This window comes from Mus caroli, unplaced genomic scaffold, assembly GCF_978045245.1.
Source record: "Mus caroli unplaced genomic scaffold, Mus_caroli_1 scaffold_1, whole genome shotgun sequence".
Taxonomy (NCBI): Eukaryota; Metazoa; Chordata; class Mammalia; order Rodentia; family Muridae; genus Mus; species Mus caroli.
In genome coordinates, this window is record NW_028227256.1 from 129,411,460 (window position 1) to 129,533,188 (window position 121,729).

The 121,729-nt window shown below is 49.6% G+C and overlaps 1 protein-coding gene, 1 long non-coding RNA gene and 1 pseudogene across 3 annotated transcripts; 1 reads left to right on the top strand and 2 right to left on the bottom strand.

Annotated features, from left to right (window-relative positions):
* Window positions 1-20,700: 20,700 nt before the first annotated feature.
* LOC147006120 (uncharacterized) lies at window positions 20,701-37,699 on the bottom strand. Of its 2 annotated transcripts, XR_015047769.1 has the most exons (4): window positions 37,221-37,699; window positions 27,605-27,902; window positions 23,701-23,850; window positions 20,701-22,622 (listed from the first exon to the last, which is right to left on the bottom strand). It is a non-coding gene; the product is annotated as an uncharacterized LOC147006120 (long non-coding RNA). The 2 variants fall into 2 exon arrangements; XR_015047772.1 differs by lacking the exon at window positions 27,605-27,902 and having other exon boundaries at window positions 23,701-23,933.
* Window positions 31,635-33,628, bottom strand: LOC147006121 (uncharacterized; annotated as a pseudogene).
* Window positions 31,650-92,780, top strand: Lrrn2 (leucine rich repeat neuronal 2). The gene is made up of 2 exons (XM_021173781.2): window positions 31,650-31,957; window positions 89,781-92,780. Exon 2 carries the CDS (start codon window positions 89,993-89,995, stop codon window positions 92,183-92,185), a length of 2,193 nt encoding a protein of 730 aa, XP_021029440.1. The 5' UTR covers window positions 31,650-31,957; window positions 89,781-89,992; the 3' UTR covers window positions 92,186-92,780.
* Window positions 92,781-121,729: the final 28,949 nt, after the last annotated feature.

The following is a 121,729-nucleotide window of genomic DNA, read 5'->3' on the forward strand; positions in this document are numbered from 1 at the left end:
CCTTGGCTTAGTAACCCACCGAGTCTCTCCTGCCTTTCATGAGATCAGGGTGTCCCTCTGGCCTGCAATGGGGCCCATTTTTCATGTAGATACAGCAACCATTCTCAGAACCAACCCCCTCCGGCCCTCACCGCTCTCCCCAGAGCTTAACTGGAACCTTCTAACAGCACCCCCAAAGACATAAAATAAATTCTCACTCCAGATGTTTATTTTTCCTTCTGTTCCCCCAAGACAGGCCCTCCATGGCTCCTGGGATCCATGGTGGGTAATCAAGGTGATTTCCTGGTTGGAGGGGCAGGGGGAGGGGGGGAGAGGGGGCATCTCGGGAACCTTCTTCAGGAAAAGCCAGAGTTGCAACTCTAGCTTGAAAGGAGGTGGGGGTGCAGAGGAGGAAACCAAACAATCACAGCCACATTTGCATAACAGAAGCCGAGCCCGCTGCTTAGAAGGAGTGGTAATTAGATTCTCAGGTGAACAGGGACGCTTTCCAAGTGTGCGCAGAGGAGATGAAAACCCAACCTTGAAGTGGAAGAAGGATACAGAGTGCAGAATCCTCAAAGCATTTTGAGTTGAGCAGGCAGGTGACATTGGGAGGTCAGCCACCTGTGGCTGGAGTGTGTGATGAAGACGTAGCATTAGTGACATGGTTTTAGATCAATTTCCTTTCTCTCTGAGCCCCAGGCCTCAACTTCTCCCCTTAAAAAAGACAGAATCCCAGGGTGACTGTGAGTGAACTGTGACCTCAGCAGATAATTTGTGCTGTACCCTCCGTTGCTTGTGCTGAGTGACTCTGCATGATGGGGAGGCAGACTGTTCATTTGCGTGTGTCAATCCGGACACTAGGTGCTTGTTTCTTGGATGCTGTGGCCCTGGCCAATGACAAAGCAAACATCTTTACCTCTGCCTGTGGCCATCATGACTCAGCAAAGCCTTAGGGACTTTGAAGATGCAACACTCCCTACAGACTTCCAGGTGATGGCCGGGTGTTGGATTCAGTCCCTGGATTTCCAGGATGAGTGGACAGCAAGGGCTTTAAAGTGGAGTAGATTCAGTTCAGCCTCCCCTTGAACCTGGATCTACCATTAGACCTAATTGATGTGACAAGAGAAAAACGAGCCAGCATTTGTTCTTAAAGGTGTGTGTGTGTGTGTGTGTGTGTGTGTGTGTACGCGCGCGCGCGTGTGTGCGTGCATGCGTGTGTGTATGTGTGCGTGTGTGCGTGCGCGTGTGTGTGTGCATGTGTGTGTGTGTGTGTGTGTGTATTTTCACTTAAGTTGTGGTTATGAATGTATTACTGCAAGTCAAGGATTAGCTAAAGCTGAGTTTGTGTTCCAGTGGTTTCCATAGTAACCAAAAGCTCCTCTGCTTTCCTCTTTCTCTCCCTCCTCTGTGAGGGGAGACACTCCTCTCAACTGGAGGGCCAAGGTTGGTAAGAAAGAATGGAAATCATGCAGACCAGCCTCAGCTGCTCTACACACTGGCTAAGAGGCAGCTGTAAACCCAGTGAGTCTGCGCTTCTGTGATGGGCACAGAGCCAGAGAACCACTGGCTCCCTGCTCCAAGGTCACCACCTTCTCAGAATCCACCCTGCCCTGACAGCCCTCTGATGTGGGCTTGGCTCTCTGTCCCCAGAGACACAGCTACTCACTTTGGGTTTCATGTTCTCTGAGACCTGAGTTTGTCTTTAAACAGCATGGAGTTAAACAGGAGAAGGGCTGGAAGAAGAAGCTATAGGGAAGAACAGAAACAGGACGAGAAAGAGGGACAACTATTTCTGACCCCTCCCTAGCTTAAAATATATATTTTAATTTTTACTTATATGTCTGCCTGTGAGTATGCACATGTGTGCACAGGTGCCAGAAGAGAGCCTCGGATGTCCCAAGCCCGGAGCTACAGACGGTTTGACATGGCTGCTGGGCTGTCAATGCCAGTCCTGTGGAAGAGCAGCAAGTGTTGTGCCATCTCTCCAGACCCCTTGGTAGTTCTCTGTGGTTTATTTTGAGGCAGAGTCGTACTAGGTAACCCTGGCTGACCTGGTACTAACTATGTAGCCCAGGCTAGCCTGAAACTCCTAACGGTGCTCTTGCCTTCACCTGCCAAGTGGGAATCCTAAGTGTGTGTTAGTTCTGCAGCAGCCCCAGAGGGATTGCAGGCGAAGGCTTTAGAGGCCGGGACTTGGGTTCCAAACAAGGGTAGGTTAATCCCCGTATCTTTCACCATTTACAGATTACCTACCTGAAGGTACATAAATGTGTAAAAAACAAACAAACAAACAAACAAACAAAAATCCTTTCTCCTGCAATGTATATTAAAGGTTCCCCCACCTTCTATAGTATTTTCTGATTCACTTACCTTCTTGGTAAAAAAAAAAAAAAAGCATAGACTCAAGTTTCTGTTTAACCTAGACAACTGTGTGTGTCAAACATGGCCCCCGTCCCCTCATGTGTACCCATTAATCCATTCATGCCCACAAAGACCCTAGAGGTCTTTAATCACCCAAATGGTGTAATTAAGAACCACTATTTTATAGAAATGCAATCAGCACAGAGAAGTTACATATGTTGTCCAAGGTCACTCAGCAAGCAAGTGGGAAAGTTTGTGCTTGAGACCTCTCCACTAACAGAGGCAGAGGAGAATGTAGAGAACTGTCATCCCCGCATCTAGCTATACTGAGATTCACGGTCGATGACCTTTGCAAGGTCACACAGCCTGAGCAGGTGCCATGTGCAAGCATCTAGACAAGCCTTGGCGTTCCCACCCTGCCTCAAAAACAAGCTCCTTATTGCAACCGCAGCTGCCTCCTGCATCTGGGGTTCAAGTCCTTGTCCCCTTTCCTTGGAGGGCTCCTAACCAGATGCCCTGTCAGACTGTCAGGCTCACCTTTCTAGTGAAAGGAGGAGAAGCTGTGCCCAGTAGTCCCTGCGAAGAATGACAGCACCACCCACCACCCTGTCATCTCTGCCTAGCTCTGTCCCTGTCAGCCGCCTCCCAGCTCACAGCTGTCTGTCAGCAGCTGCTCCGGGATATAAATAACCAGCAGTTGGCAGAGGCGCCCTGGGCTGGGTGGGAGGGGGCAGAGTTGGGAGGCGACAGGCAGTGAGGAAGCAGGGTCCTCCAGCGAGCTCAGATACCACAACCTGTTCCTCTGAGGAGTTAGCTAAGGCTTGGAAGAGGAAAAGGAATTTGGGCTCCGAAAGAGGGAGCCAGCTCTGTCACCTTGTCCTCAGGCTTTCTAGTAGCTGCAAAGTCTGGTGCTGACTGCACCCATCTAACCCTTCAGTCTACACTCTTGCTCTTCGGAAAGCATTTGGGAAACTCTTCTCCCCTCCAGACTGTGGTTGTAAGGATGCCCGCTCACTCTACAGAGAGCATCAGGCCGGGGGGGGGGGGGGGGTTTCCAGAGCCAGAGACAAGCACAGAGTTGGGACAGGAAGGAAAAGTAAAGAAAAGTTTGAACAGCAACATAAGGACAATTTTAAAGTCAACAAGCATTCATCAAGCCTCTACCAGATGTTGGGTACAGCCACACACACATCGTCTTACTTCCTCAGATTAGCTCTTTACTACTAAGGACAAGGACACGAGAGTAGTGAAGAAAATCAAGAAAAAGAGAAGCTAGAAGAAACCTGAGAGGTTACTAGTTCAGTCTTCATCTTCATCTTCTGCTGGGGAAACAGAGAAGTCCGGTGACATGTCTCCAGACACAGCCAGGCAGTGCCCGGGCAAGCAGCAAGGGCAGGAGAGCAGCTGGTAGCCACTGCATAACCTCTGGAGCCGCCTGGCTGCGATCAATACGGTACCCTTAGAAAAGCCATGTGGCTGGGCGGTGGTGGCGCACGCCTTTAATCCCAGCACTTGGGAGGCAGAGGCAGGCGGATTTCTGAGTTCGAGGCCAGCCTGGTCTACAAAAGTGAGTTCCAGGACAGCCAGGGCTATACAGAGAAACCCTGTCTCAAAAAAAACCAAAAAAAAAAAAAAAAAAAAAAAAAAAAAAAAAAAAGAAAAGCCATGTGAGTGTCCCTTTTCCTTAGGTAAAGTTAGGGAGGTGCCCTCTGCACAAGCATTGGACAGGACCCTTTTGTAGGTGGCCTACTGCCCTTCTAGAGGCTCTTGGCATAGCGATGGGCCTTGCACCTCCACGTGCCTTGGGCTGGCCTAGAGGGCTATTAAAACAGCTGATCCCTACCCACTCCAGGCCTTCTGGGTCATCAGAAATATTGTTTATATTGTCAATTTTAGCATATCAGTATGCTTTGCTGTTCAAAAACCTATCTGGAGGGAGGAGTCTTCCAGGACAGTCAGATTCTTAGAGAAAGCATTCTGATAAGCACACTAGACCATCCAGAGTGAGCACCGCTCTACAGGAATTCAGGCCCAGGATGCAGGTCGGTAGGTACCTGCCAGGTCAGAGCTGGCAGTCCAAAAGCATTCCTTCACCCCAGCCTGCCTCCCTTTCCCCTTGAAGCCCCATGAAGGCATTTCCTGGGTTCTCCCTTCAACCCTTCCTCTCTTACCTCCTGCCTACACTGATGCTTACCCAGAAGGCCTTGTAAGGAAAATTATGCCTAAACCCTCAGACCTATGGTAACCCTGTTTCCCTGAGCCTCCTCTGTGACCACCCCAAACTAAGAGTCATATCAAAGAATACAGATATCTGTGTCAGAGCTGGGAATGCCTTTCTGCCATGCTCCCATAAGCTGCTGATGTTGCTACTGCCTCCTGGGACCTCCCTCATTTGTGAACTTTGAGAGACAGCTGGGTAAGACAGGATATGAACTTACCTAGGACCAAGGAGTAAAGGGACAAGTCTAAAGACAGTTATTCTCATTTACTCTGCTTCAGTGGCCTGGAAGCTGAGACTAGAAACTCAAGTCTCAACTGCTTAGCTAGAGTGTAAGTCACCTGCATAACGTCCAGATCCGAAGTGGGTGTCCTGGGGGATAGGGGCGGGTCTGTGCTGTCCTTTGGTCAGCAAAGTTATCTGTGGCAAATGCCTGTGCAGAAACCATTGCTGGTGATTGGGAGGGAGGCACCGACTAAGCAGGCACCCCCAGGATCTGCTCATCTGCTCCTTCAGTCACACACACACACACACACACACACACACACACACATACACACACATTTTTTCCTTACCAACATGAGGAGAGAAGGAGAAGGCACCAAGCTGTAGAAGCACAACTTCCTTTTCAGGTGGCTCCCTAGAGGATTCATTTACATATTAACTGATTTGTCTGGGCTGGGGAAGAGGTTCAGCAGTTAGGAGCCCAGGCTTCACTTCCCAAGGACCTGAGTTCCCAGCACTCACATGATGGCTCACAACTGTCTGTAACTCCAGTTCCAGGGCATCTGATGCCCTCTGCCTGTCTCTGTGGGCGCTGGATTCAACAGTGCACAACAATCCACCCAAGCAAACACTCATACCCATAAAGTAAAAATAAAGGAAAGCAATTAAAAACAGAAGATCTGTGAAGACTGTGCCCTAAGCTGGTGAAGTATGCTGCACTAGCTGTCTTTCACTGTTTTCTATATCTCATCTATGCCTCTGACAGAAAGAACTGGCTATTGGCATAACTGTCCCTCCATATTCTTAAGTTCATCCAAGAATTCAGCCAAAGGAAACCTATGTATGTATGTGTACACAGTAACAAAGAATTGCAATCAACTTAGTTGTCCATCAACAGATGAATGGCTAATGAAAATCATATGTGTGTGTGTGCGTGCACATGTGCGTGTGCGTGTGCGTGTGTGTGTGTGTGTGTGTGTGTGTGTGTGTAATGGAATACTACTTAGCTCTAAAAGTTAATATTTTTGCAGGAAAACTGTTGGACTTGGAATGTGTCATAGGGAACACAGAAGCCCTGAGTTGGTAAAGTCCTGGGTGATTGTGTATGATTGAATGGCTGTACCTATGCTAAGGACCCCAGAGCCTCAGACTCATGGATGAATCTTTCCCACCAGTATGAGGCTCAGAGGGAAAGAGCTAAGCCCTCCTCAGGGATGGAGTGTGAGTGTTGACAGTCTGTGCAGAAAATGGCCACCATTCTGCCTTGTTACTGCCTGAAGACTGCTCTCCTGCTGAGGCTATTCCTACAGATAGCTAAACCTGTCTTCTGGATCCAGCTGTATGCCGTAACCCCCACCTCCTTGTTTATGTGTAGGGAATAACCCTGCCTCCTTGTTCAGCCATGTGCCATGACCCTGCCTCTCTGTCCAACTCTATATAATAACTACTGTGAGCCTCCAGGGCACGGCAGTTTTTCCAGCAGAATCCAGGCCGACCACATTCTGTATATGTCTGTTTGTCTTTCCTTCATTCCCTTGCTGTCCCAGCCAGGTCTGAGCCCTGGGAGTTGTGCAAGGATGCTGCGATGTATATAGTATTAAGTGAGGTCACATGGTGTCAGGAAGAAACAAACCACGTATTCCTTACCATATGTGGCATCTAGCTGGTAATACATATGCAGGCAGATGTGTGTGTGGTTAAGTGTGCCAGGGAGACGATAGAACAAGAAAGGCTAAGACCGAACGCAGGTAATGGCACGAGAAATGAAAGAGGAGAGAAATCTAATTGTTTTTCTAGTTCTGATTCTGTCAGGAATTCTTGGGTTTGGTGGTGGATAAGTACACAAAATATATTCAATTCGGAAAGTGTAAAGTTTAATGCCAAGCTCCACAGCTTCCATTCCAAATGCCTATTCTAAATGCATACAAGTTCCCTGAGTTGTATAAACTTGGAGTCTAGTTAATTTGAGTGTGTGATGCTTTCATTTGTTTGCAAGTGTTTTTTTAATAATAAAGATTATAAAAAATTAGGTGAGAAAATGCACCTGTACGACACATGTAGACTGTCTTATTGTTATTCCCTAAACAATACAACATAACAACTATTTGCATAGCATTTACATCACTCTAGATATTCTAGCCATTCAGGGATGATTTAAAGTGTTCCAGGGAATGTGTGGTTATATGCAAATTACTATTTTCTATAAGAATCTCCAACATCTTCCAATTATCATATCTTCTGGGGCCCCTGAACTCATTCCCTGTACACATGGAAGGACCACTGGGCTTACGGTGCAGAATTCAGACCCCTGTGCACATAGAGGGACCACTGGGCTTACAGTGCAGAATTCAGACCCCTGTGCACATAGAGGGACCACTGGGCTTACAGTGAAGAATTCAGACCCTTGTGCACATAGAGGGACCACAGGGCTTACAGTGAAGAATTCAGACCCTTGTGCACATAGAGGGACCACAGGGCTTACAGTGAAGAATTCAGACCCCTGTGCACATAGAGGGACCACGGGGCTTACAGTGAAGAATTCAGACCCTTGTGCACATAGAGGGACCACAGGGCTTACAGTGAAGAATTCAGACCCTTGTGCACATAGAGGGACCACAGGGCTTACAGTGAAGAATTCAGACCCCTGTGCACATAGAGGGACCACGGGGCTTACAGTGAAGAATTCAGACCCTTGTGCACATAGAGGGACCACAGGGCTTACAGTGAAGAATTCAGATCCCTGTGCACATAGAGGGACCACAGGGCTTACAGTGAAGAATTCAGACCCCTGTGCACATAGAGGGACCACAGGGCTTACAGTGAAGAATTCAGATCCCTGTGCACATGGAGGGACACTGTTCCTACCATGCAGAATTCAGACAAATGGCGAGTAGAGGGTAGAGCTAAGGAAATGAGCACTGCCAGCCCAGAGCACAGCCCAGCATCCATCTTGCCCTGGAGGAAGGCAGCTGAGGCTAGCTCTATTGAAGGCTGCTGCCAAGGAGAGGCCAGGAGAGAAGTGAGAGGACTGAGGTGCCTGAGCACAGCAGGGCACCTGCCTCCCTCCCTCCTACCTAGCACCCACCCTTGTTTCTAGAACTCCGTGAGCTTCTTCCTTAACATGGAATGCTAGTCTGTCCTGTCTGGGAGATGGGCCTTTTGCCTCTTTCTGGATTCTTGTCTGGAGAGTCTCCAGACCTGTCCTTAGACAGCGTTGCCCTTTCTCCTGTGCCTCCCTGTATATTCTTCCCTCCCTCATAGTACAGAGATGTTTCTCTTGCCCAAGTTTTCTAAGAGGAAAGGTTGCCTTGGCTGTCCTTCCAGACTCCCACCCCCACCCCACCCCACCTGTCATACACACTGGACAGATACTGCTTAGTGACACTTCAAATCAGGTGACATTGTTATAATGGAATCCAAATCAGGACTGCCTCCAGTGGGAAGCTATAAATGCCTCATACTTTACACCTCATACAGACACCACTGAGACCTACACTTATGACAGCCTTTGAGGTGGAAGGTTTTTTTTTGTTCTGGTAGGGGCGACATGTCTCTTGCTCCAAGAGAGTTCCTAGAACTCTGTGGACTTATGTCTCTTCACAGCAATGAAACCCAAACTAAAACACCAGCCATTTTTCGAACTCTCTTCTTGTAATGATAAATGTGGCCCCAGGAAACCCACAGGCCAAATCACCCTACACTGAAGGAAAGCCCTGTACCTCTGCTCAGAGGCAGCAGGGTTGTCAATGTCTGGTTAGGATGCCCATCCCCGCAGACAGATAGATCTTGTCTGGGAGTGACAGGATCAGCCATGGGACCAAGTCTGAAATAAGGAGATGGCAAGCTGAGCTGGACAGACAAAGCCACTGCTCCAGGCTGCTGAGGAGTTAGGCACAGAAGCCCAGCTGGGCATGTAGACTCCAGGCAGGTACACAGAGGCAAGGGCAGATCAGAACTCCAGACTACACATAAATGCTGAGGGGGACCTTGGTGTCTGAGGTCAGATGGAGCCAAATAGGGAAAGCTTATAGGAGATAAATCTTGACCAGGAATGGGAAGAAAGCAAGCAAGAGTCTTTGGAAAGGAGGAGCCTGAGCAGGTCCTTGATGCTGGCTGTGCAGGAGGGAATGAGTGAGGAGATGGACTGAGAAGGGAGACAGAAATCCCCAGAGGCTGGAGGCCTAGGGTCCTCCTGTCCCAACAAGTCTATTCAAGGGCCTCTGGAGGGCCATGAGACACTCCCCAGCCCTGGTGTGGGAAGCACTTGGGAACCAACAGTCTTGGAGCAGAAACATGCAGAAAGAGAGAAATGGCGGGGAGGGGGTCGGTCAAATTCCATGGTAATTAGAAATAATGATGGTGGGGTGGGAGAGGGATGAGAGAGAGAGAGAGAGAGAGAGAGAGAGAGAGAGAGAGAGAGAGAGAGAGAGAGAGCTCTGTAGCCTGTGAAAGGAGCAGAGGCTGAGAGAACAGGAGCAGCTCTCACTATTGTCATGGCAACACAGACAAATCCAACTCGGCTGCAAACACCGCTCTGTGTGAGTCCTTTTCTGAGACAGAACCCAAGAAAGGCAGAAATAGGGGCATGGAGCCCAGGGCGTGGGGATCACGTCAAGTAGCCTGCATCTATCCTCCCCTGTGCAGCACTAGGGCCAGGGTGGAAAGCAAGGGCTCCTTTCAGAGGCCACCTCTCCCTTGGTGCTGACCAAGGAGGTCCCATATACCCAGTGCCACCCTCTGCAGAAAGGGATGTGAAGTGTGCCCATGGTTTGTACATTCAGGTTGGGTGGGTCACAGGGAGCAGAGAGGTTCAAACAGTGGACACAAAAGGTGTCTCTGCCCTGCTCAACACATATTGCATGGGGCCCAGAGGTCTACTTTCAAATGGTAGGGCATATCTGGTATGCTCTTCTGGGCTAGACAGATCCCAAGGGCAAATCCTTCCACAGTTCCTGAGTACAAGAAAGCCAAGTGCTACTTCATCCCACTCATCTCCCCCCTCCTGCTGTGTCCCCACCACCATCCTCTTCTGCTCTCTTAGCTTTTCTTCTTTAGTGCCCCCCTTCCCCCGTGACCTGCCTTCTCTCAATTGAAATCAATACAAAATCCAAAAAAGTAGGTGGGGAAACTGTCTTGGTGACACCGTGGAGGAATACTTGACATCACTCCCTTTTCTCCTCTCCTTCCACCAGAGGTCCCAAGGGGAATTCCTATCATTGAGCCCCACAGGGACCCTGGCTACTCTGACATTCAGAGTTTAGCCAAATTCCAAATGAGCCACCCTCCAACTCTCAAGATGGAGAGTGAGAAGGCAGGCTCTGTCTGAGCGTCGGTCGCCTCATAGGGACCCATGCTGGGGCTGCAAAGGAGGACTTGGGTCAGCCTGAAAACGTCACTGCACAGGCAGCCAGAAAGGCGATTTTTAGATCAAAGTTTGATTCTGAAGAAGGGCTTCTGAATTCCATTTTTCTAAAATAGGAATCAATGAAGCCACTCAATGGTGCAGAGCTGCTCCCAGTGGCCTGGAAGCCTCTTTCCTCAAGTGATGGGGTCTTATGTCCAAGCTACAGAACCCTGGGGAACCTCTGTACTAGGACAGCTATATTTCCCTCAGGCTGGGCAAAGATGTCCTGAGATGTCACCCTAGTATCCCTTGGAGTACCTGTGTATGTGTAGTAAGATAAGTGAGTCAGACTGTGAGAGGCAGCAGCCCAGCAGGAACTATGTGACTCTGAGGAGCATGCCTGGGGTTTGACCTCTGTCCTGCCTTCTCTGCACTCTATCCCTGGTCACCCCACAGCTGCCTGTGGTCGTCATACAGAGTCCATCCTCATCTCTGACCTCATTGGATCCTCATAATCAGTTCTTAGCCACCTCGCTCACTTCCTGAACCCAGAGATGCTGTGCGGCCTGTCTATAAAAATCATACTGCTCATTAGACTTAACAAAATGCTTGATTACAAGACGAAATGATAGGATAGGTCAATTCCTGCAAACCCCCTTTCCATTGGATCCCACATCAGTGGACCCAACTACTCAGAGATGAAAAAGGAAAAAAAAATATTCAGGCAGCTGGAGAGATGGCTATAGGGTCCGATTCCCAGCCCCCACAAGGTGGCTTACAATCGTCTGTCATTCCAGTTCCAAGGGAGCTGATTGCCCTTTTCTGGCTTCTGTGGGCACTCGGCCCACAAATGTTGCACAGACACATAGAGGGACAAAAAAATGCACATAAAATAAATACATAATCAATTTTTAAAACTCAAGAGTCTGCACTGAACTTATATAGACTTCTCCTTTGTCATTATTTTCTTGATTATTCCCAACAACCCATTTCTATAGCATCCATTACATCAGATATTGTAATCTAGGGATGATCTAAAGCATTCAGGGGACTATATAGGTTCTATGCAACGCAAATAGTATGATATTTTATATAAGGGACTTAAGCACCCATGGATTGGTAGCTTAGAATCAATCCCACCAGGGATAAACAGAGACAGCTAAACTTCCTGGGTTCTTCCAGTGATTAGAAATGTCAAATTTGCCACACACACACACATACATACACACACAAGTTGGCACACTGCTTTGCAACTTGCAAGGGACCTGACACTTGTCTAATGTAGCCTGGGTTGTGCCCCTCTGAGGTCTTCTGAATGTGATATGTGGGCAGCTGGCATGCAGGAGGAAAAAGAAAATGAGTAAAAAGCTAAACAGCCTTAAGCAACATGGCTCCTGCCAGACTCTCATGCCCTGCAGCTCAGTTAGTGTCCCTATTTGCATGCATGCATGTCCTGAGAGTCCTTCCCAAATTCTTAGATTCAGGACGGCAGGCAGATCTAGTTGCCAGAGCAGCCCCTGCCCCTGTTCTCTGGGCTCTCCCTGTGTGGGAAGGCTATGCACACACAATGACTTAACACAGTCAAAGAAAACATATAAACAAGTGTGGAGTAACAACTCAGCTGTGAGAGTCCTGCACAGCAAGCCAGGGGGCGGATGCAATGAGCGGGGGAAGCAGAAGAGGGGGGTGCTGATTCAAAGAAGCCGGGTTCTATGCCCAGATGAACTCTAATGGTCGGCTCTAGCGGGTACCTGTGCCCTCCACATTCAGTCTGGCAATGGTGTGACTGAGTAGATGCCTTGCACCAAAGGACTGAGGCTACTGAAGGGTCTAAAGCAGGCAGGCATGAAAGGGACAGGAGACAAGAGTGTCCCTGTTGAGGGCTGGGTCAGGTGCTTCCATATAGACCTCGAGCCAGCTACCCATCATGGTCAAAGATGTAGCTGATATCTGCAAGAAGGCTAGGCCTGCTCTGGCAGTGCCTCAGAGCTCTGCCAGGACTATGCCCTTCATCCTGTAGAGCTAGGTCTCTTTTAGGTTAATGGGTTTCCAAATAAGCTGGGGTAGTAAAGGCTACAGTATGTCTGGGAACTGAGCCCAGTACATAAGAAGGGAGCTATGCATAGAGTCCTTGGGCTCCTGAGATTTGAGTCTGTCTGGTTTCTTCCAGGGATTCCTCCCAACTGGCCTAATTTGAGGTCTTCTGCAAGTTGATTTAAATTAAGTTTTAAAAAAACCAGTCCCTACCTTGTATCCGGGCTTTATTTCCCCTAGGTGCCAGTTCCTTGCTTGTATCTGAGCTACCCTGAAAAGACATAAACATGTCTATGTTTGAAGAGTCTCCGAGGAGACGCCTTAGCTCTGGCTTGTGGTTGATGTGGGTAGTTGCCATGCAGGGATGCGAGACACCAGCCCTCCCTCCCGCTGTCCTGCCTTGTGGGCCTAGATCGGAGTGAGCCTCTGCACTAGGGTCTGAGCTACTGGAGAGGGGGAAAAACAACCTGCCTTGGCGGCCCCTTCTCCCAGCATTGATGATGCTTCTGCTGCTTACAGCAGACACCTACTTTATAAGCTGTTTTTACGGCTGCAGCCAGACAGCTACAAACCAAGGATGTAAAGTAGGCAGAGGAGCAATGTCTTGTCTACCTTGGCCCCACCCAGCCTGTCTGCTGCATCAGGACAACTATCTGTGGGGCTGGAGAATGAAGGTCCCCAGAGAGGACTGTACAAAGTGACTCCCATAGAGCTAGGTCTCTATTAGGTTAGTGGGCTTCTAACAGTGGGGAACAAGAGCTGCTCCTGCGAGAGAGATACCAGGCCTCCTCCAGAAAAAATACATATCCAGCCCTCATTGCCCCTGGCCAAGATAGCCAATCCCTTCAGTGGCTCCCTCACCAGTTTCTCTCAGCTGTCAAGAATGGAGCCGGGAGCATGGTCCCCTGAAGGAAGACAGTGATAATGCTGATGTCCCAGGGCTTCATCTTGCCCAGGGGACAGTGCAAGCCATAGCTCTGCCCACCCCACCCCCCGACCCTTATGGTCCATAGTGTGTTATCAGCACCACTAAGCCAGATCAGCACCTCACTAGTGCTGTTGGCTGCTGGGTGACAGGTGGGGTGACACCTGTCCTCCCCAGCAAGATGCACCTCACATCACTTCTATGTCCTCTTGTCACTTGAGTCTAGGCTCACAGTATACAGGTGACCAAAAATTACAGGAGAGATTGAACTGAGTGATTCTGGGAGGGACACAGAGCTAGGTCCCATGGAGTAAGTGACAAGCATGCGGTGAAGAGTGTCAAACCAACCAGAAGGAGCTGGGACCATCCCATACTGCCTCTCTGCCAGCAGGCCACAGCCATGTCTGATAGCTACTCTGTACTCCCCACCCGTGGAATGTGACAAGGTGAAATGTTTGAACCCCTCCCCCAAGGGTTCTCTCCAGTGTCCTCTTATTCTTCCTGCTGAGGGAACACAGAGAAGAGTGATGGCCTCCCCAGGGACTCAGAGTCTTGTAACAGAAGAGTCACCTTTCAGGGCTGAGTATTAAAGACTGGGTTTCCTGCCTGGAGAGAAGACAGCTGTTTCATTCTATGAAAAGAGGGAACGTAGTGATTACTGTTGCTGGATCTTGTCTGCTGGGGCTCAGCACAGATAACCAGCTGCAGCCACTGCGCCGGGGCAAGTCCACCCTCTCTCCACAGCCTCCCAAACCACAGGTTCTTCAGGATCTGCTCATAGGTCTCTTGGTTTGGGGACAGCCATGCTGAGCAGTGCCCCCACCTGCATGCTCCAACCTAGATGCAGAGGGCCACACCCCCATTCCACTTCACCCACTGCCACCATCTCCCTTCAATCTTGGCCAGGACCACACTCTCCCTGATGATCCGCCCTACAAACCTCAGTCAGTCTCACACCACTCAGCAGCCACATAGGGCCATTCTCGGTCAGGAAAGTGATGGGAACAGGGCAGTCACCTTCTTGATGTTTAGTCAATGCCCTTGAGGAGATGGAAGATGAGTGGATGATCACAGCCTGTGGTCAGGAGTGACTGCCTATCCAGATGGCCTCATTGTAAAGAAATCGGAAAGATTAAATGAGCTGCCATGTCATAGAGCAATACGGCAAAGCAAAGGCTCAACCTGAAACATGTAGCATTTCATGTGGCTCTGGTGACAGTCTGGGCTTGCCTCCTGGTCCTGCCATCTTCTAGCTGTGGTCCTTGGGCATACCACCAACATGCCTGAGTCTTGTTTTCTTTGTGCACATATCAAGGGGTGATGCTTGTGGGGTCATTGTGAGGATCAAGCTAACATGGCTGACAGGTCAGCATGGTAGAACCAATTCAGTGATGGTGTTTTACAGGAGTGGAGGCAGGGGAAGAAGGGAAAACCATAGGAGCAGACACTGCTGCCTGTCAGTTACTCTGCATGCCATTCCTCATACCCAGCCTCTGAGGTAAGCTCCTTAGGCAGCAAGAGAAAGCAAGAAACTTGCCCCAGCGCCCTGTTCAAGAGGGGTGGAGACATAGCATGCACTGTCCCCTGGCTCCTGTCCATGCCTGTCCTGGCCCAGTTGCCTCCTGAGTAATCTTCTGACCCTTAGCCCATGAACATCTATCTATTGAAGGTTACCAAGTACTCTAGAAACAGAGACCAGAGGAAGAGAATGTCCTTGTCTTCTATGAACCTGTAGCTGGGGAGAAAGGACACAAGCTAGCACTCCAGGCCCATGCCAAATAAGTTCAGACAAGTGGGACCCAAGAAGAGATGCATCAATCAGAGACAAAGGTTCACAGAGGATGCGGAGACTGGAGAGGAAGCGCTATAGACAATGATATAGATAAACACACCTGAACCCCAGCACTGGGGAGGCAGAAAATAAAGAGTACAAAGTTAGCCTCAGCTACATATAGAGTTAAAGGCCAGCCTGAGCTACTAGTGATCCTGTTTCCAAAATAGATATGTACATAGCTATAGCCATGGCTAAGATAGGTAGGTAGATAGATAGATAGATAGATAGATAGATAGATAGATAGATAGAGAGATAGAGAGATAGAGAGATAGAGAGATAGACAGAGATATATAGATAGATAGATGATATATATAGATTTATGAATGATAGAGATATGAAGAAAAAGTAAAGCAAACCCCAGGGACAGGATTGGCGTCACGATGGAAAGTGGCAGTTGAGTCCCTCAGATGTCATCTTTTTAGTCATGAATTTTCCCTTCTTTAAGCTTCATTAGTACTGGGTCTGTATAAAGTAAACATGGTCACATGGATGTCATGGCATGCGTGTGGACCTCAGGGGACACTTTGTAGAGTTCATTCTCTTCCTCTGCCTTCCCATGATTTCTAGGGATTGAACACATGGCCTCAAGCTTTCGCAGCAAGGGCTTTTACCCACTGAGTAGTCACCTCACCGGCCCTCGCCCATTCATCTTTTTACTCAGTCACTCACCCAATAAATGTTTCTGGACCAGCGACTGCTTGTCAGTCATTGTGCTGAGCCCTGTGATGAGTGACGGGGATGAACCAGGTCACAGAGCTCAGTTCAGGCGGCCAGCCAGATCATAGGATAAAGCGAGACTTGGAAGCAGACAAGGACCATTGGTGCAAAATATTTTTAAAAAGACTGTATCTGTGTTAAGTAAGAACACATCCTCCCTTGTCATCATTTCTAAACAATACCAAAAATGGATATTTCCATAACATTTATATTGTTTAAGGAATTGAATGTTGGAGAGACGATTCCAAGTCTCAACAAGGAGGAGGAGGAGGAGGAGGAGGAGGAGGAGGAGGAGGAGGAATGGGAGCAGGAAGGGAAAGAAGGGAAGGAGGAAGGGGAGGAGGAGGGGGGGCGAGGAAGGGGAGGAGGAGGAAAGGGAGCAGGAAGGGAAAGAAGGGAAGGAGGAAGGGGACGAGGAAGGGGAGGAGGAGGAGGAAAGGGAACAGGAAGGGAAAGAAGGGAAGGAGGAAGGGGATGAGGAAGGGGAGGAGGAAGGGAAGGAAAGGGAAGAGGAAGGGGACAAGGAAGGGGAGGAGGAAGAGGAAGACTTGTATAACTTCTAGGCAGAGACTCTGCCATTTTGTATAGGGGCTTAAATACGTGTGGAAGCAATTGTGAGGAGACCTGGCACCAATCTCCCTCAGACACTGAAGAAAAAAATTCTGCAGGTTCCGAAGGGACAAAGGAAGAGCCACTTTCTGTCCTTGTGGCAGCAGACAAGGTTCCCTGAGGAAGTGGTGTCTGAAGCACAGCCACAGAATGACTCAGAGACACTCATAGTTACTATCACCACCATCAGCGCTTTCAAAATAACCTGGGTTTGTTGAGGCCTTGGTAAATGCCAGGGACTGGATTAGGTGCTTTACACACGTTCTCTTCTAGCACACACGACAACTGCATGCAACAGATGCTCTCCATTACCCTGTTTAGAGACAAAGAAATGGAAGCTGAGCTTACAAGGCTTGTCCTAAGCCATGCAGCTAGGAGGTGGCATGGCTTTAACCCTGTGGCCTTGGTGAGTCACCATCTTACTATGCTCCATGGCTGTAGGAGCATATTAGGAAGTATCCAAAAAAAATTAGGAGGGGGAGGGGGAGGGAGAGAGGGAGGGGGAGGAGGAGGGGGGAGGAGGAGGGAGAGGGGGAGGAGGAGGAGGAGAAGAAGGAGAAGGAGAAGGAGAAGGAGAAGGAGAAGAAAGAAGAAGAAGAAGAAGAAGAAGAAGAAGAAGAAGAAGAAGAAGAAGAAGAAGAAGAAGAAGAAGAAGAAAGAGAAAGAAAAGAAGAGAAAAGAAGAAAAGGGACCCAATTCTGTCCCGTGCTCCAGAAAGCCTGCAAGTCCTTGCTGTCACTATGAAAGAAGACAGGAGGGAGGGAATGTGAGTATGTGTTTGTGTGTCTGTCTGTCTGTCTGTCTACCTGCCTGCGAGCCTGTGCTGGGTACGGGGTGGGGTTAACACATTGGGAAGTTTTAGGCTCCTCACAGTCCTTTCTAGGTCACACTAACTACCCATACCTTCAGGAGCTTGGCCACCCTACACGGGGACAAGGATGACACTTCAGAGTTCCAAAATACCAGAGCATATAAAGACAGAGTCTAAGACGTTTCCTTTTTTCTACCTGGCTCCTCCAGTTCCAGAAGAATCGGCCCCAAAGGGAGCAGCAGGGAGACAGGGGCCCTTTAGCCTTCCCCACGTGTCTCAGATGACGGATGTCCCATGACCTGCTGCTGCTTTGCCAGACTCCCCCAAAGAACAAACCAGAAATGTGGACCACAAGCAAGTGTTCAGGAGTCAGCAGACCTGCACCACCTTTATCCACTGAAGAGACTCTGGGCCCCACCCACAACATGTGGGCTGGGTCCAAATGAGTCTTGTCTGCTTGTAAGAAGCCAGGAAGAAGGGGAGGACACCAGTGGTTGATCGCCTACCTTCCTGGGAGCTGCAAGGTCAAGCTGCAAAAGACCTGTTCAATGGTGGCAAGGGCAGGGGGTTGGGGGAGCCCTTTCCCTTCCAGAGATCTGTGCAGGCAGAGTGAGCTAGATTTCTGAAGGGGAAAGGAGGGCCTGTTAAACTAATCAAGACTTAGAATAGCTCATTCAGGCTCCCAGGTGGCGAGAAGCACCACGTATTCCATGCCCAGGACAAGGTGGAGGCTGGGATCATCAGAAGGGATGCAGGCTCAGAGAGCAAGGCGTGCAGACTTGGTTCTAAAATAAGGCAGCTGGGTACATGCTGTTCTACGATAATTGAATTCCAGGGTCTTTCTCCAACTTGAAGGTGAAGCTGATTAGGCTTAAGATAAACAAAAACAAATCTAGTTTATCATCGCAGTTCGCCCGGAAGGTAATCCACTTAGAATGCAATGTCCCACGAGCAGGCACAGACTTGAGAATCTGGAGCTTCCAAACTCGGTTATGAGAAGTCGAGAAAACGGACTCACTGGAGGTAAAAAGAGAAATCAAGTGTGTAACTCGGTTCCCAATACCTGAAGCTGACAGGAGACGCTGCCTTTCCCAAATCAACACCATGAAAAGATCAGGGCAGGTCTGGGTTTGAGGGAAAATGGAAAGAAGGCCCATTAAAAAGAAAGGCATGTTTTATTTTGAGGTGTTTATATATTCACAGGTATTTGCAGAATAGTAGAGAAAGAGCCCTAGCCTCTTCTTTCCCATGGCAAACCATATTGAGTGACCATATACATCAAACATCAGACAGGAGATGGATGTTGGACAATCCACAGACCTGTTCAGCTCTCACTGGCTTTATGTGCTCGCGTGTGTGTGTGTGTGCATATGTGCTTGTGTGTTTGGTGTGTGTGCATGTGCATGTATGTGGTATGTGAGCATGTGTGCTCATGCATGTGGTATGTGAGAGTATGTGCATGTGCATGAGCCAGTGTGAGTGTGTATGTGTATGTATGTGTGAGCATGTATGTATGAGATTATGGGCATGAGCATGTTTGTGATATATGTGAGTGTGTGCATGAGCATTGCTTGTGTGTGAGTGTATGTATCAGAATTGTTCCATTGACAAAAATCCCTCACGCTGTCCCTTTGGGGGTCATAACATGGCATGCTGTCTATCCCAAGTCTTGGTAAGCACTCACCTGTTTTCCATTTGTATAATTCTGCCATTTTGAGGATGTCCTGGGAACAGAATCATGCAGTATGTGACCTTTGAAATCCATTGTTTTTTTTCTGCTCAGCACTGTGCCACTGACACCCAAGCTGCCACATGCGTCAGGTAATTTTTTTTTGGAGGGGGGGCTGTTGGGCAGTACTTTGTGACACTGTGGCATCACAGTTGATCCAATCATTCACCCACTAAATGCCATTTACAAATAAAGCTGCTATGACTTGTACAGGTTTTTGAATGGCCCATATCCTACCACACTCTTAGGAAGGCGAGGGTAGTAGATGCTTTTCTCTTTCCTTCAACAGAACACCTGAGAGAAGCAACGTAAAGAAGGACAGGTTTGTTTGCCCTAGGATTCAAGGGGATCAGGCCATCATGACAGGGACAGCACAGGAGCAGGAGTAGGACACACCCACAGTCAGGAACCAGAGAATGACAAATGCAGTGCTTAGAGACTGCTTCCCACGATGACTCTAAAGCCCACCAAGTTGGCGACCAAGATTACCCATCATAGCAAGTATGTTTGCTTTGAAAGAAGTTCCAGTTAGGGGTGAGTGAGCAGGAGCACAGCTGGGGACCAGAAAGCTAGCTACTATACATTCAGAGTTGTCCACTGGGCCTGAGATGGGGCTCCACAGGGAAAGAAACAGGTACTTACTGCCCTTGAGAGGCTAGGAGCGCTGCTCTCTCACGGCAGGAGAAGCTACCCACACTCCAGAGCTATTCAGAACAACCTGGGGAGAAGTCAGGAATACATTTTAGGCATCGGAGTGATGTTGGCCTCCAGTAAATGCCTAACCACGCTAGAAAGACAGGGTGCTCAGGATGATATCCACACCATAATCATGTGCTGGTAAATCAGACCCTGGTACACGCAGTGCACAGTCAAAGAGGCTGAATTGTTCACTAGGAAGTCTCATTGTCCAGCTTCTCTGAGGCTCACCTACCTGGAGGGCTGCTAAATAGAAAGCGCCAAACCACTTCTCCTCCTTGATGGACATCCGAGGAAGGCCTACTATAGGCTAAGCTTCTGGCCAGCACCAAAGAAGGAGGAGGTACGTGAGCAGGTAAAGCAAGATGGAGGTCTGAGGTCTTGCCAAGGCTTAGGACACCTTAAGAAAATTAGCATCCTTCCAGCTAATGGGAGGCAGACAGGAGAGCATGTGGACGAAGCAGGGTATCAAGAGCCTTAGCAACAAAGGCTAGTATTGCACAGCTTGTCAGGTGACCAGTGCAGTGTCAAACGCTTTGTGATAACTTAAAGATTCTGTTATGGGTATGTATATATGAGTGTATGTAGATGTGTATGTGTGAGTGAATGACATATATGTAGGGTACCCATGGAGGTCAGAAGGAGGCACTAGATTCCTTGGAGCTGGGGTTACATATACAGTTGTGAGTCACCTAACATGGGTACCAGAAGCTGACGAGCAGGAAGCACTCTTTTTGTTTGTTTGTTTGTTTGGTTGGTTGGTTTTTTCAAGACAGAGTTTCTCTGTATAGCCCTGGCTGTCCTGGAACTCACTCTGTAGACCAGACTGGCCTCGAACTCAGAAATCTGCCTGCCTCTGCCTCCCAAGTGCTGGGATTAAAGGCGTGCGCCACCACTGCCCAGCTCAGGAAGCACTCTTAACCACTGAGCCATCTCTCCAGCCCCATGTTTTCACGGTTTAATACCTTAAGATTGGAGAAACATGTATGTATTCTATTTCCTACTAGATGCCAGAAGGATCAAAGTTTTCACAGAATGAGCAAGAGACTTGGACAAGGGATAAAAAGACTGTTGATCAGTCCCCAGCAGGCATGGCCAGGCCTCCTCTGATGTCCTGTTCTCCCGTTCTCCAGTGGGGAATGGAGAAAGCTTATCCCCCAAAGGGGGACTCAACTGCAGCTGGAAAAAACATACTCAAAAGTCTACACGTGGAAAATAAAAATTATTTTATTTTTATTAATTGGCCTAGCAAAAGCTGGAGTGAGTCAGGGTCAGCATTATGGCCTTAGCTAGTCGGGACACTTGAAAAGCCAGGAACTCGTGACTGAGAACAAAACTCTGGAGCAAGGTGGAGCAGAATCCCCACTTGTAGGAGTGTAGGTGTTTTTATGTTTATATCAGAAAGAATGTGAATGAAAAGGAAAACTATTTAAAACACCGCCACTCTCGAGACTCTTGCCGCCTCTTCTCTCTCTCTCTGAGGTTAACCCTGTTCCTTAAGGCCTTTGGGGATGCCAAGCTGCTCCTTTCTTCGAAAGGCTGAGAGAAGGAAGACCTGTCATTTTGGAAACAGAAGTGGCCCTAGCTGCAGGTCTCCTCAATTGGGACATGCCTGGCATCCACCCGGTGGTACCGCCTAGAGCAGGAAGCCTTCTGCTGGGCAGGAATGGCATGAGGAGGGCAGGTAGCAAGAGACAGGCCCCTCACGGCCATCTGGCAGCCCCTAACGTCTTCTGAGCTTCCATCAGTGGGAGAGGAGCCGGATCAGCATTTTTCTCTTTGTCCCTAAGAAAGAAGCATTCCAGATAATTTCACCAGGACGGAGGAGAAGGAAGCGCGCTGAAGTGGCAAAGGAAATACATTCACGCCATCTCAGCTAAAATCACACACAATTAAAACCTGGATCTCAATGTGCCTTCTCATTCAGAGAACAGCCTGGAAGTGACAAACACTAGTCACTCATTCACACTACCCGACATTGTGTAAGAATGCCAGGGAAGGAGATGTGCTAGTTTCTGACTCTGGTCCTTGGCTTTCTAGTTTCCCACCAGGTGTCTGAAATCCCACTATTCTGTGGCTGGGATGTCCAGGTGAGTCCCATAGGGGGGAAAAAGAACAAAAAAACCCACCTTCCCTTTGGAGTGGGACCTCCCTGAGAAAAGCAGGAACCCGGGATCTCTGAAGTCTCTGGACTTTAAAGAGATGCAGAACCGAGTCACAGGGGCCCAGGGCTCTGGACTCTGCTCACTATTTCAGGGGTGACCTTATGCCTCTGCCTTCAGACTCCTTACCCAGGGAAGTAAGATTTCCTTCTCTTCTTCCTCCTACTATTCTTCTTCTAAGTTTTTTTTTTCTAGGTGAGACAGAGATAGAGGCAGAGACAGACAGAGAGAGAGAAATCTCCAGTGAGAAAACAGGTTACTTGATACACCGTAGGCATAAATTTTTGCAACCTACTTTTAGTAAGGTTCAACCTCTCCTCTAGCCCAGCGCCCAGCAGAGGGAGTGGAGGAGAAAAGTTATTAGGATATGGGGGAAGAGGACCTGTTCAGCAATCGTTCTTTGTGGGTGAGCTTGATCTTCTTTGACAGCAAGCAGTTCAGTCCTGTAGCAAACACCAAATATGACTTAGCAGCTGCAGACCGGTCCCCTAGGCAGGCAGAGACAGGCCCAAACCGGCAGCTACAGTCCAGTGCTTTCAATGAGCAGACACCAGGCAGCTGTAGTTCAATCCTGAAGAAACCACCAGGCTCGCCAACCAGCCTAGGCGAGGCCTCGGAGGCAGCAAGCTGCTGCAGGAACCTCGCTCCTCTGGAACGAGCAGTTTTTGGGTGAGTTTCTCTCAATGGCAGCGTTACTGCAGGTTGAGGTCAACAACACTATGTAGGGCAAACCAATACATGTGTGTCCTTAGTGAAGAACAGCGAGGCAGAGCAAACCAAAGCTCAGTGCCTGTCTCCCACTGTCTGTGGGGTCCTATTTATACTCCTTCATCAAGTATCCTTACCTGTGTCTGCTTCGGGCAAACAGTCTTTCATGTGTCTGCTTTAGAAAGACATCCTTTCACCTGTGTGCCCCAGCAAAACATTTAACGTAACTAGCTTTCCAGAGAACTAGAAGTTTCCATTTCAATGTACCTGAAGAAAAGAAGCAGAAGCCACTTTAGGAAAGGTCCCACGGTGCCCACCAGCAGCAGCTGTGACAGTGGCTGGCTGATGCACATTTCCCCTGCCCATCCCCAGCAAGGGGGCAGGGGGATGAACTTTGAAGGGAGGAGGAGCAATACAGATCTGATAGAAGGATGCGCTTCTGACTCTTTACCACGTTAATTCCTTTGAGGCAGCTCTGGGAATTGTGGGATCTCTGTCACGAGAGACAGGAGTACTTTCAAGGGAAAAGAAGAAAAAGCATAACAAGCCCAAAGACAGTGGTCTTAGGGTGAGGATGTAGGACCCAGCTACACGCCTCAGGCTACCCTGAGGTGTCTCAGACTGAGGTGAGGCAAGGCAGGCATGGGGCCAGCTCAGCAGGCACTCCTTCTGGGATCTTGCCTGTGTAGGATGGCTCCTCAAGGCACCCCTTCCCTGTGCACTTAGCTACCTTGATAACTTGAGGAAACTCCGTATCACTCGCTCAACCCTTGTCTGGACTGTTGGATGGGTTACTAAAACAGGAAGGCTGGAGGCTGGAGAGATGACTCAGTGGTTAAGAGCACTGCTCTTCCCCAGGTCTTGAGTTCAAATACCAGCAACCACGTGATGGCTCAGAACCATCCATTACGAGATCTGACACCCTCTTTTGTATCATATCTGAAGACAGCTATAGTGTACTTATATATAATAAATAAATAAATCCTAAAAAAATAAATTAAAAAAATAAAAGAACAAAACCAGGAAGACTGTAATATGGCAGTCCCAGGGGTCATACGGACACAGTGGCTTGTACCCATTCAGTCTCCCCTAATTCTCTAAGGATGAGACTTCAGACAGAGCCAATTCAGCCATCAGCAGCACGGTTTGCTCTAAGGACACTTAGTCCCTTAGACCCTGACCTGCACACTCCTGGCATATGTAAATTTATAACACTGAGATAAATATGAATAAAGACTTAGAGTAGATCCAGTGGCTGAAGGGACAGACTATACATGTGATCTTTGGAGATCCCTAAGACAGATGATGGAATTCATTAAAATATTAGAGGCAAGACCATACTAACCTTTTATTTGGGTTTTGTTTTCATTTTGTTTTGTTTTTGAGATAATAAGAAGTAAAATAGGAAGGAATATATAATGGTCAGAGATAGTGGAAAGTTGTTTTTGTTTTTAAAGAACAGGATCAGGAGACTTGGAGTCCCAGGGTCTTTGACCTGTAAGCAATTTCAGAAATGACGTGTTCAGAACAACATCCGACTGGAAAAGAAGACAGTTGTCTCAGTGAGGGTTTCCATTGCTGTAAAGAGACACCATTTAATTGGGGCTGGCTTACAGTTTCAGAGATTTAATCCATTATCATCATGGTGGGAAGCATGGCAGCATCCAGGCAGACATGGTGCTGGAGAAGGAGCTGAGAGCTCTATATATCTTGTTCCGAAGGCCAACTGGAGAAAACTGGCCAAGTCCACCCCCACAGTGGGCACACTTCCTCCAACAAGGACACACCTATTCCAACAAGGACATACCTCCTAATAGTGCCACTCCCTGTGGGCCAAGCATTCAAACACATGAGTCTATGCGGGGAGGGGGGCAAACCTATTCAAACCACTACAACAGTGTTCAAAGTAATAATGCCCATCATGGAGGCACATGCAAAACACCTGACTTGTAACTTTTTTGCAGGCTTTGGGATTAAATAGTCAAAGTTCAACAGTGACTCCTAGGAAGAATCCACGGGACTCTCTAACTCAGTATCCACAAAATGTTTATGTGAACCTGGAACAGAGGCATCGCTGAAATATGTCCCTCCTCTTTTTCATCTGCTTTTAAAGTGCTTACTGGAACCCACTCATGGGTCTCCCCCTGCAGCTTCAACACCACCAAGTAGAGGAGAGGTGGGTGACAAGCCCATGGGGGTGGTCTCTGGATGCCTGTAGACTATGGTGATGTGGTCAGAACTTAAGTCTACGGGACCTTGAGCTCTCTGTAAGCCTCACCATTCCTGCTGCCTGGAGCAGATACCAAGTTCATGCCTCCAGAAAACACAGAACTAGAGGTGAACTCCAAGAGCAGAACTCCAAGGTCAGGGTCACTCTGGCTCTGGCATTCCGGGTTCCCCTACTGATCCCTCAGGTCCTGGTTTATGCATCGGTGGAATGGGTCAGCACCACCATCTCTGGGCTGCCTGGCCAGTCTGTTTCCAGATGTGCTGTGTGGCACAGAGCCCTACATTCATTCAGCTTCAGACTCCTGAGAGAGCGACCCTCTTGTCTACGGAGGCCTCTGTGGAGAAAGAGTAGTCTCTCATTTGCTCCATGTTCCTTCTCCCCAAAATAGCATTCCCCTCTACCAGCAATTTCTTTCTTCTTTCTTTCTTTCTTTCTTTCTTTCTTTCTTTCTTTCTTTCTTTCTTTCTTTCTTTCTCTCTCTCTCTCTCTCTCTCTCTCTCTCTCTCTCTCTCCCTCCCTCCCTCCCTCCCTCCCTCCCTCCCTCCCTCTCTCTCTCTCTCTCTCTCTCTCTTTCTTTCTTTCTTTCTTTCTTTTCTTTTCTAAAAATAAGATCTCACCATGTACCTTGGAACTTACTGTGTAAATCAGACTGGCCTCAAACTCACAGAGTTCTGCCTGCCTCTGCCTCTGCCTCTGCCTCTGCCTCTGCCTCTGCCTCTGCCTCTGCCTCTGCCTCTGCCTCTGCCTCTGCCTCTGCCTCTGCCTCTGCCTCTGCCTCTGCCTCTGCCTCTGCCTCTGCCTCTGCCTCTGCCTCTGCCTCTGCCTCTGCCTCTGCCTCTGCCTCTGCCTCTGCCTCTGCCTCTGCCTCTGCCTCTGCCTCTGCCTCTGCCTCTGCCTCTGCCAAATGCTACAGTCAAAGATGTATGCCACCACAGCCGACTCTTTGATTTTTTTTTTGAATACATTAAATTAAACAGAATGAGATTTGGTTACCATATTGCCCAGTCTAACTGTTTTAGAAACTTGGGTTCCATTTCAGAAACACAAAGTACAGGTGTATCACTTACAGGTGACAAAATATGGTGTTTATGTTCACGCCTACAAACAACTGGGTACTGGGATCTCAGTGAGGAATGTAATTTTTGTTATCACATTGTGTATGAGTAAAAACAAATTCATCTTCTACCATTTTTACCAGCAGTGCCATTTCCAGGAACATAACCCAGGCTAAACTCAAGGGCTGCCTTCAGTTCCGCCAGCTTCGCTATCTGCGGTACATGGTTGGCTGCCTTTCTGGTTCACTGAGTTCCCAGGGCATCTGTGGGTCCTGGCAGCTTCCTGAGGACAGGTGACCAGAGAAGATCTTGGCTTCATGGTGCCCTCTTAAGAAACAGAGGACAGAATTACAGTTGCTTCTGAGGCTGGGGACATGATTTAGTTAATATTGTGCTCACACAGCATGCATGAAGCCAGGGTTAGGTCCCCAGTGCCATAGAAAACGAACACATAAACAACTGTAATTCCCAAAGAAACAAAACACCCACAAAATCAGCTCCAGTGGTAATTTTAAAGAATGCATTCGTTATTTTTATGTGTATGGGTATTTTGCCTGCTTGTATACCTATGCACCACTTGCAAGTCTAGTGCCTGAGAAGGACGGAAGGCACATCAGATCCCCTGGAACGGGAGTTTCAGCTGGTTGTGAGCTGCCATGTGGGTGCTGGGAGTCAAACTTGGGTCCTCTGGAAAAGCAGCCAGCGCTCTTAATTGCTGAGCCATCTCTCCAGTACCCATCCTCCCTGACTCCCAGTGGTGATTTTTAATTAGGACTAGACAGAAGGCCATAGCAAAAGGCATGAGCCTTAGAAATGCAGGTCTTTTTCTTTTGATAACCCTTCATTCAGTTTATCAGAAATGCCTACATAAAAATATTTCCTGTTTCTAAGTTGGCTTTCTCTCCCCACCAAGACCACTCTACAACTCCCATCCCACAAGCTGATGCTCCTGGCTCTCCACAGGTGAGAAACCCCAGGCTTCACTATGCATTTGCCTAGGACTGAGTCGCTCCTCAGCCTGACTCTTGTTAGTCTCCAATAGCCCAGAGGACAAGATTCTGCACTGCTGTGGTGGTTTGAATAAGAATGTTCCCCCTAGTCTCAAATATTTGAATGCTTAATCAGCAGGGAACTCTTCTAAAGGATTGGAAGGATTTGGAGGTATAGCCTTTTTGGAGGAAGAATGTCACTGGGGGTAGGCTTTGAGCTTCTAAAGCCCATGCCAGTGCCCTCCTCCCCGCCTCTCTGCTGGCAGATAAGGATGTAGTAGCTTTCCAGCATCACACTTGCCTGGACCATGCTCTCTGCCGGGATAATAATGGACTAAGCCTCTGAAACTGTAGGCAAGCTCATAATTAAATGCTTTCTTTTACTGGAGTTACCTAGGTTGGTGTCTCTTCACAGCAATAGAACAGTGACTAAGACACTGGGGAGCCTGGGTAAGGGAACACTCCAGCCAGCACATTTGAAAGCAAGGTCCGTCCAATCGTTCTGCATGACCTCCACATGAAGCCAACGGCTCTATGGTCACGCTCCCCATAGTTGAGTCACTGGAGGGACAAAAATCCTCACTGACCCTTTAGGCTCCATCCTACACCTCCTGGGATGGGAGCTGAGCGAAGGAGAGGGGCCTTGAAAGGGAGGAATATGCTACCACATCCGAGCATCTCTCCTCTGTCCCGCCCCATCTGCCAGGCAACATCCTTGCATGTTGGATGTTCGGGCTTATACACAGCCAGCACATGCACCAGTTCAGGAGCCTGATTCTTTCACTAAGTAGCAGAGTGAAGCTGAACCAAGGATTTTTTTCCCTAGTGGTACGCAATCCTAACATCCCTCTCTTGAGTCATTCTGATGTTCTAGAGTCTGAGGCTTCCTGGCAGGACATCGTACTTACTAAGCACGAGATTAAATTGGAGGGCAAAAGGTCAATAACAGAACCATTAAATGCTCTGAGTAATTACCTCCATACTTCCAAAGGACTGTACGCCGCGTCCCCGTCTCTTCCCAGGGCATCTGCCTGAGAATGGCAACACCAGCAGCGGTAGGGAGACTTCTGTAAGTTCAAGGCAAGCCTGGTCTACTCGGTGTGTTCCAGACCACCCCTGTCTGTCAGCAGTCTGCATACATTGGTGGTTGTGATCCACTGACACCACAGTGTCCCATAAGATCAGACTCAAAAGTTTGGGGCCAAATCTGAACCCTCTACTCACTTAGGTTCTGCCAGGCCAGGTGTCCCTTAAAAGACTTTTGAACAAGACCCTGTCTCAAAAAAAAAAAAAAAGTTTATTTAGGGCTGGAGAGATAGCTCAGAGGTTCAGAGCACATAGGCTGCTCTCCCAGAGGACATCCTACATTCAATTTCAGGCATCCATATTCACAACCATCTATAGCTCTAGTTCCAGGGGATCCAATGTCCTTTTGTCATCTCTATGGGCACTGCATAAATGTGGTACACCACTATACATATAGGCATACACATGAAATAAAAATGAAGTTGGAAAGATGCTAGCGTGGAGGTGTCCAAACACCATGCTCACTCCAGATGTGCGGAGTCCCTATTCCATCGCAGATCAGTTTTGAATGCTTGTGACTGGATTGCTACCTTCCTTCTAAAAGAAGTGCAACAGGCACTTCTCCATGCTCGAACTCTGTATGCAATGACCTTGAGTTCTGATCTCAGCTCTACTATGTTCTAATTATAAGGATGCTGTTCTATTTCCAGAGTCCTGGGCTTTGGTGGGAATTTTTCTTCTTTTGTATTGCATTTGAAGAAGTATTAAAAAAGTATAGCAAAGTAAAAACAAAATTCGAGGCTTTTGGGCCCAGGCTTGGGAGTGTAGCCTTTGTGGCTTAGTGCTCCAGGTACTGGTCATAAAACAGATAGCGACATTCCTCCACCTACCCGCTTCCTGGGTTCAATTCAAAGAATGGCACCCTGACCATTACTGGAACCTGCAATGCAAATGTGCTATCTTTAGGGGCTCTTAGATTGTTAGGGGCTCTTAGAAACTGTCTTGAGAGATAACCTGACACTTGTGACTTTATACTTCCTTGTGACTCTTAACTGGTATTTTTGGTATTTTCCAACAACGCCCTCCCCACCTCCATGAATTGTGGTTTCTTCCTTTAAATACCCCCTTACTCAGCTACTCAGCGCGCCATGGTCCTCCACCCCTGCGTGGTGTATGACCATGGGCCCGAGAACGCTCTCGAATAAAAATCCTCTTGCAGTTGCAGCAAGACCGTTTCTTGTGGGTGATTTTGGGGTGTCGCCTCTCCTGAGTCAGAACGTGAGGGAGTCCTCACGTTGTGGGTCTTTCACATTGAGGATTGAACCTGAGGCCTTATGCACACCAGGCCAGAGCTGGTCCTCTGAGCCACACGCACCCCTTTTTTACTTTTGGTTTGAAGCAAGGTCTTGATAAGTTACCCACGTGTATAGTCTTTCTTCCTCTAAAACAGCTGGGGTTGCGGCATCTCTATGCCTGTTGGGACTTTTCAGTTAGATGATACATAAGTGAGATCACTACTCTTGCCTACAGGACACAGTCAGCAAATGCCCATTGCTACTCTTGACTAAGAGATCTCTATGAATTAACTTAAACATTAATATTTTTACACCAGGAAGAGACACTCAATAACCTTCCCAAAGCTACACAGTGTGTGGTCCAGCAAGGTTCAGACCCAGATCTCCCTGAGTCTAAATTCTTTCCCACTTCGTTATAAGAAATTTTGTCCTAATAGCTCATGTGGTTTTCCCATACATCAGGGTCTGCCACTCCGGGATCAGCCATTAGCTAGTATTACTTGTTCACTAATTAGTTATTACCAGATGTGGTGGCATATGCTCATGATGCCAGCACTGAGAAGGCTGAAGCAGGAGGATCACACAGATAGCCTGGGCTACAGAGATCCTGTCTCAAAAACTGCAACAGTGACAGAAGCAACCAGTTGTTGGGTATCCACGGTAACATCTTGGTTTCATCTCAGTGCTGCCTGGGTCAGGCACAGCCTTCCAGAGTTTGTGCTCCAGTCTGGCTAAGACACACTTGGTGGTGTGGGTAATAAGAGGCAGAGGGTTGTGAGTGCCAGCTCAGACCTGGAGCTGGGGAAGGAGTTGGCAAAAATCTCCTCTTATTTGGACATCCATCCGCATATGTTGATGGCCTTGAGGCTGGAAACGTCATTCCACTGATTTGACAAGTATCAAGATCAGACTCAAAAGCTTGGTGCCCCCATGCAGAATCCTTCTACTCCCTTGGGCCCAGCCCAGTCTCCCTTACAAAGGCTCTTCTTTCTCAGTGCTCCTTCACTTCCTGTCTTTACGGCAGCCACCCTCCCAGCCTCTGGCCTTTCTTCATCCTAAATCACTCTGTACAGGGCCACAGATGAGTTTCTAGATCTTGGTCTCAGGCTCTCCCACTCTGCATAACTGAGGTCATACCACCCGTGCAAGAGTGCTGCCAGGATGAGGACCCGAACTCCACCCGCTCCCAGCCTCCGTTTGCTGGGCTGTTAAATGGGGACATATGTCAGCCTGATACAGAGCTGTGTGAAAAGGCTTGGTGTCTCTTAGTTCATCTCTAGCTCTCCTCCACTGCCTGGTCCCCAACCCCCAGCTCCCACCTTCCAGACAACCTATTCTATTTTGCTTGCCTCAACTTTCCTGCCTTGCTAGTCCCCATTTTCTCTGCCAGTTTAAATCCTATCCGTCCAGCTGGGCTCAGCTGGAAGCTCAGCTCCTCTATAAAACCTCCCATGAATAACCAGAGCCCAGAACGCCGCTTTCATTCTGTGTTTCTATGGCACCTTCCATTGCCTTGAAATGCTAAAATTTGTTTCAAGTATTTCCACCCCGTCCCTCTCAGCTCCCGAGGGCCATTATATCCCACAGCAGGGTGGCGGGTGGAGGCCGGCGAGTAGTTCTGCTGGTATTTAGTATATGCTTACTGGAAGGATTAAGGGGCCAACTCTGTCTATACCGAACACAGAACTTCCAAGTCTACTCAACAAGGCTGTAGGCATGGCTGTCACTGCTGGTTGTATTCTCCGAATAGACAGAACCCAGAAGCCCTGTGTCTGGCCAGGGACACTAAGCTAAAGCCAGTCATGAAGAACAGCCCCCTAAAGACGCCCCGACTTGCAGAAGTCCCTACACCTTGAGCCCCATCTTCTCTCATCTTGACTTTCCAGGCTCTGACTGGGTGTGGCGGTGCTATGAAGCTTAGCTCTGGTACCTATTCTTAGTGGGCCACACTGAAGGCCTCTCAAAGACTTGGGCCTGAAGCCTTCACTGCAGCAGGAGACCTACTCTTCTAAGCCCCAATGTGTGCTGGTGACCCCAGTTTTCTGAGCCACCAAGCAGTAGCCCAACACCCATTTTCTGGGTCCTGCTTTACCTCCTAGTTACATGGCTTCACGATGACCAGCCTGCAGGTGTAGAACCCTGCGGCCAAGTCCCTGTGTGGACCTGTCAGTGCCTCCCTTAATCTCTCTGAGACTAATCATGTGCCAGGAGACTGGAAGCAGTACTGGAAAGGCTACAGAAGAGCCGCCAGTGCCCATGGACAAACTCGCCCGCGGCTTAACTTGGGGAGGGTAGTACCGTGCAAAAATGTGGTCACAGCCTTAAGCGGTGCCTATGAGCCACACCTGTCCTACAAGCTGAATTTCCCATCTGTTCTCTTGGCTTTTGCAAGAGGGTGGGAGGGAGCATCAGCAATGCCACTTATTTCTCCCCTGACCCCCCAAGCGCTGTGCCCTTCTCCCTCTCTTCCGTAAGCCTTGGGTCTTGATGCAGAAGGACCGCTCAAACTACAGCATCGGGCCCCACCCAACTCCTTCCTCTGGGATGTGTGCAAGTGAGGCAGAAGGGGCTTCTGGCCACTCAGGAGTTAAAATGGCAGCGGGACTGGAGGGGGTTGGCGTGGCAAGCAGACAGGGAGGAGGCGACCAGAGTGGGCTAGAGAGGTTGGGAGCGCGGCGGAGCAGCTAGTGAGGAGGACGAGCGCGAGCAGCCAGGAGGGAGGAGGCGCGGCGGGGGCGCCGGGCGCCGCGGGCCTGCTCCGTGCTCCGCAGACGCGCGGCGCTCCGGGAGCGCCGGCCCTGGCCGCCAACCTCCGGCCGCGGCGCGCAGGATTGGGGACACTGTCATTCTGCTGACGCCCTCGCAGGCTCAGCGTTGAGACCACTCCCAGGACAAGTGTAGGTTGGGGAAGGCGCCCCGCGAGCCTCCCGGGCCTGGGTAGCAGCGCGCCGTGGAGCAGCGATCCCAGCCGGGAGGCGAGTGAGAGACATAGGACAGCGCCCGCGCGGTGAGTGTGCGGCTCCCTGGCGGCCGGGGCTGTGGACTCCGAGGACGCTGGCTTGGCCTTGAGGGTCGCCGAGATCCTGTCCCCGCGGCCCGGGCTTTGATGACCCGGTGGGGGAGGGGAGCGCGGCCGCGACCGCGGCGGTCGCCGAGATGCCTGCAGGAGAGCTGGTGATTTGGGGAGAAGGCCGGGAGGGGCGAAGGAAGGAGAGCTGGAGAATGCAAAGGAGGTGGCCGCTGCGCTGGCTGGACCCGAGCTGCGGGGGAGAGGGTCGGGGCCTGAACCAACTGGGAGAGGCCCCAACCCCTCAAACTGTTGCTGGGTAGCGGGGAGCCCTGGAGATGCAGAGGAGCCAAAGAGGTGGCCCCGGGGTTAGAGAGGGCGTGACAGAGGAGAACTCGCAGGATGGAAGCGCACTAGAGCCTAGGGGACTTTCCCTTCCTGGGAGCTCGGGTGGTGGCCGTGCAGAAAAGACAGGGTGGCCTTGGTTGGGTCTGTACAAAGTATCTGGCACCGAGAGCCAGGCTCCTCCCGGGCGGGAGACTAGGGTCTAACTGCAGTCTAAGATGGGACTTTTGGGTGGGGGAGGGGGTCGGCCGGGCTAAGCCTGGGCGCTGTGCGGTTTAAAGCAGCTCTGAGGCCACCGCATCATGCAAGGGACAGGCTGGGCTGGCCAGCCACAGGTGGGCCGTCTGTCCTGCTGGCATGACAGGGTTGTGCGGGCGCAGACTGCCCAGCCAGCCAAGATCCTCCAGCGGCGGGGTGAGGCAGCTGAACTGAGCCGCTGAAGGAGAGAACTGGACCCCGGGGGTGGGCCCTAGCAGGGTGTTGCAATGCTCCCGGCTGCCCCTGCCCTTCCTCCCCCACCAAATGAACAGGAAGGAAAATGTCAGCTGGGCTTTGTGCTCTGTTCCTCAGGCTGCCGCAGCTCCCATCTGTTGAAGCCAACGCAGCTTCTAATTGGGCGACTGGCAGGGCTTGGAGGAGGGTGGGCTGGGCACAGCGCTGGTTGCCGCTGGTTGCCAGAGATGGACTGGCTGCCGTCTGCTTGAAGACCCCAGGAGGCAGGAGGCCACTGGAGAGAGCAGCCAGGTCAGGACAACAGGAGTGGCTTTTTGCCAGCGTCTTCACCATTATCGAGGGGGCCCAGGAGCAAATATCTACGCGTCCTTACTTATCCAGAATGATTGACAGGCTTCATGAGCCTCGCCATCACTCTGGACAGTATTCTCTTTCTGAGGGAGAAGCGAGCAACCTCCTGTCAGTGGCCGCTGGGCTCCTTGAACAGTCCTCCAAAGAGCAGGGAGGACCAGGGCTGTGTGCACAATGCGAAGGCTCCCTGGCCAATGGGTCTTCTACCTACCTTGTGGTGGCTTGACCCACTTTCCTGGCCAGGAGTCGTTGTGAAGAAGCGGAAGGGAGAAGCACAGCTCGGGGTCTGTGCCTCTCTGGCCTTCTTCCATCCCTGAACTGCCTCAGATAGTGCCTGCTGCCTGTTTAGGGGGCCTAAGGCCTAGGGCAGAATGTTATTTGGAAAGGGTCGAGTTGAAAAACTCTCTGGCACCTCAGGGATTTTAACCATTCCCAGAGTCTGGCACCTAGAAGCACCCCCCAAACCAGATCTCCTGCCAGAGCCTACCCTGCGGGAGACATGGAATGGCAATAAGAACTCAGAGGTTGGGGGCCTCATTGAGCCAAGCTAGGCCAGCAGAATACTTCCTAACTGCCCACATCTGCCCCGTTTCTCCTTTCCTTTTCCCTCCTCCTGAAGCACCTCTCCCTCTCCCTTTGCTCTCACACTATACTGCTCACCCTCTCCCGACCATCCTCCAAGTTTACCTTCCTTCCTCTCCTCCAGGTTTTCTACCTCCACCTTTGCCTTTCTGTAAAATGCAGCTTAAACCACAAGCCAGGCACACAATGGCTTCTTCGCCTCTTGACAGTGGGTGCACAGGTACCAGTGTCCCTGGCACATCCCCTTTGCAGAGAGGACCAGGCTGACAGGTCTGGCACCTGAATTTCCTTGTTTCCCTTTGCCCTACCATTCACTCACTTGCCCCTCCTCCTCCTCCTCTCTACCCCCTTGTTTCTTTTATTTGAAGGGAAGGAGGAAACTCCTTGCTTTTGTAAAACTTATTTGTCCAACAACTACTTACTAAACACCTACTATGTGACTGTTTTAAATGTGAAGGTTACAAGTAATAGACAAACCTCGCAGGCAGAGCTGAACTTGTATTTGAACTTGATAGTTATTTAGTGCCATGCCCACCAGTTTCTTTCAAAGGTGTGGTGGAGGGAAATGAGGAGTATTAATAACCCCAGCAAATTAGCATCATAATCACAGAATGGCCCTTAGCATTCCATCTCTATCGCTTCCCAGATACAATGTATCTCCATCGCTTCCTATATATGATGTATCTATCATTAAGTCGTTTCTAACCTGAAAGGATGAAGTGGTTTGTATATCATCATCTATCATGGAGGCCAGGACTATGCAGAAGTCAGTGGTTTGCACAAGAAAGGAATTAAAGACAGTTTAAGGAGCAGCTGCTCTGCAACTAGGCTATGTGAAGAGCTTTCCAGAAATCATCATATTCAGTCCTCCTAAAGGGCTGCATCCTAGTCTCTGCTTTCTAGCTGGGGAGTCTGGGCCGTAGAGAAAATGGACCACTTGGTGCTCCATGGTCTCTGAAACCACTGCTGCAGTCCAATAGCCTCTTATGATACTTACGACATCTGCTAAATTCTACAGTAGCAACGGAGCCCACATTCGCCCTAGCTTTTCAGGGGTGTGTCTTGTCTCTCCACTTAGAATACAGACTATATTTGCTGAATGGTTTCATGAATAAACCTTCTCGTGTGATCCAGGAAGGCTTCCTATAGGAGTGAGGGCATTGCAGAGGACACAGGGAGGGCAGAGAATCCTTCTGACCTACAGAAGTAGGTAGCAGGCACTCGCCCTCCGTCTCCACCTTTACTGGGGTGAAGATTGAGGAGGTCATTGCTGTGTTTATCTGAGGCCAGTGTTGGAGCATCATCAGTGGTCATCAGTGGTCATTGGTGGTCTGCCTCCTGAGTCTGTGTCGCTCCTGTTATTGGCCTCCTCAGCTAAACCTTCACTGCCACAAAAGCCCAGAGATAGAGACTGGGAGTGGGTAGCTTGGGTGCCTGCAAGGACTGCAGGCCGGGACAAGGTCAGTGGTCGAAGGTGGAAGGGGGACAGGCTATGGGGACACAAATAGGAAGAAGACAGTGATAGAGGGTGACTTGGAAACAAACACAGGGGCTCAGGAAGAAAAAACAGCCACAGCAAGACAGGTTCTGCTGCAGAAGTGTGTGAGAGGCCAGACCAGAAAGGAAACTGTCTTAGATTTCCTAAATAGTGTAGCTGTCTCTAGGCTAATGGAAGGCATGGAATGTCTCTCATTTGGGCTTGTTCAGTCAACTCATCTTCCCTAAAGCACCTACTCTGTGCAGAAACAGAGATGAATCAGCCATTGTCTCTGCCCTCAGGGAGCTCACAGTAAGCGTAAAAAAAGATTCTGGAGCCATCCACCCCAGTTCTACCTAGGCTGCCCCACTTGTTGCTGGGAGATGCTGGGAAACTCATCAACCCTCTCTGAGCCTCAGTTTCTCTATCTATATATAACTGGTATGATAATAGCACCTACTTCATAAGAGGAGGGAACACAGGCCAAAGAGCCCAGAGGAGTGTCTGGAATATAGTAAGTTCTATATAAGTTGTTATTATTAGCAAGGAGTCGGTGCTATATAGTCTAGGGCTGAATAGAAGAAGGTTCTCGTGTCTTTAGACTAGAAAAAACTTGCTGAAGCAGTTGATATTTAGGGCAAGGCCAGAAAGGGGGCCAGGTGGCAGAAGTGGAGAGCCTCGGGACAGTGGTGCTGAAGGTATCTGGGGCACAGGAGTTGTATATGAAAAGGCACCGAGGAGTGTATGTGTTGTCCTTTATGGACATCACTAACACCACTTAGTGGCCCTCTTCAGGCTTTTTGTTCCTGATGCTAGCTTCTAGTGGGGCTGGCTAGCTGCCCAGAACAGCCCCACACCCCTTGGTCTAAAAGAGTGAGCTTCTGAGTCTGCTCCTGGTGCAGCCCTCCCTGCTGGGCGTGGTTGTGTGGCCTTGACTCCCCACCTGCGTCTAAGCCATCAGTGTCCGGATTCTGCTGTACCCAAGGCCGTGTACTCTGGCTTCTGGTACTTTCTGGGGACCTGGGAGATGCTTTGGCCTTAGAGAGCTGCCTTGTAGGAGGTGAGTTTAACCAGGTCTGCTTTAGAATTCAGTTTGTCTCCGCGTGTTTCTTCCACCCACATCTTCCCTGCTGTTCAGCGTTTGATGGACTTGAATCAAGTTCAGACATGAAGAGCATGCAGAGAGTTCCTGGGGGCAAAATGGCTTCTCAGCTTCCACCTCTCAACTTGTCATGACACACAGTACAGCACCTCGCATCTACTGAGCACTGTGTGCCGGGCACTGTGTAAAGTGCTTGCCCAACTAGACCCCAAATACTCCTATTAGCTGGGCGGCTCTCCTGTCCCTGATTGAAACACAGAATAATTGAGGCTTGGACTTGCTGAAGTAGACGTGAAAAGAGGGAGGGATTGAACCCTTCACCACCCCCCAGGACTTAGCTGTTATTGGCCTAGAGGTACCCTGAGTCATATAGCCTGCTCCCTTTGCTAACTTCTTCCTACAGGAACAAATTCCCCATGCCTGTTCTGCCCAAGCCAGTGGTCACCTTTCCCTCTAAAGAGAACTTCAAAATCTCCTCGACCCCTTCTTCTATCTCCCATAGGTTGTGATATTCAATACCATTAACCTGTTTTTGTTGTTTGTTTCTTGGTGGTGCTAGGGATTCAAACCTGGGATCTTTCCTATGCTAAGTAAGCACTCTGACAATGAGCCACAGATACAACCCCCAGGATCCGATAATTCAGGCTGTGGTGGTGCACATCTTTCATTGACAGAACTCAGGAGGCAGAGGGACACAGCTCTCTGAGTTTGAGGCCAACATGGTCTACAGAGAGGTCTCTGGTCTAGGACAGCCAGAGCTACGCAGTGAGACCCTGTCTCAAAACACAACACAACACAACACAAAACACAACACAAGATCTAACACTGCTTCTTTCTGTCTTGGTCAGAGCCTCCAGGGCCTCCAAGAAGCTGACCCTGGCTCAGTGCCCATGGACACAGGAGAGGGCTCAACCAAAGCATGGCTCTCTGGAGGAGGGGAGAACAGAACATACCAGTCGAAGGTGGAAGGAGACAGGCAGGCCATGTAGGGGCCTTCAGTGGGCTGCTGCTAACGCAGCAGGCTTAGTGTGCTGGGAAGAGCCAGTGCAGCCGGTCCTGTTTACAAGCATCTCTTGAGGCAGCTCCTTCAGAGAAAACATGAGGTAGGAGGGGGCGATGGTTGTGAAGCAGCCAGCTTGGGTCCCCCAGGAGAAGTGGGGCTGTCTTATCTGATCCTTCCCGGAAGCAGCGAGAATAACAGCAAGGAAGGTTTATGTCTGCAAAGCACTGCACTTGAGCATGCAGGGTAGGGGCAAAAAGGTCAAGCTGGGGAAAGACAAAAGTTGCGATGTCCTGAAGGCAGAGCAGATGTAAAAGCTGTGCCACAGGAAGGGGAGAGGAGAGAGGCCGCCATTCAACATCGATCTGATGTTCAGGATGGCCCAGGCAAGGAGGGGCATGGGCTCCCACACCCCAGAGGATCTGTGGAATGGCTCCACCCACAGCCCATCTCTGCACTGCCATGCCTCTGCCTTCATAAACAGGGTGGGTGGTGTGCCTCTTCATTAGCCAGTGTTTATCAAGCCTCAGTGTCTGCCCCAGGAGTACCAGGCAGCAGGGAGTAATCGAGAGCTGTGCCCTTAAGGAGCTTTTACTTTGCCATCTGGGGATACAGCAAAGTAAACTTAGAAAGCAACTGGCATGTTAGAGAGTGTAAAGTGTTCCAGAGAAAGATATAGCCAGAAAAGAAATAGACAGATGATGAGAGGCCTGGGGGGTTGAAAGGGGGGAGGGGGTTATGGGGGAGGGTCGTTCAGGGTGGACACAGGTGGCGACAACATGAAATGAGTGTTGGGCAGAAGGAATAGAATAGTTGGTGTGACGGCTGGGAGACAGGATGGGGCCTGGCATGCTGGAGAGGGGCAAAGGAGAGGCCAATGAGAGTGTGGTGCTGAGAAAGGAAGAAGCTGAGGCTGGGGAATACCCAAAAAGCCAGACTGGCGCTAGGGTTCTGGTTGAGGGGCTTTGGCTTCTCTGGGTGAGATAGAAGACCTCTCAGGATTTGGATTTTTGAAACCCCGAGGTTGGGCCATCCGTCCTGGCTTTCTCCTGCCATCAAGACTATTTTGGTCAATCAGTATGTGCCCACCGGTTTGTGGCACTTGGTCTGCGGGGCTGGGGTATGGGTGTGAAAACGTGTAAGCCCTAGTCGCTGCTGGTAGGGAGATGCTCAGATGAGTTGGGGAGGCAGAACTCATACTCTGAAATAACGAGGGAATAATATCAGACAGTATTTAAAACCAAGTGCTAAACTGTGTGATTTAGACTATAAATGTTATCAGAACTGTGCGCTTTGTGTGGGAGTACACAGGGAACGCTTCCTCGGGAGGTGCGGCAGATCGTGGCCTGGAGAACAAAGTGGGATTCCACTCTGCAAGGGGATGGATCTATACCTGGAGGGGTGAGAGGGTGGTTAAGCAGGAGGGGAGGACCAGGGGTCCCATTAGGGGTGGGAGCAAGTCAGCAAGCTCTGTGCTAGGGCAGGGAAGTAGGGGACCAGTTGGGGGTGTCCCTTCCCTGTAGCCTCTGTTTCTCATGGTGTCCTCCAGGGGTTTTTCCTCTTTCCCAGGTCTAGGTAACTTTCTGTTCTGTTCTCGGAATCCCTCTGAGCAATCCACAAATGTCCTTAGTCCATTTGGTATCTGTGGCCCATTGCTCTGAAGTGCCCCCGGGCTCCATTTTCCTATCTAGCCAGCAGCTAGCCTCTCCTAGTGCATCTTAGTGGCTCTGAGCTCCAGTCTGGCAGGTTACTCCACGACAGTCCTGTTAGTGAAGTGGCTGCTCCTTTCCCCAAGTAGAGAGTTCTCCACTGGAGCAGAGGGTGACTCACCTCTGCAGCAGAGGGTAAGAGAATCCACTGGGGTACCCTCACCTACTCAAAGTATAAGCAAAAAAAAAAAAAAAAAAAAATGCACCTCTGCTTGGACCTCAGCCAACAAGTAAAAGCCAGGAGTCACACTGATAAAATGGCCACTATTCAGTAACAGCCTCTTCTCCTGTTCTGGCCCTCAAGAGCTAAGAAGAAGGGTTAAAACTATACCTCAGGTCCTGTTCCTTGAAGCTGTGGGGCTGAGTCTAAGGCTGCAGCTGTCAAGGACATTGTGGCTCACAGTCTCCAGCAAGTGGAGTCAGCCAGAGCTGGGTGAGAGCCCCATTTTCTCAGCTACTTGTCCTTGGGCGTTTTAGCTTAACCTCTCCGAGCCTCACCCTGGGCTTGTGTTAAGTCTGGGTTAATAACAGCTACTTCCCAGGGTTGTTAGTAATAATAGCTAACACTTGTGCGTGCTTCTGCGGCGCCCAAGGCTTTCCTGCATTTATCTCATTTAATCCACAGAACGCGGGGAAGCAGACATTATTTTCCCCCATTTTGCAGCTGAGGAAAACTAAAGCCGGGAAGCTTTAAGTCACTTGCCGGAGGCCACACACAGTCGGCAAGTGACAGAGTCAGAATGCAACCCTACATGTGTGACTCCAGAGCTCTGGTTCTCAGCCGCATTAAATGATCTAATCTGTGTAAAGTGCCTACTACAAAGTAGAAGCTCAATAAATGTTAGTTCCTCTCCCTCCTTTTCCCCAGGGCTGCTCCTCCAGAGAACAGCTTTCCCCTTCTGCATTCCCTTTCCAGAGTCCCCTGGTAGAAACGAGAGAGGTAGAAACGAGAATGAGGAAGAAACAGGGCTGAGAAGAGAGTGAGCCATTTGAATAAAATCTGCAGACACCAGCCCACAGTTACGTCCCACCTTTCGGTGTAGTATGATGGAGCCTGACTGTATCTGCCAAGGCAAGGACAAAGGTCAGGTGGGAAGAGAGAGGAGGCTCCCATCTCTCCCCAGAGCAAAGAGGAAGCTGTTTCACCTGCCAGTGCTGGAAATGGCCCCTAGGATTGGCAAGATGCTCACAGGAAGGTTCCAAGACTGAGCTTTCCGATCTTGGGTATGGTTTTTGAAGGGTGTGGATGAGAGGCTGGTATCCCAGCTTCATGATGGCTGAATCAGTGTGCCTCCTGCGCCTGACTTACACACACAGCTGAGCTTATCTGGAAAGAAAACCAAGACCAGACACTGCAGGATAATCTGAATGTCAAGGTGAACGTGGGGTGGAGTTAAGGGGTTCTTTAGAATGGGTCTCATTCATTCCTCCCTAGGTCCCCTTTTCTGATGACCCTAGAGTCATCTCTGTGCACCCTGCAACTTCCTGTCATCATTGCCACTGGACATGCAGGTTCCAGAGTTCCTGTTGTTTCCTCAAAAGGAAATCCCAAGAGATGAGAGGAGGAACCCAGGTCTCAGTTACTTTATAACTGAAAGTCATCTGGCCTTGTGCTTTCCAGTGCTTTTAGAATTGGATGTTTTGCTTTGTTTCGAAACAAAACTGCAGTGTCTGGCAGGCAGAGTAAGAGGCCTTTTGTATGACGCTCATCCCCAGAGCCCGTGACTATGTTGTTACATAGGAAAGAGATGGTAGGTTTGCGAATAGAATGAAAGGTGCCGATTGACCTTCAAATCAAGAGAGGTCCTGAACTATTCTGGTGAGTACAGTGTAACCACAGGGTCCTGTGAAGAGGGGACAGAAGTCAGAGCTGGAGAGGTACGATTCAGAAAGTCTTGACCAGTCATTGTTAGCCTTAGGCCAGGGAATAAAGACAGCTTCTGGAAGCAGGGAAAAGCATCAAGTGTTGTCCCCTGGGGCCTCCAGAAAGGAATGAACCTTTAGATGCCTTGACTTTAACTCAGAGAGACCCATTCCAGTCTGACTTCTCTGCCTATAATAAATAAATAAACTCAAGTAAGGCACAGAATTCATGTTAATTTGTTATAGTAGTGAGTGTAAGGCCAAAACTGTAGTGAGGTAGACCAGAACTCCACTCAAGATCCTGCTGACCAGTGACCCTGGGGGAATCGCTTTATATCCTGAGGCCTGAAAGTTAGTTTGAAACACTAGATTTAAAGTACCTCCTCTATGTCCTCCAGACGATGAAGCCACGGCACAGAGAGAAGGGACGTTGTTGGAGGTCAACACTGAGTTGTTGAAGAAGTTGGGCTTCCAACCTAGGGCTTACTTTTATCTTGTCAAATCCTGCCTGCTTCAGTGAAGTCTTTCTTCCACTCACCAATGTGTGTGTGTGTGTGTGTGTGTGTTTACTTACCTACAAAGGGTGCTGTGCTAAGTACCTGGCCCAAGTAAAGACCCAGAACAGTATTGCTTGGGTTCTGCCCTGCCTTTTGACCCTCATTGGGCCCTTAGTTTTTCCAAAACATCTGTAACCAAGCCCAGGCTGCTTAGGACTGCAGTACTCCTTGCCCTGGGGCTGGCTGCCAGCTGGGCACTATCACAGCCTGTACCTTCCCCCACCCACCGCAGCCTGTGCAGGACTCATCGTCCTAGCAAGCTGCAGGTGAACAGCACACAGGCCCTGGGAATGGGAAGTTAAGAAAGGAGGCAGAGCCAGCAGCACCTCAGTGTACACCTTATCGGCCTCTGTCAGGCAGGTCAGCCTTCCTGCCTCTCCCCCTAATACACCTGAGCCGTTGGCCAGCCCCCAGGGCTGCCAGTTCCTGGTGTTGGTCTCCATGGCAACGCCACATTTGCCGTTCTGGTTTCTAATGACTTATTGGCATGTGTGGTAATTTGCAGAGCTTGGCAGGCCGAAGCTTTGGAAGCCGGGAGGAGGAGCTGGAGGCAGTGAGAGGCTTGGCCATGGGGAGGGGTTCAGGGTGTCCAATGGAAACCAAGGCACAAGTTTTCCTTCCTCACTCACCCCTTTTAGTCCCTTTGGAGTAGTAGACCAAGTGAGAGTGTTGCCTCAGACCCCCTAGGACTTCCCTTCTCAAGAGCATCGGCTGTCCCCACAGCCCTGGAAAGGAGACAGATGGACAGGCAGATGTGGAACACAGCTGCTCACCTGTCAGGCAGGCTTGAACAGGTGTGGGGGAGCTGACAGCTGTGTTCAGTTGTAGCAGATCAGACCACACATGTCTTCTGGGACTCTCCTGCCTGCTCCCCTGGGCTCTGGAACAAGGGGTCCCTTTTGGGGCGAGGAGTCATAGACCTCAGGGGACACAGGGACAGGGTCCACAGGCCCTAGGGCTTGGCTTGTTTCTAGGTCTCTGGAGCATTCAGAGAACTAAGAAGTGTAGTTCAGAATGAAATGTGAGAGGGTAGTGGGAAGGGAGAGCCAGCCCAGCCATCAGAGAGGGAGAGGAGTGCAGGAGCCAGACCCTTTTCTACTCTGCTTGGGCAAAGGTCCCCAAGCTTGAAGCTTCCCCAGCATAAGGCCATGGGGAGCAGTGGGGAACCTCCACTGCCTTCTTCCTTCACACAATTTCTCAGTCTTCCCCTCCACTCCTGTCACTCCTGATGCCACCGTGTTGTGACTTTGTGGGAGGCAGCTAGTGTTCTGAACACAGCTTCACCTTTAAAATTAGCTCCTAATCTAGGTTAGGCGCCAGGGGCCACTGCTTAACTTACTCCATGGCCTCAAGACAGGCCCTTAACTTTTCTTTAAGCCTCAGTTCACTTATTCCTAAAGTGGCATTGACATTCCTAGCTCACCGGGTCGTAAAATGAAATCAGCTCACATTTGTAAAATTCGTGATGCGTAGTTGTTCCTGATAAATATTAGAGAATGTTTTTTAGCATACTTTTAATTATCTACCCAAATAAACAGGAGTAAATCAGTCGATAATGTTGAATTCTGGTGGACTTGGTGAGGTTTTCCTCTTTAAATATTTGAAATACCTTCATTTATTCAGCAAATGTTTATTGAACATTTACTACTGAGTACAAGCACCCAGCCAGATGCAGGGTTTTTTTTTTTTTCCTGGTGTGTTGGTGTTGGACTAGTTTATTTGTGCATCCTTCAAGCATAAAACACCTCTCAGAATTCTGGCACCCTGGAAGTGGTCCTGATGTGGCTTCCTGGAAGTGGCTGACTCCTAGATGAAGACCTGCCTTCGGAAGGCTCTAAGCAATGCAGGGAGAGAATGCTGCCCAATTTGGAGAAAGGGTGAGCATTTTCAGGGCTGACTTGAGGAGAAGGGCTTAGGGTTAAGGAGCTGAGCGGTGATCATTCCGCTATCTTGAAGAACTTCTGAAGCAGCAAAGGGCCACCAAGGACCACCCCAGCCACCAGCTAAAAGAGGAGCAGGGAGTACCTGCTCTCTCCTCATCAGATGAGTATGTCACAGCTCCTTTGACTGTGGCAAGAACAGAATATAGGAGAACAGGGGGAGCTAGGACACGGCTTCCTCTGTGCCAGCAGATGGGCTTCTGCCTGTAACAAGTGTCTGTTCTTTCATGAGCCCGCCTACAGCCACCTCTGAGAAGGCACCATGGAGATGCTGGTGTAATGGCAGGGATGCTGGGCCCCAGGGACTGGTTCACCAGCTGGGTTCACACTGTAGCTCATATCCAGGTGACAATGTTTAGGGATTCCTGCTGACCCAGGAACTATGGGATTGCTATCCGAACACACCATACTGTCACTTCTAACCTGGGCTGGAAGCCAGACCTCAGCCACTTCCTGAGACCTACTTTTATTTATGAGAAAGTTCGGCTGCACGGAAGGGAAATGACTTGCCTGAGGTCACACCATGTGTTTAGCGCTGCGGGAACTAAACATAAAGCTTCTAACTCGGGCCTTGTGCTGCATCTGTTGCCTGCCCTTCCTGATTTTTCTCCATTTTCCTGAGCAAGTTCCCAGGGAACGTCAGATGTAAGGGGAGGCCATTGCGCTAAGCCTCGTAGTCACATTGACTCTCCCTGCCTGTTTGCTAACCACTCTCCTTATTAAGTAAGTAAGGCCTTTGGTGCCTGCCCATAGTTCCCCTTTCCCCTCCCCCATACCTACCCTCTCTCCCATCCCCACAGTGACCCTCACCTTTGTACCCTCCTCTTTCAAAGCCTGTCAGTCACCTGATAAGATCAATGACTCTGAACAGTACATCCTACCTGAGGCCCAGCAGCCCTTCAGTGGCTCTTTCCCATCAGGACCATCACCTGCAATCACCTAGAGGAACATCCATCTCTCGGATGACCACCTACTGCTCTCCCAGCCTGCTTGGCCAAGGACCCTCATATCACTGTTCCTGAACATTGGGACCGTGGGTCCACCGAACCCTTTTCATTCACTCCTCTGATTCCATACAGTTTCCAAGGTCTATGTTAAGGATCCTCCTGTCAATATCCAAGCTATCTTGACCCTCTCTCTCTTTATCGCCACCCCCCCCAAAGTCCCAGTTCTGGATCAATTGCTCTTTCTGCTGCCTTTACCTGAGATCAAAACTCCTGAAGACACACATGCACACGTGACCACACACGCATTCACAGACGCACAGACACAGAGGCAGATGGGGACATCTACGAGCTCACCATCACCAACGCAACTTGTTCTTCAAAAGTGCCTGGTATTCCTCTCACATTCCCTGGTCCTCCCTGCTGAGTCTCCGATGACTGTTTCACACCCTCCTCCCCAAACCTCCGCCTCCATTGGTGATCTCAGCTCAGGACCTCACCTCCCACTTCGCAGAGAAATAGCTGTCTTCAGGCAGAACTTCCCAGCCTGTCCCTCCCAAGCCCTCAGGCACACGGCCTCTCACCATCCTCCTCGACTTCCTCTTGTTTCAGCCAAGGTCACAGGTGCCACCTCAGCACGGATGGGTTCTAGAACCTTCCTTCAGCCCCCCAGTAGTTTCTCATGGCTTCAGGGAAAACAAAACAACATCACAGTCCTCCCTCAGGCCCAGTTGCTGCCCCGCCCCCATCTTCATCCTCTCCAGCCAAGTGTCTTGAGAGACTTGGCACCACCAGTGTGCTCTACTTCACACCGCCCACACCTTCCTCAGCCCCACTCGGGTATGGCTTCCTCCCCCAGCCCTGGGAAGCAGCTCTCCATTCTGCTCAAGCTGGGGGAGGGGGTAACAGGCCCCCTTTTGTGGACACACTTCCCCCTCACTCCTGGCACTCCCCTCTCTGTAGACTCCTCTGACCCCACATCTCTGGCTTTTCTGGTTACTCCCAGGTCGTCTTTGCTGACTCATGTGTCTCCTCTCCATCTTTAAATGTTAGCATTCCCTGTCTGCCCCTCTGTTGTTTCCAGACGGAGGATCGTGTCTCCAGGTCATGACTTCACAGGAAGAGCTCCCCTTATCATCCACATGCAGATGACACCCAAATCTCTAGTCTGTCTGTCTTTCCATCTTAGCTCTATAGCCTCATAGCCACATGCTGAAGTGAATAAGGATGCCAGAAAACTCGACATTGGCATATCTCAGCCAGAGTCCTGCTTTTCCTATCTCTCCAGGCCTTTTCCACCCCTGCCTGCTGTGACTTGATTTTGTGAACAGTACCACCTCATTGCTTGTTCTGCAAGCCATGGGCTAGGACGTGCTGAGCATTCTTCCTTTCCTACCTAGGTCCAGTATGTGGCCAGGTCCCAGTTCCCCTTGTGTAGCCACTTAACTGCCCATCCTCCCAGCAGCACATCAGTCCAGGCTGCCTCTCTGACTCCAGCCACAGGGATCACCTTCTCCCTGACTGTGACCACCTTGTATCTCCAGGCTTGCCTATCAGTCACTGCTCTAGTGGTGTTTTGAATACAGAGCTAATGTGGGCACATTCTGTCATAGCCTCAGCACTCTCTGAGCATCCCAGTGCTCTTTGGAATGGCCAGGAAATAGCGTCATGTGGGACCTGCCCCAGGCCTGCCCCAAAGCACACTCTTAAGCTCTGAGCTCTTGGTATATGCTTCTTTGTGTGTGTACAAGCATGTGTGTGCATGCATGTGTGTGTGTGCATGCACACCTGTGCATGCATGTGAGAGAGAGAGAGTGCAGGGTCAGGTGTGTACAGTTGTGCAGGGGCACATGTGGAGGCCAGAGGACAACCTCAGATGTCTTTATGTTCCTCAAGAACTGCCTTATTTTAGAGAAAGGATCTCTCACAGGCCTAGAACTCCTGAAGTAGGTTAGGCTGGCTGGCGAGGAACCCCAGGGTTCTCTGCCTCCCCAACCTCAGAACTATATGTACACATCGCCATGCCAGGATTTGTTTTGTTAAAACCCAGGTGCTGGGAACCAAACTCAAGTCCTGATTCTGGTGAGGCAGGCTCTTTACTGACAGCCACAGCCCCAGTCCTAAGCCTGCATGTCTTTTATGTCCTCATGGCCTCCATGTCTTCTGTCCCCTGTCCCTTTGCTACTCTGATCCTATACTTGTTTGAAATTCAGGTAGAAGCTCCAATCGCCTTTCTTTAGAAAACCGACCCTCTGCCTCCTCAAATCCCTGGTGAACACTTACAATATCCCATGTGATCCCTTTGCAGTATGCATTCTTCTTACAATGTTTGTTGTTTGTTTGTCTTGAAACAGAGTCCCCTGTGGATCTTAGCTGACCTGGGATGCACAGAAATCCACCTGCCTCTGCCTTCTGAGTCCTGGGCTCAAAAGTGTGCACCACCACACCTTGCACATCCTTTTAACAAAAGGCTTCTTCTTCTTTTTACGTGTGTGTCTGTATGTGTGTGTCCCACATGTGTGCAGGTGCCAGCAGAGGCCAGAGAGGGGTGGGTCCCTTAGAGTTACAGGATGCTGTGTGCTATTTGACAGGAGTTCTGGGAACCAAACTTGGATCCTCTGGAAGAGCAGCAAGCACCCTTAACCTCTGAGCCATCATCTCTAGGGTCCCACAACATGCATCTCAATATCCAATCACATCAATGAATACTTTGCAAATAAATGCTTTTCTCCTTCACTAGGCTGTGTCCCCGTGAGGGTAGAGACACTTCAGTTTAGTCACTTTGTATCACTGGTACCTGGCATGGATTAGGTATTCACGACTATTCAGATCAAGTATGGTGGCTCATACCTGTAACCCCAACACAGGGAGCTATCAGCAGAATGTCAAATCCAAGGCCAATCTGGGTCATACAGGGAGCTCTCTCAAAATCTCAAGTGAGGACTAGGTGTGGTAATTGCATACTTGTAACACTAGTACTCTGAGGGTAGAAACGGGAGGATCACGAGTTTTGGTCCAGCCTGAGCTACATAGTAAGATTCTGCTTTAAACAAAGCAAAAGGACAGAGAGAACAAAAAAATGAATAAAAAATATTAAGGAATGAATTCATTAAGAAAATAACTTTAGAGCTGGGCGTGGTGGCGCACGCCTTTAATCCCAGCACTCGGGAGGCAGAGGCAGGCGGATTTCTGAGTTCGAGGCCAGCCTGGTCTACAAAGTGAGTTCCAGGACAGCCAGGACTATACAGAGAAACCCTGTCTCGAAAAAAACAAAAAAAAAAAAAAAAAAACAAAAAAAAAGAAAATAACTTTAAACTCTAAAAGAATCTCATAGCAAAAATCAGGCAGGGCTGGAGAGTTGGCTCAGCAGTTAAGAGCACTGGCTGCTATTGCAGAGGACTGAGGTCCAATTCCTCACACCCACATGGCAACGCATAACTGTCTGTAACTCTAGTCCAAGAAACCCAATTCCCTTTTCTGACCTCACAGGCACCAGGCTCGCATGTAGTATGCATACATAAATGCAAGCCAACCACGCATACACATACAAAATAATAAAAGAAATAAATATTTTTTTAAAATTCCTAAGCTAGAGGAAAGTCTGACTCTTGAGTGTGGCATTGGTAGACCCAATGGCTGGATCTTGTCAGTGGCCTCTGAATGTTCCCAGCACCTCTCTTCCCTCCCTTCCACCAGCTGCAGACCCAGCCTAGGTTTAAGGAGAGCCAGGGTCTCTAGCAAAGGCACCTCCCCAGCTCAAGAACCCTTTCACATCTGACATTTGAGGTTCTCTTTGCAACCTACAGGACCTTTGCAAGCATTCTGATGCTCAATTACATCGTCTTTGTGCTACTGTAAGGAAGCTGGAGCCTGTGTAATGTTTGCCCACTGCACTGTGGAAAAAGCTGCAGAGCAGGGTTGGGTGGCTCACATGCAGTCCCATGGCTGATCAAGCAGAGTTGAATCTGGGCCTGGTGTTTGGGGTCCAACGCCAATGCTATCTCTGCTGCTACATGGCTTTGCTTCTGAGACAAGGCTGTTGTATGCTCAAGATGTCCCATAGCAAAAGATAGAGGAGTCCCACCAAACCCAAACCCCCGTGGGGTGGAAGACAGGACCTGGGGTACAACTTGCAGTTGAGGGCAGCCAGGCTTGCACTTTTCTCAGAGATCCTCAGAACCTTCACCTCAGGCTGGGGACAGTGTCCCATCCAGAAGCAGAAGTTCCCAGAGAGCCCATAGTGAAGAACAAAGACATGGACGTTAACAGAGGACAGTGACTCCTCACATCATCTCCTGGAGACCATGCTACCAGCCTCTCCTCAGCCTTCACCACCTTGAGCCTGCCGCCCTGCTTCCCCAGCCACCCCTTGCTGCTCCACACCTCTGACCCTGAGGACCTTCCCAGGGTTCCCTCCTGGCTGGCTCTTCCCCACATCTCAGCATGCATGTCTACTGACACACCTTCCAGGAAATCCCTCCCACATTCGGAGCACACTCTGCAGAGTCGACTTGCTGGTCTCTTGCTTCTGTTGGGTCGGAAGTTCCTCAACAACAGAGCCTGGGTTTTATTCACAGGGGCACTCCCGTGCTGGCGTTCCACAGTAGCAATAAAATAACACTATCGAACACTTGCTGTGGACTAGACGCACTGAATTTTAAAGCAGCTTTTTATTTTAAACCAAGTATAGATCCACTGGAGTTACAAAGAAATGTACAGGGAAGTCCTAAGGACCCTGCATCCTGGCTTCCCTACATTTAAAATCCTGCTTAACTACACTGCCGTATTAAAACCAGGAAACTAAGCCGGGCATGGTGGCGCACACCTTTGATGGTAGAGGCGGTCAGATCTCTGAGTTTGAGGCCAGCCTGGTCTATAGAGCAAGTTCTAGAACAGCCAGAACTTAATTAAGAAACCCTGTCATGGGAGGTGGGGGAGGGAGGGAGGGAGGGAGGGAGGGAGGGAGGGAGGGAGGGAGGGAGGGAGGGAGGGAGGAAGGAAACCAGGAAACTGACTTGGTGTGACCCATAGCCCTTATCCATATTTCATGGTTGTGTGTGTGTGTGTGTGTGTGTGTGTAGCGCTTTGTGTAACTACAACCAAAATCAAGATACTGAACAGAAGCTAGGCACGGAGAACATGTCTGTAATCCCAGCACTCACAGCTAGCCTATATGTTACATAGAGTTCCAGGCTAGCCTGAGCTACACAATGAGACTATCTCATGTTACTAAATAATGTAACTAGTTAACTAGAAGCTCAGGACTCTGCTCTGCTCTCCCTTTATAACAGTGTACCCCCACCAATCTGTTGCCACTAGTTATATGATGTCCAGATGTTCTGTTCTGTCACTGCAGTTTATAGGATGTCCTGATGATCCATAAGATGAATCGTACAGGCTGTAATCTTTTACTGTTAGTTATTTCCCCCCTGCACTTAGCATACTCTCCTTCAGGTCCATCAAGTCTTCGCCAACATCAATCATCTGTCTGTCTTTGTTGCTGAGTAGTATTGCAAGAGAGGATTGGATGTGCTACCGTTTGTTGAACCCTTCAGCCAGCAGGAGATAAGCGTCCCACTCGGTTTTACAAGTGAGGAGACTAACGTGCCCGGGGTCCCATGAGAGGCAAATGGCACTTAGCAAATATTACCTGAGAGAAAACAAACTGAGCTCTGCTGCACGAGGACATTGTATGCTCTAGCACATGGAAAGTTGTTCTACACACAGTAGGTCCTCAGTAAATGCTTGCCCATGAGATGTGCCTGTGTTTACAGGAGTGCAAGTCACATACAGCGTGCCCTGAGTGTGCCACCATGTGCAGGACGAGACTGGATCTTCCCAGTATTGTGCCAGACATCCACACTTCCCATTTTACTTGGAATGAAAGTAAGATTGGGACTCTCAATATTGATCACAGACAGGTCTGCCATTTTATTGCCTAAAATGCCCAAAACTATTGGTTGTCTTGTAATTTCCATATTTGCATGGTAGTTTGTATCTAATTTGCAGGTAGCTCCGTTAATCAAAACGCCGAGCAAACTTTGCAGCCCCTGCTCCTTGTCACCGTTGCCTTCCCAGGAAGTGCTGGGTCAAGATGTCAGATCCTGGGTCAGGTTGAGTGGTCCTGAGTCTGAGTGTGCAGGTTCTGCCTATAAAAAACAGTCTGTTGGGTCCTGAGCTTGCCCACCGTAAAGCTGCAAAATCTGCCTGGGTGTTTTTGCTCATGGAAGGGGTGGCAAGTCATTACCACTCAGCAGGGGCCCCAGGAGGTTTAATTAGGGAGGATTTGTGAAGCTCTTAGTCCTCAACCTGAGGTGTGCAGCGCCAGAAGGCATTAAGTGACTGGAAAGGAACCATGAGGTGGACCAGCCCTGCCGTGGGTACAACACCCAGGAGACATCTTGTTGAGCTCCTCCTGCCTCGCTCTCTTTGGTAGGGTGATGAGAACCATTCACTGCCTGTAGGCACACTAAGGATACATCGGGGCTCCATGGTAGGACTGATACAAGGAGCGTGTGGAAATGGGTACATGGCCTTGAAGAAAACCTATGGTTTGGCCCAACCAAGGCTTTACCAAGGGCCACAGGTATAACCAGGCTCAAGGAAGAACCAATGGCTTAGACTTCCCCTAGAAGTGGTTCTGAGTAATTGGACCTGCCTCGTCGCAAAGGCTCCAGTGCCTATAGTTGTATATGGAAAAGAGTCTGTTTTGAGCAGAATTCTGGAGGCGTCTCCTGTCTGCTGAGCTCATGCTGGGCACTGGAGAACAGTTCTCATCACTTCCTCTTCAGCAGTGGTGCCCCAGGGACACACAAACTCAGGGGGAAAACATTGGAGGAGAGCAAGCACCGTCTGCTGAGATGTTTATTTTACAAACAGTTTAAAATGAGACTAGATGGTAATTGTGGCCTCCTGGTGTCCATTTGGAACTGTGTCCTCAGGCCCTAGAACATTACGAGCACTCTGCCATCGGGCCTCTAAAGAGATGATGCTCGGAGTAGGGGCTCCCAAAGGGCAGAATATTCCCCGGAGTGGTGCTGATGGGAGGTTTAGGCCACTGGGGTGTGTCCTCAAAAGGGAAGGATTGTAGGAACCACAGTCTCTTCCTCTTTTCCTATCCCTGCCGTGAGGTGAACAGTTTGTTTCACCACATGCTCCCTGCCATGATATACTTCCTTACCAGTGACCCAAACCAACAGGAGCAATCAGTCACGACTGAATCCTCCCAAACTGTGGGTTCAATGAACCTTTCCTCTTTGTAACTTAAGGTACCACATGTATTTTGTTACAGTAGCAGAAAGCTGACCAAAGCAGATAGAATTGTAATTAGAGACATAGAATGAACTCTTAGGAAGTGGGGCCACCACAAGAGCAGAGGGGTAACATATCTGATTTAGGATACATAAGTAGAATATCTAAAAACACAAGTAGAATTTGGTGCTTGAGGGAACAGAACTGGAAGGAAAAAAAAAATCTGTGTGAAAGATGGCCTCTGGGCCAACTCTGGCAGTAAGAGATTACAAGTGGTTGTAAGGAGAGCCTGTGAAAGAGGAGAATGGGCCTGTGGGTGGACAGAGGTTGAGCCCAGAAAGAACAGAGTTCAAGGGAGGCATGGAGCTAGGAGTCAGGAATCAGGGTTCTTAGCCTGCTAACTGATGCCTGGAGCATCCAGAGGTTGGAGGCTGGGGAGATGAGGATAAACAAAGAAGAACCCAGAGCTCCAAAAGCAAACCACGGGGGATTAAGCAGGAGGGATCTGTGGATAGGAGTGATGACCAAGGGGACACTTTGTTCCTCTTAAAGGCAGAGGAAGGAGAGTAAGCAATTGAGTTTCCTGGGGTGGGAAGGGATGAGGATGGATAGTTTAAGAGCTCTTTCCCTGTACGCCTTAGGGAAGGTAGGTGGAAGGGGCAGGCTGGCAGAGAGGGCATAAAGGACAGCAGAGACCACACCTGCCCGCATCTACAGTGCAGATGGTGCACAGCAGAATGTGTTCCATCAGGCTGCGCAGCGGGCTAGGGCAGCAGCCAGAGGAAGAAGGGTGAGCTGGAACCATACATCTCCATAAGGCCAATCTACCACCTTCCACAGTTTCTTCTGCAATGCTTTGGGAGGGGATGCTTTCTAATGTTCTAATTGATATGGACCAGCAGTGACCTCACCCTCCTGCAGAGTCTGGCCATTCCATTCCCCCTGGCCTTGCTGGTTGGGAGAGCCCTTAGAAGCTCACCTTGTTTCTCCTTGGCCTGACTTATGGATGGCACAGACTCTGAGTCCCTCTGCCCTCCGCTGCTCCCCTGAGCACTGTTTCATTTTTTTCCCCTCTCTCCGCCTATATCTGGCAACAGCAGTTTAATAGCCTTCCCAAGGGTCAGGCTGGGAAGATGAATGCTAGCCTGTGGGGGCTGTGTCCTGCCTTTCCATTAGGAAGGTGATAGAAGACAGGGTGCAAAGAATGGAGAACAGGAATAGACATTGCAAACAGCTTGTTGGATAAAGCAGAATGTCCACCTATGCGGAAGCGTGCTGTGTTGACAGGAGAGCCCCCAGTCACTGGTCTAATTAGCGCTGAGGCGGAGAAGGCAGGGTGCGTTTCCCAGTGTAAAGTGGGCAGCCGGGAAAAACCACATTTGGCTCAAAATGTTTGCTGCGAAGGAACAAGTGAACAATAACCACATGCATGCCCAAGCTGCCCTTGTTTGAAGACTTTGAACATTGAATAAGCACAGTTACCGCAGGAGACCCCAGAACCGGCAGCTTCTCGTGTGCCTCCCTGCAAGCCAGGTTAACTAGTGAGAATTATCATGCAGATGACATCTTCTGCCCCTCCCTGTGCTGACAAGCCCCATGGCCATGAATCAAGCCCTGTGCACTGCTATCCTGTCTTCTACCCCCAGCGCTGGTTGGTGGCCTCACTGCACCTTTGGCATCTAAGGTTCAAAAGAAAGATGTGGGAGGGCACCTGGGGCTGTGGAAGTAAAGGCAGAAGGAAACGTGGATCTGGGCTTCACTTCCGGCGTGGGGTTCTGTGTAATACTATGTAACCTTAACCCTACCAAAGCTCCTTTGGGCCTCTGTTTCCCCATGGAGGTCATTTACTCAGCCCGGTCCCCTGAGTCATTTTGAGAAAAGAAAGGACCCAGAAAAGTCAGTTTCTAAAACTTGAGAAGACCCATCCCCAGTGATGAACGACCGCAGCCAACTTAGGAGTATCCACCTTCTGTTTCAGGCCAGGTCCCAGTTACCGACAGCCTGGGTTTGTCACCCTTTGACTGCAGATTGATCTTTGCGTAGAGCTCAGCACCCACTTCATGTAACACACTAGTAAACTACAGTAAGGTGCGAACAGTTGGGAAATCCTAACTATCCTCTCACAGACTGAGGAAAATGGCAAGGCTAGATGACAGATTCCAGTCCTGAGCCAAATGGACGTGAGTCCAGTTCCCACTGTGTATGTCTGTGGCTTTGAACAGGTTGGTGATCTGTCTTGATGCCATCATCTGTGAAGCAACAGAGGGAGCAGTGCTCAGTGCATGGTGGTCTTGTAAAGGACTGATAGTGAAAATCTGCCCCATGCCTGTGTGTGGCTCTGTTCCTTCTGTCAGAGCCCCCTCAGGTCTTCAGCAGACATCATTTGCACATGCTTTCAGACATCCAGCCTACCCTGGCATCTCTCTATTGAAATGCCACCTAGTCTGCACCCTCCCCAGGGGCACAGGGCACATCCTTCAGGCACACGTCTTCGGGATCTAGTTTCATCCTACTGAACGGCAGATGCATGCTGAAGAATGCAGACTGATGAAGTCCACTCTGCAGACCCTACAATCTCATGCCATCCTTCTGCTGAGGACTGCACTCCCTGGGCAGTTGGCCACTTGATGAGGTTGCCCAGTCATCCTGGGAGGTGCCAGGGATAGGAGTGCTGGAAAAGGCTCCTAGCATGGAGGAATATTTCTCCCCTAGTATTCATCCTGTTCTGATCCAAGCATAGTCAGTTGTCTCATCTGCAGTTCTGACAGCCTTTCCTTTATTGACAGCCTGGATAATCTTTGACCTTCCCTGCCATGGGCAACTGGGGACCCCTCACCACGTAACCACTTATATGGCTCCTGGCAAAATCTAGACCCTTTGTCTAGTTAGCTGTCCAATGTTCTCTGCGCTCTTATATGGCCTGTGCACTAACCTGCTTCAACATAGCCTTAGGGGTGGGGAGCATTAAAAATGCAGATCCCCCATTGTATTAGGGTTCTCTAGAGTCACAGAACTTATGGGTAGTCTCTATATAGTAAGGGAATTTGATGATGTCTTACAGTCTATAGTCCAACTCCCCAACAATGGTCAGCAGCAGCTGTGAATGGAAGTCCCAAGGATCTAGCAGCCATATAGTGAATACACAATGAAAAAAAATGAATAATACTTTGCAGTTCAGACCAGGGGTCCAGAACTTTGTATTTCAAATAAGCTCCAATGAGATAATAAGCACAATAAAGTGTGGGAAACACTGGGGCACCTCCCCGCCATTCTCTATTGTGGCAGAATTCATAAAGAACGAGCAGATTCTCGTATGGAATTTGATTAACATGAACATGAGGTATGCAGTATCCCCTATGTTATAACTCCCGGATCAAGGCCTAGAACACACAGTGCCACCCTTGTTCCCTTATGTGCCATAACAAGGGAAGTGAATTTGGAGCCTGGCCACACAGATTCATCTTACCTGTTCTTAACGTCACCTGAATAGAATCTGACTTCTTTCCTTCAGCAGGTCTGTGCTGCCTACTGTCAATGGCGGCAAGCCACCTTACTCCTCACTCCTGAAGCTTTGGCTTCTCCTGAGACACAGAGAAAAGTCAGGCCTAACCTTAAACCCCTGCCATTCAGTTTCCTAGTCCTCCCAGCTCACCCTTGTGGAGACTACACTCAGGTGTGAAGACCACATGTAGGGGTATCATTCTGTCGTTCTTCAAACCTTCGTACACGGGAGGCTCAGCTGGGGAGACCCTGGGCCAGCTCCTGCCAGTCCCTCTCTAGACAGCAGCTAAAGTTGTTCATTTGTTGGGTGTGGGTTGCTGGAAAGTCCAGGCACACTCCAGATGAAATTGGCCAATTTCAGCTACAAATGAAGAGACAAATGAGATGGAAATTGCATAGAACAAGCCTCCTCCCGGTGTGGAGGTATCAGTGCTGACATGCTGAGTTGGGGAACCACTTCCAGCCCTTCTCCCCAGCTGGGTCAGAAGGGCTTTCCTGGCAATGGGAAACACGGTCTCCTCCCGCACCAGGGCGGGCAGAGGAGCCACCGCCCAGGGGAAGGTAGAGTGAGTGTGTGTGTGTGTGTGTGTGTGTGTGTGTGTGTGTGTGTGTGTAAGGAAGAGAGGAGGGGACAGGTGGAGGACACTGGGCAGCTGCTAGAGAAGTAAGGTGACATTTATCGTCCCCCTCCCCCAAGAGAAACAAACATTGTTAATATCTACACATGCCAGGCCCCATGCTGGGTATTCTGACTGTAAAAATGAACAAGAGCAGCCGCTAAAAATGCTTAGCCCAGGGGTGGAAAAGAAAGAGAGGGTGGGCCTGGTACAGAGGGCAGGGGGATGGGACACAGTTACAGATGAGAGAAAGAAGGGCTGGGAGGAGCAGTGAGCAGGGCAGGAGACCCAAGAGGAGGAACAGAGGCCCCCCTATCCTCCCTGCCCCACAGAAGGTAGCCAGGAGGACGCCCTGCAAAGAGGCCACAGACACCTTTGCAGGCACCAGCATTAGTTCTTGGTAAAGTGCCGGTAAATCAAGAGAACAGACAAATGATAAATGGTGTCTTATCCCGTTATGTAAAGAAGTCCAAAGACCCAGGATTTCTTAGTCTCCGGGTCTCTGTGGCATCCATTTTCTTTGTTAAGATCGTTGCAAAGAAGCAGGGAATGCAAATTTGTTTTCATACGGACCCAAGCTAAATACAATTTTAGTAATAATAATAATAGCAAACACTTATAAAGCACTTACCATGAGCCGGGCTGTTCTAAGCACTTCACACATATTAACTCATTTGCATAGTAAGTATGTTGGGAGAAAAAAAAAAAAACCTATGATGCATTTCAAAACCAAACAGAAATGGCTTTTGAACTATCCAACACTCACACACAGTCTAAGAGCGCTGTTCCAAGCCTACACACACACACACACACACACACACACACAGGTGAACATGAAAGCAGAAGTCCTAGGAAGTGGGTTTCAAAGCAGTTCCAAGTAGCCTTGAGTAATTCTGGACCTTAGCAGGCCAACAGGTTCATCCTCTCCTTTTCCTCTGAGTTGACATACTTTTCAGCAAGGCACTCAGGCTTCGGAGACCCTAGAGACATCATGAAAGGATGTGGCCAGTGGTTAGGGGGAAGGTAGCTTTCTATCTGGGGACTGCTGTGCTCCAATCTGTGTGCATCACATCACTGAGGATGTTACAAACACGATTGCCACAAGGGAATGGGTTTCCATAGCGACAGAGGTACAATAGACCCTTGACATTCTCAAGGGATACAGCCTAGCCCTTGAGTCTATAGAGTAGAGAGGACCACATCGTTTTCCCCATAACATACACTAAACTATAGCTTAGAACTGTAATGAGTGCCTATCAGGAGCACAATTCCCAGCTCCTAGCTGTCCCTGTGCCCTCCCAGTACCAGTCTCAACCCTTGCAGGTCAGCAAATGGACCATACCAGGGAAGATCATAGTCAGGACAGCAGACACAACTTTATCGTAAACCTGAAATGCCATTGTCTGCTGCAGCGGGAGCTGGGAAGGCATTCCGGTTAAGCATAGCAGACTAAACACATCCCGGAGTCTTCCCTGCTACCTCCCAAGCCACACTGAAACGGTAGTAAAGGAAGAGCAGGGTGAGGAGAGCAGAGCTAACGAGCAGCTTCTGTCCCGTTATGGAAACTGAAGAGAGTACACTGACTAGGAAGAGAGCCAAAAGCCTCTTAGAGGGGTACAGGGAGGGCAGAGAGGAGGGATGGGCTACTCCTGCCACAGAGCCACACAAAGGCTCAGAACTCCACGGCCCTAAAACAGTGGTATGGAACAGTGACACCCTAGGTCACCTAACTACATGTCAACCTGTGACTGTCCCTCCCTTACCCCCAAAGCACCCTAGAGAAAACTGTTTCCCAGATAGGTTGTGGTGACCTGGATAGGAATGCTCCCTGGCTCCCACTTCCAGACTCCTGTGTTTGAAGGCTTGGCCTGTAAGGGAGTGGCAATGTTAGGAGGTGTGACCTCGTTGGAGGAAGTGTGCCACTGTCGGGGTGGGCTTTGAGGTGTCCTATGCTCAAGCTATACCCAGTGTGACTCCCTTCTGCTGCCTGTGCATCAAGACGTAGAACCCTCAGCTCCTTCTCCAGCACCATGTTCGCTTGCACACCGCCATGCCTCCCACCATGATGAGAATGGACTGAACCTCTGAATCTGGAAGCCAGCCCCAATGAAATGTTTTCTTTCATAAGAGTTGCCTTGGTCATGGTGTCTCTTCACAGTAATGAGACTCCCCCGCACCCTCCAGACACCAACCAAGAAGTGAATGCCTGGGTACAGGAGCACAAATACAAATGGAGATAAGGCAAGCTTGGAAAATGCAGAGCTGACAACCGCTTGCAGGCCACATGACTAGGTCTCTGCCCCGCCCCTTCTCCAGCAGCTCTGGGGGTGCTTGTGATGCTGGGAACAAGGGTGTTGAGCACCTGCCAGCTCACGGCTCTGCTTGGGCACGTGGAAGGTTTTAAATCAGCCTTTCAAGACCTTCCCAAAAATGCCAACCATTGGCTTTGGCCAATGGCTTTTGAACCATGAGATTCTAAAAGAAAGCATGTAATATTTGGGGGAAAAGGTAAAAATGAATAAAAATGATGTGAAGAAATCAAACATTATGATGAAACATTATGTGGCAGTCACCATAGGTGACATCCTCCAAGGAGATATTATGGCCACAAAATAAGAGCATGGGTTGCTTTTTTAAATTAGGGACTAGCTCAGACTACATAAAATTCATTCTATTATCACACACAATTTAGTGGGTTCCCGTGGATTCACAAAGCTATGCACCCATCACCCCTAATGCTAGGATATTCTTATGACCCTCCCCAGGAAACCCTGTGCCTATTAATAGGCATTTACTCGCCCATTTCGCATCCCTGGCAACTACCAACCCCTTTCTATATCTCTAAAGCAGCCCGCCCTGACATTTTATATAAGCAGAATCATTTAGTGTATAGCTTTTCACGTCTGGCTTCTTGCACTCATGTTCATTCAAGGTTCCATCTTGCTGCACACATTGTTACTTTCGTTCCTGATGTGATTGGATAGCAATACTGCAATGCGTGGATATATCTCATTCTATTTATTTTACATTTTAATCCATGCTGGTAGGTATTTAAGATTGAATGCAAAAAAAAATGCACTCTTGGAAATTTAAAATTTATATTCTGTCTGGGTGTGGTGGCTCACACCTGAATCCCAATTCATGGGGCAAAACAGTAGAGCCAAGTGTTCTGGGCCAGCCTGGGCTACATATCAAGACTCATTCCTGACACACTAAGGTCTGGGATATAGCTCGGTGGCAAAATACTTGCCTAGCAAGCACAGGACCATAGGTTTGATCTCCAGCACTTATATCTGTATGTTGTATGGGTGTTCTCTTTCCCTAAATAATGATGGTTACTTTTTAGATTGTAAGGGTCCTCTCAGTGATGGGTACAGTTAAAATGATAACAAAGAGCTCCACTAAAGCTGGATGCAACAACATTTTTGTGTCCTGTAAGTCCAGAATTTGGGAAGCTAAGGTAGGGGAGGCTTGCTTGAATCTAGGAGTCTAAGAACCAGCCTGAGTAACGTGTCAAGACCCTGCCTGCCTCAAACTTTACAATATTGAGGATAAAATATCAGTATTCTGCAAATATCTAGAAAGACAAAGATAGGCTTTGGGGTACAGCAGACAGCTCAGCAGCTACCCTGGTAGCAAGCAGACAATGGAGCAGAACCTTTAGAAAGTCGGGAGCAGGTTGTTTTGGTGACAAATTCTACCAATATGTCAGTTAGCCGTGCACATTGAAAGACGTGTACACATGCACATTTTCAAGAAACTTACTTCTGCCTCCCCCCACCCCACCTCCCACCCCCCAAAGCATAAGGAATGGCTGGGAAGATGGCTCAGCAGTTAAGAACACTTACTGCTTTTATACTATGCCAAGTTCTTGCGTGGCTGTAGGGACTGACCTAACTGGGGCAGTGAAGGAATGACGGAAAGATAACCCCACACAAAAGCTGGGACTGCGTGGTCTGGACTCTCTGATGGACAAGCCTCAGCACCCTGGTAGCTCTGCCTGTGTGTTATGTGGAGGGGCAGGGTTATTGCACACAACTCAATCAAGGGGGCAGCATTTATTGTGTATAGTCAAATCAAGGAAGCAGGTTTACCTAATCTTGGTAGGAGCTGTCTCATAGGGGAACCGTGTTCAGCTGTAGTCATGGTGTGAGGCAGCGATAGGCATAGCTGGACATTTTCTGCACACACTGTCATTTGTACTTGGACCCCCAAGGGAGGCTTTGTCATGCCTCTGCTCTTCATCGGGAGGGTCTCATAAGACTGAGATATTGGGGTCCTTGACCCAGCTACACCCGTGTCACCAATACACATTCATTCAGAACTTCATCCCTGTTGCCCTTCCTCTGTTTCCCACAGCACAGGATCTGGGTTTGCTTCGCAGCACCTACATGGGAGCTCACAATCACCTCTAACTCTAGTCCCAGGAGTCCTGACTCCCTCTTAAGGCCTCCTAGGGCACTGAGTATATGTGGTCCACATACGTGCCTGCAGGCAAAAACGTTCATATGCAGGAAATAAAAATGAATAATTTTCAAAAGCAACTGGAAGATATACTATATCAAAATACAAGTTGTTTTTTTTTTTAAGATGGCGTGAGACAGAGAGAGAGAGAGTTAAAAAATGTTTATTACCATAGGAAAAAGCTGGCGAGATCATGTTGGAGCAGAAGAGCAGTTAGCCCCAGGAAGGGAGGTGGAGCATAACTTAAATTTCCTCCATGTTTTTTCTGTTTTCTCATTTTTCAAGAATAATGTTATTGTGTACCTAGCAACGGGTGTGATTTGTCACATGCAGATAGAGAGAGCCAGAGGGCAGGAGAGGAAACAGAAATATCAGAAGCTATGAGGAGGCTCTAAAGCCACTGTCCCCAAAGCCAGCATCCTAGATTTCAGATGCCGGTGCAACATGTCACAACCATAAGCCACCTCTGCCCGTCTGCCCTGCTGGATAAAAGGCTTCCTCAGGACAGACACTGGATCCTGTTTCGCTTGTATACTGTCCCTGTCTCTGGCAGAGAGAGAAGGTAGCATTGACGTGGACCGGATTCACAACGAGGAAGAGGAGAGTGCCCATGTGCGGCATGAAGGGTTAAGGACACAGACCCTGAGGCTTGGCTGTGCAGATTCAAATCCCAGTTTTAGCTTCCTGGCCCTGTCTCTACATTCTTGCCTACACATGAGGATAAGTGCATCACAGGACTAGATGCAAGAGTCCATGCCAAGTACTTAGAACAGCCCCTGGCAGGTCCCAGTGTAAGGGCCAGCTTCTTGGTACTTCAGAGTGGAGGAGTGGAGCCCAGAAGAGTGTGAGCATCCCTAACATTTAGAATTCAGTGGAGAGGCATTGTGCTTTCACCCTGCCATGAGTCGCAGATGCTGAGTTCTGGGCATGTGCTGGGGGGGTGGGGGTGGAGGTGCGGGGGTGGAGGTGGGGGGGGGAACAAACCTGGCCCCTCCATTTCTTCCCTTGGAAAGTAGAATGAGGCAGATGCAGGTCCTTGCCTCAAAAGCACTGTCCTGGGGCTGGAGGGATGGCTCAGTGGTTATGAGCACTGACTGCTCTTCCAGAGGTCCTGAGTTCAATTCCCAGCAACCACATGGTGGCTCACAACCATCTGTAATGAGATCTGATGCCCTCTTCTGGGGTGTCTGAAGACAGCAACAGTGTACTCATATACATAAATTAAATAAATCTTAAAAAAAAAAAAAAAAAAAGCACTGAGGACGAGCTTCCCTTACTTAGGGGTCAAAGCTGCCCAGGGAACAAGCTCTAAGCTCTAAGGAGTGAGTAACGTGGGAGAAGACTCACCCCAAGCCAGCTGACTCCAGGGTATAGTAGCTCTGGAGACACTCCCCTGAGACAGCAGGGTGGACACAACTTCACATCTGAATCACCTACTTGGAGCTAGTTCCCTCATAGGTCTCTAGACCCCACCCTCCGAGCAGCCCGAAGCCCCATGAAGGAGCATGGGGTTTGCATGCTAGCAGGGCTCTGTGGTTCTTCGGCATGCTCTGCCTTTGCTTTGCTGGTTTTTTCTTTCTGAGACAAGGTCTCACGTAACCCGGGCTAACCTTGAACTTCCTTTGTAGCCAAGGATAGCCTTGATTTGCTAATCCTCCGGCCTCGGCGTGAACACTTAATTACAGGCATACAAACCCAGCCTTTTTTTGTTCAGCAAGGGGCCTGCCATCTAGCCCTGGGAGGTGTGGCTCTCCTACAGGAAACAGCTACCATGTATCCAGTCCTTACTCCAGATGGATCGCTTTTTGACATCTCTGTGGAATTTCTACTCTAATTGTAGAGAAGTAGAGACTGAGATCCAGGGCAATTAACTTGCCAGACGTGGAACATAATGAGACAAAGCTGAGTATGTAACCAGTCCTTTGCTCTTCCCTGGGGCCCACACACCCACTCACAGATGGGAGGAGAGGGTGAGTGACAGGGCAGCAGCAGAGGGTCCCAGTGCCTGCCTGTCTTTCCCTCCCTCTCTTTCCACTTCCATGAGGCTCTTCAGGTGTACAGCCACTGTTTTGACAGACCTTGAAACAGTCCACCACCTTTCCCTTTCCTTCTTGGAAGCCTCCTATTGTCTCCCTAATTAAAGAGGACATGAAAACTCCCCCGTGTGAGATGCGCTGCTTGGCAGTGTGCCAACCTCCTGCTGGGGAAGGCAGTAGCAGGCACCTGGTACCTTGGCATGTAGAGACACCTGAGCACTAGTAGGGGGCCAGCTAGGGAAGGGGAGCAGAGAGGAGGGAGGTGGCATGGGGCAGGACGAGCTAGGGTAGGCTGACAGTGGTGCCTGTCCGGCCACACAGCTGGGGGGAGGGGCTCTCTTCTCAGTTACTCAGTTTGCATTCCAAACCTTTCCTCATTAGTTCCCAGGCTGGACAGGTTTGGGGGTTCAGGACTTCGGCGCTAACACTTGAAGCTGTGCTCTATACCCTACTTGTGTGGTTGGTGACATCAGGTCCTATTGTAGGACTGTGGTGGTTTGAATCTGCCTGGCCCAGGGAATGGCACTGTTTGGAGGTGTGGCCTTGTTGGAGTAGTTGTGGCCTTATTGGAGTAGGTGTGGTCATGTTGGAGTAGATGTGTCACTATGGGCATGGGCTTTAAGACCCTCATCCTAGCCATGTTGAGAGCCAGTCTTCTCCTAGCGACCTTCAGATGAAGATAGAACTCTCAGCTCCTCCTGCACCATATCTGCCTGGATGCTGCCATGTTCCCGCTTTGATGATAACGGACTGAACCTCTGAACCTGTAAGCCAGCCCCAATTAAATGTTGTCCTTTATAAGAGTTGCCTTGATCATGGTGTCTGTTCACAGCAGTAAAACCCGATCGAATACAAGGACCAACATTGTTTCTATGCTGGCCATCAGCTGAGGGCCACCCATAGCCCCCAGAGTCTCTCTGCTGCCTTTTGCACAGTTTCCTGTACCTCACAGTGAGATGTACATCAAATCCCCAAACACTGGCATTCTTCTGCGTCCAGCAAGAGAAAAGCCTTCCTCTAGAGGATTCAACTGCCTGGCCCAGGGAGTGGGCACTATTTGGAGGTGTGGCCTTGTTGGAGTGGGTGTGGCCTTGTTGGAGTGGGTGTGGTAGAGTAGGTGTGGCCTTAGACACAGTTTAGAGCTGTCCCACTCTCTAACCTTAAAGTCTTTTGCCATGTGAGGCAGCAGGATCACCAGGCTTCATAATGGAGGTCTTTGGAGGACTCTTCTGCCTACAAAGTGCCTTCTGAGCCCTTGTCACCTTTGTCACACACAGTGTCCTCATCCCATGCCATGAGATGGCATGAGGATGCCATCCCCCCCATGAGACCAGTATTTGTAGTGTGTATAGCAATGACCCTGTAATGCTTGGCGCATAGTGGGCTGTTGGGTGTAGTAAGTGAATGAACATTCTGGTGGTCATTAAATCCCCAAAGGAAACAGAAACATCTGGCAAACCCAAGGTGGCTTCCCAGGGCCCAGAGTCCTCTAGTCTGGTGGCAGATGGGGTCATGCCAGCCAAAGCACCTTCCAGCCCTGGTGCTGCATGAGACCTCTAAGGGCAGTGACTGCTAGTGACTGCCTTAGGGACTGCTGTCCAGGTGGAGGCAGGGCCCGCCTCCCTCCACTGGGTTCAAAGACGGTCCACCTGGGATTTCAAACAATTAATTTCCCCAATCTGCAAAACGATCAGCTTCTGAGGAAAAACAATTAGCCCACTGCAAATTGTAATTGTCATCTCGCTCCTGATTTTAATTTGGACTAATGAGGGCTAAGTGATTCCGGCTGCCTCTGCCTCTCACTGTCCCCCAGGCCTAGGCCCTCACCTGCCAGTGGTTATTTAACCCTCAGCTGCCCATGCTGCTGCTGGGGCTGAGGGACCTTTAGAGCTGGCACGGTGCCCAGGGTGGGCACGGCGGGAAGAGGAAAAGGAAGAGAGTCTCTGACCCACGGGGAAGCTGCCTGTTTACAAGGCTCATAGGCAATCAAGGTTTTATTGAATGGAATTGACTACAGGCTTGAGCCCTGTCACAGCCAGTTACCTCTAACCGTGCAATCTCTGGGGGCCTGCTTCCGCAACATCTGTCGGCCTCCCTCTTGCCAGAGAGTCTCTACCTGGTCTTGCCCCCAACCACCATCCCGGCTTGTGACCCAGCAGATGAGGAAATGTATAGTGTCCACATCTGCCAGCTGTTGAGGTCAGTGAAAAAGTGACCTTGGTCTGATGAGTTTAACCCTAATTCCTGATAAACAAACCAAGGCTGGGGATGGTGGTGGAGGGGGGTCTTGGTCAAGGTCCGAACTCTGTGGGACCCCAGAGCTCTCCCTGCTGTTTGCCAATGCTTACAGAATCTCCTCTCCCCTCTGACTTCTTAAAATGCTTGCTTGTGATCCACATCCCACAATGCCTGCTGAGTGCTTCCAAGGCTGCAAGGAAGGAGAGGAGAGCCATCTTCCTGGTCCACACATTCTTCTGCCTTGACCCATCCCTCACCCCCATTCAGCCTCACACCTGATTAGGTTGGCTTGATTTATTTACCCATCTAGCTGTGTGCTGAGAGAACCATGCTGCCTTCTGAGGATGAAAGATTAATCCCCTCACCTGCCCTTCAACCTCCCTAGCTATCCTCTAGCTATGAAACTATCCAGCCCAGAGCCCCAGCCCTCGGGAGGTAGTCATCGGCATAATTGCCCCCCCCCCTGGATCCTGAACAGCAGCAGGGAAAGGATTGTACAGTTTCCCCAGCTTCTGCCTCTTACAGCAGTGAGGGTCACTTGTCAACCCCTCTCAGTCTCTGAGGCTTGAGGACATGTTTGGAATAGGAATCCCGAGCGCTGGTGCTGGCTTTGATGTTGAAGCCTGTCCTCTGATCTCTTCCAACTTGAAGGCAGGGCCTTGGCTCTGAGCTTCCACCAGGCTGTGGACAATCCTGGAAGCAGCTCACCTAGCCATCTGGCTGCCTCCCACATGCTAGTGGGACAACAGAGATAGATCAGGGTCCTTTGTTCGGAGGTGGAGATCTAGGCCTGAGACCACCATTGGTAACACTGAGTGTCTGAGCTTCAGGTTCCTCATCTGAAAATGAGCACGGTAGGGCCCAACTGCGTAGCAACAAATAGGCCTGGGCCCCGTGAGCCTGCCCTGCAGGGCAGACAGGAAAGTGGTTTGGGGTGGATGATCTAACCAGAGATTCTGCAGTGCTAGAACTTGTATCGATCTGGACATAGGGAAAGGAAAGAATGTCCTGCTTGCCTTCCTGGGGAGCCTAGGATGGAAGATCTTTCAGGCTTCTTCTAGCTCTGCCATGTTAGGAGTCTGCAGTAAGACCCATGACAGTGAGGGCAGCCTATAGGTGGCCTACTTCACCTGTGGCCTACCCAGGTCCCTCTCTCTGTTTCCCCACTGCCAGCCCCTGACTCAGCCAGCCATAGTCCTGTGCTCTTCCTAACAGCCCAGCTTTAGCTGAGTCCCCAAGTAATTGGTGGAGGTAGGATTCGAACCTAAGTCTCTATTCCACAGTTTATGTCCTCTAGAAATAGAATACAGCCTAGAGTATAATACAGTGTAATGACAGTATTCGAATTAACACATTAAATAAGTAAATGGGAACAGGAGAAATTATTGTTACTAAACCCATATATAAAAATATTATTTCAATTAAATACACACACACACACACACACACACACACACGTGGTGGGGCACTACTCTTTAAGAAGACCTGGGTTCTGTTTGCAGTACCCACGTTGGGTGTGCAGTTGTGTGTACACCCAGCTCCATTTGGAACCCCACAATCACAGCTACTCAGAGGCCACCTGGGACAATTCAGGCCACTGTTCAGAGTGCTGCTCCTTTCTTCTTAGTCACAAGGTGACTCACTTCCAAACCCAAAGCCGTCTCGCCTGGCCTGGCTTCCCTGGGACTCCAGACTGCCCGGCCTCTGCTGTTCTCCTTTGGACTCTTTGGGTTTGACTTTCTTTTCCACCTGCTCACCCTGTCTCCGGACCACTTCCTCTTCCACCCTTAGCTGTCCTGGAGGAAGACTTGTCAGGTTTTCTCACCTTTACATCAGGAGACAAAGGAGGCAAAATGTTCCTCATTTACATTCAGGATGGACCTGAGGTTCTGGCCTGTTGAGTGGCACCTCTATCAAAACATCACATTTGGAAATGTCAGAGTGGCTTTTTGATAAGCCATCCGTCACTCTGAGGGTGGCTGACAGACGCAGTGACAGGGTGGTGCATCTAATACACGGTGGAACACATCTTTTACAATTGCATAGCATTTTATTTATTCAATGAGCCATGAAATCTCCTGCAGGAAATGAGTGATTAACCCCACAGGCCCAGCCCCCAAGGTTCCTCTGCCCGTTTCTAGCCTTTGTCACTCCCTCCATCCCTTTGCTGTCTTCTGGTCAATACAGGCCAGCTCTAAGTGCCTCCAAAGGCCTCCAGTCCCACAGTGTCAGCAGTCAGGCCAGCCACTCTCTGGGTAGCCTCCACCCACAGAGGGAGTATGAGAGTGTTTCTGGGACCCTCATGTGGATTGTGCATTTGTTTGTTTGTCTGTTTGTTTGCTTTAAGAAACATTCACTAAAAACGAAAGAAAAACTGCAACACCCATATAAAAAGGAAAACTGCCAAAAATCAAAGTAAGTACCAAAAGTTCCAAATCACATGTTTCTTACAGGAAATAAAGGCATCAAGTCTCTGGCTGGAGCCAAGCAGATCGGTCCCAGCCCTTCCGCTCTCTCCCGTGTCTGAGGTGCTCCTCTTCCACAGAGGATGTCCTCCACATTCCTTCCTCCGGCCCTCCTCCCATACTTTGGCATGCAGGCTTTGGCCAGGTAGTACAGGTGGCCACATACAGTGGGGTGACAAGTCAATAACTGGTCAGGGATATGATCAAGTCAGAGGAGGAGCCATTCCGGAGCTTCTTGTCAGTAAGTAGAGAAGACAACCCCTGCTTCATGTGCTGCCACTTGTAGAGGATGCCTTAGAAGCTGATGTTGGGACCTACATGCTGCCATGCTGTTCAGTTCCCCTGCAATTAAATCAACCAATACACATACACACACACATACCACATTACATATGTATGTACATATATACATACATATATCCACACATTCAGCCATCCATCCACCCATCTATCCATCTAGTCACCCACCCTCCCATCCACATATCTCTATCCACCCTGTCTTATCCATTCTTGTCTTAGTTTGGGTTTCTATTGTTGTAATGAAACATCATGACCAAAGCAACTTGGAGAAGAAAGGGTTTGTCTGGCCTACCCTTCCACAGCACTGTTCATCATTGAAGGAAGCCAGGACACAAACCCAAGCAGGGCAGGAACCTGGAGGCAGGAGCTGATGCAGAGGTCATACAGGGGTGCTACTTCTGGCTTGCTTCCCATGGCTCGCTTGACCTGCTTTGTTCTAGAGCCCAGGACCAGCCTAGGGATGGCACCACCCACAGTGGGCTGGGCCCTTTTTCATCAATCACTAATTAAGAAAATGCCCTATAGACCTGCCTACAACCTGATTTTATAGAGGCATTTTCTTAATTGAGGTTCCCTCCTCTCAGATGACTTTAACTTGTGTCAAGTTGACATAAAACTATCCAGCACACATACATACAGCATACATGCTTACACATACAAACATACATGCACACATTTACCCATCTATCCATGCATTTGTTCACTCATTACTTATCCACCCATGTATCCATCCATCCACCCACCCGTACATCTATCTCTCCTCCCACCAATCCATACACACATCTACTCATCCATCTATCTGTCCACGCACTCGTATGAGTTACTTTTCTTCCCACTGTGACAAAGACACCCGACAGAACAGGTTAAGGGAGGGTTATACATACATATATGTAACAGAACAGGTTTACTTTGTCTCAGAGTTCAAGAATGCAGTCTGATATAGTGGGACAGTCACAGCAACAGGAGCCTCCGGCAGCTGCTTACACTGGATCCGGAGTCAGGAAGCAAAGAGAAATGACCTGAGGTTCAATTCGCTTTCTCCTTTTTATGAAGTCTGGCACCTCAGTCCTTGAAATGGTGTTCCCCATGTTTAGGATGAGTCTTCTCACATCAGTTGCTCTAATCTAGAGAACCCTTCATAGAGATGCCCAGGAGCTTGTCTCTGTGGTGATCCTAGATCCTGTCAAGTTGACAATCACTATTAACAATCACCTCACCTACTCATTCATCCACCCACCCTCAAACCCATCTCTCCATCCACCCACCAACCCATCAATTTATACATTCTTATGCCTATCATCTGTGGTCTACGGAAGAGAAACAGCAGGAACACAAACCACACAGATGCAGGTTTTCAGTGTGAGCCTTCCCCTGACCCCTAGGGAGACGGTGTTGTAATTTCTGCAAGAGGAAGCATCTTAGAAACCAACTCTCACTTCAGAGCGAGACCAGTCTGGCTCCAGTTTTAGCCATGTACCTTCTCAGGTGGCTTTTGACCAGTCAGTTACCTTGGTTCCTTCATCAATCTGTAACTGCAGGATGTCAGTCTTAGAGGGAGATGAGACCGTGAGTGAGTCCTCATGCGTGTGCATCCCTTCCTCATCCCCCTCCTCCCTTCCTCATCCCCCTCCTCCCTTTTTGCTGCATAGGTGCAAAGGCTGATACCTGAGCTATGGTGGCTCTCTGCCTTGGCATGGAGTAGAGAACTGCAGACTCCAGGTGGCTACGCCTCCAGCCGAGCAGACCTGGCCCCCATGCCTTGTCCACACACAGGCCCAGGCTTGCTCTGGTAAAAACCAAGTGGGAGGGTAACCGTTCCCTTAACAAGAAGCTTCCATCAAAGGGTACCCCCATAATCTGTTCCACCTAACACAAACCGATGAACACTGGCCATGTGCCCAGCCCCTGCTCTGAGGAGCTCAGCCTAGGGGAGGCAGCTAAGGTTGCTAGGGAACCAGCTCCTGCTAAGGTTGGGCCGGCACTATGGCAGCAGGGAGGATGGTAAGGGAGAGGGTAAGAGCCAAATAACGAAGAACTCCCTGAGCAGACAAGAAATCTCCAGAAGGACAGATTTAAAGACTTGGAAGCCCAAAGGAGAGATCTAGAGCCTGTGAGTACAGGGACGGAGGTGGTGGCAGGAATGGAGGAGGATCTGCCCTAGTCACCAAGGAGATTAGCACCTCTCATGAGGACAGAGGGAGAGATGAGAGACAGAAGGGAGCCCAGATGGCTGCTGTGGGATGTCGAGGAGTGGCTCCAGGGACAGCTTGGTGGGGAAGCCATGAGGACTGGTAGGCTCCAGCCAGAAGCACAGGGAGAGTACCTCTGCCTACCACTTCCACACAACCAAGTGGCCACCCCACTAGGGCCCCCTTTCCCTCATACTTCATTGGGGCTACCAGAATGATCACAAATAGACACAGAGAGAGACAGAGACAGACAGAGACAGAGAACATAACTCTCCTAGGGATGAGTGAAAGAGAAAATTTGTTGTAGGTATGAAGGAGAACATAGCCAGAGGCATCTGGAAGAGCCTAGAGTGAATATGACCAGCAGACTGAATGGATCATTGTAAAGAACTAGGGATAAAGAAAGGGGAGACAGAAGGCCAGGAGCCTGGAGAGCAGGAACCAGGAACAGCAGCCAAGAGGCCAAGAGATTCAGTATAACAAATATACATACATACATACATACATACATACATACATACATACATATTCACACATACATACATACATACATACATACATACATACATACATACATACTAGGGAAGAGAAGGTTGGGGAAAGGGCCAGCCCAGTCTCTGGGCTGAAGAGTTTAGGGTAGGCAGTGGGGTATGCCAGCTAGAATATCTCCAGAACAGGTACTGGTGAGGCTGAGGGAAGCTGGCTGGCGGTGCCAGATTTGATATGTTAATAGGCACCTCAGTCACCTGCTTGTCCCAGATTTGAGACCTAACATGGTAATTCAATGTCCCTACCCATGCAGACTGGAGAAGAGACCTCACTTGTTGAACACACCCCCTTCTTATGTCAGATTCTCTGTCATGATGATTCTATTCAATGCTTAAGACAGAAGTGTGAAGCACCGTTCTCGTTTCATGATCTAGAAACTGACATTCAGAATGGCTAAGTCGTTTGTTCAAGGTTATAGAGCTAGAAAGATGCCAGGGCAGGATTTGAACACCAGTCTTTGATGTTTTGGAGGCTGTGTTCTCTCTTGCCATGCAGTGAAATGCATTTGGTTCCCAGCTTCCCAAACCTAATCTCCTCCTAGCTGCTAGGATTCTGGAAGAATTTATATGACACTGGGGCTGTTTTCATCATTAAAGGCTGTCAGCGTAGTGACAGGGAACGGTAGATATGGAGCTGTCACAGCGGGGGGGGGGGGGCGAGGGGGGGTTGGCAATGAGGTACTGAGGCAGGCAGGCACTCCATCACTGCCTGTGTGGTAGAGGAGGCCGGTGCTTGCCCCACACAGGGTCTGCAAACTGCCTCAGTGCCCGTCATCTTCATTCAGGCCCCGCTGGCTTCCAGCAGGTTGAAAAAGCTGCGGCTATGGCAAGAGGCTTGCCAGCATCCGGAATCAAGCTGGCAGCAGAATAGGGGACAGAGCAGCTGCTGAGAAGCTCATCAAAACTGAACCCTGAGGCTACCTACAATTTTTACCTAGCCCTGCTCTGGCCTGGAATCTCCCACCATGGGCTCCCAAACTCAGAGAGCTTGTGATTACCTGGAGCTTTTGAGGTAGGGCAAATTTATCAGGAAGTCCATCTTCAGTCTCCCCTCTGACCCCTTCCTGCCCCAAAGTTCCTGGAGGTAAAGGAGGTGTGACACCCCAGCAAGCCCAGCTGCCAGTTTTGGGTGGGAGTTGGGGGAGGGGCACAGCCTCCCGGAGAGCTTTACAATTGTTTAAACTGCTGAGGGTCCTTGTGTTTGTAAAGGTGTGGGTATGCCCCAGGCAGTCAGGAATGGGCTCTGTGGCTGACAACCTGTCCAGTTTAGAGACCTTCTGGATCCTGGCTTGAAGGAAGGCTGCAGGGCTCCCCCAGAAAAGGCTCCGCAGGAGAGCAGCTGTTACTGCGGTCTGGGAAGTTTCCATCCTTCTCTGGTGGGAAGCACGTACATTTCTAATACAGTCACCTAATTACTTGTTTAAACCAGGCATTCCGTGTGTAATGACTCCTGGCTGAGACCAGAGAAAGCCATCAGCTGTCCCCTGCAGGGCCAAGCCCTGCAGGATGTGATCCCCACGGGCTGAGAGACACTGACAGCCCTGCTTGAGCAGAGGCAGCTGGGAAGCTCTGGGAGGGGACGTTTGAAGGTTGGGCTGACACCTTTCTCCCGGCCAACCAGATCCTCTTGGTCGTGGATGCAGCTAGACCCACAAGAAGTGGACACCCACGATCCTTTTCCAGCTGTGACGCGGCACGCAAAGGCAACTTCCAAGGCTGGTCCCTAGGCAGCTGTGCTTCTCTCCCAACTGGGGGAGACAGTCTGGCCATAGCTAAGCCATTCTGGGCCCTGCTGTATGACTGTAAGCCAGCTGGTTGATTGGCTGCCCAGAGTTTTGAGGTCTGGAGGAGAGGCACTGGAGACATAGAAGCTGTAAGGTGTTCATTGTTAGGATTCTAATCGTTATTCCGGGGAGAACCGTCCCTGAGAAAACATGCTGGCACTGTCCACATCAACACCCATGTCAGATGACTAGAACTCTAGGGGACCCAGCACCCTTTCCTGGCTCAGAGGACACACACACACACATACACACACACAGAGTAAATTTTTTTCGAACTTTATAAAGGCCCAATACACTGTAAGCTCTTGATAAATGGCACCTATCAGCACTCAAGGTAGATAACTCACATGCTCATTCTATAAGCAAGGGAATTGTAGCTTGGTAAGATTGACTGTGGTCTGGATTCCCACACAAACCAAACTGCCAAATGTCGCTCTTTTCTGGGAAGACCTGTAACGGTGCTGTGGACTGGCTCCCTCCCACTTGGCCACTTGGCTTTTCCTCTGTGGCAGCTTCTCTGTCCTGTCTCATAACTCACCTGGAGACTGCTCACGGTGTCACTTGGTGCCCAAAGCTGTGGGACAAAGAAGCAACTTTGTGGAAGCTCCAGGGTCTCAGAGGTAGGGAAGGGAGAGAGAGGCGTCTCACAACCACAGTGGAAAGCCTTGTAGCCAGCCCCCAGGTCTGCAGCTCTGGAGCATGCTGGGAGAGGAGAAGGCATGTCCAGGGCATGTTTTGCCAAGGCTTCCTGTACTGCTGTAACTGGGTAGTTGTGCCCATTGTCCCAAGTGCTGAAACATAATTTACAAGATGTTACCATTTGGACACAATTAGATCACAGGTGGGTAACTGCTTGTGTAAAAGCCCCAGAACCGCTTGACCCACTCTATACTTGCAAGCACGGAGAGAGGGTAGCCTTCAACGCCATCTGCTGATGCCTTCATCTTAGACTACCCAGCTCCAAGAAATCAATTCTGTTCTTTATAAACTTTCCGGTTTATGGAACTTAGTGATTGTGTCCAAGTAGGCTAAGACAGTGGCCAATGCAGCTAAGCAATAAAATAAGCTCATTGCACATGAATTCTCTCTAAAGAAGCCATTAGCATAACTGTCCCATGCATGTGTCTGTGTGTGTGCACGGGTGTGTGGATACATAGCTACAGGTGTGTCTATATGCAATGGCATATTATTGGCAGCCCTGGTTTTTGCCCTTCCTAGCTGGGCAGAGGCTTACCTTCTTCTCAGCCCCATTCCCTTGCTTCCATGATGGAGATGATTACAACACACTGTGAGGATCTATAAAGACGGTTATTGGCAGCCAGGCAGTGGTGGTGCACGCCCTTTTTCCTAGCAGTTGGGAGGCAGAGGCAGGCAGATTTCTGAGTTCAAGGCCAGCCTGGTCTACAAAGGGAGTTCCAGGACAGCCAGGGCTACACAGAGAAGCCCTGTCTCGAAAAACCAAAACAAAAAAAAAAAAAAAAGGAAAAAAGAAAAGAAAAAGAACGGCTATTGGCAAGTGCCTGGCAGAGAACTTTGCTAACTTGGCTGCATCCACTTCATATATCACTTCCCCCATTCTAGACCTGAGAAACGGAGTCCACGAGGTTGCCCTTGTGTATATACAAGTGTAGAACCAGGTGGCTGCATGGCCTAAATCCATGAAGAAAGGTCCAGGAGACTCAGAGAAGGGTAATTCTTTCCCTTTGCAGTAGGACCCAGGCACTGGGGAGAAGAATTCTCTTGAGGCCAGACAACTCTAACCACCCGGGGAGCCCAAGGAAGCCCTATGGCCAAGGAGCCCACTGACACCCTAAAAAGCCAATGGCCTCCAGAACTGGTCAGGACTGAGCCACATCCCTGTGCAAGCCAACACAGAAACTCAGAGCCAGCCTGAGGTTACCAGCTAGGGGTAATGCTCCACTTAACACAGACTAGGGGTCACAAGGACCACAGTGTCCGTGTTGTCACCAGGCAAATCTGAGTTGGCTTCTCTGTGACATATAGTTGTCAAAGGCTTGTTTACTTCACCTCTGTATACCTCCATTTCCTCATCTGTAAAATGGGAATGCTGGTAGTTCCTGCTGCAGAGGAAGGGGGCTCAAGGAGGTGAGGCCTCGGAGTCCCCAAGATCCATCTAACCCAGAGCTGCAACTGGTAACACTGAAGCCAGGTTTGGACCCTGGCCCTGAAAAAGAGGCCACAGCTTGAAGAGTGGCACTTGGACTGCACTCCCACCCTGCTACCTCGGGCCCAAGGCTGGGAGACCAGGCAGTCACAGTAGGGACCCCTCCACCCATGCTTTCTCTCGAAGCTAGACCAGAAGCAGCAAGGGAAGGCAAAGAAACCTCTGGCGAATTCTGCCGGCTTCTCCCAGTTCCACAGCCCCTGCGGGGACCAAGCTGCACAATACAATGGGATTTAATAAAATGCCTTTAACTCACAAAGTCTGTCTGCTGCCAGCTCCTTAATTAAATTGCCCAACTCTCTCTGCAATGGCAGCGCGAACTCCCGCGTCTAAAGAGCACGGTGTTGCTATGGTATTCGCGCCAGGGCAGGCTCAGGGCAGGCTGCTGAAGAGCATGCAGATGAGCAGCTCTTCCTGCCTCCACCGGCACCAGTGACATCCTTCCAGCCCCTCACCACAATGCCCAAAGCACTACCCCCAGCCCCTCGGTCCACTCCCCACACACTGTGTTTTGTCAGCTAGGAATCTGTCTTTCCTGGTGAGGAACTGACTTCCTCACTGGGAATGCTGAGTTGGCCTTTGGTTACATAGGACAGAACTGCTCCCTAGTCTGACTCTGAGGCCCAGCCCAGCCCCCTGGCCGACAGAACAACCTTGTAGGGTGGTAGCAGCATCTCCTACGAAGCCCCCTCCACCTTCCCTGATACCCTGTGTAGACACATCTGTGCCCACTCAGCAGCGCCTCAAACCCTTGCTCAGAGGGCACCTGGCTGGGTAAGAAACCAGGTTTGCTCTTTCACTCATGTGGAGAGGTACAAGAAACTCCTGGCATCTGGGCCTGCCCCTGCTGCCCTTTCCCATACCATGCCTGTTCCTCGGCTCTGTGCATGCGAGCTCCACATGCCCACGTGCCCACTTCTGTGTACTCCTGTGCCCCCACCTCTTCTCATTATTGGAATCTCGCTGTCTCATGTGTCTTTGCCAGTGGCAAAATCTGGGTCTAAATGCGTACACATCATAGATGTGAGGCATCCCCATGGTCTTTCATGGTGACCAGGGTCTGGTGAGTCACAGGATGCTGACAGCAGATGAAGTTGAGGATGCCAGCGGAGGTCACTCAAATAGGTGGTGATGACTGATAGACAGAGGGAGACAATGACCACCACCAAAGCTGAGGACGGACGTCCTGGCAGACATGGGGCTGGTGGCATTAACAGAGGAGGTGGAGGGGCTGGTGCTGCTGCAGTTATAACATGGGAGGAAATCTCAGATGCTGGCATTGTGATGAGACGGCAGTGGCTGTCATGGTGTGTTGCCGTTGTCTGCCCCTGTGAGAGTGAGGTGCCAACACATGCTCATTTTTTCTAGCGATACCCAGCTGAGGAGAATGTTAGCTGTCATGGTGGCAGGAAGGCTGGTTCCCTACAGACAGACAGACAGACACGCACGCACGCGCGCGCGCGCGCGCGCGCGCACACACACACACATACACTGCTATAAGCTGCAGCTTCTGAAATTCTGAGAGCACCTGACAACCCTCTCACCACATGGGGCTCCCACAGAGTAGCTGCCCTGCTGTGCTGCACTTGGGGACAAAGCACCAGTGCTGAGTGAGGGGAGCCATTAGGGACATTTGCTTCGAGTGGCCCTTGAGGATAGAATTTTATTTCTGGCTCATGCTGTTCCCCAGTCCATTCATATTCTGTATGCTGTAAGGAAGACAAAGGAAAGCTGCTCTGGGGCCCCTCCCTTAGCCCAGCCACCAGGGGGAGAGTCCGCAAAGCCTCGGGACATTCCAGAAACCTTGTCAATCAACACTGGCGTCCCCCAGGATTGATCTTACTGGGTTGGCATCTGGGGGAGATGTAATGAGGCGAACAAGACCCGATGGCACAGACATGCTGGGTTATTGATTTGGGGTTTGTGTTTGTTTGAAATAGGGTCTTATGTAGTCCAGGCTAGCCTCAAATCCATTATGTAGTAGTGTCCAGCATTGAAGTGCTCCTACTGTCTCTGCGATTACAGGTGTGGCCTGCCACAAGCAGCAACACACTACTTTTCTAAGCGGAGCTCTCAGTAAGTAGCCCTGGCTGACCTTGATCTCAAAGTCACAGCAATTCTTCTGCTTCGGCCTCCAATGTAATGCTGGGATTACAGGTGAAAGTCATCATATACATGTATATGTATATATATTATGCATATATATGTATGTATGCATATATGTATGCATCTGTGTGTATACAGATATGTATATATGCATGTGATAGCGAAAATATCTTTTAGACGATGTTATCCAATCCATCCCTCTTACAGATTTAGAAAAGATCAGCTCACAGTAAGTAAAACCCCACTAAAAATGACAATAAAAATGCCTTTTATCATCACAGCATCTCTAGTGACACAGCGGACATGGCTGTGATTTGATTGCATCTGTAGAATGGGCCTAGGACCAGGCTTATCTGACAGCTGGCTACTTAGTCTTCCCCCAGCTTCCGCCCAGCCCCGGAGGGACTGAGCTAGCACAGCGGCTTGTTCTGCATGTTTGCCTTCCTGTTTAGAGCTTTTAAAGAGCACGGTGAGGTCTTAGCTCCATCTTTCAGAGGAGGTAATGGAGGGTGAGCATCTCAGCCTAGTTGGCATGGTTAGTTAGAGTCCGAGTTGGACCGTGAGCCCAGAATTCCTGGGCTAACTTCCTAAGACTGTCATAATAAAGCACTGTAAACTCATCCCTTCAAACAACAGAAACACATTGAGATCTGGAGGCTAGACGTTCAAATTCAAGGTGTCAGCAGACTAGCCTCCCTCAAAAAGACCAAAGGAGGGCTGGTGAGATAGCTCAGCTGGTAAGAGCACTGACTGCTCTCCCAGAGGTCCTGAGTTCCAATCCCAGCAACCACATGGTGCCTTACAACCATCTGTAATGAGATCTGATGCTGTCTTCTTTTTTTTTTTTAACGTTTATGACTGTCACTCTTTTTTTTAAAGATGTATTTATTTATTATATGTAAGTACACTGTTGCTGTCTTCAGACGCTCCAGAAGACAGCATCAGATCTCATTACAGATGGCTGTGAACCACCATGTGGTTGCTGGGATTGGAACTCGGGACCTTCGGAAGAGCAGTCGGCGCTCTTAACCACTGAGCCATCTCGCCAGCCCCCTGATGCTGTCTTCTGGTGTGTGGGAAGACAGCTACAGTGTACTTACTTATGATAATAAATAAATCTTAAAAAACAAAAAGCCAAAGGAGCTCATCCTTGCCTCTGCTGCCTCTGCTGCTTCTGCTGGCTTCTGCTGGCTTCTGTTGGCGGTCATCAGTGGAGGTCAGGGCACATTCCTTTGTTTAAAGCTGAGTCTTGTCCCTTCTTCCTGAGTATCAGCCTCATGTAGAATTTTCCTCCTTATGGGACATCGGTCATATTGGATTGGGGTTTTTCCTAACAACATCATCTTTTTTAATTACATCTATGAAAACCCCTTTTTTTTTTTTTTGGTTTTTCAAGACAGGGTTTCACTGTATAGCCCTGGCTGTCCTGGAACTCACTTTGTAGACCAGGCTGGCCTCGAACTCAGAAATCCACCTGCCTCTGCCTCCCAAGTGCTGGGATTAAAGGCATGCACCACCACGCCCGGCTGAAAACCCTATTTTCTAAAAAGGGTACATTCACAAGTACCCAGAGTGGGAGTTCAGTATATCTTTTATGGGGACACCATGCAGTGCATAGTATGGCTGACACCAGGCTAATGGGCCTTGCACTATGGTCCCCTTGTTTCCTTGATGCTCCAGTTTCTTCCATCTTCCATCTCCATAGACAAGGTGCCCTTCTTCTCCAGCACAGCCCAGGGCCGCCAGAGCACCGTTTACTCCTGCTCTTCCAAATTATTACCCAGCTACTAAAGTGGAATCGTGAAATATAGGCGGGCTTTTCATCTTTTTTATTCACAGACAGTAAAAAATCATTAAGGCTTGCTCTTAATTAGTTTAATTTTGAAGCTTCTAAATATTGATTTAACCTCCACTCCTTTGTACTTGCTGCAGTCACTGAATTATGCCTGGTATCGATCACAGTCGGAAGCATTCCCCTCCACCGGGCTCAGGGCTTGCAAGCTGTCAGCCTGTCTGGCATGCTGGGCTGTGATGCTGCACAGGGATGAAGGAGAAGCTGTACCAGGACAAGGGAAGGCTCGTCCTTGAGGAAGGCCTGTAAACTTAGTCCAGAGGTCAGCTTCTTCTTCTTGCATTGGTCCAGAACCAAAGCAAATTGATCAAGAGAAGGTCAGTTGGAAATCTCCCTCATTCCATTATAGGGTGGAGAATTGGGAAGTGGTGAGGCAGGAGGATCTCGAAGGATCAGGTCCCAGATCATAGGCTCTGGCACCAGTCAGCTATGACCTGGCTTGACCGATGAACACGCTCAGGTGGGGCAGAACATCCTCTCACACTGCAGCAAAGCTCCTCATTCCCTCGTCACAGCAGTGTTAGGAGCGCACAGGCAGCCACTCTTGTCAGACATCCAAGACCTGGATCACTATCAGACTCTTTCAGTGCTTACTGGGGAAATCAGGGGATGCACTGTACCTCTGGCCTTGACCCAATACTGTGTGCTGTGTGAACTTGAGCAAGTCACCTGACACTTTTTCCACGAAAACAGGGGCAGTGGCATCTGTGACCATCAAACACGTCCTCTTTGTGAGGCTTGAGGGTGGCGCCAAGGACTGGACATTTATAGAGACTAGAAATTTGTTTCTCACAATTTTGGGAGCCAAGAAGTCCAAGAGCAAGGTATTAACATACAGCGGGGCCTGCTGACTGCTTCTAAGATAGATTTTTGGATTCTGGATTCTCTGAAGAAAACAGTATCCCCATGTGGAGGGGGAAAAAAAAAAACCAGACTAACGGAAAAAGACAAAACTCCCTCTCTTATGCCTTTCAAAAGGCCTTGTGTCCATTCAGGAAGGTAGAGCCCTTGTGACCAAAACACCTTCCAATACTAAGCCATTGGGGATTATATTTCTTTCTTTTTATTTTGGTTTTTCAAGATACACTTTCTCTATGTAGTCCTAGCTGTCCCAGAAGTCACTGTATAGACTGGGCTGGACTTGAACTCAGAGATCCCCCTGCCTTTGCCTCCCTAGTGCTTGGATTAGCATCTTGAATCACCACACTCCAAAGAGGGGATTAGGTTTTTCTTTCTTTCTTTCTTTCTTTCTTTCTTTCTTTTTTAAGATTTGTTTATTATTATATATAAGTACACTATAGCTGTCTTCAGACACACCAGAAGAGGGCATCAGATCTCATTACGCATGGTTGTGAGCCACCATGTGGTTGCTAGGATTTGAACTCAGGACCTTTGGAAGAGCAGTCTCTTAACCGCTGAGCCATCTCTCCAGCCCGGGGATTGGGTTTCTAACTCAAGAATCTGGAGCCTGAATTCAGACCACAGTTTCATGGGATAGGAGGGAAGGTAAAATTTCAATCGCAAGGTAAGACTGGCTCGGTGGATTATTAATAATGGCTGAAGTCTTGGTGGCCTCCGTGGCTCCTGAGACTACACTAAGCCTACATTACACACAGAATCATGTCCAGACCATGCTGGCCCTGGCTTGCATGCTCTTTTCCACTCTCCTCACAGGCCACAGGGAAACACGCCTTGCCATTCACTTCCTATAGCTTTCTCCAGGCCTCTGCTTCTGGTGGCTCCTGGGTTGAATGTCTGCCCATTATCTGTGTTTCCTGTGACCCTTCTTGGTCCAGACTCCCTCTAGGAGCTTGGTCCTCCCAGCCTAGGGAGATTCTTAAAGGCAATCTTATCAGAGTGCCTATCAACCTCACTCATCATTTTAGACACCAGCTGGGATAAAACACTATAACCATAAGCAGGTTGGGGAGGCAAGGGTTCATTTCCTTTTCCATTTATGCACTCTGTGCATCATCAAAGGAGCCACGGCAAGAAATCAAGGCAGCAACCTGGAGGCAGGAGCTAGTAGAGGCCATGGAAGAGTCTCACTTACTGGCTTGTGCCTCATGGCTCAGCCTGCTTTCTTACAGAACTCAGGACCACTGGACCAGGGATGACACTGCCCACAGTGAGCTAGGCCATCTCCCATCAATCATCAATCAAGATGGCCAATCTGGCGTAGATGTTTTCTCAACTGTAACTCCTCCTTTCCCGAATGACTATGTCTTAGTTAGGGTTTTACTGCTGTGAACAGACACCATGACCAAGGCAAGTCTTACAAAGGACAACATTTAATCGGGGCTGGCTTACAGGTTCAGAGGTTCAGTCCAGAATCATCAAGGCAGGAACATGGCAGCATCCAGGCAGGCATGGTAGAGGCAGAGCTGAGAGTTCTACATCTCCACCTGAAGGCTGCTAACAGAATACTGGTAGCTATGGTAAGGGTCTTAAGCCCACGCCCACAGTGACATACCTACGCCAACAAGGCTACACCTTTTAGTCCTGCCACTTCCTGGGCCGAGGTTATGCAAACCATCACAGACTAAAATTTGTGTCAATTTGATATAAAACTAGCCCACACATATTTCCTCTGAATATTCACCTAACTTCCTACATGTAGGGGGACTACATGCCTGTTCCCAATACTTGCCTAACTTCCTATATGTGGGGGGACTATACATTGCCTGTGTCCACAGCTGAGCCCTGCTGCCCCACTATAACACCTTTATATTCCATAGAGATTTTTCCATTGTTTTGTTCTCAATCTGTGAACAACCACCTGCCCTCCCTGTACGCTGTGTCCCTTGTCTTTCCCACGTGTGAAGTGCCCAGCATGAGTGAAAGGCCTACTGGACCTTTACTGATGCTACTTGTAAGTTTCTCTGGTCCTGGGACAGAGGAAGTGGGGGGATCCTGGAAGACTCCATTCTTACCTGTCAGGAGAGCTACAGCAAGCATCTCGTGAGTAAATGCTTTGGAGGTTTCTAAGTATCATTCCTTGCTTTATAGAATGGGGATCTCGGGAGTCATCCAGCTCAAACATGGGTCTCCATGCCCTATCCATCCTCAGACTCTGATGCTGGAGGGCTGGGTGGACTCAGGAATATACATTTCTGAGGACGCTCTCCAAGCTGTTGCTACTGATGGCTGGGAGGAGGGATGAGGCTATGATCAAAGCCTATTCCCAGACATAACCTGGGCTACATTGCCACCAATCCCCACGCCCTGTGCTGTGCTCTCTCCCCTTGTCTGTAGGGCAGGCAGTCTAGGTGATTATGGAGAGAATAGGAAAGAGCTGAGCTGGGGAGGACACCTATGGGGTGAACTCTAGGGGCCTATGGGGTAGGGAGGACTGAAGGACTGAGCCAGACCAGGGCAGACCTGGAAGGGTGTGGAGGGCTGATAGGCTATCTCATTGCAATGAAGGGAGGAGAGGGGGGGGGGGAGGGGGGAGGGAGGGAGAGAGAGAGAGAGAGAGAGACAGAGAGAGAGACAGAGAGAGAGAGAGAGAGAGAGAGAGAGAGAGAGAGAGAGAGAGAGAGAGAGAGAGAGAGAGAGAGAGACCCACTGAGGGCCTCAGCTGCAGCCATTTATCTCCCAGCCTGCCTGCCACAGCTGACAGAGGGGAAGGCTTGCGCCCTGGAGCCCAGGCCTTCTTTGCGGCTTGATTTATCTCTGGGTTTCATCTGGCAAACCTGCTGATGAAACGAGTCTCCTTTTCTCCCTGCCTCATCAATTTTCATTCTGATTTCATCTTCCTTTTCCGTTAGGAAGGGCTTAGCCTTTCTCCGTGCTTAACTGGCCTGCTCCACATCCGCTCTGCTTTCTAGCCCGCCAGCCTCCCCACCTCTGGCTGTGTGTAGCCAGGTGCGAGGGAGACCCACAGCTTCTCACGATGCCTTCCTATCAGCTGGGGACTTAGGGACTATTAGCTGGGGACTCAGTGCACAGAGAGGAGACAAAAGCCCCACAGGATTGTGGCTTCTCGGCGCATGGAGGGGGCAATGGGTGCTCATCCGGGAGCAAGTGCTCTGCAGAGGCATCAGATTACAGAGGCTTTAGACAGGAAGGGATTTCCTAGATGTGTGGTGAGGAATGGAATAGCAAACAGCATTGCTTGTGTCCCTCTCTAGTGCCCTCCTTGCCCCTGTTCCTAGTTCCCTGTGGCTAAGGGCCATCTTGGGGCCCTGGCTCATGAGACAGCTGGGGAAGGCTGCCGAATCTGCCTGGCACCTCTACCTGGGCAGCAGCTGGTCTAGACTGCCCATCTGGCATGTGTCTGGGACAGTGCAGTGTCTGTAGAACGCTGTCTGACCTGTCCTAGGAGCACCCCTGGACCCTAGCAGGGAGCACCCAGGGAGAGAGTTGCACCTGACCCGTTTATTGGGCAACTATTTCGTTAGAGACCTGTGATCTGGTAGATAGTGCCCTTGAGCTGTCCTGAAATGTAGAGCCAAGGACCCCCACTAAAGGCCCCAGGAGTATTTTTAGTGACTTAGAAGAGGACTGATTCTCTTGGAAAGAGTGCCAGCCTGCAGAGGAAAGGGCCCTAGCTCCTTAAACATAGATCTAGAAGTCACGGTACAGCCCAGCCAAAGAAATGTGGTGACTCTACCAGGGGCACATTCCTCTCCATCTAACAGATGAGAAGGCCCAAGAGCACAGGGACAGCCAGAAACAGGATTCAACTGCAGAGCCGCCTCCAAAGCAGTGTTTGAACTTCTGGCTCAGAGCAGAAGCCAGTGGAGTCTGGAGAATTTCTAGAGAGATCTGGAGAAAGCTCCAGAAGGGTGAAGGGAGGCCAATGTAAGATCTGGTTAAACCGGGGGCTAGAGAGATGGCTCAGTGGTTAAGAGTACCAACTGTTCTTCCAGAGGTCCTGAGTTCAATTCCCAGCAACCACATGGTGGCTTACAACCATCTGTAATAGGATCTGATGCCCTCTTCTGGTGTGTCTGAAGACAGCTACAGTGTACTCATATACATAAAATAAATAAATTAAAAAAAAAAAATCCGGTTAAACCAGGCAGAAACTTGAACGAGGACAAAGTAACCTCCACCCAAGAGCAGGAACCAGGAACCAGGAAGGCAAAAGAGCCACACAAAGTCTTGAAGGGGGCGGGGGGGGGGGGATGACAGACTATGGGATGGAGGCAGAAAGAATCACCCATACAAAGGCCTCTCCTCTGGGCAATTGGTCCCTGTTGCTTCTAATCTCTAACATTCACACACACACAGACACACACACACACACACACAGACACACAGACATCCCCTGCCTGTCCTGGCCCTTGTCCAGATATGTTCCAAGTTCCTATTGTGCATAACTGTTGGAGCTGGCAGCTTGAGCAAGGTTCCTGCCTCTGTGGACTTTTCAGTCTGCAGGAGAACAGTCAGGCTCTCATGCAGGGATGCAGGGCACCCCAGGAGCTCAGGAGAGAAGCTTTGGTCAGAGAAGCAGTCCCTGGGGGGGTTGCAGAAGCCCAAGTAGCAAGAAGAGGTGGGCCCAGCAGGAGCCACTCTCTGCCTGGGCTTGCTGGCCCCGTCCCCTGCAGCTTGTTTTGGTGCAGTGCAATCAGACAGAAATGACTTTAAATGCTACCTATTGGCACACTCCATTGCAATTAAGGAATAATGAGGCAGGCTCCCTTCCAAGCCTGTAGCTCTCATACCCTCTGCCTGGACAAGCCAGGAGAGCTGACAACATAGAGATTCCTGCCTGCCAACAAGACCCTTCCCTTCCCATTCATGAAGGAGTTTTACCTGAACCTTGACCTCTAAAATTCCTGGGAGAAGGAGAGAACAAGGCTGAACAAAGGACTCTCGCCCTCCCCACCCTGTCACCCTACAGCTGAGCTCTGGCACCAAAACCCCAGAAAAAAAACCAGAGCTGTGTATGAAGTCTCCCAGGTCCCTCCTGGCCATTTGTGAACCAGCTGCGAAACCTCACTCTTGTACCTTAGTTTCTCTGAGCTACACTTCTCACCTAAGAATCCCATAAAGAATCCCTTTACACCTAGCATATAGCAAGTCTGGCCCATGGCCACTAAGGAGTGGCACACATCTTCCTGCAGTTGATGTTTGGGATGGGTTTTATGGTTGAAGCAGAGTTTGAGAGTCTAAGGGAACAGGACATTACAGTCAGGGAGAGAACCTGCAGTGTTGGCGACAGGTTGGGTGTGGCAGATCTGAGGGCCCTTCTGATGGTAACAGGAGAGGCTACCATAAGGGCCAAGACTGGAAATAAAGACAAAAGGTAGGCATATTTGACAAGGGAGAAGGAGCAGTTCAAAATGGCGATTTCTTCTCATCTTAGGCAGGGCAGGGTGCTGAAGCTGACAAAGATGTGACCAGAGGAGCAACAGCAGGTTGGTGAGAGGGAGATGTCAGCTTGGGGACAAGAATGTGAGGGGCTCTGGGACCACCAGGTAGAGAATTATAGGGGAAGTGAAGAGTTCAGGGTAACTCCCATGTGTCCTCTTGTCTTCTGTCCCAGTTCTCCATGATGAGAAGCCCTAGAAACGTGGGTGCCAGGAGGTCACCAAGCTGTCTTCCTGCCTCAAGGGGACATGGAACGGAACAGTCAGATCCAGGCCATGAGAGTTCTCACCAGAGCTGGAACCCTGAGGCACAGAACTATTTCTAGGTGTAAGAACAAGAAAGAAGCCCCACTTTACAACATCAAAAGGATGCTGAGAAGCTCTGGACCACTTGGAAGCAGTAGGAAGCATTCTGTGAATTGCCCAGGTCCAAAGACTTGGTTCTCAACTTAGGATGGGAAAGAAATAGGACGCTGGGCTTAAAGATGAAACTGGCCTAGAGGTCAGGACAATGGGTAACTGGGTGTGGTACAAGGGCACATGGTAACCTTCTAGAGTGCTGGGGTAGTCACATCTAGATCTGCCCAAGTTCATGGTGCCTTATAAACAGACCTGTGCAGTATCTTAACACCTCAATGAGTCAAAAGCATTACAAAGGATGGTGAACAGAGATGAGACAAGAAGCTGAGATAAAGGGAGAAATAAAGGGGACAAACAGAGGCATTGCATCCCAGTCTCCACAGCTGCAGCATATGAGGCCCAGGGAGCCAGGTACCTTGCCTAGGGTCACACAAAAAGCACAGAGCCAGGCTCAAACATCCTGGCAAAGTCTAGTCCCTTCTGTCCTACCCACCCTTCTTCACATAGTCATTAATGAAATTCAGACTCTGGAAGACTAGATAAACATGGTGGTCCCCCATTCGGAAGCTCTGGTTATGTGTGATTGAGAGGTAGATGGACCTATTCACCTCTCAGGGAAACTGGAGGCTGTGTGTACAGATGGAGCCCTGCCTCCTACCCTCTGCTGCCCCTGCCCAGCGCTTATCTGCTGCTGAGGAGGCCGGGGTTTATCAGTGCTACACTCAATTATGCTGCCCCTCTGTCTCCACAGCTCTGGGGGACCTGGTACCAAAGCAGCCAAGGCCAGGCCATTGGTAGCTGCCTGCCTACTGGCCTCTTGCTGCAAGTGTCTGCTGCCAGGGGTTAGGCAGGGACAAGGAAAGGAGGCAGAGGACAGTGGTGAGGATGGGGGAGGGAGTTTGCATGCACTAATAGGCTCCACCTCTGTGCTGCAGGAGATAGGGACAGAGAAGGAAGGATGGGATGACACTGTCCCCAATTCCACCCATTCTGCCAAGACCAAAGATGATTCCTGGAGGGAATCCAACTGGAAATGAGTCCACTTGGATTTGTAGAGCAAGCTAATGGTATGCCTTTGGAAGGAGCCACCAGCCATGGGGCCTGGAAGATGACTCCAGGAGTCTCTGGCATCTGCTGCATAGTCAGAGGGCAGGGTCAGAACCCCGTGCAGCAGTTGGCTTTGTTTGACCCATCCCTGCTCAAACATTACAAGTCCTTTCTGCATGTTCTTAAAGGGGTCAGTCTTATCAGGAGCCAAGGAAGGGGCCTGCTGGACCCATCAGGGAACAAGATAAATTTACTAAGGACCCAAGTCCATCTCTGAAAGAACTTGCCACCAAGGCAAGTGTTCTAAACCAGCCCAACACCCAGCTCTTCCAAAGCAGGTATTGATCCCCGTTGACCAGGCTGGCAGGGCAGGTTACAGTGAAAAGAGGGAAAAAAAAATCTGTGTGACCTCTGATATAACCTTTCTGAGCCTCAGCTGTGCTCCTGACAAATGAAAGAATCCCTTTGTTGCCCACACATGGAGCTGGTGGAGATATGAAACTTAATGTTCCGTGTTCTGCATGTTGTATTATTCATGTTCACCCACAAGTACTCTGCATCGCTTGGTTCTCTGTGGACACAGAAAGCTTGCAGAGAGTTTCTGGGAGGTGTGTGTGTGTGTGCTCATGAACCCCTGGTCACCTGGGACATTGTAGCAAAAAGTCAGTTTGCTTTCTCTGCAGCTCCTGTAGAGCTCACTAATCATCTTGAATGAGTAGGGCCATGTCAGCCTCTAATGATGGTGGCAAGTGAATGGCAGTTCTGGGCTCCATTTGTGGGGGGCAGAACTGTGGGGAAGAGCAGCTGTGTGTGGGAGGAGTAGCTGTGGGGGGAGGAGAAGCTTTGGTGGTGAGAAGCTGTGGGGGGAGAAGCTGTGTGTGGAAGGAGAAGCTGTATGTGGGGGGAGAAGCTATTTGGTGGGGAGTTGTGGTCGTGAAAAGCTAGGGGGTGGAGAAGCTGTTAGGAAGGGAGAAGCTGGGGGGAGGTGTTGAAGGTGTGGTGGTGAGAAGCTGTGTGCTAAGCCACAAGGGAAGGACTGGTCTGAGACTTTGCCACACTTTGGGGTCCCAGATTCAGCTGCTTCTTAACCCAGCAATAATATACCCTGCTGCTACTGTACAGACAGACAGACAGATAAAGCCAGCAGTGGAAATATTTGTGGTGGAACTTTGTAGGTTTTGGTAGCTTCTTAATGCCCTGAGCACAACTGGATGCTGCCTTGGCATTCAGAACAAAGGTATTGTTGGAGGAGAGGAAAGCTAGGGGTTCAGGTCCTATCTGAAGGTCAGTGACACATTGGGGTGCCCTCCAAAGAGCCCTTGCTACCTACTCAGACCCACCTTCCTCTCCAGGTGGGAGCTGTCAGGGCTTTCCTGATCCGTCGGCATTCTTTGCTGGATGGCCATGTTACCAGCTCACAGCTCTGCACCACACCTTGGGGGTAGTGTTGGGTTCCTAGGAGCTAAGCTTCGTAGAGAGGGAGCTTACTGCACCCTACTGTCTGCTGTGGAGACTATCATTCCTGTAGATGTCCTATGGTCGCTGAGCACAGTGTTGCATGCCTATACTCTGAGCGCTTGGGAGATGGAAGGAGGAGGTCCTGAGTTCAAGGACAGCCTCGACTACATAACAAGAGGAAGGGAGGAAGAAAGGATGAAGGGAAGCGGAGGAGGAGGGAGTGAAAAGAGATCTTATGTGGCTGGAGCACCTCCCAACCCTGGAAAAGGAGAAGCTAACGTTTCTACGGCTCTCTATATGAGCAACAGGCTCATTTCAGTCTCATGACCGTCTTCTGTAAGAAAATAAAGGAGACATAAAGCAACAGATGCTTGGAGAGGTTGAGCAGTTTTCCCAGGGCAGAGGTAGAGCCGCGTTTGGTGTCCAGCATCTGGTATAAAAAAGCGTGGCACTTAGAGCCATCTGAATGACAGGTGCTTCTCAGCTTGTTTCCTGCATCTTCCCCCGACACACACACACAAAGTACACCATACCCCCCCCCCCACCGTGAGCCCCAGTTACCCACCAAGCTGCCGGTTTCCCGGGGTTTCCACCAAACATGTATGCAGGCAGGCATGTGTGTGTGTGTGTGTGTGTGTGTGTGTGTGTGTGCGCACGTGTGTTTGTTTGCCCTGAGATCTATGTGACAGCGCACACACACCCCTACGCAAACCTCTGTGCCTTTCAAGTCACCGTTGTTTTTCCCACCTTCCAAAATAGCTGCTGAGAAAAGTGGGCCGCAGTCAGATGTACACAGGCTTGCCGCTCTCCTCCTCGGTGGAGGCTGCCCTGCCCCCCACTGCTCCCCGCCCAGCATCCTGGAGCAGGATGAGGAGGCAAAGAGCCCCAAGTGGCCAGCTAGAGGTGTTGCTGGTAAACACCACTCAGCCTCCTGCAGTTTCCTGGCAAGATCTCACCCAGAGGACAGGAATGGCACCAATCTTTTTCAAGGCAGCCAGAGCACCATAGCTCTAGGCTAAAGCAGGCTGGGCCAAACCAAGGGTGGGATCAGCAACCTATAAGCAGTATTCCTCCAAGGCTGGGCTGCTTCCCAGCATGGAGAGTGATACCTAGTTCTTTTGAGTTCTTCTGGACCTATACAAACGGGAGGTGTGAGGGCTTCACTCGCAGGCCCGTTAGTACAGTTATGAAGGAAAGAAGCTGGTCACACCAGCCACTGAAGATCTGCCAGATCAGACCTCTACTTAGGAGGTAGACCAGGTCAAAGAGCAGAACTCGGAATCTGGCCCAGTTTTGTGAAAGTGTTCTGTTCTAAGTCAAGGTTTGATGTACCTTCAGGGTAGTGCAGCTTGGTCTAAGAGAGAAGACACGCTGATTTTCTTTTTGTTGTTGTTGTTTTGGTTTGGTTTGGTTTGGTTTTTAGAGACAGGGTTTCTCTGTATAGCCCTGGCTGTCCTGGAACTCATTTTGTAGACCAGGCTGGCCTCGAACTCAGAAATCCGCCTGCCTCTGCCTCTGCCTCCTGAGTGCTGGGATTAAAGGCGTGCGCCACCACGCCCGGCTAAGACACGTTGATTTTCTACACCCAGGAAAGAGGAAACATCCTGGATTGGGTCCTGGATAGAAGAGACCTCCATGGGGAAGGGGCCCTAAGGACACAGAACTTGAACCCTACAGTAAGCACCAGCCATACCCTGTGTTACAGGTGTGTTGAGAGGGCTGGGCTCTAGCCAGAGGAAGCTTTCTGGATGGCTTGATCAGGGCTGGGACCCCAGCAAGCACAACACTGCAGCAGTACCGTGCCGACCCCTGTTGGCTAGCAGTCTGTTGTCCCCAGAAGTCCTGCAGCCCAAAAGAAATTCTGTAGGAAGTGACTGAACTTCAGTCTTGAAGAACAAGTCGAAGTTGTCTGAGAGAAATGAGACAGAACAGGGGTGGTATGTCAGGGTGAGCTTACCCCCAAAAGGTTTGTGCGGAGAACCTGAATGGGAGAGAAACAAGAGAAACCAGAAAGGGCCAGGCTAGATTACAGAAGACCATACCTACAGGGCTGAGGCAATTAAACTCTGGTCCCTGAACATCTGCTAGACAACTCTAACAGGCTATTGAAAAAGGAAGGTCCATGCCTTCCGAGTAGAAAGTAGCCATATTCCAAAGCTCACCCAGAGAGCTCAGGCAGACCTTGGGTAGGCCCACCCCAGCACCCAAAGAGCCTAGGCAGACCCCGGGTAGAAACACCCCAGCTCATGTGAATGTGGGGTAAGACCCACAGCTCAGTTCCAGAGTTCCAGGAAGCCCATCCCATATTTTAGAGCTGAGTCTGTTTCCATGGCCTCCTTCCTCCTGCATCGTCAAAGAAGTGTCTAGAAACGATCATTTATCTCACTTAACCAGTGAGCCAAGGAGGAAAGGAGGGGAGAATAGGAAAGGTCAAAAAATCTATTCCACATTAATCTGGGTTTCACTGTTGACCATTTCAGCCCATCCGTTTTCCTTCCCTCCCAAACACTCACACATAACCTACTATAACCCTCACTGGTGCCCATCACCACCATACCACCCTCCCACCACACACACTCACACACAAACACACACCTCTAAGTTATTCCCAAGACTTTCCTCAAAGACTCAGAGTCACTCCTTCCCTGAAAGGGTGGTAGAAAGGATTCTGAAACCTTGAGGACTGCAGGATAGGTTTCTGGAGCCCACCAGGGGAGGCTAGAGGGACCGATTCCACCCCTCATCCCTGCATATCCGTAACTCTGTTGTCTCCTTTCAGGGTCACCCGACGAGGAAATGAGTGGGCAGTCCCAGTCCCAGTCCAGTGCACAAAGATGAGGACCTGCACCCAGGACAGCACAAAGTGATGTCCACCCACCCTGTGTAGAATGACTGCCCTGAGAGGGTGGTTCCCCAGACCCTGGCAAGGCTGCTGAACCTCCACCTGCAAGTCGTGAAGAGCAGGACTCTCCCCTGCCTTCCAGCTCCACCATGAGGCTCCTCGTGGCTGCCCTCTTGCTATCTTGGGTGGCTGGTACCACCGCTGCAGCACCGGTGGTACCCTGGCGTGTGCCCTGCCCTCCTCAGTGTGCCTGCCAGATCCGGCCCTGGTACACACCCCGCTCGTCCTACCGTGAAGCCACCACTGTCGACTGCAATGACCTCTTCCTGACGGCAGTGCCCCCAAGGCTCCCTGCGGGGACACAGACCCTGCTCCTGCAGAGTAACAGCATCAGCAGGATAGACCAGACTGAGCTTGCCTACTTGGCCAACCTCACAGAGCTGGACCTGTCCCAGAACAGCTTCTCAGATGCCCGAGACTGCGATTTCCAAGCCCTGCCTCAGCTGCTGAGCCTACATCTAGAAGAGAACCGGCTGAGCCGGCTGGAGGATCACAGCTTCGCTGGGCTGACCAGCCTGCAGGAGCTCTATCTCAACCATAACCAGCTGTGCCGCATCTCCCCCAGGGCCTTTGCAGGGCTGGGTAACCTGCTGAGACTGCACCTCAATTCCAACCTGCTTAGGACCATCGACAGCCGCTGGTTCGAGATGCTGCCCAACTTGGAAATCCTCATGATTGGCGGCAACAAGGTGGATGCCATCTTGGACATGAACTTCCGGCCCCTGGCCAACCTGCACAGCCTGGTGCTGGCAGGCATGAGCTTGCGGGAGATCTCAGACTACGCTCTGGAGGGACTGCAAAGCCTGGAGAGCCTCTCTTTCTACGACAATCAGCTGGCCCAGGTGCCCAAGCGGGCATTGGAGCAGGTGCCTGGGCTCAAGTTCCTAGACCTGAACAAAAACCCACTGCAGCGGGTCGGCCCAGGAGACTTTGCCAACATGCTGCACCTCAAGGAACTAGGACTAAACAACATGGAGGAACTGGTCTCCATCGACAAGTTCGCCCTGGTAAATCTCCCTGAGCTGACCAAGCTGGACATCACCAACAACCCACGGCTTTCTTTCATCCATCCTCGCGCCTTTCACCACCTGCCCCAGATGGAGACTCTCATGCTCAACAACAATGCTCTCAGTGCCTTGCACCAGCAGACAGTGGAGTCTCTGCCCAACCTACAGGAGGTGGGGCTCCACGGCAACCCCATCCGCTGTGACTGTGTCATCCGCTGGGCCAACGCCACGGGTACCCACGTCCGTTTCATCGAACCACAGTCCACCCTGTGTGCTGAGCCTCCAGACCTCCAGCGCCGCCCAGTCCGGGAGGTGCCCTTCCGGGAGATGACAGACCACTGCCTGCCCCTCATCTCTCCCCGAAGTTTCCCCTCCAGCCTGCAGATAGCCAGTGGAGAGAGCACGGTACTTCACTGTCGGGCACTGGCTGAACCAGAACCTGAGATCTACTGGGTCACCCCAGCTGGAGTTCGACTGACACCTGCTCGCTCAGGCAGGAGGTACCGGGTGTTCCCTGAGGGTACCCTAGAGTTGCGGAGGGTGACGGCAGAAGAGGCAGGCCTATACACCTGTGTGGCCCAGAACTTGGTAGGGGCTGACACTAAAACAGTCAGTGTTGTGGTTGGCCACGCTCCCTTCCAGCCAGGCAGAGACAAAGGACCAGGACTGAAGCTCCATGTGCAGGAGACACACCCATATCACATCCTGCTGTTTTGGGCACCCCCACCCAATATAGTCTCCACCAACCTTACCTGGTCTAGCGCCTCCTCCCTCCGGGACCATGAAGCTCCTGCTTTGGCCCGACTGCCGCGGGGCACCCACCGCTACAACATTACCCGCCTCCTTCCGGCCACAGAGTACTGGGCCTGCCTGCAAGTGGCCTTTGCTGATGCCCACACCCAGTTGGCTTGTGTTTGGGCCAGGACTAAAGAGGCCTCTCCTTGCCACAGAGCCCTGGGGGACCGGCCCGGGCTCATAGCCATCCTGGCTCTTGCGGTCCTCCTGCTGGCAGCTGGGCTTGCAGCCCACCTCGGCAGAGGCCAGTCCAAGCAGGGGGTGGTGGGTGAGAAGCCTCTTCTTCCGGTCTGGGCTTTCTGGGGCTGGAGCGCCCCCTCTGTCCGGGTAGTGTCTGCACCCCTTGTCCTGCCCTGGAATCCAGGGAGGAAGCAGCCCAGATGTCAGATGGGGAGAGGGTGCCACCACCATTGTCTCAACATTGCTGAAGCTCCGCCAGGTCTCAGCAGTAGAGAAATAACTAGGACAACTCTACACTAAACGGGACGTGATCTGGGCCAGATGCCTGCCAGGAACCTGGCGTTGATTGATCCACGTGCTTGAGGCCTGGCAGCTTGACCAAGAAAGATGGAGTTCGGCAGCTCCTGGGGATGCTCTCACAGCCCCCAAATGGTTGCTGTTGCCTTCTGGGGTCCTCGGCTGTGATTCTGAGGAGAGTGTCCAAGGAACAGGAAGGACTCTGTCTAGAGCCTCCTACCGCTCCAGAGGCTTCTGGGCCTCAGCTTGGCTGTCCCCTGCCTGTGTCCCTAGGCCCTTGGCCCACAGGAAATGCCCCCTCCTCTTCTCTTTCTTTGTACAGTCTCAGTTGCTTGCTCCTCCTCCTCCCGGGCAAGGGCTGAAAGAGGCTTCTCCTACCTGTCTTGGGAGCCTGCCCCAAAAGCAGGAGTGTCCCCAGCTGGATCTGAAGGATATTTGGAGAGAGAGGTATCCAGGGATGCCTCATCTCATAGCCTGGGCTCTGAAGTTGACTTTCTATAGGCAATTTTGTATCTTTGTGGAGAAATGTGTCACCTGTCCCCAACCCAATTCACTCTTTTTTCCTGTTTTGTAAAAAAAATAAAAATAAACGATGCCAATAACAGTGGGGAGAAGATGATCCTTTGAGTGCTGGGTATAAGAAAATCTCTCGGGTCTCTTCAGACCCTGAAGGTGACTTTGGAAGGGGGTGGGGGGATATGGGGTGCTGTAAGAGCTTGGAGAAGAGAGAGACCTGCGGTTTTCCCTTTTCCTGTTGATTTTGGGCCCCAGCTCTGCTGCAGATGCAAAGTTTTCCCAAACAGGGAGCACAAGAGCCAGAAGAAGAAAGACCGCCAGGTGGGAAGAGCGTGGCACGGGCAAGGAGAAGCAGAGTAGGAGAGAAAATTGGAGACAAAGGCAGGCGTGGGGAGAGAGTGGAAATTTCCATCCCCAAACCTGGTCCCTCTTTCTCCTCTGATAAGCAGTTAACAAGGTGGTGCCTAGGATGCACTTCCCAGCCTGTTTCTAATTAAACAAACCCAAGCTAGAATCGTGCAGAAAACCGCTAATCGCAAATCATGAAGATAGCAAGAACTTTGGCTCGCAGGCAGGATCGAGCATGGGTGATTAAAGGCTCTGAGGAGGGGACAGTGATGCTTGAAGAAATCACTGTTTCTCTCTGCATTCCATTCTGCTGTGGTTCACAATGAGCCTGGTTTGCTTTGGTTGTTTTGTTCTTAACTCTGCTAACTGAGGGTGAGGAGGAACACCTATTGGAAACCCAACAGGGACAAGGCCAAAGGAATTGCTGGGGGGCCAAGCCAGAGGCCTCTGGGACAGAGTTTCCTAAGATTCATCAAATCCACCCAGGAGTGTGAGGGTCACCCTATGTGGCAAACTTACGTGGTAGACTTGGTTAACACACCCAAGCCATCACGAAGACCGAAAACATAGACACAGGTGGGCACCAAATCAGGATCTGCACACTGAGTCCCAGGAATGTAAACTGAGATGAGTCCCCAAAATCAGAGAACAGCATCCCCCCACAACAGGGTGCCCAGAAGCTACCATCCCCATGGCAGGAACTCTTACACCAGTCCATAGGCTTCCCTGAAGACCAGGTTATATACAGATGGCTGGCTCCGCCCCTGTGTTTCCCATGTGCTTTTTTCTAAAGCAGTTGGCTGCCAGTCTGGCCATACACTGGGAATCACTGGATCCCAGTATGGGATGGCTGGAGCTTTTCATACCTATTCCATTGCCTCTGCCATCCTACACCCTATGTTTTATGCCTGGTTTTTGAGGCAGAGCCTATATAGTCAGGCTGGTCTCAAACTGGCAATCCTCCTGGCTGGTTTGAAAACCCTGGACTAGGTGGGAAGACCCTAAAACCTGACCCCCCACAGGGCTAAATTTAGATCTGTAGATGAAAATGTCACGTTAGATGGTGTCCCAGGTTGGATGATAGGGGGTGTTGTGGGTTAAATAGTGAAGAGAGATATGAGCCCCTGTCTCAGTTAAGAGCAGGGGAACTTGTCAGCCCTGGGGGAAACATCACCCAGCCACAAAGACCCTGAACCCAGCTTCTCAGGTCCTTAGGAATAAAAAGCCCTGCCCTTCTGAGGATTTACTGGTTGGCTGCCTTCAAAGAACTAAGCAGGGTGAGGTGGAGAGCAAAAGGCAGCTAGGGACTGATTTCTTGGAAAGAGAAATCCCATTTTCCGGGGTCAGCTAGTTAGGAGCATGGAGAGAAAGCATGTGGGTCACTGTGTCACTGAGAAGATGGGAATGAGCTGCCTGTGTCTAAGATGGTACCAAGCTAGACATGAGTCAGGGGCAGGTGCGTTTCCACCAGGAAGACAGGCAGAGAGACCTTCCTTTGCCTTCTTTATGATGCTACAACCTCCCTACCTCCCTCACTGGTCCATTAAGCAAACATGTCTTGAAGCCCACACATGTACATGCCACTTGTAGGCCTATCAGTGCAGACGTGGTAAGGGGCCATGCCAAAGCAGGATGAAATGAGTTTGTGGCATCCCTCCCACTCAGTCTGGTCACTGAGTAGCAGCACATAAGATTGTAGATCTAGTACAGAGGGCTATTGGCCCTTTTCTGGTCTTTGCACCAAAAGTTCCATGTTTCAGAAACTCTCTCAGCTCTGAACACATTGGCATGGTTGGCCAGTACAGGCCAGTGAGCTCTCTCCATCTACTCCCTCCCAGACAACAATGACTCTCTGAGTACTGTCCTCAGAACAGAAGATACAGACAACGAAATAAAAATGCTCAATATGGTGATCATAATGAGGACACTGGAGGAAAAATATGTCAGGAATGAATAGAAACTGAAGGCTTTTGAGTAGTTATAAGGTCGTGACATTTGAGCAAAGATTTGGGGGAGAAAGCTACTCCCTTTCCTTTGGACGAGTGTTTCTGGCCAATAGAACATCAAGAATGAAGAGCAAGGTAGCCAGCGTGGGGGAGCAGCAAATGGTGGGGAGGGTAACCATGCGGCCTGAGGTCTGAGCAGCCACAGTAGGGTTGGGCCTTGTAGGCCACCATAAAACATCCCCTTTCCTGAGAGATGGGAGCCATTGGAGAGTGATATGCAGACATGGCATGATTTGACATCAGAAGACCCCTTGGATTACCAGACTGACAGCAAGGGTTACATGTCGGAAGTAGGGAACCCAATAATGACCTGTTTCGTCATCCTTCTGGAACTTGGCAAGGGCTAGACATTAAACCTCTGTGTTTTCTAAATGTACCCCTTCCCTGTATTTGGAGATGAAACCCAAGTGTTCTTTTACTGTCTTCTGACTCCAGTCCACTTCTCCACAACTCTCCAAACTAGTTCTTGTTAACTAGTTCTTGTTAACTAGTTCTTGTTAACCTGCGCCTTTACATGGCATGTGTAGGCTGTGCTCTGCCGATCTCATAAAACAGAAGTTCATCTGAGGTGGTGGGAACGATCTCTACCCGCCCTCAATTCTACATCACTTGTGTCCTCTATCAAAGTGTATCACCAGGGAGTTGGCACTGCCATGAGCGAGTCACACCTGCTCTCCCACCAAATGCTACCAATGTCATGTCTGGTCTAGTGTGACACCTGCCTTCCTTCCTGGTGACTTTACCAGTGGGTGTTCCTCGGGGGAGTCATAAGGGTCAGTCCACCTGCCTCAGTCTACCTTGCATGGCTCTCACCCATTTGAGCTATTCTTTTGCAGCCTCTCTTCGTTGAAGAGTATTGCATGTGTTTGTAGGAATGCAGCAATGGCTGGTATAGAGCACTTCCTGAGTGCTACTCCCAGTAGCAGCAGGTCCCATGTACGGGGCCATTTTATCCTCCACTGTCCCATGAAGTAGATGCTATCACCCTTGTTTTACAGATTTAGACCTGAGAGCTGAGGAAGTGTTAAATGAGATCTCCATGGTCACACAGCTACTGAGTGTCTGGGGCGGATTTAAAGGCTGGCTGAGTCTGCTCTACTGCCTTCAAATCCATATCCTTCTGGCTGTGCTTTATGGTGCATAGCTCTAATCTCAGAACTTCCCAAGGCAGAGGCAAGCAGATTTCTATAAGTTCAAGGCCAGCCTGTTCTACACAGTGAAAGTCCCATCTCAAGACACAAAAACAAATCCATACACCTTAATTCTGATTTTTATTTTTGAGACAGGATCTCATGAAGCCCAAGCTGGCCTCAAACTCATTCTGTAGCCAAGGATGGCCTTGGGTCCTCCAAGGCCGCCTGCCCATTGCTGGAATTGTAGGTATGTATCACCACGCCCGGCTTCAAATTCACGTATTTTAAAAGTATGTCAAAAGTTTTTTAAGCACATGAACCCTTCTCAAAGCTCTGTGCATTAGAGAGGTCCCCATGCAGCCACTTTATTTTTAGATACTGCCCTCATTAGAAAAAAAATCAGGATAACTTGCAATTTTATTATCAGGACTTTAGTTTTTCAACCCCTTGAACGGTGGTGTCTTGAGAACCAGAGTTGATGACTCCCCTGAAGTTCAGAACTGTGCTTTGACAGGTCTTAACCACACCCCATCACCTTCTCATCTGATCAATCTCTAAGGCTCCTCCAGAAGGGGTCTCGCTTCCCCATTGGTCAGTTTAGATGAGCTTTGTTGTATGTGTATGTGTGTGTGTGGGGGGGGGGCTGTCCTTGTGTCTGAGCTCAGGGCTCAGCTAGGTAGGTTCTGATTTTATTAGAGGCTGGAGAGTAAGCATGGTTATACACCAAGTGTGCATCCAGATGGGGGACGGTCCTGATCGCTGTTTCCTCTGCCTCTGGGACTCTGAGCGTATGCGTTAGAAAACAGTTTTCCATGTAGCTAACCATTCCAAAGCTCCTGGAGCCATTCCCTTTCATCCCCACCCATAGGTTGCTTCTTGGCCTTGGCCTTTCATTGTGCTGTTAGTTCATGAGTAAGGACATCATTCCTGCCTGTACCACCCTGCACCACCCTGCACCACCCTGCAAGCCTCAATGCTCCTCTAGGGTCCCCTTTCTGCATCTTCCACCGGAGAACCCCCTACCTTGTTAGTAGAAGCATCCAAGCATCAAAACACACACACACACACACATGCACCCTTCAGCCCCAGTGCACACAGAAGGAGCACTGTTTGTCAGCCACAGTTTGTCCTTCTTCTGGATATCTTAGACTTCAACAATGATAGCTTCCTTGGCCACAGAACACTGGTAGGGTGAGAGACTGACTACTAAGGAGCTATTAATTATCTAGTTGCCACCCTAGGGGATCCAGCAGAACCAGGGTGTCAAGAAGGTCACCTGTAAGAAGCTGAGAATAAGCCCAGGCTCAGCCTATCCTCGTGTCCAAGAGTAATGCGAGGCCATGTCAGTGATGACTCAGACATGTAGGATCATCTCAAACTTCGATTCCCATTTGCTGAGTAAATGTCAGTGAATCAGCAGCACAGATATTATTATCTCCCCTTTACAGGTGAGGAAGGGTGAGGCTTAAGAACATTTAAGCAACTTAACCAAGGTCACGCGCTACCAAAAAGAGTCAAACTGGAATCAAGCCCTAGTCTTCTGAGTTCACGCTCTCCTACTCTTGCTCCTGCTCCATGGAGATCCAGGAAGCAGGCTAGGGAGTGGGGCACTGCAGCACTAGGCAAAAAAAGGATCAGGTGGTGGCTATGGAGGAGAAAGAGACTAGTTCTCAGCTGCATACGAGGAAAATGTATCCACGGTGTGATCACAGGACACAGGCATGGGGCTGGCCAGTGCAGAGACTGCACCAGGGAGGTGTCTGGGAGGTACCCTCCCAGAATGAATTCCCAATGGCAACAGCTGAAGCTGCCTCCTCAGAGAGCCTTCTAAGGCAGGTCTATGCTGTATAACCTGGATACCTCTGTCTCTCACCACCTAACAGTGATGAGACTCGAGGCAGGGCAGGGTTGGAGACAGGGGGAAGCTGGAAGACCATTCACTCCCCACAGTCCCTCCACGACACGGAGTGATTTCACAGCTGAACCATGGGCCTCTGAAGTACTGACAAACCTTTCCGTGGACACAGACGTGTGAAATGTGCTATAGAGAGCATCTTGGATACAGTGGGATTCTGAACTGTCAAGGAGGCCTGCCTTAGAGGTTTGAGAATCTTACTTGGTGCTGCAGGTTGTGAGCTGCCCTGGGAAACCAAGCCACCCACAACGATTTGAGAGCCTGTCGGGAAGGATTAGATTGACGAGGATCTCTGTGCCATCTCTGCACCAAAATGGAACTTACACTTAGGTATTTCCTTAAAAATAAGGAAAACGAAGGGAAACCTCAGCATGTTTATTAGCAAACCAAAGTTCAAGCTTTTAATCCACAGAAACCCTCAAGGTTCCCGGAGCTCTGCCGTACTCTCCAATATCAATCCCCCAAGCCCACATTGAGGCCTCTTTCTCCAGTTCCCAACAGCTGAATGACCAGTGTACCAGGAAAGGCAGAGGAACCCCACGACGCCATATGTAAACCTAGCGCAAGGCTCTCCTTCTTAGTCAGAGAGATCAGAAGCCATCATCCCCATTCTCCTTATGCCCTCAGCTCCTCGGCTTTCTGACTCACTCCTATGCAGGTGGGTGAGCCGTGTGCACACATGCAGGTCCATGTGCTCCCGTGAACACACACACTTCGTAAATGTCACAGGCAACTGTGAGCCAATCTCCCTCTCTACACTCCATCTGCCAGAAGCTATTTTAAGCACCTAATAAAACCATTTTAGAAAGATTCCTGGGGTGATCTGCCCTTTGCTTCCCCAGGGGCAAGAGCAATTATGCTCCAAATGGAGCTAAACTTTGCTGCAAAGCCAAGACAGGAGAAAGAGACCCCAGTGACCCACAGTGAGAAGTGTTTATGTTCTGTGAGGATTGTGGGCAAAGAGGGAGGACAGACCAGTCTGGGCATGGGCATTCAGGTCTCTGTGCTGATCCTTACCGCCCAGTTTTCCTTGAGCTAAGATCTAAGTCTTTCCACATCATCGATGAGGGAGTGGGTCATACCTCAGGCTGGAGCGTGGGGGCTTGAGCAAACAGTCACCAAAAGGTCCTGGGAGGTGTTATAACACAAAGCCCAAGGTTCCTCTTCCCTAAGTGCATGGCAAAACTTAAAATTTTACATTCCTAATACATGTTCCCGTGATATGACCGATTCTGGGACCACATTCTGTCAGCTTGCAATGAGACACAAGTAAAGCTTTGGGCACGCAGTAAACCTTGGCAGGTATGGATTCACCTGAGGAGACTGAAATCTCCTGATGCCAAGTGCCACAGACCAAAGGCTCTAGATACAGACATTGCTTCTGGGAGAGAGAGAGAGAAGAAGGGAGGGGGAGGGGGAGAGTCTCAAATGTGTGCACGTGTACACATAACCATATGCACGTAAGTATGTAGAGGCCAAAGGTCAGAGCTATATATGTTCTCATGCCTGGGTGGCACAGTATTTTATAGACAGAGCCATTTCCACATTCCCTAAATGTTACTTCTTGTTCAAAAACCACCAAATAAGTTACTTAATACCTTCTGTATGGGCCGGAGAGTGTGCTATTTTGTTACATGTTTTTAGATAAGTTCCCATTGTCTAGCCCAGCCTTGCCTAGGACTTGGGATCCCTCCTGCCCAAGTGCTAGACTTAAAGGTGGAAGCCGCAATACCTGGTTTGTAGAGCTCAGTAAATTTTAAATGCCCTGTCTGAGATGCCCAGCTCCCCTCTTCTCAGGGTCTCTGTCCCCGTTTCTTTCTCTAGGGCTCTATGGTCCACTGCAGCTCCTACAGGGAGGACTTGCTACCGCAGCTTCCAAAGAGAAGCCTTTCTTGGCTTTAGTAGCAGAGAGGGTACTGAGAATTACATGGCAGAGAAGAGCTAGCTCACAGCTGCCCAGATTACTCACCCATAATATTAGCACTGGGGAGACTGAGGCAGGAGGATTTCCAGTCCAAGGCCAACCTGGGCTATTTAGACAGTCAGACAGTGTGTGTGTGTGTGTGTGTGTGTGTGTGTGTGTGTGTGTGAGAGAGAGAGAGAGAGAGAGAGAGAGAGAGAGAGAGAGATGGTTCTTCCATTCAGTGACTTAACCACTCCATCAGATGGTCCTTTGCTCATCCATCATCAATAAATCTGCTGTGTCCAAAACCACAGGGTACTAGGAGGATGCAGGGATGGATAAAACCCAGTCCTGTCAGCAGGAGTTCAAAATTTGGAAAGATCCAACCCTGTCTCCCCATCATCCCATTTCCAACACCTTTGGTATCAGAACACATCTAACCTCACAAAGCTGCCCCAGTGTCAGTTGAACAATTCTACAAGTTAGAAAGACCCTTTGCCCTATGATCCCACTCCTCATGCCAGGCTTCATGTCCCACTTCTAGACTGACGTCCTGTGCTCTCTCATTTGGTAGGAAAAGGGTACAGCAGGGACACCAGGGGCCCATTCCTTACTAGCATCAGCATGGCAGAGGAGCACAGTCGTTCTTCCTGTGAATGAGCTCAACAGGGCCACTCAACACAACACAGACGTGTTTACCAGTGGACCAGCTGCCCTGAATCCTGAACTCTTCTGCCTATACGTCTCACTTAGTGCAGCCTCTGTCTGCCCCTGCCCATGCTTTCAAAAGTCTTTGCCAGCATCTGTGGCTTGTGAATGGCTTAGAGATACAAAACCCCTACGAGCCAACCGCAAAGCATAACTGTGCGGCTTGTCAAATGGACATTTTGCTGAAGCTGATGAAATCACTGTTGGGCATGTATTTCAATTGCCTTCGAAGCTACTCAAAAAATGTAAGGATCTGAAGAGGCCAATCGTATATTAAGGAAGAAGAAAAGAATAAACAAGGGTCACGATGAAAGAGTAACCTTGAAAGTAAATGACATCATGATCTAAAGTCAAAAGATGTGTTTGGGAAATGCATTCAGCAGCATAATGTTTTAGTAACTTGAAGCCTTTCTTTCCGATCCTGCTCAGGGGTTAGCGAGATGGCTCGGCGGTTAAGAGCGCACACTGCTCTTGCAGAAGATCCGAGTTCAGTCTCCAGCATCCGCAGTGTAACTCACAACCCCCTTACTAATTCCAATCTCAGGTAATCTTCACCTCTGACCACCGCAGGCACCTGCACTCACACATATACCCCACACAGACACACACTCGTACACGTAATTTAAAGGAAAATAATTTAGAAAATAAGATTCTGCTACAAGAGTCAAAAAGGAATAAAGAGTCTACTGTTGGCTAAAGGAGACGGTTGTTAACCAGTAAAGGAACTTCTATCTTGTGTCCAGGGCACCTGTGATAACCCATGCTTAGATTAAGGAGAATATGAGTTATGATTTGGAGGGAAAAGAACCAGTGGGGACCCAGAGGTTCAGAAAGCCTTTGCCATGCGGCAGGAGCAAGCTCACCTTTGAGGATGACAGACACCATGGCCACCACCACCTCCCTTCTCTCTCCTCAACTGTTGCCCTAAAGGTCCAGGCAGCCTCAGTGCCAATTACATGCCAAGTGTACCAAACCTCAAGTTGCACTGTTTACGGCCAATATCTCAAGAGCACAAACATGCAACGATCCTGCTGTGGCAGAGGAAGGCTGAGAGACGAAGGAGCTCTCTGTGATAAAGGAGACCATGCAGGCCCCTTGGCAGTTTCAGCCCAGGGCATGGAGTGTGCTGCCAGCCAACCCATGCCCAGGGTCTTCAGTAGATCTTTCACCAGAAGAGAACAGGAAGGGGCAAAACGTCACACTTGAGCAAGAAGAAAATCCGTAGCATCAGCCTTTCCCACTGGCGTCCCGGAGAAGAAAGATTTCCTAATACCCCACCCATCCCCTGCCTCCACCCGGACTCCAGAAGAAGAGCCAAGTGAACAAATCCCTGGCTGGGTTTGGAGCTTGCTACTTCTCCAGAGAAGAAATAAGACAAGATCAAAATTAAGTGGAAAATAATTATGAATGTGTACAGGAGAGAGAAGGGGTACAGTTTGGGGTCATAGGAGCTGTGACTCCTGGCCATCCATGTACCACCCAACTCTCTCCTTTAGATGTCCCTCTGAGTCCTCACTGGTGAGCAACGGGGGCTGAGAAGTCCAGACCCTAGTTTGTGAGGCAGCACAGGTGTGGGGAGTGTCTCTTGCTTCCGGCTGATCCCATGAAGAAGCTTTGGCTAGCCCACCTTCACCCTAGCCCCTGCTTTCATCATTATTAAAAATGATCCACTTGTTTGTTTGTTTGATTGTTTACTTACTTACTTATGTAACCTGGGCTGTCTTGAAACTTATGTAGACTGGACTGTCCTAAAACTCAGAGATCTGCCTGACTGCCTCCTGAGTACTGGGCTTAAAGGCATGTGCCACCATTTCCAACTATTTTATTTTATTTTATTTGTAATTGCAGTTAAACATAACACACACAGAGAGAGAAAGAGAGACAGAGAGAAAGAGAGACAGAGAGAGAGAGAGCAAAATCCATCTGTAATCCCCGCACTCAGGAAGCTAAGTCAGGAAGACAGGAAGACCAGGAGTTCCAGATGAGCCCAAGCTAATCACACACACACACACACACACACACACACACACACACACACACACACACACACACACACATTCTGAACTCTCTAAGTGTATGTAATATTTAACCAGTGGACCAGCTGTCCCATAATCTGAACCCTGTGCCTACACTTTCCTCCTAACCCAGCCTCTGCCTGACCCAGTCTATGCTGTCAAAGGTCTTTACCAGTGCTATGTGCATGCTATAAACCCGTTTCCAGAACGCCTTTTATCCTAAAACCTCAGAGAGTATCTCTGCTGTCTCCTGGGGCCAATGACCATTCTACCTTCTGTCACTATAGATTTAGCCATGGACTCAAATACCCAATCGCCTTTTACGGCTGGCTTATTTCACTTAGCACAGTGTCCTGTGTGCTGAAGCACATCTCAAAATTGTCCTCCTTTTAAAGGCTGATCGCAACTCCCCTGTGCAGTTTCTTGGGGTCTCATTTATCTGCTGCCTATCAGTAGGCCAGGCTGCTTTTGCCTCTTGGCTCCGCCTTCTTTTCTCTTCAGGACTCTGTTTTCAGTTTCAGAGGGTGAGCACGCAGGCGCAGGGTTGCTAGATCACTTGGCAATTGTGTTTAACCACGCAAAGAGTAGCCGGTCTGTCTTCCCCGGTAGCTGCACCATGTTGCCTCTCATCAGCAGTGCATGGGGGTTCCCATTGCTCTAACCTGCACTGCATCTGAAAAGATGGTTGAGAGCCAAGGACTCCCCAGACCTCTGGACTTGCAATGATAACCCTGGACTTCAGCTGCTGCCCTAGCCCTTCTCTGCCTTCCCTTGGGAGCCCACCCCTCCGTCCCTACCTCTCCCACCCCACCACACACACACACACACACACACACGCACGCACGCACGCACGCACGCACGCACGCGCCTGGAGGAATCTCCTAGCATTCCTCAGCCCCTGAGTTATCACGCCCTCCAGCAGGCCTGGGAGAAACGAAGAAAATAATAACCTTGAAGGCAATGAATAAAATAAACCCTCGAGAGCATCGTCCCCAACCCACCCACAGCCACACCCACACCCCACCCCCTCTTGTGTTCAGCAGATTCAGGAGACACGTGGGATTCCCTCCCTCCTGAACTTCCCACAGGAGTGCACAGCCCAAGGCGTGAGATAAGGAGATGAAAGAGGAAAGATAGAGGCCTGTAAATGTCTCAGCCCGCAAAGGTGCTTGCCACTAAGCCTGAAGACCTGTGTTCGATTCACAGAACATACACAGTGGAAGGGGAGAAATAATTCCTGCAGGCTGTCCTCTAACCTCCACATGTGTGCTGTGGCTTGTGTGCACACTCATTCATACATACATACATACATACATCATACATAATACATACACACTAGATAAATAGCGTAATAAAGCAGTATTCAAGTCTAAGTTTAGTAATTGTTGGTCATCATTGTTGATGGCTTTTTTGTTTTGGTTTTTGCTGATTCCTTGACTCTATTTATTTATTCATTTATTTTTTTATGTATATGAGCATTTTGCCTACATATATGTTTGTGTGCCATTTGTGTGCCCAGTGCTAAAGAGAACATTGGTCCCTAGAACTGGAGTCACAGGTGGTTGTGAGCCTCCATACAAGTTCCAGGAAGGAAATCTGGCCCTCTGCAAGAGAAACAATTACCCATGACCACCTCTTAATTTTCTTTTCTCTTTTTTCTTTCTTCCTTTCTTTCTCTCTCTCTTTCTTTCTTTCCTTAAACTTTTAGACTAGCAGAAAAACCGAACAGAAGGTCCGGAATTCCCACATAGCCTCCACTCTGCACAGTGTCCTCCTCAGTATCCAGCTTCAGGGTGATCCAATTATCCACCCTCGAGGCACATCATTGCCACGCAGTGCTCTCGACTCTCACTTGGGCTCACTCTCAATGCTTCTGTACATTCCTTGGGTTTCATTCAACAAATGTATGATGGCGTGTACCACAACAGTGTTGCCTCGAGCAGTTTCACAGCCTGAAATGCCCACTGTGCTGTCTGGGGTGGAAAGCACTAACCTCATTTTATACACAAAGAAAGGGCACGTGACTGACCCGTCCAGCAGGTCCAGTTATTCGAGGGTCACGAGGGGACCTCCTCCTAAGAACCAAATGGGGGGTAGAGAGAGACGAGGGCCTTGTACGAATAACGACACGGAAACCGTTCTGGAATGTATCAAAGCCCCGAATCTATTGAAAAAGGTCCAAGGCTTAAATGCACAAGCAAAAGGGGAAGTACAGATACTTATCAGTGGGAGGGATAGGATAATACAAGCAAAAGGAGAAGTACTTATGGGAGGGGGGCAATAGAAATTCTTTCTTTTGGCAGGTACACAGGGAAGCAGGAACTTGGTGGTATCAGGGTGTGGTCAGGATGTCAGCAATGGCTTAGGGCTGGAACATTCTCGGAATCGGAGTGTCAGTGGCCCGCTTTTGACCCCCTTTTCTTCTTGGGGGGAGAGGCCCAATTTAGAGATCAAGAGTTGTCTTAATAGCTCCCAACACGTGACTGACCCTGTCTCAGGCCCAGAGTGTGAACCAGAGTCTAATGGTTCTAGAGCTGTGGCCGCTGTGACCTCAGACGCCTCCTTTCCTGTGGTGTGTGGTGAAGCCTATCCCCAAGCCACAGCCCACAGCCCACAGGGACTGTGTGAAAGCTGGGGCTAAGATGCTTCCCTGCCCTGTTGGAAACCCCAGGCTCTTGATGCCAGTGGAGAAAACCTGGGATCACGCAGGCAGAAACGTCAGAACATAATTCTTCCTCAGTTTAGCAGGGAAACCCTGCCACCCCGGTGCCCCTTTCAGCTGGACCAGGTTTGAAACTCCGAGTCTTCTCTACTGCTGGCTGAAGGGCCCTAGGTCCAGACTCAGCGGACCCCAGCAGGCATCACTGTGCTGGGAATGAGATGTTGCAAGCCTTGGAGCAGCTGTGTAGACGAGGGCACAGGGTACACAGCTCTGCCCACCTGGCCTGGCCAGGCTGAATTCGGGTCCCAATTCCATCTGAATCCTTAAAGCTGGTGTGCCTGGCACCAAGGAATTCTGGGTACTCATAAGCTCAGGCTCATGATCCTTCCTACTGGGTACCAACCACACTATCATGGTCTCTAAGCATCACTGACTCCCACCATAATCCTTAAAAAACGCACAACAAGCTAGAATGAGGAAGGGAAGCCACCAGCCCACACTGGCTGGCAGAGCCAGGACATGGGTGCTATTGCCCACCCTACCCCAGCCATCATCCTCACCGGCTCAGCATCTCCCATTACAGACCCTTTCCCCATCCACAGGTCAGGAGGGCAAGGCAGCTTTTGTCTCCTCAGAGAGCAGACAGGTAGGAAACATGGGTCTCAAAGACATTAGATGATTTACTTACTCAAGGTCACACAGCTGAGACCCAAGCCGAGACCTCATTTCTACTAGCATACGCAAGACTTCTCTGCTGCTGACGAAGCTTTTCTCTGAGCCCTGGCAAAGCTCCGAGCTGCTGAGGGAATACAAACACGTATGATAAGAGAAAGGGCACAGAGCATCCTTCCTCTCCCTCCAGGAAAAGGGGCCTCGGGGGCAGGGACTCTAAAGTTCTCTGAGGGGGTCAGGCTTCTCAGACTCCCTCTCCCATCAGCCACTCTGGAGACCAGACAGCACCCAGGACAGAAAGGATGAGCAACGGTCAGGAAGAAGGGGAGCTGAACTCTACCTGGCCTTCCTCTGTCTGTTATACCCCCGAGGGCTCCCTCGAAGTCCCCCGTTGGGGGTCTCCAAAGGAATAGAGTAACCTAGCCTGCTTGAGCTGCCCACCAGGAGCCACATGAAATCTCAATGAGGAGAAAATCAAAATCAATGAGCACAGAGTCCACGGGAGAAGTATACCACAGAACTAAAGCCTCCAGCCCGCAGTAAGAGGCTGGACAGAGCCTGTTCAGAGAAGCCCTGGTGTGAGCAGGTGTGAGCCAGTGGGAACAGCCCTTTCCATCTCTCCAAGGGATGAGATGAACGTGGAGAAAACTATGCAGGTCCCAGGTTCAGTTCACTCTGAACATTGGCTTTCTTGTTTGTTTGGATTTTTTTTTTTTTTTTTTTGGTTTTTTGAGACAGGGTTTCTCTGTGTAGTCCTGGCTGTCCTGGAACTCACTTTGTAGACCAGGCTGGCCTTGAACTCAGAAATCCTCCTGCCTCTGCCTCCCAAGTGCTGGGATTAAAGGCGTGTACCACCATGCCATTGGCTTTCAAGTGATGTCTGAAGGGAGAACAGAAAGACACACAGTCAGATGAGACTCAGCTGCTGTTCTGGCTTCCCCTGCTCCACCATGTGCATGTGTGCATACAAGCATCTGCAGACTCCTCAGAAAAGACAATTGCCAAGTACCCGACACCAGGGTAGCACTCAGGTATGTGCAGCCCACTTCCCCTTCCTCCTGCCCCCTCCACCCCACTCCCGTACTTAGATACTGATTCTAGGATCACACGTGACCCAGGGAAATGTGCAGGTCTTGCTCTCTCGTAGGACTTCCTGTTTGAGCCAAGCTCTTCCATGACTCAGCCAAGAAGGCCAGACCAGTAAAAGAATTTCTCTTGCCAAAAAAAAAAAAGCTAACGTGAGGTGAAATGACATTAATGACTGCAGTGTCTAGACAGCAGATAATAACCCTGAAACCACACTGACTTCACCTTGCTTGGCCTGAGAGCCACAGTCTGGGGAATTTGAGCTCCATCAGTATACGGTGGGGCTAGGTAGGATGAGGATGCATGGTGGCCCGTGAGACCCAAAAAGCTGTGGAAAAAAGAGGTAAAGAGTTCTCAGATGACAGAACTCTGTATGTGAGTTTTAAGGAGGTGGGTTTCCACTCAACAACATGGGGATGTTTTCTCTCTAAAAGTTTGTATTACATTTGTGTGTGTGCATGTGAGTAAGCCTGTGGTGGACATGTGAAGGTCAGAGAACAACATAGGGAGTCAGTTCTCTCTTTCCATCATCCAGGTGCTAGTACTGAACTGGGGTCATTGGTGCCTTTACCCACTGAGCCACCTTTCAGCCCAGTGTGGACATTATCTAACAAAGCTAGCTTACACAGGGATCCTGAGAGGTGACAGGCGCTGTTGGAGTATGTACTCAAGCAGTCAAGACGGCACTTAAGCTGCAGGGCCCATGTCTTCTGGCCTTGGTTCCTGGCTCTGTTGTTTACGAATTCAGTGACCTTAAGGAAGTCCTCAAAGCTCCTCTTCACCACTGGTCCACATGTGTGACAGGTCTGCGCTCACCTGAGGTTTGTGCACAGAAAGCAAGATGCCTTGACAGCTCTCAGCTATGGTGGCAAAGAGAGCCCACCCTGGCTAGGGCCAGGTTAGACAATCTCGGAAGTCCTTTCCAGGACAAAGGACATCCAGACTGAGTCCTTCCTTTCCTTTTTCCACTCAATGTATGAACCACTGTGGTGGAAAACATACAAGATCCTGACTCGATGAGAAACATCCCTGCCCTGCACTCTCCTCCTCCCCAGCATGGTTTACACACTGTCCCCAATACACCTCATCACACTGCAACACTTGAGCCCTGTGCCAAGCAGGAATGCAGTGACTGGTTCTCCATGCACTCTGGCCACTGCTCCTGATTCATTTACAACTCACAGGTTGTCTCTGGGCTCTTTTTTTGTTTTTAAAGAATATCTAATGTGTAGGGGCTTTTTGCCTGCATGTATATCTGTGTACCATATATGTGCCTGGTGCCCATGCAAGACAGAAGAGGCTGCTGAATCCACTGGAGATGGAGTTACTAGTTATAGCTGGTTGCAAATCACCATGTGTGTGCTCAGAATAGAACCCAGGCCCTCTGGGAGAGTAGCCAGTGTGCTCTTAATTGCTGAGCCATCTTTCCAGACCTGTCTCTGGACTCTTGGTCAATTTTAGTCATCAGTCTTGACTACAGCACATCTTAACTCTGCTTTAGTAAGGTCTCTCTTCCTAGTTCATCAGGAATCTAACCTTTGGCAAAGAAGCAAGCAAATAAAAAAGGCCCATGGACCCCCATCACTATAAAAGTCATTGGTTGATGGTGAGCCTCTTTCCACTAGAAAGGTCTATTCGAAAGGTCAAATTGAAGCTCTCTCATGGCCGGGATCTCAAATCATCAGTTGGCTGGTGGCATCAAATCATGGGTTCCAGGTAGGTTCTGCTTCAGAATATTGAACGTTTTAAAATGGCAATATCCTGGTGAGTCCTTGTGCTTAAGTCCCAGCCACCTCCGTCCCCAGCTGTGTCAACAGGGCCACTGTGCCTCAGCAGACTAAACAAACCCTGTGTCACTGGGGCTGAAGATTAATGAGCACTGGTGAAGTGGGTCATCTTGTCTACCCAGTTTCCAACAGGAATTCAGTAGATACCGACCGTGAATGCAAATATCCTCAAATCCTGTGCCCACTCCTAGAGGCCCACACACAAAACCTTTTTCCTAAACTTCCTTGTCAGCAAGCCTTGAATCTTACCCCTCCCAAGTGTCTGGCCACCTGGCTGAATCATCAACAACGTCCAGGAATCGGTGAGAGCTTTGTCCCAGGCTTTGTCTTTCTAAATAAATGAATCATCAACCCATACTGGTCAGTTGGAAGATTTGTTTTCTACCCTGTGGCTACTCCTGAGGAGAAACAACACTAGAGTTGTTCACTTGAGTGAATATCAACGTGACATAAAGAATTTTGCGAAGCCCTCTCCATCCCCCTCCGTCATTCTCCATGCAGTCCCAGGTATAGACGAGAGAAATGTGGCAGCACTGGAGCAGGTGTGCACACAGCTTCGGTGACCTGCCCCTCTCAGTCACAGGTACCATCAGCATCTATGTGACCAGCACCTCCTTTAACACTTGACCTTATCTGTGTAGCACTGCTTCAGTGGCTGAACTTATAGCTAGGTCAGCCATGATAGGCTGCTTGAATTGTATGATCAGGACCTGCCCAGTGACCAGGGGTTTAGTCTATCCGTAGTCCAAAGTAAAGGAAAACTGGGAAATACTAAAAACAAAGTATATCAAAATAGTGAACACCATTAATGTAGGTAGGGGAATTTCCATCAGTAAATACCTATTTTAGAGAAGATACTTTCAACCCAGTCCAACTGGCCTACTGTAAGGATCTGTTTCTGTGTCCTCAACTCAACACAGATCTATACATGTTCTGAGGACTTCCTACCCCAACAATCCTGAATCTACAGAACTACCATAGCTTCTTATCCCCTGCTGGCCTCCTGAAGTTAGCGTAACTGAAGTTCAGAGCTGGGAGGCTTCCCTCTGGATCCAGACCTCTACTCCATTTGGAAGAAACGACATCCTGGCTGTTTATGTGGTACTGGGAGAGGGAGTGCTGAAGAGGAATCCATTTCGCAATCCCAGTCTGTGAGAGGAGGCCCATGAAAGCTTAGTGACCCCTTTGCCCTTTGCACTGGCCATTCTCTTCTCCTAGTTTTGTGTGTGTTTGTGGTTTCTTGCTCAGCCTGGGTCAGGACAGCCATGCTGGGAAAGACCTGGTTCCAACCAACTGTGTTCAGCAGTCTCTGCTCATGGCTTCTGCTTTGACATCACCGTCACTGAGGCATCACCATCAATCACCAGGTGGCCACTCCTCCCCAGTGGGTACAATCTTTTTTGGTTTTGTCTTGAGTCAGGGTCTCGCTGTATATAGCCCTGGCTGGCCTGGAGCTCTTTATATAGTTCAGGGTGACCAAGAACTCACAGAGATCCACCTGTCTCTGCCTCTCGAGTGCTGAGATTAAAAGCCTGTCACCATGCTCCAATATAATCCTGATGGAACTTTAGGTCAAGACCCACTGGCCTCCCCTGCAAAGAATGACAGTGTCTGTCAGCTGTCAGATGTGTCCTGTCACAAAGACCCCAACACAACCCAGTGCCCACCCTTTTTTTTTTTTTTTTTGGTCCTTTGGGCTTTCTTTCGATCCTATGACCTCTCCTTATTCTTTCAGAAATTTCCAGGCTTTCCATAGCCAGTTTCTACTAACCCCTCTGGGGGTAGGGATGTGCACAAGTCCTCTAATGGTAGAGGACTTGCCTAGAGTGAAGACCCTGGCTTTCATTCTCAGCACTACAAAAACGAACAACAGAAACAAAACCAAGGAACTCATTCCTTTATCTTTCAAGATCTAAAATGATGTTTTGGTTTTTTTTTTTTAAACTTTCCCTCTGGGTAGTGGTGGTGGCACAAGCCTTTAATCCCACCACTTGAGAGGAAAAGGCAGGTAGATCTCTGGGTTTAAGGCCAGCTTGGTCTACACAGTTCCAGGACAGCCTGGTCTACACAGTTCCAGGACAGACAGGGCCACACAGAGAAACTCTGTCTCATCTCAAAAAAAACAAAGCAAGCAAACAAGTCATTCCCATATTTTTTGTCTGTCTCTGCAGCTAAAATGTAAACTGCGAATCAGCAGTAGCCTTTTTCTGCTCTGCCGCCTGCCACCCGCTGAAGGGAGGCAGGACTCAGACACGTTGCCTGTATCTTACCACACATGCCATCCGCCCTGAATACCTGTGTGGAAGAGCGGTGAAGGAGAGAGCCTGTGGAACCTTTCCCAGGAAAGCCAACACCAGCCTCAAATTCCAAACAGCAGGCTCCAAGACCAGATCTCCCCTCCCTTCCCCTGTAATCTCACCAAGCCTGCACAGATCTCAAACTGAGTCTTGTAAATCTTTAATTACACGAAGATTGCAGCCCAACCAGCAAACACACAAACAGTGTTGATAAATATTTAAAATTGCTACAGCGGCAGATCTGAAGGGATTAAGGAAAGATATATTGGAGTGACAGTTATTAAACACTAAATCCCTGTAAACGTTACAGAGCAGATAAATATGCAAACCTCTGACAGATACTCCCACTCTGTGGCTGAAAGACAGGGGAGGCATCTGCTCGGGGTGAGGTGTCATGGGAGGCAAGGAGATTGGAAAAGGGACAGTTACTGGCTTGGTTTCCTGGCTCTGGCCCTCGGAGGCATTTCCTACCTCTGTCTTCTTACACTACTGTCTCCTTGGAAGTGCGGCAGACAGTGGGCTGGAGAGAGGGAAGAGAGGATGGAGGGAGGGAAGAAAGGAAGGAGCCATGGAGGGACAGAGGGACACTCAGCAGGAGTACACATGGGACAACTCTTCCCTAATGCCGTCCATCAGGCTGCCCCATTCTGGACTCATCTCTGGACTATTTGGTCGCCGCCATCATACAGTCTTTGGCAGGAAACCAGTGCCCCTCCATTAAGGGCTTCAATTTGTGTTCACCGAGTCACCTTTCTCCACTTATGCTCGTACCGACTCACTCATTCATGCTGTCACTAGGTTCCCCACTCTGCCAAGCACTTTGTCCTTGTCACCTGTGCTCTGACCTACCCACTAGTTACTCACTGGCTAAGCACCTATTGAACACATCTTATACTAAATAGAAATTTAGCCTGGTGGTGATGACCCACACCTTTAATCCCAGCATGGGGGAGGCAGAGACAAGCCAATCTTTTGGGTTCAAGGCCTGGTCTGCAGAGTAAGTTCCAGGACAGCCAAGGTGACACAGAGAAACCTCATCTTGAAAAACAAACAAACAAATAAGGACAATGCAGAGCTGAGCAAAGCCTTAGCCTCCCCACCAAGATATGTAAGTTGAGAAGAGAGTCAACATACAGGTCTTAGAGAATAGGAGGAAGGATGTGTTAGGGTTCTCTGAAACAGAACTGCAGGGCCATGGTGGTGCACACGTTTAATCACAGTATTTGGGAAGCAGAGGCCAGTGAATCTCTGAGTTTGAGGACAGCCTAGTCTAGAGAAACTCTGTCTCAATAAAGAAAGAAACTAAGAAAGAAAACTGATCATATAACATATTAAATAATTATATTAGTTAATTATACATTTAAGGGAGATTTATTACAGTGGCTTACAGGCTGTGGTCTAGCTAGGTTTGCAATGGCTGCCTCAAAGCAGAAAGGCTAAGAATCCCATACTTGATAGATATCTCGGCAGTCCCAACTGGTGCTGTGGTCCTGGAGGATCTCTGGAGAGCTTCTTGCCTTTGGTCTATGTCGGAATCCTGAAGAAGTTAGGACTTAGTACAAGCTGCAGTGGCAGGATGAACGACTTCGCTAGCAAGCGTGAAAGCAAGCAGGGAGAAGACAAAGTCCCCTTCCTTCCATGCCCTTTTACCTCCATGGTCACCAGAAGGCATGGCCCAGATTTAGGGTGGATCTTCCTGCTTCGAGTAACCTGGTTAAGAAAACCCCTCACAGGGGTTCCCAGCAGCTCTGATTTTTTAGTTGATTTTGGATGTACTCAAGTTGACAACTGAGCTCAGCTGTCACAGAGACCACAGGATAAAATATAATACAGCAAGCTCTGGATGTTTGCAGATTCCTTATTTACAGCTTGGCTCTTTGCCAAACACTGCAAGGTTCTGTAACTGTCAGAGTACACTGTTGTCCACACAGAGATGGGGATCTCACAGGTTCCAAAGCTGGTGTGTGGGGAGGAAGACGGCACTCATAGAGACCATGAGGCATCAGGGAAGGCTTTCTACAACAATGAATGAAGAAGCCTGACCCATTCAGTTATCAGAACCTCCCAGCCCGTTTTAGGAGCTAGAACACAGGAAACCCAGACATCTAAGATCACAACAGAGCAAGATTAAAGCTAGAGACTGGGTCAAAGCCAAAGGCTTTCAAGTTCACTCAACTGCTTCTTGTCTTGGGGGCAGGCAGCCATCTACCTCCCTACAGTAAAAAACAAATCTTCTCCCTTCCAAGGATAGTGTGACAAGGCGATTTTGCTTATCTATTTGATATATGACTTATGTTCAGTAAAATGAATTTTAAGTGAGCAGTTTAATATGCTTAGGCAAATAACCAGCACATTAAACCAAGATACAGAATAAAAGTCCCCATTGCTTCAGAAAATTCCCACTGGATCTACGGTGTTCTCATTTCTACCACTGCGGATTCACACCAATGGTTCTAGAACTTATACAAACGAACTTAACGCAAGCATGGTTTCTCTCTCTCTCTCTCTCTCTCTCTCTCTCTCTCTCTCTCTCTCTCTCTTTCTCTTTCTCTTTTGTTTTGTTTTTGAGACAGGGTTTCTCTGTGTAGCCTTGGCTGTCCTGGAACTCACTTTGTAGACCAGACTGGCCTCGAACTCAGAAATCTGCCTGCCTCTGCCTCCCGAGTGCTGGGATTAAAGGCATGCGCCACCACGCCCAGCACCGGTTTCTCTCTTTTAAGAGCAGGTTTCATAGAGGGCAGTCCCTGAAAAATCTCTAAACACAATGAGGTGACAGACCACCAAATTCTGGTTTACTGCTGATTACAGGTCACCCAAGTCCCTCCTGGCTTGCCTCAACTTTGTTACCCAAAGATGCTCAGACTCCCCAACCCCCGGGCCCAGAAGACTACTGAACTTCCGTGCCCTGTCCTGTTGTCACTCCTCATGGCAAAAGGACATCCTCAGCCTGCACTGGCCACCTGCTCACTTGCTGTGCTGGGCCTTGTGGGTGGTCTCCCTCCAGCCTCCCAAGCAAGAGACGCTCCATTCCCCTTGGCCTCACAATTCCTCCCATCTTCCTGGTTACCCTGTACTTGTCTTACCGTGACTGCCTGGGTCTCCAGGGAAAGGATTCTGAACTGGCCCAGGGAGGCCCACCCTCTTCCTCAGAGTCCTGGGTGCCATCTTGGTTCTGGCTTTCTCTAGCTTGGAAGTCTCTAAAGTGGGTACAGGGTCTCTGGCTTTACCTCAGCTTATGTGTGAATCAGACCCTTGTCTCTGGCAAAGCCATCATTCCCACACCCCTGTTTCCTACGTGGAGTTGTTGGGTTTCAGGAGTCATCCCACAAACCACACAAACCCTGATCTCGGTCAGACAGGGGTAGGTTATGAACGCTTACCCCAAGACTGATCAATCAGGGACAGAGCTCAGATTTCAGGAGCTGAAGCTACAACCCCGAACATTTCACAAGGCCAGCTTCTAAAGGCTAAAAGTGCAAAAGCCACGGTGAGCTCACACACGGGTGCTGGAAGCGCCGCCCGGCAGTCAGCCCTGACTCAAGCTGTTTCAGACATAACCATTCATAGTGACCTTTAATTTGATGGTTCCTAAGTGAACTTATGGTTGCGGAATTTCTTAAAGATTAACAAACCTCATAACATACAGAACATAACAGGGTACATGGTCAGCATGACTCTGCTCTAAGTTATTTCTCTGCATCAACTACTGGCAGGTATATTACAGCAACAATATGAAATAGTTTGCAGACACGGAACAAAATGGCTACAGCTATGCTAGGAGTCAGGCTTCAAGAGAGTATCTCCCTGCTCTTTGGAAGGGCAGGGATGCCTGCGATGCTTTGACTCAGAGAACCAGCCTTGAAGATCAAGGGCAGGACATCCGGGCATTCCCCCAGGGAGAAGAACAAATGCTCAATTATATTTTCACCACCTGGGAAAGTGACCTTTGTATATTGGAATATATAGCAAGGTTTTCCTGGCACGGGGTGTCTGGGAAGGCTGCGGGGACTCTCCAAGAGTATGTAACAGCAGGAACCACTGAAGTGGCCTGGACCTGGAGGGATTCAGGAGAGGAGCACCTCCGGTCTCAGGAGAGGAGCACCTCAGGTCTCAGGAGAGGAGCACCTCAGGTCTCAGGAGAGGAGCACCTCAGGTCTCAGGAGAGGAGCACCTCCGGTCTCAGGAGAGGAGCACCTCCGGTCTCAGGAGAGGAGCACCTCAGGTCTCAGGAGAGGAGCACCTCAGGTCTCAGGAGAGGAGCACCTCCGGTCTCAGGAGAGGAGCACCTCAGGTCTCAGGAGAGGAGCACCTCCGGTCTCAGGAGAGGAGCACCTCCGGTCTCAGGAGAGGAGCACCTCAGGTCTCAGGAGAGGAGCACCTCAGGTCTCAGGAGAGGAGCACCTCCAGTCTCAGGAGAGGAGCACCTCAGGTCTCAGGAGAGGAGCACCTCAGGTCTCAGGAGAGGAGCACCTCAGGTCTCAGGAGAGGAGCACCTCAGGTCTCAGGAGAGGCGCACCTCAGGTCTCAGGAGAGGAGCACCTCAGGTCTCAGGAGAGGAGCACCTCAGGTCTCAGGAGAGGAGCACCTCAGGTCTCAGGAGAGGAGCATCTCAGGTCTCAGGAGAGGAGCACCTCAGGTCTCAGGAGAGGAGCACCTCAGGTCTCAAGAGAAGAGCACCTCAGGTTTCAGTTTTTCTGAACATCCCAATGGCTGAACAACCCCTTTGTGATGGTTTGTATATCCTTGGACCAGGATATACAAACCATCTGAATGGCCTTGGAGTGGCACCATCTGAAGGTGTGGCCTTGTTGGAATAGGTGTGACCTGATTGGAATGGGTGTGTCACTGTGGGTGTGGGTATAAGATCCTCACCCTAGTTGCCTGGAAGTCAGTCTTCCACTAGCAGCCTTTGGATGAAGACATAGAACTCTCAGCTCCTCCTGCGCCATGCCTGCCTGGATACTGCCATGCTCCCACCTTGATGATAATGGACTGAACCTCTGAACTTGTAAGCCAGCCCCAATTAAATGTTGTTTTTTTATAAGATTTGCCTTGGTCATGGTGTCTGTTCACAGCAATGGAAACCCTAACTAAGACACCCTTCAGCAGTATGGTTCAAGCAAGGCATGGTGGAGGTGGAATGTTCCTGCAATCCAAGTACTCAGAGGATCACCAGTCTGGGGCCAGCCTGGGCTACCTAGTGAGGTCCTGTCTTAGGAAGAACAAATGTTGCAGAAGCTACACACGTCTTATTGCAATAAAGGTATTTATGATCATCACTTCTCCTTCAGAGACATTGTCAAGTCAGTGAATCTACCCATTGCCCAACAGGGCAGGGCAGGAACATGCTGCTTCTGAGCTGCCCTTCTCAAGCCAGAGTAATTCCGGGACGTTTCCCCTAGAAACCCAGGAGCCCTTTCATGAGTTGTGGCTCTGTTACTGGATGATCATGGACATGTTAGCCTTTCTATGCTCCAACATCTGTGAAATGACCATAATAAAAGTGTCTGACTGGTGAGCTGTTCATACCCTGGAACAGGGGGAGGCTCCCTTACTGCTCTGCTTACTGTGCTATTTCATAGCACAATGCGGGGATCTGGAGAGGTGGCTCAGCAGTCCGAAGCCCTGGCTGCTCTCCCAAAGGACCTGAGTTCAATTCCCAGCACTCATATGGCAGCCCACAACCATCCAGGGGATCCAATGCCCTCTTCTTACTCCATGGCCAGCAAACATGTGATGCACAGACATGCATGCAGTGGAAACAGGTATCCACATAAATAGAAATGTCTTTAAAACAACAGAACTGCTCAAGTTCTGGGCACAGAGATGACAAGATCACGACAGGCCTTTGGGATATTTATGGCTTGTCAGAGGAGGGGGGCAGTTCTTATAAAGCAATGTCAAAACAGCTGCCAGGAACCCAGCAGCTCTAGGGCAGGATCCTCTCCAGCAATATTTTGCTACCCAAGGCCAGGGCCTCAAGGCAGTACTAATCAAGCACCAGTTGCCCCTCTTTTTGGAGGCTGGATCCCTGAGGCCACAGGCGTACAGTGTTGGCCTGTGCCTTTGGTGTCTGCACACTCCAGCCAGCTTCATGAAGAAAGACCGCAGTGCTTTCTTCCATAAAACATCTTTATGGACCCGCAAATGCCAGATTCTAACGTTCTCTCTCTAGAGTGGACCTGCCTGAGTAAGCTACACAGCCCCCACAGAGACTCCTAAACCAAAGCCTGGGTGGCACGGTAGTTGTCATCCATAAGGCTAGGAACCTGGGACTGAGACACCTGTTAAGCATGAAGAGAACCCTGCTGTCTCTCAGGCAGTGTGCAGCTTATAGCTTGCAGCTTGCAGTTGTGTGTGTACTTGCTAAACCTCCCTCAAATGTACACTGTCTAGGGGACTCCTAGGACCACTGATCCAGCTGCTTCCTTCCCAGAAATTGCATAGCTACATAGCAATTACAGCAAGACACCCAGGGGCCCTGTGTACTGCACTCCCTTATCAGCAGCACTGACTAGATAAGCCATGGGCAACCCACCCAGTCCGGGCCAATCAGAGTCCTTCCCTACAAATCTGGATTCGGAGCCAAGAGATTCTATTGTAGGCTTGACTTCTCCTTAGTCTCAAGTTCAGATATGCTAGAGGTGCCCTTTCCTTCCACGTACCAAAGCATGGACAGAAAGCTAGTCTGCAGCAAGAAGAAAAAATGAATCTGACCCACAGAGAGAATTCCATGCCCCTGGATTGTGACCCATACCTTTAAGCCCAGCACTCAGGAGGCAGAGGCCAGCCTGGTCTACAGAGTGAGTTCTAGAAGATCCAGGACTAGACAGAGATACCCTGTCTCCAAAAAAAAAAAAAAAGAAAGAAAGAAAGAAAAAAAGGAAGGAAGGAAGGAAGGAAGGAAGGAAGGAAGGAAGGAAGGAAGGAAGGAAGAAAGAAAGAAAGAAAGAAAGAAAGAAAGAAAGAAAGAAAGAAAGAAAGAAAGAAAGAAAGAAAGAAAGAAAATTTTGTACAAGTTCCTCATGTTTCTTTAGACTTGGTTCTGTCACTCAAAGCCAATAAAGTAAGTCAGATGTTCTTAACCAGGGGTGGTTTTGTTCTTGGGGTACATTTGGGGATATCTACAGGTATTTTGGGGTTATAAAGACAGGAAGGAAGGGTGTCACCATCTAATAGACAGCCAGGTCTCCCGAGCCATCTCACAATGCAGGACAGATTATATAGTTAGGAATCATCTGGCCCAAGATGTTAAGAATTGTCCAGTGCTACTGTCCAGGGCCCCTGGTGTCTTGAGACCCTGTGCTTGCATCCACAGTGAGACACCTGCCAGGATGCACATGGGCCCAGCACCAAAGACAAGCAAACTGAGAGCCTCCTTATGCTCGCCACAGTACTTTGAGGATTCTTTTATCTTGAATGATAGTGTTCTGGCAGGGAGAATTCTCATACCTTCAACAGCAGAGCCCTGCGGATCAATGCCAAGGCTCTGAAGAGTCATTAGTTTATATAAAGCCCTTAACATTCTACCTGGGAATTAATTATCTGGTAGAAATACTCCTTGATTGAAAATCTTACATCCAAGATCCCCACAAGGACGGATCCCGAAGGGTGTTTAGTGCAGTTTTATGTAGATTGTAAGGAACCGAAACACTGACGAAATGACCCAAATCTTAGAGCATTTTTGTTCTTTCAGAGGACCTGGGTTCAACTCGCAGTACCTACATAGTAGCATACATCATCTGTAATTCCCGCTCCAGAGGATCTAACACTCCCTTCTGACCTTTGTGGACACAGGCATCCATGTGCTGCATATGCATACATTCATGTAGGTCAAAATCCATACACATAAAATAAGATAAATAAATAAATAAACAGCCCACAGAAGTGACCCAAATATCCAGTCATCTGGATCCGATGCACGCTAGCACCATGCCCATCCTGGAGCCTAGCCACAAATACATGTGGTTGCCATCCACACACAGTGAAATTCGTCAAACATTATCTATGGCTATTCCAAAGGAACAGGCTGCAGCTAGTTTTGTTTTTATGTATTTAAAATATGTTCTTCAATTTTCCTACAGTAAGTACGTATTACTTTTTAAGTTTTTTAATTTTTAAATTTCATGTGTGTGGGTGTTTTGCCTGCATAAATGTCTATGTACCATTTGCATGCCTGGTGACCAAGGACTCCAGAAGAGGGCATGAAGTTACAGAAGGTTGCATGTTGACAGGGGGTGCTGGGAACTGAACCCAGATCCTCCAGAAGAGCAACCGGTGCTCTTAACTGCTGAGCCATCTCTGAAGCCCCCATATATTACTTTTCTAAATAGAAAAAAAATATGAATGTCACTAGAACTGAGGGCACTCTAAATGTAATGATTCATCCCCAGAAAGCATGTGCCAGACATTGGAAACAGAGCACCCAGGTGCCTGCCCACACAGGGCCTTGGCTGGGGAAGAAGGAATACTAAGACATTTTTAGCCACTTGGAAACTCACTATCCTAAAAAGCTTTCAAAGCGGTAATTTCGCAGGTAATGGTGTGTGTTGAGACTTCATTAGCTAAGTATCATGATCAGACAAGCCCTAGTCAAGAGTACAGGTGGAGGGCACTGTTCAGCTCAATCAAGAACCACGTTTGGCCTGCCAGAGTCAATAGGTTGTCTATTCCACTCCGCCTGTTGCCAGCAAAGGACTCTGTGACTATGGTGGGCTGGTAGATAAGTCATTTCCATGGAGTAGAAAGGTAGGAGTCACCCAGTGGGATCTTAGAGTCAAGATCCACAGATAGAAGGGTTCATGCAGGGACAGCTAGGCCACAGGTTGGCATCTAGTACCAAGACCAACAGTTAGATTCTTTGTAGTGTGAAAGCTGGAAGGACCCATGGTGGGGTCAAAGGGACAGTCACTGTCACAGATTCAGTCTTAATAGCCCACAGGAAGAAAGGAAGAGAAGAGAAAGCAATGGCCATCAAAGAAATTGTTTTAGAAAAACAAATATGTTTAATGCAGGCTGCCACAGCCGCACCTCCAGCCGACAAGGAGAACCTTCCCCTTCCTTGGAACCAGTATGTTAGAGGCTGCAGATTATGGGGAACAGATAAAGACAACTGTGTCAACACTACAGAGCCAACCCTGGGCACATGGAGGACAGAGAACTGTGAAAGGCTCCTGAGTCTGCCTCCTCCCTGGTGGGACAACAGAGAGGCTTCTGCCTTGGTGATGACCAAGAAGCCTGGCTGGCTATCAAAGTACAAAGCCAGAGTACAGCTGACAGGCTTGAGAACTGGCCATGCCCACTGGACTAAGCCTCAAGGCTAGCAGATGCCTGTGGTGGGATACCCTGGGTGGCTTTGCCTGGAAGGGGCTGGCGTTTTGCACTTCTCAGAGGCTGGCTAAAAGGCTCCACTCAAAGAAAGTTAATAGCTATGGCTGGACACATTCTGGTCCCTTCTGTGACAGATGAGTTCATTGGAAAGAAGTTCTAGGGCAGCCTGAGCTGGCTTCACTCTTACTTTGCTTGGTTTGGGCATATCTTGGGCTGAAAACTTCCAGGGCTGGAGAGATGGCTCAGTGGTTAATAGCACTGACTGCTCTTCCAGAGGTCCTGAGTTCGATTCACAGCAACCACATGGTGGCTCACAACCATCTATAATGGGATCCGATGCCCTCTTCTGGTGTGTCTGAGGACAGCTACAGTGTACTCATATACATTAAATAAATAAATAAATCAGAAAGAGAGAGAGAGAGAGAGAGAGAGAGAGAGAGAGAGAGAGAAAGGAAGAAAGGAAGAAAGAAAGAAAGAAAGAAAGAAAGAAAGAAAGAAAGAAAGAAAGAAAGAAAGAAAGAAAGAAAGGGAGAAAGAGAGAAAGAGAGGCAGAGAGAGAAAGGAAGAAAGGGAGGAAGAAAGGAAAGACGGAAATGAAAACTTCCAGGGGAAACACACCGCCAAACAGGCAGTGCAGAGCCAGGGTCAAATGCATGTCACAGGACCAGACACACATCCCTCACCCACATACATCCCAGATTCCACATTATCACTTCAGTTGGAAAGTGAGGACGTTGGTGACCTTCCTCCTCCAGTGTCCTCCCCTGTTCATAAAGGTGATGTCAAGACAACACAGGTAAACAGACCTCTTAGGAATAGCCAGCTCAGGGTTTGAGAGATGCCTCAGAGGTTAAAGAACACAGAAGACTTGCATTGGATTCCCAGCGCCATTATGACAGCTCACGGTAAATCAGCTCTACAGGATCCACTGCCCTCTTGTGGCCGCTTGTGGGTACTGCATAGAGTAGTGCAGGAAGAACACAAAACGGAAATTTGTTTGTTTGTTTGTTTGTTTGCTTGCTTGCTTGCTTGCTCATTCATTGCTGCTCTCGATGCTGCAGTTTTTAGTGTAATTTGAGATAACAGGTGTAAAATTCAAAGCATTCTGTCTTCGAGTCAAAAGTGTTTTGTCACTCCCCTCCTGGCAGCAACTAGCAAACAGATCTATC

What these genes read in the sequence shown, in the direction of transcription:
- Lrrn2 (XM_021173781.2), top strand. Translation starts at nt 89,993, where the DNA reads ATGAGGCTCCTCGTGGCTGCCCTCTTGCTATCTTGGGTGGCTGGTACC.